At 44.8% G+C, this 144179-nt stretch overlaps 6 protein-coding genes across 8 annotated transcripts in view; 4 read left to right on the forward strand and 2 right to left on the reverse strand.

Annotated features, from left to right (window-relative positions):
- Positions 1 to 1925: 1925 nt before the first annotated feature.
- lxn (latexin) lies at positions 1926 to 18177 on the forward strand. The gene is made up of 7 exons (XM_084335464.1): positions 1926 to 2126; positions 11891 to 12079; positions 13000 to 13062; positions 15035 to 15206; positions 15598 to 15734; positions 17397 to 17459; positions 17567 to 18177. The coding sequence occupies exons 1-7, from the start codon at positions 1941 to 1943 to the stop codon at positions 17687 to 17689; spliced, it is 933 nt and encodes a 310-aa protein (XP_084191590.1). The 5' UTR covers positions 1926 to 1940; the 3' UTR covers positions 17690 to 18177.
- gfm1 (G elongation factor, mitochondrial 1) lies at positions 3456 to 53572 on the reverse strand. The gene is made up of 18 exons (XM_084335454.1): positions 53392 to 53572; positions 52430 to 52585; positions 49358 to 49490; positions 43443 to 43647; positions 39885 to 40001; positions 37805 to 37955; positions 37060 to 37214; positions 34977 to 35061; positions 33330 to 33467; positions 30797 to 30898; positions 24354 to 24410; positions 22656 to 22793; positions 19724 to 19806; positions 8649 to 8811; positions 6559 to 6703; positions 6262 to 6422; positions 4460 to 4513; positions 3456 to 4287 (listed from the first exon to the last, which is right to left on the reverse strand). The coding sequence occupies exons 1-18, from the start codon at positions 53464 to 53466 to the stop codon at positions 4156 to 4158; spliced, it is 2250 nt and encodes a 749-aa protein (XP_084191580.1). The 5' UTR covers positions 53467 to 53572; the 3' UTR covers positions 3456 to 4155.
- Positions 53573 to 54859: 1287 nt separating this feature from the next.
- On the forward strand, positions 54860 to 100864 carry itpkcb (inositol-trisphosphate 3-kinase Cb). 3 transcript variants are annotated; one of them, XM_084326634.1, is made up of 8 exons: positions 54860 to 54975; positions 63899 to 65438; positions 84827 to 84926; positions 86920 to 87133; positions 91899 to 92103; positions 93699 to 93800; positions 94549 to 94620; positions 98261 to 100864. In XM_084326634.1, the coding sequence occupies exons 2-8, from the start codon at positions 64011 to 64013 to the stop codon at positions 98468 to 98470; spliced, it is 2331 nt and encodes a 776-aa protein (XP_084182760.1). In that variant the 5' UTR covers positions 54860 to 54975; positions 63899 to 64010; the 3' UTR covers positions 98471 to 100864. The 3 variants fall into 3 exon arrangements, with proteins under 3 accessions (XP_084182760.1, XP_084182761.1, XP_084182762.1); XM_084326635.1 differs by lacking the exon at positions 54860 to 54975 and adding an exon at positions 56872 to 56935; XM_084326636.1 differs by lacking the exon at positions 54860 to 54975 and having other exon boundaries at positions 63929 to 63966; positions 64063 to 65438.
- A 147-nt stretch (positions 100865 to 101011) lies between these two features.
- actmap (actin maturation protease) lies at positions 101012 to 119172 on the reverse strand. The gene is made up of 7 exons (XM_084326655.1): positions 119061 to 119172; positions 118479 to 118690; positions 116441 to 116509; positions 116056 to 116180; positions 105001 to 105133; positions 102882 to 102952; positions 101012 to 102113 (listed from the first exon to the last, which is right to left on the reverse strand). Exons 2-7 carry the CDS (start codon positions 118658 to 118660, stop codon positions 101776 to 101778), a joined length of 918 nt encoding a protein of 305 aa, XP_084182781.1. The 5' UTR covers positions 118661 to 118690; positions 119061 to 119172; the 3' UTR covers positions 101012 to 101775.
- A 6673-nt stretch (positions 119173 to 125845) lies between these two features.
- On the forward strand, positions 125846 to 133339 carry snrpa (small nuclear ribonucleoprotein polypeptide A). Its single transcript, XM_084323674.1, has 7 exons — positions 125846 to 125923; positions 127115 to 127190; positions 127318 to 127490; positions 129623 to 129805; positions 130745 to 130924; positions 131292 to 131380; positions 132039 to 133339. The coding sequence occupies exons 2-7, from the start codon at positions 127118 to 127120 to the stop codon at positions 132196 to 132198; spliced, it is 858 nt and encodes a 285-aa protein (XP_084179800.1). The 5' UTR covers positions 125846 to 125923; positions 127115 to 127117; the 3' UTR covers positions 132199 to 133339.
- Positions 133340 to 143438: 10099 nt separating this feature from the next.
- LOC311226091 (uncharacterized protein) overlaps positions 143439 to 144179 on the forward strand; it is a gene marked incomplete at its 3' end in the record, with an annotated part of 12010 nt that continues 11269 nt past the window's right edge. The window contains exon 1 of the mRNA XM_084311466.1: positions 143439 to 144011. Coding sequence (XP_084167592.1) covers positions 143799 to 144011 — 213 coding nt within the window. The 5' untranslated portion in view covers positions 143439 to 143798. The remainder of the gene's footprint in view (positions 144012 to 144179) is intronic.

Genomic DNA, 144179 nt, shown 5'->3' on the forward strand with positions numbered 1-144179 from the left:
ATGTACATGGGTACCTTGGTCGCGTAGTGTATCTTGTAGACCAGGCCCATTGCAAGTTTCTGTACTCCGTCGTCTACTCTAAGCCATCCTAGGTTGTCAAAGTGGGCAGGGGTGAGGTGGGTTCTAGGAGTCAGGTCAAGCAGTAGTCTGACTAGCTTGTTTTGAGATGTTTGTAATTTGTTTTTTAGTGCCTTTGAGGTGCTTTGGTACCATGAGGTGCAAGCATAGTCGTAGTACCCTTGAATGAGTGCTCCTGCCAGAGTCTTCAGGGTATTCTTGCTTACCAGGGAGGAGATCCGGTACAAGAATCGAGTTCATTTGTTGACTTTTTTTATTACATTGGATGCCATTTTGTCACAGGAAAGATTATAGCCTCTAGGATGGAACCCAGGTAGGTAATTTCATCTTTCCTTGTGACAATATTGTCACCCACTGTAACCGAGAAGCCGTCTGTCTTGCTGAGTTTGTTATTTGAACCGAAGAGAATGGACTCTGTTTTGCCCATGTGTAATGATAGTTTGTTGTCGGCGAGCCATATGCAGATTTTGCCTAGTTCCGAGCTGAGGGCTTTTTCAACCTGTAACTTGTTCTCGTCAGAGATCAGCAGGGCTGAGTCGTCCGCAAACAGGAACAAGTTGCAGTCACAAGCTGACGACATGTCATTTGCATAAATTAGGAATAGTAGCGGTCCTAGTATGCTTCCTTGTGGAACACCACAGCTCACTGTGAGGGGGGGGGATAGGGTACTGTTTACCTCCACCATCTGTTCTCTCCCCTCCAGGTAGGATTGTATCCAGCTCACTGATAGACTATCAAAACCAATTGCTTTTAGCTTGTCAATCAGAATGGTGTGATTGACAGTGTCGAAGGCCTTTTGTAGGTCCAGCATGTTTGATGTGGTCGTTCAAATAGAGAAGGCATGAGTCAGTGGAGTGGGATGTTCTGAAGCCAGATTGGAATTCGTAGATTAGATTTTTTTCTGTCCAAACCCCCCCACCCCCTCCTAATAGACAGTCTCCTCCCCACCGCATGTATATATTCTCTCCCCGCCGTATGTATATTTCTCTCCCTCCCACCCACCCCCTCCAAATGTACAGTCTCCTCCCCACTGTATGTATATATTCTCTCCCCACCATATGTATATTTCTCTCCCACCCCCTCCTAATGTACAGTCCCCTCCCCATCATATGTATATACTCTGTCAGGACCTATGGGTAACAGTACTGTATATCTGAATATCGTATATGTCACAAATGTAACAGTACTAAATACCTGTATGTCATGTATGTCCCTATGCCATAAATGTCATGTATGTTGTGTATGTCATAAATGTCACTATGGGGGACCCTGATGTAAACAAGACAAACGTCTTTCTCTGGTCTGCATCCCCTTAACAATTGTGTGTATTGAGCCGTACTGTATTGTACCCATTCTGCAATCTGTTAAATAAAGTTTTCATTCATTCACACGGAGAAGAAACTGGCATCCATCTTCTTGTCCGACTCTGGAGAAAGATGATTGTCGTTCCTTTAAGAGTTTCGATTCACTCAAGGCCTGATTGTTTTTCTCACCATAATGGTGGAACGTGATTGTATTAATCACCACCAGCTGTGCTACTAGGGTGTGACCTACATAACCTACCAGTGCCTCCCGTCCTACCATCATTGTTGATCTCGAAGAGAAGACCTGAGGGCCAAAACATCATCTAAATAAAAGATTGTGCAACACTTCTTCTTCCTACTTTACAGAACTAGTGGGTTGCCAAGACGACAGCTGGATCTGGACAACCTCTTATCTCTCTCTCCCTCCCTCCATTCCTCAGCCTCTCTTGCATAACCAACACTCTGGGAAGGAGGATCATTCCTGGTTCGCATTCCCCTCAAAAAAGCCTCCCGAGCTCCTCTCTCTCTCTCCTCCATCTCCGGCCTTGTTTTTGCCCCATGCCTCTAGTTTTCCGGACCGAGTCGACCATGTGTTTGAGGATCGCCCTCCTCGTCGCCTTGGCCGTGCTGACCGCCGTCCACGGGAGCCCTGCTGTGACCGTGAGGCCAGGATCTGTGGACGTGACGGCCCAACATCCCAACAGCGTGCCACAGATGGTGGAGAACACGCAGGTCTCTGAAGAGGTGAGTGAGGGAGGGGGGGGGGGGGGGGGGGGGGGCTAGCTCTGCTGGCTGGTGGTGGAGCTCTGCGCTCATTATTATTATTATCATGGCGGAGAGAACAAAACGAAAGTCTGGGCACACTTTACGAAAGTCAATGCCGACAACGCACGTTACCACAAGTGCAATAAAACATTTGCAAGTATGGGTGGCAATACAAGCAATTTGTCAAAACATCAAAACATAACATTCTCTGCTGGCTGGTGGTGTGTTGCTGTCCATAGGTCAGTGTTATTCCTCTGATTTGTTCATCTTTAAAGGAAAACTCCAACATTTTGGGAAATTAGCTTACCGTCTTCTCCAGAGAGAGACAAGAAGATGGATACCAGTTTCCTCTCTGTGCGTTCAGTAGAAAGCTATCCTAGTTTTCCTTTAAGGCCCTTATTGGTAAGCTACCTCCTTATACTACATCATTATTGGTAAGCTACCTCCTTATACTACATTGGTAAGCTACCTCCTTATACTACATCATTATTGGTAAGCTACCTCCTTATACTACATTATTGGAATGGGATTTTAGAACCTATGGAACCCGTCCTAGTGACTGGCTGGTCCTTAAGGTCCCCTGAGTTTTCTCTGAACAGGGTAAATCTGCATTTTGCTATGATGCCCATCTAGCTCATGGAATGAACTCCAACAGTCCTTAAAGCTCGAGGTTCTGGGGAGCTCCAGTAGCTCACCACGTACCGCGAGTGCTATTTCAGCGCCGTGGACAACCGTGCTCGTCACGGATCTGGGGCTGAGCGTGTTCGAATCCCGGACGGCAGCCGTGCCTTTCCCAGAGTGTCTTCCCCCCCATCTGAACCCTTTCAGCCTGCTTCTGTCGGTCGAACTTGACCAAGTATGAATGCGATGAAAAAGCGATAAACGCTAAAAGAACCAGCTGACTGGTCAAAGTTTAAAAAAAAAAAAAGCTCGAGGTTCTCCCCTCTGTTGCAGAGTTTAAAACCTTGATCTCCAGATCTCCTTTTTCTTTGCTTAACTCTGTATGTACACTCAACGTGACTGAACGAGGGAAACCTCAGTTGCCTTTAGAGTTTAAATAAATAAATCCTGAACATCTAGAACAGCAACAGTGGACTTGGGTCAACTCCATCCATTATTTGTTCTTTTGTGAATCTGTTTTTAAAACGGACACCTTCTGACTTCTCTCCCTCCAAGTCAGATCTATAGAACGCTAGCATACTAGGGAAGTATTTATCCTAGAACGGTGAAAAGAAATACCATGTTCATAAAGTATTGTAATAGATAAATCGTATTTATTGACTTACATAATCAATAACATTATGCTGTACATAGTACAAAACCAGTCACTATAGCTCAAGTTGAAACACGGGGCTTGCCTCAAGTCTTCATAGTAACCACCATGTTAAAGGACGCTGACACATTAATCCTAGTAATAAATACGACATGTTTCCATGGTTAACAGTTGGGGCAATGAGGGACAAGAATGTGTGTAAACCAAGAAACTAATAAACATTTACAATGCAAACGAGTTCCAAATTCTGACTGTTTTTGAATGTTTACAAAGTAAAACATCGTCCTCAGGCCATGATTTATGAGAGGGAGAATGTGAGAGTGGATATGAGGTAGGGATGGGTACCGAATTCTGTACTTTTGAGGTACCGAACCGAAACACGTCGGTACTACCGAGTATCGAATCAAGTGATATACCGGGGGGGGGGGGAAAGAAAAAAATCTTCATGTCAACGTTCACACGCACAATATATGCTTACCTAGGATTTGACTTGATTCAACAACAAAGCAGTCGGAGCAATGACAAGCTGAAAACTGTCGAAATTGTAGTTATTTGAAGTTTCAATTTTTTTTTACGACTGGTAAATTAAATTTCTTGAGACTAAAGTACAGAAAAAAGGTACCGGTATCGATTCACAGGTACCGGTACCGGTTCAAATGTGAAAGGTGCCCATCCCTAATATGAGGGCGATGGCCGAGCAAACGTCCAGTGTGTGTGTGTGCGGCCGGTCTGTCCTCAGTTCTTCCACTTGTTCTTCTTGTCAGGTAACTGGCCCGTAGCCTCCAAGTATTTGTGGATGAGGTCATCTTGGGTGGCAGGCAGGCAGGCCTGGTATCTGCTGTACTCCATGGTGTACTCTCCTTTCCCCTGCACACACACGCGCACACACACACACACACACACAGACAGATACCACGCACACAGATAGAACGAGAGAAAACCTGTTAGTTCTCAACCCTGGAAGTCTCCAGAATTCGAATACCCTTCTGCGAAAAGAGTAAACGGACTATACTGGACTATAGTTTCAGCTTTGACTTACTTCTGTAGAGGAACGTAACTCTGTGGAGTAACCGAACATGTCATTCAGTGGAATCTAGGAGGAGAAAAACAAAGGAAGATATTATATCGGGGGGCAGTATTGCTGTATTGTACTGGATATGGTAAATAGCTGCGTTTATATATGTAGCAGTGTTACAAAGGGTCAGATTAAACCGAATATATATATTTATTGCTTGATATTCCTTGTATAATATTTGTATATCGTTTGATATCCCTTGTATATTCTTTGTATATATACACGGAATATCCCTTTACCTAGGTACAAGCCAGACCATAATATTCGTTCTCCTATTGGACAGCGACCCCTAGGCGCCAACGACCATACCCCCAACGACGAGTTCAAAGCCACCGCCAAGGCATGTCTCAACATGTCCAGGTTTGCGCAGTAATACGAGACAGAACTGAGGTTGGCACTAGATTATTCACCTTACGTATAAATACGGCGCAGGTGGAAACAGCAGCAGTTCAGTTCATTCAGTTCATCATTCGTTCAAAGTAACGTATCGTCTTATCCCAAAGTTAAAGCCTTCACCACGAGTCAACGACCAAGTGAAGTGAGCAACTTTGCGTCTAAATAGAGCACTTATAACATGTGCGAATAGGATAGTAAAAGTGTCAGAGTTTAGTGAAATAACGTCAAGTTCGACCTAGTTAATGTGAAGTATAGTGCACAGGAGAATCTACACCGGCGAATGCAGAGCCTTTTCCGGCTGGATTATATTGCTTTGGTACTGTGGCTGCTGGAGCAGAGAACCGTCTACCCCACTGCTGTGTGGGATCTACCCTGTGAGGAGCACCCTCGAGCCCGCCTCTAGGACCCGAGGCTGGCTGGCTTTCATCCATGCTGTCGCGCATACTGGATTATAGCTGCTGCTTTTGTCTGCCGATCGAGGGGAGTATATGTACCGCCTCCCGTAGCTGGAGCTTCTTTATTCCTCGTTGATCCAGACTTTGCTCCCGAACATTCTTCTACCCTGCTGGCTTACAACCGGAGGGAACCCCCCAGTGTCTCCAGCTGACTACGAGTGTGCCTTATGTAATTCTTATGCTACAGGTGGCGTCAGTTATACCCATCTTATTATGCTCATGGACTTACGCTCTTGACCTACTTAAGTGTTCTTCGCCTTATAAGCGCAATTCATAATTCTCATTCTGTAACCTATCGTTGCTGCTATAATAATAAATCCCTCCAAATAGAACTTTAGGTGTCATTGTTGTATTCTTGTGTGGGTGTTCACCAGATATACCGTGTACTGTATGGCCAGTAATTAAAGTACATAACTAAGTAGTGGTTTAATAATACCATACTCTCAATACAGTCAGGGAATTGTACCCCTCAGTTACAAGCAGCTTTTATCCAAAGAGCTTTACAATTTTGTTCCTCACATTCACACACAGACGGCGGAGGCGACCATGCAAGGTGCCAACCTGCTCATCGGGAGCATTTAGGGGTTAAGTGTCTTGCTCAAGGACACTTCGACAAGGGAGGGGCCTTGATGACAGTGCAATATCTCTGCTTTTTACTCTTACCCTATGAGGTAGGTACTGAGAGGCTGGATGCGGAGACACATGTAAAGGAATAATTGTACATGCCAACTTTACTACAATAAAGAAATTGACAACAACAAAAAAAGACACTTCGACACGCTGCCCGGGAGAAGCGAGAATCGAAATCGGGAACCTTCCGATTACCAGACGAGCGCTCTGCCTCCTGAGCCACTGTAGCCCCACTGTAGGGGGGGGGGGAAGAGAGAGTATGTGAACATTACAAACTCGACTCACATCAGCATATAACGTGAAGTATCCCTCCGCCCCGTCCTGCCCCGAGATGACGCCATGGCGACGGTTGACGCCAGCGATGACTGTTCCTTGAAACTCGTTCGGTGCCACGATTTCCACCGACATGATGGGCTCCAGGATGGCGACGTTGGACTTCTCCATGGCTACAGGGCAACAAGGATGGAAAGCATGTGAACATCGCAAGCTCCGAGAAGAATAAAGGAACGACACACTTAACATAATACAACGACAAACAAAAAGATAAGCGGTTAAGCCGTTTTTCGTCGAGCCGACTCTCACTTTGCTTCATAGCTCCCTCTCCCGCACGGATGAAAGACAACTCGTTGGAGTCGACCAGGTGGTTCGCTCCGTCTTCCAATATGAACTTGACGCCGGAGATCTTGTGTCCGCTCAGAGGACCTTTCTCACAGGCTTCCCTGAATCCCTGCACGGGGTCGAGGAGAGAGACGGGAATGGGGAGAATCGAGAGGTTTATTTGTCACAAACATACCAGGGCATACGGTGAAATGCGGGTGGTCATGCAATAATGTGTGCAATAATACAATAATAAAATAGACATAGGAAAAAAAAACAGGTAAGACATAAGATGTGCATGATAAAATAGACATGCTAAATACCTGAGAGGGCACTGGTTCCTATGTACACTACTATACAATTTTAACTGTCATTATACTTAAGTTCAAGTTTCTTTATTAGTTGTCATACAGAAGTACAGAATACTTTTATACAAAATGCTTCTTTCTGTTACGCTCCAGAGACTGTGCTAGACAAATGTATCTAAACTATATTATACAAGAGCCACATCTGTTCTTTCCTTAAAGTGACTTTTTATATACCTCAGGACAGTCCATTCCCATGTGGAAGACATGAAACATGCGCATTTCTCATATCTGTTCTATGTATCGTAATACCTGAAGAAATATCTTCCGAAACATCCCTTAGATCGTCAGTTAGATCGTCACGGAATATTTGTGTACTGGGTCTTCAGATTCAGATTATTTTATCGTCGCAGCTTTTTTTTTTAAATGTACCAGAAAAACATGAGGTGCTTGTTTTTCCCGGCTCCTCAACCATAGTAGATTTGTAAACATAATACACAATTATGTCCATCTATACAATACAAGGTATATGTTTTCATTTTTACAAAAAAAAAAAAAAAAAAAAAACGGCGGATAAAATAAATAAGTTATTCTACAGTGTAAGTAGCAGCAGTGTGTGCGTGGAATATGTGTGGTGTTTAAGTCACTTAAGGTGTGTGTGTGTGTGTGTGTGTGTGAGATCGTCTCAGTGACCAGACGGACATCACCCACTCTGACTGTATCTCAGTGACCAGACGGACATCACCCACTCTGACTGTATCTCAGTGACCAGACGGACATCATCACCCACTCTGACTGTATCTCAGTGACCAGACGGGACATCACCCACTCTGACTGTATCTCAGTGACCAGACTGACATCACCCACTCTGACTGTATCTCAGTGACCAGACGGACATCACCCACTCTGACTGTATCTCAGTGATCAGACTGACATCACCCACTCTGACTGTATCTCAGTGACCAGACGGACATCATCACCCACTCTGACTGTATCTCAGTGACCAGACGGGACATCACCCACTCTGACTGTATCTCAGTGACCAGACTGACATCACCCACTCTGACTGTATCTCAGTGACCAGACGGACATCACCCACTCTGACTGTATCTCAGTGACCAGACGGACATCATCACCCACTCTGACTGTATCTCAGTGACCAGACGGGACATCACCCACTCTGACTGTATCTCAGTGACCAGACTGACATCACCCACTCTGACTGTATCTCAGTGATCAGACGGACATCATCACCCACTCTGACTGTATCTCAGTGACCAGACGGACATCACCGACTCTGACTGTCTCAGGGATCAGACTAGGGCTGGGCGATTCTTGCTCAAATGTGAATCACGATTTTACTCTAAGAATTGAGATCACAATTCTCACACAATTCTTATTTTTTCAATAAAATCATTTATTGCACTCTCTTAAACAGACGACATAACATATCAAAGTGCTTGACTTAAACTTAAACATAACATACCGTATATGAAAGTGCTCGACTTAAACTTAAAAGTCTCTTGTAACATACAAAATAACTCAACTCAGAATCATCATTTAAAAAATTAAGTAAACTTTTATTAAAAAAATAAGTTATTTTATTATAAGTAAAAAAAAATGTAATAAAGAAATCGTCATAATTTTGAAATGAGATTGCATAGGTCTATGAATCGCGATTTTATTTCGATTAATTGCCCATCCCTAGATCAGACTGACATCACCCACCCTGACTGTGTCTCAGTGATCAGACTGAGTGACATCACCCACCTTCTCTACAGCTGGTACGAACTGCTTGGGGACGTTGGTTCCGATCGTCTGGTCTTCAAACTCCAGCTTGGTTGATTCTCCAGAGTCCAGGGGCTCCACCGTTCCGATCACTTTACCGTACTGCCCAGAGCCGCCGGACTGCTTCTTGTGGGTGAAGTCGAAACTGAAAGACAACGGGACAATAATGTGACATTTGACGGAACAATTAGTCTCTAAACCGCCGTACGTCCGGTACCAACAAGTACATTTAGCAAGGGTGGCCCCGATGGGAATCGAACCCCTAACCCTTGTAGTGTCGGTGCCGTGCTCTACCCACTGAGCTACACGACCACGATATCCACGCATATTCTGTGTATTTTCTTTTAACCTTCTGTAGTGAAAGGGTTAACCTTCTGTAGTGTGGTAGTGAAAGGGTTAACCTTCTGTAGTGTGGTAGTGAAAGGGTTAACCTTCTGTTGTGTGGTAGTGAAAGGGTTAACCTTCTGTAGTGTGGTAGTGAACGGGTTAACCTTCTGTAGTGTGGTAGTGAAAGGTTAACCTTCTGTAGTGAAAGGTTAACCTTCTGTAGTGTGGTAGTGAAAGGTTAACCTTCTGTGGTGTGGTAGTGAAAGGTTAACCTTCTGTAGTGTGGTAGTGAAAGGTTAACCTTCTGTAGTGTGGTAGTGAAAGGGTTAACCTAATGTAGTGTGGTAGCGAAAGGGTTAACCGTCTGTAGTGTGGTAGTGAAAGGTTAACCTTCTGTAGTGTGGTAGTGAAAGGTTAACCTTCTGTAGTGTGGTAGTGAAAGGTTAACCTTCTGTAGTGTGGCAGTGAAAGGTTAACCTTCTGTAGTGTGGTAGTGAAAGGTTAACCTTCTGTAGTGTGGTAGTGAACGGTTAACCTTCTGTAGTGTGGTAGTGAAAGGTTAACCTTCTGTGGTGTGGTAGTGAAAGGGTTAACCTTCTGTAGTGTGGTAGTGAAAGGGGTAACCTTCTGTAGTGTGGTAGTGAAAGGTTAACCTTCTGTAGTGTGGTAGTGAAAGGTTAACCTTCTGTAGTGTGGAGGTGAAAGGTTAACCTTCTGTAGTGTGGTAGTGAAAGGTTAACCTTCTGTAGTGTGGTAGTGAAAGACAATTTTGACTGAGTAAAAGAGTCAAAGGTCATCCGATTTCACTAAAACATCAAACTGCCAGACACTATTTATTTTATGACCAGTTATCATCCACTGCATGTTATAGAGAGGACTCGTTCTACAACCTACACTTTGGGTCGCGACCCGTCGTTTGAGAACCGCTGACCTACAGTGAATGGGACGCGTGTAGTCTTTTACCAACACACTTGCAGTTTCCGCGTTCGGGTTCCGCGATCTGATTGGCCACTGACGTTTCTCTCAGCGCCAATCGTGTTACGCCTATTTCTGCCTCTAACGGCCTGCTAGCTAACGCCTAGTTCCATCACTGGTTAAGCTTGGCGACTCTTTCGAAGTTGGTTAAGGTTAGAGTTTGGAATCAGGGCTGGTGGTCTATCGCCCTGCTCTAAGACCAACTCTAACCTTAACCAACTTCGAAAGAGTCGCCAAGCTTAACCAGTGATAGAACTAGGCGTCACGCGATTGGCGCCGAGAGAAACGTCAGTGGCCAATCGGATCGCGGAAAACTGCAAGTGCGTTGGTAAAAGACTACATGCAAATGGACACAGGCGAGGCCTGTCTCTTTAAGAAGGGGGCCGTCCTTAAAACAGAAGGAACTCTTGGGTAGGAGGAAGCGGGAAGTAATTCCTCTTCACACATTGCAGCAACTGCCCCGGGACATCTTAACAGATCCAACAACTGTCTGCCAAACAGAGTCTCGACCTTCCCTTCACAGGCAAGACCCTCCTCCCTTACTTCTAACTATCCTTCACATTCTCAGCCACACACCACTTCACACAACGTTACACTTCTTCTTGGAAAACGCTCCTAGACTTCCTCTTTTCTCTTTCCACTATACATCTAGCTGTACTTTGCTGCTGTGAAAAGCCATTCCTTATCTCAAAGCCAGGACAGAGATATTATGACAATAAGTCTCCACCCTGCCCAGTGTGCCCACACAGGCTGTTTGGGGTCAAGGTCCTTCTCTCTCTAGCCTCCTGGGTGCTGCTCTCACGTCCTCACACTCCCTCATTCATTCCGTCTTTTGGAACCTCTTCTCTATTCTTTGCTTTTAAAACACCTTCAATCTTCTGACTTCTACCTACCAAGTCATATCTATAGAACGCTAGCATCCTTGGGAAGTATTTATTCTAGGAACTGTGGAAAAAAAAAAAAAAAAGGTAAATGGTGCATTTATATAGCACCTTTTATCCAAAGCACTTTACAATTTTTTCCTCACATTCACACACCGATGACAAGAGGCGACCATGCAAGGTGCCAACCTGCTCATCGGGAGCAGTTAGGGGTTAAGTGTTTTGCTCAAGGACACTTTGACACGCTGCTGGGAGGAGCGGGAATCAAACCGGGAACCTTCCGATTACCAGACGACCGCTCTACCTCCTGAGCCAGTGTCGATTAGTGGGGGACCAACTAATCTATGAACAATGTTCATTAAGGTTGTAATAGATAAAATCATATTCATTGACATACATAATCAATAGTATTATGCTGTTAACATGGTACAAAACCAGTCACCATAGCCCAAGTTGAGATATGGGGCTTGCTTCAAGTCTACATAGTAAATGGCGCATTTATATAACTCTTTTATCCAAAGAGCTTTACAACTTATGCCTCACATTCAACCAGCCTAATGAGCCAACTAGCTCATTAGGAGAGGGGCGGGAATCGAACCGGGAGGAATCCATAGTATAGGATAGGAATACATAGTAACCACCAATGGCTGTTGACCAGGAAGTAAAGGAGATAAAATCCTAGTAATAAATACAGCAATGACTATGTAACACTAAACCACCCATTCTACATTCACTGCACACACATCCACATGCATACACTCACTTTTAAACACTCACCGTTAACATTCACTTAGACACTTTAATACTACACCATATTTTATATATTTAAATTATTACTAAAGGATTTGCACTACATCTCTACCTCATTTTTGTACTTTAGTTTGTATATTGTATATTTTGTATAGCGTTTGGTCTTTATTCTTTTGACTCTTTTACTGTATGAAGCACAATCTCAGGAGGCTCATACAGAACCAAGCATTTCACTATAATGTACCTTTTTATATGTGACGAATAAAACTCGACTTGAACTCGATTCCCCAGGAAGAGGCTGCTGCTGTGGTGGTGGTGGAGGAGGCTGCTGAAGAGCATGTGATGGCGACCGGAGACCTGAACCCAGACTACTACCCTGCCCAGCGGGCGGCCAAGGTGGTGCAGCACTACCTCAACACGCTCTACGGCTCCCCCTACAGGTGGCTCGGCCTTCACAGCGTCCACAGCGCCAACGCAGAGGTCGGTGGACCTTTTTAGTATCCAACTAGATATTATATATGATAAGACTACCGCGTCTGTAGTGTGGTAGTGCAAGGGTTAACCTTCTGTAGTGTGGTAGTGAAAGGGTTAAAAATTTTATATTTACTGCATATACATAATATGTATCTTTAATTGTCTTGCCTGTATTTGTCTTTCTTCTATTACCCTGTCCATACCTGTACTCAGCTATAACCCCTCTATATACTTACTTATACACCTGCATATAACCCATAGTTCTGTATGACAGCATCTACAATAATGCTGTATATACCATATATATATATATTTATTCTCACCGCATATCTATCCACACCCGTCTGTATTTACCTGCACATAGTACTTTTTTTTTTTATATAAAATGTTTGGGCTTTCTGTATTTTTCACCCACCCCAATTTAGTCGTTATGCCAATTCCCTTCCTGGCCGTTGCGTGCATTGCCCCACTGTCTGCCTGGGGAGGGTGTAGAACTACCACATGCCTCCTCCGATACATGTGGAGTCGCAAGGAGTTTCACATATATGTCCTTTTACATATATGTAGATACTATATCTATATCTGTACATATCCTACTCTTACTAGTTACGCTGCTGGCCAGTATGACGACTACCATACTGCTGTATAATGACGATACATTAAGATTTTATTTATAGCATTTTCAGCTTTTTTGGTCAACGCAGGACCTTTTGGCCACGCAGGACCGACAGAGGAGAGAGGGTGAAACGGGAGGGGAAGACATGCGGCATATTAGCCACCGGGTCTGGGAATCGAACCCGGGGCGACCGCTTCGCGACTCAGCGCGCTATGTGGTGTGCTACTGGAGTGCCCATAATGACGATGCATTTGAATGTAATCTAGTGTGTATACTCTACAATCCTGAGCGCTGTTTTGATCTCTGTTAGGAGGTGGCAGACTCCGGGAGGAGGTATCGCCTGGAGCTCTCTGTGCAGGACTTCCTCAGCAATGTAAGTCAAAGTCGGCTTTATTGTCTCTTCTCATAATGTGCAAGACCTACAGAGAAGTGACATTTCGTTTCCCCCTTCCCACGGTGTATATAAAAAAGATCTAATATAAACATAAAGTAACATAGGACCAGTGACGCCAGTAACTAGTTTCTAATCTGATTACTTTTTCAGTAAATAGTAATCCAACTTACTTACTTTTTACAAGCCAGTAATCTGATTAGTTACTTTTCCAAGTGGCTGTGGGTTACTATTTAGTTACTATCTCATAATGCTGCTGATAAGAGAGCCAGGGGTACAGTCAGCTAGACCGGAGATGGGACGTGCACTCGCACACATGTTTACGTTTATAGCTGATTTTAGAATGGCTTCAGCATGAAGTTAAATCAACTATCCAGTTCGTTTTATAGTGTAATTTGGCTACTTGAGAGAGAGAGATTCATGTTACGCACAACTTGCGGAGTACGCACTGAGTCTGTTGTCTCGGAATGGATTTAGTAGAGAGAGAAAAAAACTGTCATTCTTAATGTTGTGGCACCAGCAGGGGGGACCACGACTACTTCGTAACCTAGTTACTTTCAAAGTAACTAAGTTACTTTGATAATCAAGTAATCAGTAAAGTAACTAGATTAATTTTTAAAGGAGTAATCAGTAATCAGATTATTTTTACAAGTAATCTGTGGCATCACTGCATAGGACACTATAAACATAAGTAACATATGGGACACGATGTACATACACTATACATACAGTATAAACCGACTATATAGCCCTCAACAACCTTGCCCCTCCCTACCTGTCTGACCACCTCCACCATCACACGCCCACCCGTCGCCTTAGGTCTGCAGATGCCAACCTCTTAACACCTCCCACGACCAAGCTCCGGACCTGGGGCGACAGGGCCTTTGCTGCTGCTGCCCCCTCCCTCTGGAATGCCCTCCCAAGCCATATCCGTGATGCAAACACCCTGACTTTCGATTTTCTTTATGATTAATTGCGAATGTTTTCATGTTTAGGTATGATTGTGGATGAATACGCACAGAAAGGTACACCATGCAAATGTTCATGCTTTATTGGTTTTAAACGAGACGATTTAGAAATGGGCAATGGGGAAATACATTGCGTTGGACAGAGGGTGCAACACGAAAAACGGCAATGACGTCACGTAACCACTACGCCTCCCTATTGTCGCTTCTCATAATGTGCAAAACATACAGAGAAGTGAAATTTAGTTTCCCCCTTCCCTTTAATCTTATGATTTAAGCTTTGCTCATGTCTGGGCTACCACCAGCACAGTCCATCTTTCCTCTGATCCGTTCCATGATTTGGGATTAAATGACACGAGAGAGCGGCACTGCACAGAGAGTTTGTTCCAAGCAAACCGTGGCTATGAGTGAGCTGGGGTTTTGGATTACACGGAACAAATCAATCATAGACCTGAAAGAACAGGTCTAACGGCTGCAGAGAACACCCCAACACCGTATAATAACCCACCGGGCAAACGCTGGTGATGGACAGCCTCTAATTATCACATTAGCAAACACACAAAAGCACCTTAAGTGACTTACACACACACACACCACACAAGCACACTTATTACACACACACACACGGCTGCTATTTACACTATGGAATCTTTTTGTAAATGTATTTATCCACTGTTGTTTACCTTGTATTGTATAGTTTGTATATATTGTTGTCTTACAAATCTACTACGGTTGAGGAGCCGGGAAAAACGAGCATGTTTTTCTGAATGTACAGTATGGACATTTAAAAAAAAAAAACTGACAATATAGGTAAACAGTCACTGTTCTGTTGCCATGGTTACAGTGTTTGTCTCCGACTGAGGTTTACTGTATCTACCCACTCCCTGCGTCTACGCCCCAGCGGTGCCATTCTATGCATTCCTCATCCTTTCCCCTCCCTTTCTCGTTCTCTCTCGCCCCTCCCCTGTTTTAATTAAACACACACCCAGACTACAGAGAGGTGCTCTGCGGAGGTGGTGTTTCCCGGGGGTCAGAGTACACCACCCAGGGTGCAGGCTTCCTGCGAGGGCCTGCTGAAGGTCAACACCACGGCCGAGGAAGAGGCGTTGTACCAGCAGTACAAGAGCAGCAACAACCTGCTCTCTGGAAACAATATACCTGGTATGTAAAACGAGCCCAGTGTTGAACTGCCTCACTGCTCTCAACTCACAAAACACACAACGCTGCTCCGAGGTTAGATTCCCAGGCAGCGTGTCGAAGTGTCCTTGAGCAAGACACTTAACCCCCTAACTGCTCCCGATGATCACCTTGCATGGTTTGCCTCTGCCCTCGGTGTGTGTGTGAGTGACTGTGAGGAACAAATTGTAAAGCGCTTTGGATAAAAGCTGCTATATAAATGCACCATTTTACTTCGACGCGCTGCGGGAATCAAACCCGGGAACCTTCCGATTACCAGACGACCTGCTCTACCTCCTGAGCCACTGTCTCCCTGCACGTTTATCCCCTGCTGTCGTCTGTGGATTCCTTAACGTGTTAACATTGTGATCAACAGACAGCCACGGACATGTCGACCCCAGCATGAAGCCCTTCTGGCACCTGGGGGGCGTGGCCTCCAGCTTCGTCATGCTGCGGGAGTCCAATGAGAGCACTCTGTACAACATGGCTCAGGTGGCCAACGTCACACAGCTGGTGAGTTAGGGCTGGGCGATTGATCGATTCATTTGAATTAATATATTTTTTAAATCATTAAGAGTCACCTTTTATTTTACAAAAAGTGATGTTTGGTGAAAGTTAGATTTGCACTTTATTAATCCCAATAGGGAAATTCATTCTTGTTTGATGATCAAGAGCAACCTTTTATTTATATATAATTTTTTGAAGATTGGTGAAAGTTAGGTTTGCACTTCAATCTCAATAGGGAAATTCATAAGTTTTGTGTCAAATAAAAACAAAGCTTATTTGAATGATTTCCTTGGCGTTTCTAGTCTTTAAGAGAAAAAAATCGATTAAAATCGGATGTGGTGTGAAAAAAAGACATTTTAGAGAAAGAGATTTTATTTTTAGGCCATATCGCCCAGCCCTATGGCGATCGCTTATTGCTGGCGAGCAAGGGGTTAAAGACGTTGCCTCGAGGCTCTGATGCACACGGGGCAATTTACTGTACATTCAGACAGAATTATTCACCATTAAACGTCTTATCTGGGCGACTGGGTAGCGTAGAGGTCTAAGCACTCTCCTACCACCGCAGAGACTCTGGGTTCGAATCCAGCCGTCAGCGGTACCTCCGGCTTGGTCAGTCGTCCCTACGAACACAACTGGCAGTGTTCGCGGGTGGGAAGCCGGTGGGGTTATGAGTCCTGGTCGTTGCAAAGAGCGACTCCTACTCGCCGGTTGGGGCGCCTGTTCGGCGGGGAGGGGATCTGGGGGGGGAGATGGCGTGAACCTCCGCACGCGTTACGTTCTCCCAGTGAAACTCCTCGCTGTCGGGTGAAAAGAAGTGGCTGGTGACTCCACATGTAGAGGAGGAGGCGTGTGATGGTCGACTCTACACCCTCCCCAGACAGACAGTAGGGCAATGCAACTACCAGGAGGGGAATGAATTGTCATAACAACTAAATTGGGTGATGGGAGAAAAAGTAGAAAGGCAAAAAAATATATATATATATATATCTGTTATCGTACGAAGGGATTTTTCTTTTTTAAATATTGTGACTCCTGATACCCAAATGTGTTGCCTAAGCAGATATTGTGACCGAGTTATGTAACATGTGATTTCCCATACCTATGCAGGTATTGTGACATACTGGGAAAGGTCTATCTATATATCATTTGTGCTCCTATAGCGCCCAGCCCTATTCCAATGTTGCACAATGTAGCACCAGTCAAAACAGGCTAAATACACTGTTGCTCAATAGTCTATATTAGGTAATTGGGTATATTGCTGAGCCAATAGAACATTCTCAGAGAGATAGTGGTAGCAGCCGGGTAGGGTACGGGGGTGTAGCGCTACATTCCACTGATACAATTAGTTCAGTAGAATGCATCTTATCACATAATCTTTCAAGATAGTTTTGACATAATAATCATTCTATGGTACAACAACTCATTGCACGTGTTTTTAGAATCGAGGCCTTGGTTAGGCCAGGTTTTAGTGTCCATGTGGACCTCAATGCGTTCCTTGCTCTCGGTTTTATGGCGAGAGACAAATATGAGGGACACCTTTTTAAAAAAAAAGGGGGGGGGGAAGGTCCACCTTAAAATAGTTGTATAATTCACATTATGATATTTCTATAATATTATAGCTTGGTTTTGATTTGTGAATCGTGTTCTATAATAATCATCCGTCAACAGGAGACTGAGAATGATCAGCTGAGATTCGACTACCATGTCCTGATGCATGAAATGATTTCCCAGGTAAGAAAAATAACCTGCTACTAAAATAAACAAACTTGTCTCATTCAGTATAGCTGACATGGTGGGCGAGCGCTATCCTCACGTCAGACATTGGGTTTTCGTTGCAGGAGATTGTCCACTGGAAGCTGCAGGTCACCTGGTCTCCAGCAGAGGGCGTTAAAGTCTCGCAGATGGAAAACCTGCCCAAGTGCCATCATTGTGTAGTGCCTCCAAACACCGCCCATGGCTGAGGCCACCCTCCTCGCTACACCACCCATGGCTGAGGCCACCCTCCTCGCTACACCACCCATGGCTGAGGTCACCCTCCTCTCTACACCACCCATGGCTGAGGCCACCCTCCTCTCTACACCAGCCATGGCTGAGGCCACCCTCCTCTCTACATCACCCATGGCTGAGGCCACCCTCCTCTCTACACCACCCATGGCTGAGGCCACCCTCCTCTCTACACCACCCATGGCTCTCTACGAGTCATCTGGAGGAACACCATACTGTTACACATCTATCATTTATTCAAATGTTGGACTATTAATCAAATCTGTGCAGGGGGCACCAACAGGGGGCGCCAGCAGGTAGCTTCAATACAATACGAACACCCTCTGGCCCATTAGCCTATACAACTTAGTTAGAATTAGACCAATTCACTGCATATATTATGAAATCCTGAAGACTATACTGTATTGATGGAACACTGATTTTAAAAACTCCAATTAAAAACTGTCTTCACATGCTTTGGTGTGATCTGTGTTGCATGTAAATATGAATATACTGTAACTGCATTTATATAACTCTTATCCAAAGCGCTTTACAATTTTGTTCCTCGCCCATTCACACACCGACGGCGGAGGCGACCATGCAAGGTGCCGACCTGCTCATCGGGAGCAGTTAGGGGTTTAAGTGTCTTGCTCGAGGACACTTCGACACGCTGACCGGGATTCAAACTGGGAACCTTCAGATTACCGGACGACCACTCTGTCGCCGCCTCGCCGGTGCTCTAAGCTGGCCCTAGCGTTAGCAAAGGTGTGGTCATGAGTACTTGTGCCGGTTGTCAGCTGCAGATCTCTAGAACAAACGTATCTCTAAAATGGGTTTCATATGTTTAAGGGGCCATTGACCTGCGTCTGGTGGATCCTTTAACACTTTGAGTGCCAGCCACAGCATAATTCGTTATTTCATGCCAACCGTTGAGTGCCAGAAACAAAATGCAGTTTTCTTTTTAATTAGCGATTTCCATTCATATTTCATCAATCTAGCCTCACGTTACCACTGGCACTCGAATTGGGAAAATACCGCCCCCTATCGTCTCTCCGGATGGTACTGCACCCCATTGGATTAGACTGAATGAAACGCATGGGGGGGAAAAAAGTCCAGATTCCACATTTTACTTGTCAGGCAAGTAACCGGAGACGATCCCAGTCATCGCCCACCATCAGAACAGCGTGGAATATGTCTTTCGACCACCCAGCGTTGGATCAATAAACGCGATCGATATTTGGAATGGCGATCAGGAATTGGAATAATCTTTTTGGAGAACATCTGATCTGAGGTAAGGAATCTATTTGACCAGTATTGGGATAATCAGAGCTGTTTTCACCTATATATCAACGTGTCCCATATGTGTGTGTGTGTGGCTGTGAGTGTGTGTAGCTGATCAGGAAATAAGATCGATTTTTCAGCCCGCTTCTATAGCGTGCATAAGTACACACATACTATCGATAATGTAGCGTTTATTTGAAAACTATTCATAAATAGGCAGAAAAATGACCGTGTTTGTGTATTACAGTAAAGCGTGATTCCTGCAGAATATATTTTTTGTCTCAAGTTTAAAAAAAAAAAACGAGCGTTTTTCAAAATGGTATAAAACGGAAATGAACAGATTAAAAAAACAATCCGTTTCGACAATGTTGACTGCAAACAAGTCATTGATAAGCGACGGTCGTATTAGACACACATAGCCATAATTTAAGATATAGTTAATGCGTTCACAAATGGGAGTGCTCGGTCATTGAATAGAGCGTCGGCACTCAACGGGGTATAATAGGACTGGCACGGCCGGCACGGAAAGTGTTAAGGGGACATTGGCCGGCGTCTGGTGGATCCCCAACATGACCTTGCTCGGGAGTCTGGGTCCCTCAGTAGAAGCCCTGCTTTAAATTGATGGAAGATAACTGAGCACTCTACCTCCTGAGGCACTGTCGCCCCAACATGTGCCCAATATGTGCCCATCATGTCTGTGCACACGGTGTCAGGTTAGTGGCACTACTCACCTTGTAGCGCTGGTCAGAGTCTCTCTGAAAGCCACCTTGGGTTTCCCCATCACGCATGGACAGTTGTACTCCCTCTCCATCCTCTGGAAGAAGAAGGTACAGTGAGGCAGAGGTGGATAAAACACATAGATGAGATGTGATAAAACACATGTTTGTCACGGATGTTAATGAACTTAAAAGGGGGCACTTCACCAAAACTAAACGACGCTGATTTATTTCACACACACATCCAAAAACTCTTAAAACTTTTGTACACATTAATTTAGTTTCGACAGTTATCGAGAGTAAATTAGTTTGAATATGGCCACCGGTGATGTCATCTGGGACATTGAATCCTCGTGTTGTGTTAAGTACAGCTCAATGAAATGATGTAGATGAAAAAATAGCAATACCTCATCTCGTCTCATCTTGGAATACCTTATCGTTCCATTGAGCTGTATTATACAATATGTATAAGCCCTGGTTAATCCCCCCGCGCCGATAGCAGAAATGAACGATATCCCCGTTTACCAGTCATTTTGTCCTTGATACCTCATGTGAGGTTAATGGGAAAATTGTGTTTCACCAAAAGGATTCCATGTTTTGCAGGGATATAAAAAGTACCCATAAATTATACTTAATTAAGTGAAAGTATGGGTACAGTCTCAAAATCTTACTTAAGTAAAAGTCAGAGTATCTGGCTAAAAACACACTTGAGTAACAGTCAAGTGTCTACTTTTAAATGTACTTAAGTACTAAAGTAAAAGTAAAAAACGTAATTTTTTTCCCGGGGGAATCCGTTTCGTCCTCTTCATCACTCGTACTATCGTTTGTGGCCATCTTCTGTAGCTTGTCACTCTGACTGTCTATTCTTCTGATAGCAGGTGTTTAATCAAAGATACCCGCTTTCTAGTCTTGCACAAGGAGCAATCAGCATGGGTATGGACGGGTTAATTTTCCATTGATTTGATTGGCTGTTTTTTTTTTTTTTTAATTTTCCTCCGATTTTCTCCCATCCCAATGTTAGTCGTTATGCCAATTCCCAATCCCCTTCCTGGTCGCTGCGCACTTACCCCCCACAGTCAGATCATCTGGGAGAGTGGAGGCTATCACGTGCTTCATCCGACACACGTCCAGCCAATCAACCGCTTCTTTTCACCTGGCAGCGCGGATATTCTCCGAGAGGGCGTAGCGTGTGGAAGGATCACACTATCCCACTCAGGTCCCATCCGCGCTTAGCAGGCGCCCCGACCCAACTGTATACAACGACCCGGACCCACCCCGCCAGCTTCTCCCACCCTCTAATACTGCCAATTGTATTAGTGTGAACGGCCAGCCAAGCTGGTGACAACCCCGGAGCTGTGAGCTGGATTCGAACAGGCGAATCCAGCTCACTGCTCCGGAGTTGGTGACTAACGCAATCTCCGCTACGCCACCTAACCGCCCTGATTGGCTGTTTTTAAATAAAGCGCGGCCGCAGGATTAATAACGTTAACGTTAGTTCGGCCAGAGAAACAAATACACTAAAATAGTTGGACCTGCAAGATTTGTACTTTGTAGGTCTGCATTTTAAATGTAAGGAGTAAAAAGTATATATTTTTTTCTCTGAAATGTAATTTAGTACAAGTATACAAACCTAATAATACTAGAGTAAAGTACAAATCCCCCAAAACAGTACTTAAAGGAACACGCCAACTTTTTGGGAAATTAGCTTATTTGCCATCTACCCTGGAGTTAGACAAGAAGATACACACCATTTTCTTTTTACCATACCCCTTTGTCAGGGCTTTTGAAGTGATGAAATCACTGCGCCCAGGCAGCAGTGGTTCGGCAATAAATAGTTCAGAGTATATATCTGCTTAGAAAACAAATGTCAAATTTCTTTCTTTCTTTTTTTTCTCCATGTGGTAAATACACAGGTCACAACATGTTTACAGGAAAGTTTTAGAGTTGTATTTGGAGTGTATTTCGTGACTGTTGGGAACTAGGCTACACTGGCACACCTACTTCCAGTGAATGACACAAGCTAGGCTAACGGTGCGGCTGTTCCCTAAGCCTAATGCATGCACAGAGAAGAAAAGGGTATGTATCTGCTTGTCTAACTCCAGGGTAGATAGCAAATAATCTAATTTCCCAAAAAGTTGCTGTGTTCCTTTAGTAATTGCAGAGAGCGCTGGTGACTTGATCTGTGACGCTGAGCTCGTTCTGGCCGGCAGTTTGTCCTTTTTTTAAACTGCCGCTTAAGATTCTAAACCCCTGCCTCATCAGAGAGAGAGAACTGTATATTAGAAGGCTTTGTTCACATGGACCACAGATGAAGCTAGGAGCGCTCTATTAATATAGTCCATTCATTTTCCTAGTCCATTCATTTTCCTAGAGCTGCAGCAAAGACTGGAGCCTCGTGAGAAGCTGGAAAGTATATCCCCCGTGAGGTCTGTCCACACAACACGAGCATTCAACGCCCCCGATGACATCACTGGGGGCCATATTCACTCTTTACTTTTACTCTCAATAACTTAATGTGTGCAAAACTGGGCGGGGGTGGAGAGAGAGGGTGAGAAAAGGAAGAGAGTGGGAGAAAGTAATAAATTGAGGAGCGAGAAAGAATGTAAGAAATAGAGAGGGAAAGAGATAGAGGGTGAGAGTGAGAAATGGAGAGTGAGAGAAAGTAAGAAATGGAGAGAGAGAGTGAGAGAAAATAAGAAATAGAGAGAGAGAGAGAGGGTGAGAGAAAGTAAGACATGGAGAGAGAGAGAACGTATTTTTGGATGCGTGTGATTATGTGCGAAATAAAATAGTTTTTTGGTGAAGTGACCCTTTTTAAAAGCAACAAATGATGAGTAATCCATTACAAGTAATAAAAAAAATATAATTAATTTTTTATTTTTATAAAAGCTTATAATTTTTGAAACAAGCAATAGACCTTTCGGTCCCCCGTGGCCTGAAGCGTTACCTGGGAGTAGATCTCCAGATGCAGCTCTCCCATGCCAGAGATGATGGTCTCCTTGCTCTCCGTGTCATACGACACTCTGAACGTCGGGTCTTCCCTGGTGAAGCGGTTGATGCCTTTGGAGAATTTATCCATGTCAGTCTGGTAGTTGAGCAGGAGAAAGAGGAGAGAATAAGAGGGAACATATATATATATATATATATATATATATATATATATATATATATATATATATATATATATATATATATATATATATATATATATATATATATATAATAACTTTATTTGTATAGCACTTTTCATACAGAAGTTGCAGTTCAAAGTGCTTCACAACAGTGAAAAATACAGGCATAAGCGAGCATAAAAAAGATAGAGGTAGCAAGGTAAGGTAAATCACAGTGTTCACATTAGGATCTAGCATCCCAATAGGCCTCTGTTTACAGTTTCATCCAGTAATACAAATAATAAAAATAGAATAGACAGAGTAAAAAAGAAAAGTGCAGTTTGATTCAGTTTAAAAATAGGCTAAAAATAATAAAATAGAACGGACATACAACAGGGTATTTACCATACAACAACGGAGCAGTGCATCAGTAAAAAGTGTGATAAAATAGTTAAATAAAAATATAACAGAGCAGTGCATCGCTCTTAATCAGTTTTGAATTACAACCGAGCAGCGCTCTTAAAATTACAGTGCATAGGAGGCAGTGAGATCAAATTAGCATAGAACCGACACATGAATTTGATAGGAAGTGTATACAAGTAGGCAGGGTAAGACAAGTGCAGGTAGAGTACAATTTGTGTCAGGATGTCCCTGATGTTTCATTTAAATGCCTGAGCAAAGAAATTGGTTTTCAGCTGTCTTTTGAAGATGTCTAGCGAGTTGGCTTCCCTGATGTTTTTGATATAGACTCTGGAGATACATGTATGTATACTGTAGGGCTGACCCCTATTAATCGATTAGTCGACTAATCGGTCGAAAGGAGCCGTAGTCGACTGGTCAACCTCTTTTTATTTTTTTTAATAATTCTTTCCAAAAGAAAAGAGGCCTAGAAGCGTGGCTAACGCTAATGGCACGCATACCAGAGGCTAACTGCCTACGAAAACAGGCACAGAGGCGCTGAAAGAGGATTTCACCCATCTATTAAATGAACACACTAGACTAGACAAATATCAAGATGTATCCATCAGTGGACCAATTGCATGCTTTTGCAGAGGACAGGAAGCCTTCAGTCGACTCCTTCAGACATTAAGCACCCCCCACAGCCCAAATGGAATGATAAAACATTTATAAAAAATAATAATAATAAAAGTAAGAAAATATATATATATATAATATTTTTAAACTTTTTTTTTGTCGACCAATAGTCGACTAACGGCAAATTTTGGCCAATCTTAGTCGACCATCCAAATCCTTAGTCGGGGACAGCCCTAGTATACTGTAGATGTATGGGTGTATAATATATATATATAACCATACACACTCCTCATAAAGATAGATGAGTGTTCATACTATATATCTATATAGACTCAGGAGATGCATGCATGTATACTTTAGATGTATGGGTGTGTGTATATATATATATATAATAGATGAGTGTTCATACTATATATCTATATAGACTCAGGACATACATGTATGTATACCATAGAAGATGTATGGATGTGTATATATATATAATAGATGAGTGTTCATACCTTGACGGATGGTTTAATCGACATGGAGATGACCGCCTCCGGTATGTGAATGGATTCCTGCGGGATGACAACCGTATACTGGGTCATGTCCAGGTCACAGAGTTACAGAGTGAGATTGTAACAGTAGCCACTGAACACGAGATAAGAGGCTGCTAATGGAGAATACATGTCTTGAAGAGCTGACCCCCCCACCCCCCCCTCCCCATCTCTACGTAATATGATATGGATACATTGTTACCCGTCGAGGACAATAGGAGGTTTTCCAAGCAACTCCTAGGAATCACTCCCGACAGTTTGACTGGGACCAAAGATGGTTGAGCGAAGGACATGAGAGGTACTTATCCTTGGAAAAGGAAATTACATCATGGTTTAAAGACACTAACATTTAGATTTTGATTGTTTCTTAATGGGGATTCTCACTACTTGATTTGATTTTGATTCTTGGTGGTCACAATTCAACTAAAAATATATTCTAAATTCGTCACAATTATCTAGGCATTTTGATAAGATTCTATTCTAGATTGCCATTAACCTTTGTGTCACAAAGATTGTATGCCATCTATATAAAGTATTTCCTGCTTGGCTAATCTTGGCAATTTGAAGGATTTAGCAAGCTAACAATTTTATAGGTCAATAGGTCTACGCTTGGGGCCATCATCTCAATTATGCCGCCATCGCCGACACCACCAACTCCAGGAAACCAGCTACTTGCACGAGTTTGTTTTTGTATTACGTCATGTTTAGTGGTGGGAGAATTAATTCATTTGCATATTATCAGAGTATCATGGTATCATAATATAGTATCATAGTATTTACATTTAGTCATTTAGCTGACGCTTTTATCCAAAGCGACTTACAAGTTCTGTACAACAGGTCAGCAGGAAGGAAGGGTACAACTCTTTCAGCTGAGTAACAATGTTCATTAAACAGTGTTGAAACTTGGGTGCTGCAGTGTTGAGTGCATAGTAGTATCATAAGTAGGGATGTCCCGATCCGATCACGTGATCGGAGATCGGGGCCGTTCACGTAATTTTCAGAAGATCGGAATCGGGGGGGGGGGGGGGGGGAATCCGTGATTATTATTATTATTTTATTTATTATTATTTATGACTGAATGTAACTGAACTTGTGAAGCTAGTCAAGCTACCTCTGTTACTGCACTGCCTTTGTTATTGCACTATTCTGCACATCATTTGTTTTAGTTTACATGGTTATTTTGTGGTGCACCACTGAGTTAAGCTTTATTTTTATTTTGTTTTGAATTTTGATCCAATGCTGCAATAAGTGAAAAAAAGAATGTTTGATATAATGGATATACTGTTAAAAAACCCATATCCATGTTGGATATAATGGATAGTTGGATACTGTTAAAAAAAACAACCTTAACACTTTGAGTGCCAAGGACGAGAAATCTCGTTATTTAATCGTTATTGCTTTTATTAGCGAAATCCATTCATTTTTCATCATTCTAGCCTCACGTTATCATTGGGGCTGTCTATGAGCTCGAACAGGGAAAATACCGCCCCCTATCGTCTCCCGGATGGTAATGTACCCATTGGATTGGATTGAATGAAAATGCATGGGGGAAAAAAAATCCGGAATCCACATTTTACTTCTCAGGCATGTACCCCGAGCCGATCGGATTCATTGTGGACCATCAGAACAGCGTGGAATATGTGTTTACAGTATGTAGCATTGGATCAATAAAAGGATCAATTTTTGGAATGGCGATCAGGAATTGGAATAATCTTTTTGGATACCATCTGATCTCAGGTAAGGAATCTATTTGACCAGTCTTAGGATAATCAGACCCGTTTTCACGGAGGTATAAGCTTTTCCCCTATATGTGATATGGCTGTTTGGCTGTGCGAGCGATCAGGAAATATATCAGATCAGATATCAGATCGCCTATATAGCGTGCATACGTACACATATACTATCGTCTAGCGTTTATTTGAAAACGATTCATAAATAGGCCGAAAAATGAGCGTTTGTGTATTCTAGAATATTCCGTTTATTATGGAATCTTTTTATTTTCCTTGAAAACGAGGGCTTTTCAAGATGCTATAAAACGGAAATGAACAGATAAAAACAATCCGCTTCGACAATGTTGACTGGAAAATGAGTCATTGATAAGCGACGGGCAGATTAGACACATAGCCATAATTTAAAACATAGATTAGGCGATATTAACGCTAACATTGAAGTGGATGATGGGCATTCAAGGGGGTAAAAAGGAAAACACGGCCGGCTCTGAAAGTGTTAACACTTTCTCCGCCAATAACGTCATAGAACGGGTTTCTAGTTCATGTGAATTCTGCCAGATCACGGCGTACGACGTTATTCTGATCATATTTCATATTTTCACCATGGTATTCATATTTCACTCACGGATCATTGTCTGATACTGTCTGAGCCGGCACAACTCTGCAACGCTTCAATACTGCCACCTGGTGGCTGATCGGCGAGTTGCCAAACCGGATATACCCCCGTTGGAGTTCGGTCCGTCCCCTAAATCCATCCGGCCACTCGTTTATCATCCCAGGACTCTAGCCACACACCGTGGATATGGATCGCTGCCATAACTCAATAATCCACATGATTTGGGCTGTTATTATTATTATTAGGGCTGTCAGTTTATCGCGTTAATTAGATTAATTAATTACACAGCAAATTATCGCGTTATGAAAATTAACTCAAAATTAATTACAAAAAAAAGTTTTTTTTTTTTTTTTTTTTTTAATAACTTTTTTTTTTTTATCTCATTCATTCCATAAGAACGTAGAATACACATTACAGACTTTTTTTATATGGTCCATTTGCATGTTCTTGGTATCTGATTCTAGGGACATCTATGGATCTCAGGGAATGTATTCCCAGTGTCAGAAATACTGTGTCTGTTACTAGGCTTGAGTAAATTGTAATGAACCAAATGAGAATATCAATCATTTTTTTTTTATCTTTGACTGTGAATAACACTATGCTCAAATTGACCAGACCTGAAAAATCTAAGCAAATTAATAGATGGAAGATGATTAAACAGAAGGTTTTGTAGATACAGTACTCAATTCTGCCATCCGGACACATGCAATTTGAAATATGATTATAGAATATAGAATATCAGGCATAAAATGGTTATGCGATTAAAATGTGATTAATTAGATTAATTAATTACAAATCCTGTAATTAATTAGATTAATTTTTTTAATCGCCTGACAGCACTAATTATTATACAAACCGGAAATGGATCGCCTTGATCCCCATCACATAACTGGGATCTGTTTGCTCCAGTATCATCGCCCAACGCTAAGAGGAGGCTGCCGTGAGTTTCAACTTTTTTTTATTATTATCCATACAAACTGCTCTGATCTATATATCACCCATACTACATGAAGCATTTAACGACGATCACGGAATTATAAACGACCCCGCCCCCCCCCCCCCATTCATTTACATTTAGATTTAGTCATTTAGCTGACGCTTTTATCCAAAGCGACTTACAAGTTCTGTACGACAAGCCATCAGGAAGGGCACAACTCTATCAGCTGGGCAACAATGTTCATCAAAGTGTTGAGTGCTACAGTGTAGGTTAGTTTATTAGGACAAGTGCATGGCAGTACGGTTAGTTAGGGTTAGATTTTTTTTTTTTTTTTTTTTTTTTTTTAATTCAGATAATGGTTGAAGAAGTGCGTCTTTAGTCGACGGCGAAAGATTGGACGTGATTCGGCTGTCCTAACTGGGGTGGGTAGTTCATTCCACCATTGTGGGGCAAGGACTGAGAATAGGCGACTTCTCTTTGATGACCCTCCCGGAGCTTGGATAGGAGTAGGTCTGAGGCGGCCAGAAGATGCAGAGCGTAGGGGTCTTGAGGGTGTGTAGTTAGAGACCATTGACCGGAGGTAGGCGGGAGCGGTTCCCTTTGCCGCACGGTATGCTAGGTCGAGGGCCTTGAAGCGGATTCGTGCAGCAATGGGGAGCCAGTGCAGGTCCCTAAGAAGTGGGGTGACATGGGCCGACTTCGGTAGGTTTGAGATCAGGCGGGCCGCTGCGTTCTGAATGAGTTGAAGAGGCTTAGTGGCAGTGGCCGGGAGGCCAGCGAGCAGTGCATTGCAGTAGTCGAGGCGGGAGATGACTGTTGATTGGACGAGGAGTTGGGTGGCTTCTTTTGTCAGGAAGGGGCGTATCCTTCTGACGTTGCTCAGGAGGAATCGGCAGGTTCTGGTCGTCGCTGCGATGTGAGCAGAGAAGTTCAACTGGTCGTCGAGGACAACACCAAGGTTCTTGGCGGTCGGGGACGCAGTCACAGCTGCATTCTCGACTGTGATTGAAAGGTCGGTTAGGGGGGAGGATTTGGCCGGCAGGTGGAGCAATTCTGTTTTGCTTAGGTTCAGTTTGAGGTGGTTGGACGTCATCCAGGCTGAGATGTCGGACAGACAGGCCGAGATCCGCACAGAGACGTGGATATCTGAGGGAGGGAAGGAGAGGAAGAGTTGAGTATCGTCGGCATAACAATGGTAGGAGAAGCCATGAGACGTGATAATGTTACCCAGTGATTTAGTGTAGAGGGAGAAGAGAAGGGGTCCTAAAACCGAGCCCTGGGGGACACCCGTCCGCAGGAGGCGGGTGGCCGACAGGGTCCCTCTCCATGACACTTGGTAGGAGCGGTCATTGAGGTATGATGACAGCCATGTCAGCGCAGAGCCAGCCACTCCCATTCCTGCGAGGGCCGCAAGGAGGATCTGGTGGTTGACTGTGTCGAAGGCTGCAGATAGATCTAGGAGAATCAGGACAGAGGAGAGGCCTTTCGCTTTTGCTAAGTGAAGTGCCTCTGTGACCGCAATGAGGGCTGTCTCTGTGGAGTGACCAGTCCTGAAGCCTGACTGATTAGGGTCTAGGAGGTCATTCTGTAAGAGATAAGTAGTAAGTTGGTTGGATACAGCACGTTCAAGTGTTTTAGAAAGGAAGGAGAGAAGAGAGACAGGACGGTAGTTGCCTATGACAGTAGGGTTCAGGGTTGGTTTTTTTATGAGCGGCGTGACTCTGGCTTGTTTTAGGGAGGTGGGGACCACCCCCGAGTTGAGTGAGGAGTTGATGGTTGCAGTTAGGAATGGGAGGATGTCTGGTGCTATGGTCTGGAGGAGTGGGGAGGGTAGCTGGTCCAGCTGGCAAGTAGTCGGACGGTTTGACGTTACCAGTGTCAGGGTCTCTGCTTCTGTAATGGGAGAGAAAGATGACAGAGTGAAGGATGAGGTTCTCGATTCAGCATTTGGAATGGGTGGGGGTTGGGAGAAGGAGCTGCGGATGTTCTCCACTTTTTCCTCAAAGAAGATCGCAAAGTCTTCGGCAGAGAAAGATGAGGGAGGGGGGGGTGGGGGGGGAGTGAGGAGGGAGGACATGGTAGCATGCAGTTTGCGAAGATTCTTGGCAGAGGCCTCGATCCTATGGTGGAAGAAAGAAGCTTTGGCATTAGTGATGGTTTTGGAGAATGTTAACAAGAGGTTGTGATATGTGTCGATGTCAGCAGTGAGGCGTGACTTTCTATACTTCCTTTCAGCTGCTCTCAGGACCTGTCTTTGTTCTCTCACTGGATCTGTCAGCCATGGACAGATCCACATTCACCCGCGCATGATCAGTCATAACGTTTAGGACCATGTACAGTTGAAATTTTTTATATAGCGTCGATCGGTATCAAACGGCATTTGATAATCTAATATATGCATTTATGCCTATATCCCACGTTCTAGGAATTACTGCAGAAAACGATAAAAACATATTTATACTCTAGACGGTATTTTCGCATGAATGTGTGAATGAAAAAGTTAAACGTTCCTACATCCTGAACGATAGATAATCGATGTTGAATGGGCCATAGTAATGTCAATTTAGCAATACAATTTAAAAAGTTATAGCCCTGCAAAGAAGGTGAACATCTCCATAGACTTACAGTACTGGCAGAGAATGGTATAAGATGATCAAAGTGGTGGCAGGGAATGTGTTAAGGGTCAACTTGATGCATTTTTTTCTTTTCTTTTTTCTTAATGCATTGCCGAAAGATCGGATCAGGAAAAATCGGTATTGGCAGATACTCAAAATCACATAATCGGGATCGGGAGCAAAAAAATGCGATCGGGACATCCCTAATCATAAGCTATTGTGTACTATTATAGTGTCATGGTATCGTTGTACACTGTTATAGTATCATAGTGTCATAGTATCATAGCATCATGGTATTTAGTATAATAGTATCATGGTATAGTATCATGATATAGCATCATGGTATCATCTTATATTATAGTATCTTGGTATAGTATCATGTTATAGTATCATGCTACCAGAGGCAAATAATCTCTGATGCAAAGCTGCATTTCCCCTGTTGACAAAAAAAGCAGCTTTGGTTTCAGCAGCGAGGGCAGCTAACACGGCACTGCACTACTGCCACTCACCATGGAGAAGTTAGCAGTGGAACTGGATGTGAAAGTGTCTCCGCTGGCACAGTCGATCCCAAACAGAGCACAGATATCTCCTGCGTACACCGCATCCACGTCCTGGCACGCCCCGGGTGGAAAGAAGGACGGGGAGGAAGGGAGGGAGGGGGTGGAAGAGAATATAGAGGTCAGGAATTGTGGATTGAAAAGAGGAAGGAGGTAGACAGAGGTAGAAGGAGGTAGAAGGAGGTAGACAGAGGTAGAAGGAGGTAGAAGGAGGTAGACGGAGGTAGGAGGAGGTAGAAGGAGATAGATGGAGGTATATAGAAGGAGGTATATAGAAGGAGGTATATAGAAGGAGGTAGACGGAGGTAGAAGGAGGTAGAAGGAGGTATATAGAAGGAGGTATATAGAAGGAGGTAGACAGAGTTAGAAGAAGGTAGAATGAGGCAGACAGCTAATGCTGACACCTAAATAAAACATGGTTCAGTGATTCTAATGCCTCTAAAGCAGCATCTCTGAAAAGCCTTTTTTCCCCCTTTACTTCAATATGTTAAAAAGATGTTCATTCACACAGTTGCTATTTGGAAAAGTGGTAAATACTGTAACCGTTTGAATATAAAAACAGCTTCATATCTTGTTTCCATGCCTCGGAGTCCACATATCCGAGGTCTTGACATGGAACACACAAGTAGACTAGACAGTGTAGTGAAGAAGGCACAGCAGCGCCTCTACTTCCTTAGGCGTCTAAGGAAGTTCAAAGTGAGTCAGAAGATCTTAAAGAACTTCTACTTATGCACAATAGAGAACATCCTGACTAGTAGTAACCTCCTGGTTTGGGAATAGCACCGCACACGACCGCAGCAGACTGCAGAGAGTGGCTCGATCAGCCCAACGCACAATTGGAGGTGGGCTTCCCACTCTCCAGGACATTTACACCTGAGGCGTTGCAGGGCCAAGGCTAAGAGAATAGTCAAAGACTCTAGCCACCCAAACAACTGCCTCTTTGCACTGCTGCGGTCCAGAGACTCAAAAGGAGCTTCTATCCCCAGGCCATCAGGATGCTTAATGCTGGCTCACTCACTGTAACACTAACTCATCCATTCTAGATTCATTGCACACACATCCACACACTCACTTTAAACATTCACTCACTTTAAACACTTTTTAAACATTACATCATATAGGATCTATTTATTACTAAAGGATTTGCACTACCTCTTCACATTTTTTGCATTGCCATTTTGTTTTGCATTTGTACTTAAGTTTTGTATATTTTGTAGTGTTTGCTCTTTATTCTTTAACTTTTTTTTACTGTATGAAGCACAATTTCAGGAGGGTCATACAGAACCAAGCATTTCACTGTAATGTACATGTGACAAATAAAACAAAAAAATTGTATCCACTTTTTCTCCTTATTTTTCTCCCATCCCAATTTCGTATTGCCAATTTTCCCCTCCCCTGTCTTGAACATTGCTAGACTATGCCCCCCACTGGTCGGTTCACTGAGGATAGAAGCCTTGCATCACGTGTCCCCTCCGGTACACGAGGAGGCAGCCTGTCGCATCTTTTCACCAGACAGCGCGGACTCTCAGTGGCGAGGAGTAACGCGTGGGAGGCTCACGCTGCCCCCGATACTTCCCGTCTCTGCTGTGCAGGCGTCACCCAACCGACCTGTAGGAGTCGCTGTCCACAACGTCCAATCCCCACCCCATCGACTTTCCACCCGCTACCTCTGCCAATTGAGATAGTATGACGACTGGCCCAAGCCGCAGGCAATGCTGACACCGGGATTCGAGACCGGAGTCTCTTGCGTTGGTGGTGACGAGCGCAATCTCCGCTACGCCACCCAGCCGCCCAATTTTTTTTTTGATCCACTTTTTCTCCCATTTTCTATATTTTCTCCCATCCCAATTTTCGTATCATCCAATTCAACCCTCCCCTGTCACGGACGCTGTTTCTTGCCTCCCACAAGCCGGCTGCAATGTGGACTAAGTCATACATAGCACAAGTCCCCTCCGGTACTTGAGGTAACAGCAGTCGCATCTTTTCACCTGCGCAGCTCGATCTCTCAGTGGCGAGGAGTAACGCGTGGGAGGCTCACGCTGCCCCCGACACTTCCTGATTCTACTGCGCAGGCGCACCAACCGACCTGTAGGAGTCGCTGTCCACAACGCCCGATCCCCACCCATCAGTTTCCCACCCCCTAATACGGCCAATGTGTATTAGTACGGACGACCAGCTAAACTGAAAGCAAATGTGGAGCGCTGGGCTCGAACAGGCAAGCCCAGCGTCTCCAGATTTCGTGGTGAGCGCCTTGCCCACTACGCCACGTAGCCGCCCACCCAGCCGCCCAATTTTAAAGCAAAACTTGAACATGCTAGAAGAATGGAAACTTCACACTGATGAGGAGATTGTGGCTGTTTGCTATGCACTCGACTGAAACCACATGAGGAACATGACCCGTTTGCACCAATCACACTGTGAGAAGAGCGAGACCACAGCGACCTCAGTGACAAGTCTATGTTTAGAGTGACAGAGTGTTTCTCACCTCCATCTGGTCGGCGTGGAGACACACCAGCCTCTGCACTCGGACCTTCTTGCCCGTGCGCGTGTTGTAGATGGACTCGGACTTCTTCAGGCAGCCCTGGTAGACGCGCACGTACGTCAGCTGACCGAACCTCCCTGCCTGGTGAGGAGGGCAAAGACCGGGGGAGACGTTGAGTGTGGCATGACATTTTTTTTTAACTAGAGATGGAGAACGTCGTGGCAGAATGTTTTTGCCAATACATTTTTAGGCAATTCCCTTCCTGGTCGTTACGCTGCCCTTACTGTCGGTCTGGGGAGGGTATAGGCTAGGCCCGTCCCCGACTAAGGATTTGTATAGTCGACTACCCCCCCCCCCCCCCCCCAGAATGCAAAAAAGAAAAAGAAATAATGTAATTACAGCACTATGTTATCAATACACATTTATAAAACAAGGCATATTTAGCCAAAATATGTTGCCAGAACATAAAAAAATATATATTATAATAATAATTATTTATAACACCTACACGCGACCCCACTTTGGGTCGCAACCCGTAGTTTGAGAACCACTGGTCTAGTGTGTTCATTAGACTGGTGAAATCCTCTTCCTGTGCCCGTTTTCCTCGCTGGTATGCGCACCTCTACACTACCGAGAAGCCCCAGTGCTTAGACCTCTACACTACCCATTGCTTAGACCTCTACACTACCCAGTGCTTAGACCTCTACACTACCCATTGCTTAGACCTCTACACTACCCATTGCTTAGACCTCTACACTACCCATTGCTTAGACCTCTACACTACCCAGTGCTTAGACCTCTACACTACCCATTGCTTAGACCTCTACACTACCCAGTGCTTAGACCTCTACACTACCCATTGCTTAGACCTCTACACTACCCATTGCTTAGACCTCTACACTACCCATTGCTTAGACCTCTACACTACCCAGTGCTTAGACCTCTACACTACCCATTGCTTAGACCTCTACACTACCCAGTGCTTAGACCTCTACACTACCCATTGCTTAGACCTCTACACTACCCATTGCTTAGACCTCTACACTACCCATTGCTTAGACCTCTACACTACCCATTGCTTAGACCTCTACACTACCCATTGCTTAGACCTCTACACTACCCATTGCTTAGACCTCTATACTACCCATTGCTTAGACCTCTACACTACCCAGTGCTTAGACCTCTACACTACCCATTGCTTAGACCTCTACACTACCCATTGCTTAGACCTCTACACTACCCATTGCTTAGACCTCTACACTACCCATTGCTTAGACCTCTACACTACCCATTGCTTAGACCTCTACACTACCCAGTGCTTAGACCTCTACACTACCCATTGCTTAGACCTCTACACTACCCATTGCTTAGACCTCTACACTACCCATTGCTTAGACCTCTACACTACCCATTGCTTAGACCTCTACACTACCCATTGCTTAGACCTCTACACTACCCATTGCTTAGACCTCTACACTACCCATTGCTTAGACCTCTACACTACCCAGAAGCCCCAGTGCTTAGACCTCTACACTACCCATTGCTTAGACCTCTACACTACCCAGAAGCCCCAGTACTTAGACCTCTACACTACCAAGTGCTTAGACAGATGGTCTACTCTCATACATACATCTCATAATAACTTCTTACCTCCAGTTTGAAGGCCAATCCAACGAAGGGGTGGGAGGAGTCTCTCTGAGGGTTCATCATGATCTTAGAGCTTTCCTTGGAGTCCCTGAGACACAAAGTAGATCCCATTTACAATCAGAACAGAAAGACTTTCCAGAGGGGCTTTGTGGTCCCAAAACATACATAGAGAGTAGGGCTGGGCGATATGGCCTAAATATGATATCACGATATTTTCTGACCTTTCGGCGATACACGATACGCATCACGATGTTTTTCTTTTTTTCCCCAAAATTCATTATGAGGCTTACCAAGACAGTATTTGAGTTTGCAAGCTAACATTAAAGACAAAATAAAATACCCATGCATTTAGCATTTTTATATTATATATTAGATTTAGATTATTGGATTATTAGATTATATATTGCATATATTTAGCAATGAGATATTATATGATTTAGATATGAAATATGATGAATTGAAAATGGGGGACCCTGATGTAAACAAGACGAAAGTCTTTCTCTGGTCTGCATCCTCCAGTCCGCTGTTGACTGTTGTTGTATTGAGCTGTACTGTATTGTACCCATGTTGCAATCTTTTAATAACGTTCTCATTCATTCAGTCGGCAAACAGAATCATTTTGATTGACAGTCGCGTCTGCCAATTACGTCACATCGCTTGCACCCGCCCTGCTGTTCTTAGCACCAATCGGAAAGCGCGTATTTATTTTTTACTTCCGCCATGGAGAGCTCAATGACAATAACAATGGCAGCTCGCCGCGTCCGAGGTTTAGCTTTTAGCTCCGCAGAAGGACTAAACGACTGGAGGCATAATGATTTTACTGCAACGGATGTTATAATAAAAGCCTTTCCATACATCTGTCTGATTGAAAACTTTATTAACAGACCGCAGAATGGGCACAACTGAGTCAGCACGGGCTGAGATATGAACGAGCTTGCTATATCTAGGTCGACCTCGGTCGGCACTATGTAAATACGCTGATGTTATTGAAAGTGTAACTATATAGAGACCTCTGAACAGGTCCTGCATTATTATTATTATAACGTTAATGCCACAACGAATGCCTTTGTTATCATAAGTAGTCACTTTTGATGCAGTAGTGTGTGTGTGGACAGTGTGGGGCGGCGCTGTTCAAAAGTGTCAACGTGTGGACCAGATTGACGCGACACAAGCCTCTTGGGCAAAACATCACGATATCCACGATACGTTTAAAAAGTGTATCGTTAATGAACTGTACCCGATATTTATATAATATCGTCATATCGCCCAGCCCTAATAGAGAGATGTAATACCATATCAGTATAAACAACATACTATTTCTATTCAACATCAAACAAGGTTGATACAATGGAAATGTACCTATCTCAAACCCTGCCCTCTTTTCTTGATCCTCCCATCACAACTGTTGCTTCCATCAGACAAACAAGTTAAAGTGTTGTGTTCACTCATAGTTAAAAAGTAGTCGAGGTTGAGTATTGTGGACTAACTGTATCCCCCACCCTCCCTGACAGCCCATTGTCCCCCAATACCCAAGTTATGCCTACCCCCCCCCCCCCCCCCCACTCCTTCACCTTCAACCCCCTCACCTGATAATCCCCCCTCCTTCTTCTCCTAAATACAACCCCTCCCCCCTCGTAGAACCACCCTCCAACAACCCCAGACCTGGGCCAAGCCTACCCTCTCCATCTCCTTACTCACCCCACCCCCTCCCTTGCCTCGTCCCTCTCACCTGAACCCCCCCCCCCCCCCCCCCCTATCCGATCCAATTGTCTCCCTCACCTGGACACACCCATCTCTATGACCGTTTAGGGACCCCATTCCCCCCCCCCCTTCGCCGGGTCTCTCCACGCCAATTCTCCTGAGTTCCATGTAAGCTAATAAACCTCATCAACTGAGTTCACCCGATTGTCTACATTCATTGATCGGGGTTCAATTCCCTAACAGTATCTCCGTGTGATACACCACATTCACACTCCCAAGTGATTTTTAAGTTAACTTCACAACTGCAAATATATGGGCTATTTTTCTAAAAAACACACTTATATGGTTCTTCACTGCAAGGGGTTAAATTCTAGTTCATACTCACTCGTCGTTGAGGATGGCGTAGTTGTTGACCTCGGTGGGATTGGGCAGGTACTCCAGACAGGCGTCCAGCAGAGGCTGCACCCCCTTGTTCTTCAGGGCCGTGCCCACCAGCACTGGGCTGAAGAGGCGCTGCACGGTGGCCCTGCGGACCGCGGCCTGGGGGGCACAGGGGCAACGTGAAGGTCAGGTTCAGGTTCAAGTTCTTTATGTGTCAAATAAGTGGTGGGACTCGATTAAAAATGTTAATCGAATTAATTTGAGACTTTATAGTTAATTAATCTAAATTAATCACATTTTAATCGCATATCAATATTTCATCATCATAATTTGTTTATTCGTACATGGAATTACCACAGTCCAACAGTACATATTAATATAATTCCCCAAATTCCATGGCCGAAAGGAACAGGAAGAAGAAAACACACCCCTTTTACATATCATTGGCATGGATTGATTGTTTAGATATTGTAGTACACACACTCACTTTAAACATTCACCTTTAACATTCACTTTAAACACTTAACACTACACCATATTTGTATCTATTTATTGCTAAAAGCACTACATCTCTACCTCTATATTTTGTATAGTGTTTGGTCTTTATTCTTTTGACTCTTTTTTTTACTGTATGAAGCACAATCTCAGGAGGCTCATACAGAACCAGGCATTTCACTATAATGTACATGTACCTCATATGCGACAAATAAAACAAAACTTGAAGTTGAACTTGGAACATGAACACACACCTTCAGGTCCTCCACAGTGGGGATCTTCTCCTCCAGGAACATCTCTCCCAGGATCTCGTCGGCGTTGGCCACACACTCCACCAGCTCCTGCCTCCGGTCCGCCGCCTCCGCGCGGAGCTCCGCCGGGATCTCATCATAGCGGATATCCTGCCTGCGAGGCAGAGAGACACTGTGGTGTAAATGGTGCATTTTATATAACAGCTTTTATCCAAAACGCTTTACAATTTGTTCCTCACATTCACCCATTCATTCACACACCGACGGTGGAGGCGACCATGCAAGGTGCCGACCTGCTCATCGGGAGCAGTTCGGGGTAAAGTGTCTTGCTCGAGGATACTTCGACACACTGCCCGGTAGGAGGGGGAATCGAACCGGGAACCTCCGGATTACCAGGAGACTGCTCTACCTCCCGAGCCACTGTACAACCAGTACAACCAGTAGTACAACCAGTTTCACTACGCAACTCCATCGGAGCAACTGGGGCATCTCGACGGCTACGCTCTGGAGAGGAGAGAGCGTCACGCGTTCTAACTGCACGAGGGTCTTGGACAGACAACGGCAATGGTTTGAAAGCTTGGCGTTGCTAATAAACATTTAAAATAATTTTTATAAACGTGTAAACAGCGAAGAACGTATGGCTGCTCTCCCCCGAACGCCGCAATGAGGAGTAGGGTATATCTGCAGAGCCGCACTGCCGTCTCGGTGATGTTTACACGTTTATAAAAATTATTTTAAATGTTTATTAGCAACGCCGAGCTTTCAAACCATGGGTCCAAGACCCTCGTGCAACTGTGAGTACCTTTGAAATTTCTCTGCGATAGTTGTATAAGGAACGTTTCACGTCGGACCAGTTCTTCAGAGTTAAAATAGGGTAGTTTCCTACGGGGGAGCGAGGGACTGTGGATTCACTCGGCCAAACCTTGTTGGCGTGCGTCACAGTCACGAAAGGGGCTACGGCTCTGGGAGATTCATCAGACCAGATCCACGAGATGAACGGAATGAGACGCGAAACTGCTTGTACCAGTAAAAGTAGAGGAGGCGTATTTGATGGGAGCAACAGATTTGCCATATTTAGGGTCTTGGAAACATATTGACATTTTAAACCTGGAATGTCATTCAATGGATTATTCTTTTTATTTTTTATTTTTTTTAGGGATTTTTGTTATATTTTGGGTGCATACTGATTACCTTTTTTTTGTGTGCAATTTACAAAAAACTAGGGTGAACTAGGCTAACGATATTGAAATCGACATTCCTGATATCCAAGCAGTTGATTGCTATTCAGCACAAGTCAGTTTGGCTAATGGCGTGAATGACGTGCGTTGGGTTTTCAGTGAGGACACCGCCTCCCATTCAGTTCCCATCATCCTCTATATCCGGCCTCTTTGATCCCCCTCCCCCGGGACGTTCCCTCCCCCTCACCCTCCCCCTCCCCCGGGACGTTCCCTCCCCCTCCCCTCCCCCGGGACGTTCCCTCCCCTCCCCCGGGACGTTCCCTCCCCCTCACCTGGGACGTTCCCTCACCCTCCCCCGGGACGTTCCCTCCCCCTCCCCTGGGACGTTCCCTCACCCTCCCCTCCCCCGGGACGTTCCCTCACCCTCCCCCGGGACGTTCCCTCACCCTCCCCTCCCCTGGGACGTGTTCCCTCACCCTCCCCTGGGACGTGTTCCCTCACCCTCCCCCGGGACGTTCCCTCACCCTCCCCCGAGACGTTCCCTCACCCTCCCCTGGGACGTTCCCTCACCCTAACCCCGGGACGTTCCCTCACCCTCCCCCGGGACGTTCCCTCACCCTCCCCTGGGACGTGTTCCCTCACCCTCCCCCGGGACGTGTTCCCTCACCCTCCCCTGGGACGTGTTCCCTCACCCTCCCCCCGGGACGTTCCCTCACCCTCCCCCGGGACGTTCCCTCACCCTCCCCTGGGACGTGTTCCCTCACCCTCCCCCGGGACGTTCCCTCACCCTCCCCCGAGACGTTCCCTCACCCTCCCCTGGGACGTTCCCTCACCCTAACCCCGGGACGTTCCCTCACCCTCCCCCGGGACGTTCCCTCACCCTCCCCTGGGACGTGTTCCCTCACCCGAAGGGTCCTTCGAAGTATATGCTGCGCTCCTTGATGAGGTCGATGATGCCCGTCACGTTCCCCTCCAGACCGATGGGGATGTTCACAAAGGCCGCGTTTTGGTTCAGTTTGGTTCTGAAGGGAGAGAGAGAGAGAGAGAGAAAACAGTCAAACATGTTTGGTGGCGCACCACGTAGCAAGCGTACTCGCCACGTCCTGGGTTCGAATCTGGCGCAGGACTTGTGTTGCATGTCCTCCCCCATCTCTTCACCCAATTTCCCCATCTGACTGTCCTATCCACAATAAAGCAGAAAATGCCATAAAAAATATCTTTAAAAAATAATAATAATAATAATACAACTTGTGGAACACAAAATCGGGACAGAAATGGCACAAGCCTCCAACACAATGGCATTTAGCTTGAGTACTGAGTAGCTTTTATCCGGTCTCACAGCTGCTAAAAAGCTGATAGCATCACGATGGATTCAACCGGAAAAAATGTGCCGGAAGGTATGGATTCTTACCTATCTCGATGTGATTTATCTAGAAATATCTATAGCAAGAATTTTAGGTGTCAGTGACCAACATTGCAATCTGGTTAGAAGTGGTGGAGAGAATAAAAGCTAGTATATGAAGTATAGTGCCTGGTTAGAAACGAAAGAAAATGGATGGATTATCCAAGTGGGGGTCCGGGGGGGGGTGAGCGAGCAGGAGCATATGTATGTATGGTATTAGATAGCAAGTATTAGGTATATATCTCGTAAACTACATTTATAATGATTCAAATGTTGATTTCATTGGATGTTTACTGTTAATGCTTGTGTGTCTAATTTGTTGTTATGTTTATGTTTATAAAAAAAAAAAAAAAAAAAGAATAATAATAATAATAATAATAATAATAATAATAATAATAATAATAATAATAATAATAATAATAATAATAATAATAATAAAACTTGTGGAACACAAAATCGGGACAGAAATGGCACAAGCCTCCCAACACAATGGCATTTAGCTTGAGTACCGAGTAGCTCGTGGGTTGGAGTTCTGCGGTGCAACCTTCTCACGCGTGTCTCCTCACCTTATAGGAAAACCTTGGAATACTGCATGTGCAGGTATTCTGAGGGCTCACTCTGTTCATCTGTGTGTAACAAACAATCCACCTGCATGGGTTTGAATCCCCTATGTTTTTGCATGTTTCTAATTAGATTAGATTAGATAAAAATGTATCGTCAAGTACAGTACAACGAAAAGAAGTTTGGCACCCAACCAGAGTGCAAATGTAGCAGTAACGTGCAACAACAATGTACAGGTGGTTAAACTGGGTACAAAATGTGCAAATTAGTACTACTGAGTGTAGTGCTAATCAGATGTATGTACAGAGTTGTAGTATAATGTACAGTGATAAAGCTATACAGTTATACAGGTATAAAGACAGTTTGGTAGTAGTCATACTGGCCAGCAGCGTAACTAGTAAGAGTAGGATATGTACAGATATAGATAGATATAGTATCTACTATCTACAGATATGTAAAAGGACTATGTGCAGGTAAATACAGACAGGTGTGGATAATATATATATGCGGTGAGAATAAATATATATTATGGTGTATATACAGCAAACAGCATTTGTACATGCTATCATACAGAGCTATGAGTAATATGCAGGTGTATAAGTAAGTATATAGAGGGGTTATATTCAGACAAATATATATATATGATGGTAAATATACAAATATGAATGTAGATATGCTGTATATATACAGCACTGTTGTATATGCTATCATACAGAGTATATGGGTAGACTATAGTATGAGGTTGGTAGTTAAGATTATTATCCCATTCCTATGTTCATCTCCACATTTTGTACATTTACACCAGGCGTTGCAGGGCCAGGGATAAGAGAATAGTCAATGACTCTAGCCACCCAAACAACTGCGTCTTTGCACTGCTGCGGTCAGGCAAGCGCTACCGGAGTCTCATGGACAGCATTTTGTTGAATTTCTTTGTATATTGAACATTTTGTTTTGTATATTTTGTATTGTGTCTTTATTCTTTAAACTTTAAAAAGAAATTACTGTATGAAGCACAATCTCAGGAGGGTCATACAGAACCAAGCACTTCACTGTAATGTACCTTATATGTGACTAATAAAACAAAACTTGACTCTTCCATCCGATAAAAACGATTCTGAAAGTAGGTAGAAAAATGCAAAAAAAAAAGAAAAAACGATTGTGTAACTGATCAGAAGCAGATAAAAAAAGAACGATTGTGTAACTTATGAAAAGATAATGTTATCTATCTTACTACTACCCGGTGTAATGTGTGCAGAAGAGAGCGTCCTGTGAGTCAGAAGAGAGATCGAGTAGATAAACGCTCAACACAGTCTCGCCACAGTGAGACTCAATACAGTCTCACCGAACAACCACAATGCTCTTGTGGAAACTTATTTTAGACTCGTTGAGCGAGATGCAGAGGTTATATTTAAACGAGGCAAATCATTCCATGGCGGTTTGTCTAAGGAAGAGGGAGGAGCTTTGAGAGATAGCGCATCGGACGGAGCGATTATAATCCAGCCAGCTGACAAAGGAGGGGCTACTGTCATTTTGAATTGATCTGATGACATACAAGAATGTTTAAACCGGATGAAACGTTCTATTATAAGACATGATCAGATGACCCCAGTATGTATTACTAGAGTTAAAAGATGAATTCACGATACTTTTCATGGGAGATGTATTTCAAAGTGGGGTAATAACCAAAAGAGAAAGGGATTTATTTAATAAAACTGACAACCCCATCATCCCTACTTTTTATGTCCTATGCAAAATTCACAAGTGTGTTGAACACCCTCCTAGGCGTCCTATTGTTGACGTCGTATTGATGATTAGTAATAATCATCCCTCCCCGCTTAATTGACTAATATCAATCCCTGTCTCCTAAGCCGTTCAGCCGCTGTGTAGTGTGATGTGTGCCTGGTGCCAGTGTATGGCAGCCATTGAGCCTGCGTAGCCCAAGGTTGGGTGCTACCAGTGGTGGTGAAGGAGGCAATTTTCAACCTACATTGTGGAGAGTGCTTTGAGGGTCTAGAAAAGTGCTATATAAATGTAATGATCATTCATCCATTAATTTAGTACTATATAAATGTAACGATCATTCATTCATTCAGTACTATATAAAAGTAATGATCATTCATTAATTTAGTACTATATAAATGTAACAATCATTCATTCAGTACTATATAAAAGTAATGATCATTCATTCATTCATTCAGTACTATATAAAAGTAATGATCATTCATTCATTAATTTAGTACTATATAAAAGTAATGATCATTCATTCATTTAGTACTATATAAATGTAACGATCATTCATTCATTCAGTACTATATAAAAGTAATGATCATTCATTCATTCATTCATTCATTTAGTACTATATAAATGTAATGATCATTCATTCATTCATTTAGTACTATATAAATGTAACGATCATTCATTCATTCAGTACTATATGAATGTAACGAGCATTCATTCATTCATTTAGTACTATATAAATGTAATGATCATTCATTCATACCTTAACTGCTGCAGGGCTCTGCTGGGGTTGGCTCCCATGCGGTCCAGTTTGTTGATGAAGGTGAGGAAGGGGACATTGTAGCGCTTCATCTGCCTGTTGACGGTCAACGTCTGACACTGGACTCCTCCCACCGCGCAGAGGACCAGGACCGCCCCGTCCAGCACGCGCAGAGCTCGCTCCACCTCGATGGTGAAGTCAACGTGGCCTGTGTGGAACAAACGGGCGGACAGACACGTAGTACAGGGTGAGATCCGGTCCACTATTAATAGTTTTCCCATGCGGCTCCATTCACGCTCCAAGCAGCAGCTTTGATTCTTCTGGACCGACAGAGAATAACTTACGAACGCTGTTCGATGGACAGGTTTTTATTAGGGATGCTCGATATTGGCTTTTTTACCGATACCGATATGCCGATATTGTCCAACTCTTAATTTCCGATACCGATATATGCAGGGTCCCCCCCCCCCCCCCAAAAAAATGAATAATTTCAGGTAATTAACATTACATATGTCTTGTTGTGGAATTAACATAACACTATGCATACTTTTGACAATAAATAAAATCTGAATTTGTTCTTACTTGCTTGCCTGGGTAAATAAAAGTTATAGAAATGTTAAAATAAAAATAAAAAATAAAATAAAAAAATACCAATATATTCCGATATCACATTTTAATGCCAATATCGGCCGATAATATCGGTAGGCCGATAATATCGGACATACCTAGTTTTTATCTAAACCTCCTTACAGTTAACCTGACCTGCCAAATGGTCTGTTTGTGAAGCCAGCTGCCATGGAAGGTGTTATGGCCAATTCAATACAACACACACGTCACATACAGTATATACAAATGTTATAGCCAATTTAATACAACACACATCAGATATATGATTAAACCCTGAATATACTCGAAAACTGACACATACACGCACACGGCTGCAGACACGCTGCGCACGCGGCTCTGTTTATAGTCCATTTGTGGTGTGCGGAAGCGTCGCGTCGAGTGCTTTTGTTATGACAGTTGGGCACATGCACAGTGGTGCGCATATCCACGGAGGTATCCACGCGGTTACAAAATCTGGCACACGGACACGGATGCGACGTCCGTGCAGACAAGAGCGTTGACGAAAATTACGCAAATTACGTCACGGGTACCAATGCGCATCTGCGGACGCGGGAAGTATATTCAGGCCTTTAGGGTACCTTATGTATACTGCACCTGTGTATACTGTATACCAGTACTTTACTTACTCATAGTATTTAGATTCTAGTGGTATTGACCATATTTATTGTAATGTATAATATATAAGGCTGTCAATCTATTAAAATATTTTATCTGATTAATCGCATGATTGTCCATAGTTAATCGTGATTAATCTCAAATTAATGGCATCTTTTTTTATCTGTTCTAAATCTACCTTAAACGGATCTTTTTCAAGTTTTAATACTCTTATCAACATGAGTCAACAAATGCTTGCTTTATACAGCCATTTAACACAAAAGGATGACCCTCATGCATTGCAAATTTGCATCAAATTCAAAACAGAGTGATGCACAAAATAACTTAAAAGAAAATAATTTAAAACAATGAATAAAGTGTGCATGAAATAATAGGGGAAAGAAAACGTTAGGAACTTGTTACATTCAGCCACACAAGGGCTGAGGACTCATCACTCATCTCTCTCTCTCAGCTCTCTTTCCATCTTGCCCCTTCCTCATCTCTCTCACCCGCCCCCTCTCTCTCTCCCCCCCCCCCCCACACACACACTTTGAGTCAGAAACAAACATAGTATCAATGATTTTTTTTTAACGCTAATCTTGCGTAAAAGAAATTGTGGCATTAAAAGAATTGTGCGTTAACGCGTTAACTTTGACAGCCTTAATAATATAATAATAACTTTATTTGTATAGCACCTGTCGTACAAGAATTGCAGCTCAAAGTGCTTCACAGCAGTAAAGGGAAAAAAAGAAAGACATGCGTAAAATGAGCACAAACATTGGCAGATCAAGAGCAATGCATAAAGTGCAGACGTGAAATAAGTATAAAACGAGCATGAAATCACAAATATCAAAACTCGTATCTTGGAATATACCTGTACACCCCTCGGTATTGCTGTTGAATGATGTTTTTGAGTTTGCAGTGAATCCACAGCTAAAGAGATTGGTTTTATCGGGTATCACAGTAGCCAAAAAGCTGATCGCATCACGCTGGTTTCAACCGGAAAAAATGTGCCGTAAAGTTTGGTTTCTTACATATCTCGATGTAATTTACCATGAAATATCTACAGCAAGAATTCTGGGTCTCAATGAATCCAAAATGTCAATGTGGTTAGAAGTGGTGGAGAGAATAAAAGCTAGCTTATAATGGTAGTGTCTGGTTAGGTGCGAGGGATAGTGGAGGTACTTCTCAAGGTGGGGTCCGGGAGGGGGGGGTTCGAGCTGAGCATATGTGTGTAGGGTTTTTTTTTTAGATAACAGGTATTATGGGTATATCTTATATAAAACAACTAACCAAAAGGTGATCTCATTGGATGTGCCCTGACAATTAATGCTTGTATATCTTATTGTGTGTTGTCATGTTTGTTTATATGTTTGTTTAAAAAAGAATAAAAAAATAAAATACAAAAACGAGCATGAAATCGATTTGCAGCAAAATAGACATGATCAAGGTATGGCATAGATACATTAAATCACATCGTTTTTCATATTAGGATCTAACATCTTAATATGCCTCTTTGTTTATGGTTTGAATTAATATAACTGATAGCCAGGGCATCAGACCTTCATCTGCACCTTTGATTATACTGCCTACTTGCTCATTATGCGTAAATTCAGAGTTAATTATATTGTTTACACTGCCTATTTTTACTTTCTACTCTACTATAATTGTATTGCCTGTATTTAGGTCTTCTACTATTACCATGCCCGTACCTGCACCTCCCCTCCCCCGTGGGACAACCCATCATCTACACTCACGGCGGCACACACATCCACATTAGGGCTGCAACTAATGACTAATTTGGTAGTCGACTAATCTGCCGATTATTTTTTCGATTAGTCGACTAATCGAAAACCAATGTAAACAACAACAATTACCTATCTTTGTGAAAGTGGCTTCTCAGCTCTGGTCCAGCTGAAGACAGAGCAGAGGAACAGATTGGACATTGAGCATGACCTCAGAGTTGCTTGTCTACCATCACCCCAGACTTTGAGACTCTTGTCAGGACCAAACAACAACATCATAACATGATGATCCCATAGCAAATTAAAATAATGACTCATGAAACATTTTAATTTGGATCTTTAAGCCACTTTAAATGAAAATGTATTTGAAGAACAATACAGCAATCACTCATAACAAGATAAATAAATTAAATAATACAAATTAAAGTGGAAGTGTACTTTAAATAACTTTTGTTTGCTGTGTGTGAGAGGAGTCCGTGTGTGTGTGTGTATGTGTGTGTGTCTTACTCTGATCGCTGTGTGAGTGAGAGGAGTGTGTGTACTGTGTAATTTGTGTGTGTGTCTTACTCTGATCGCTGTGTGAGTGAGAGGTGTGTACTGTGTAATTTGTGTATGTGTGTGTGTCTTACTCTGATCGCTGTGTGTGAGTGAGAGGAGTGTGAATGTGTGTGTGTCTTACTCTGATCGCTGTGTGAGAGAGAGGAGTGTGAATGTGTGTGTCTTACTCTGATCGCTGTGTGTGAGTGAGAGGAGTGTGAATGTGTGTGTGTCTTACTCTGATCGCTGTGTGTGAGAGAGAGGAGTGTGAATGTGTGTGTGTCTTACTCTGATCGCTGTGTGTGAGTGAGAGGAGTGTGTATGTGTGTGTGTCTTACTCTGATCGCTGTGTGTGAGTGAGAGGAGTGTGTATGTGTGTGTCTTACTCTGATCGCTGTGTGTGAGTGAGAGGAGTGCGTGTGTAATGTATTGTGTGTCTAGTCTGATCATCATCTCCTGCAGGGGAACAATGTTTTCAATGTCCAAAATTTGCTATGGGATCATCATGTTATGATGTTGTCTGGAACCCTGAGAAGCCACTCTCACAAAGATAGGTAGTGCACAAAAAAAAAAAAAAAAAAAAATTTTTTTTTTTTTTTTAATGACTAATCGACGCAACAATTTCTCGTCAACGATTTTTTATAATCGACGTCGTCGATTATGTCGACTAATCGTTGCAGCCCTAATCCACATGTACACACTCACTTTAAACAAACACTCACCTTACCACTCACTTTATTCACTTTAGACACTTTAACACACTTTATATTTATCTATTATTAAAGAGATTTGCACTACAGTCATACCTCATTTGCACCCTACCCTAAGTTTTGTACCTCTGCATTGTACCTCACTGTTACTCATTTTACTCTGTATTGTATATATGTATTATTGACTTTACTTACTTTTTACTTACTTCTTAATTACTTTATTTTTATATATATATATATATTTTTTTTTACTTGCTTTCTTTTTACTGTATGTAGCACACTCTCAGGGGCTCATACAGAAACAAGCCTTTCCTCATAAAGTATTCTGTATTTTGTTGTGATTGTAACTAGGGATGCTCGATATTGGCTTTTTTACCGATACCGATATTCCGATATTGTCCAACTCTTAATTTCCGATACCGATATCAACCGATACCGATATATGCAGGGTTTCCCCCCCCAAAAAAACGGAATAATTTCAGGTAACTAATAATTTCACTGGATATATATATAACAAATATTGTTATTGTTTTTTTTTTAACCGATACCGATATTTTCCGATATCACATTTTACTGCCAATATCGGCCGATAATATCGGTCAGCCGATAATATCGGACATCCCTAATTGTGACTAATAATAAACAAACTTGAAACTTGAACCATGCTGCCTGAATTTCCCCAAGGGGATGAATAAAGGAATATCTTATCTTAGCCAATTTAATACAACACACATCACATATATATATATTCAATATGTTTACCTGGTCACCCAGAGAGTTCCCTCTCCTACACAGGCCTCCAAATATAGCAACTCGCATCTGCGGAAAACGGCCCCAACGGTTGCTTCCTAAAAGCACATTCCATTGGGTCACCGCGCGACATGTCCCAACTCTATCCTTCAATCTTTACACAACAGACTGCTGATCAGATGGCCTAAAGACACATACACTTAAAGACAAGCACCCTCCCCAAATCTTCAAGGTCACCACACCAGCCTATAAATACGTATGCGTCTAAGCTGAAGGCCTTCTTCAGCGTGTCTCTTGCCAGATTGCTGTGTGTACTCTGTAACTGGATTGCTCCTGCACTGATCAGCAGTGTTGCAATAAAAACACATAACCGGTTTCTTAATAACCATCCGTTTCAACCAAGACTCTTTTTGTTTCACTTTACGCTCCACCAGTCAGCAGTTATCTTACAGTACCAAGTCTCTAGGAGTGCATGCATGTTTGGCCTAGGAGTGGCCCTGGAGGGAATCGAACCCTTAACCCTTTCACTGCCACACTACAGAAGGTTAACCCTTTACTACCACATGATAGTAAAGGGTTAACCTTATGTGTAGTCGTGTGGCAGTGAAAGGGTTAACCGGCTGTTGTGTGGCAGTGAAAGGGTTAACATTCTGTGTATTGTCGCAGTGAAAAGGGTTAACCGTTTGGTAGTGCGGCAGTGAAAAGGGTTAATAACCATCCGTTTCAACCAAAACTCTTTTTGTTTCACTTTACGCTCCACCAGTCAGCAGTTATCTTACAGTACCAAGTCTCTAGGAGTGCGTGCATGTTTGGCCTCCTAGGTGGCCCTGGGGGGAATCGAACCCTTAACCCTGGCGGTTATGTTTGTGCCACGCTCTAACCACTGAGCTACAGGACAAACAAAAATAGCATTTGGTTTTTATGCTTTTATCCAAAACAACGGCCCATGCGGTACCTGGTGTGTCGATGATGTTGATGTTGTGATCCTTCCACATGGTGTACGTGGCGGCTGACTGGATGGTGATGCCTCTCTGCCTCTCCAGCTCCATAGAGTCCATGGTGGCGCCGACACCATCTTTCCCCTTCACCTGGGGATGAAAGACCCGAGCAGGGGCAACGCTTGTGAGTTATTCACAGGTGAGCAACACGAGACAACCGGAGAGTACCGGTGGCAGCAACACGAGACAACCGGAGAGTACCGGTGACAATAACACGAGACAACCGGAGAGAGTACCGGTGACAGCAACACGAGACAACCGGAGAGTACCGGTGGCAGCAACACGAGACAACCGGAGAGAGTACCGGTGACAGCAACACGGGACAACCGGAGAGAGTACCGGTGACAGCAACACGAGACAACCGGAGAGAGTACCGGTGACAGCAACACGAGACAACCGGAGAGTACCGGTGACAGCAACACGAGACAACCGGAGAGTACCGGTGACAGCAACACGAGACAACCGGAGAGAGTACCGGTGACAGCAACACGAGACAACCGGAGGGTACCGGTGACAGCAACACGAGACAACCGGTGAGTACCGGTGACAGCAACACGAGACAACCGGAGAGTACCGGTGGCAGCAACACGAGACAACCGGAGAGTACCGGTGACAGCAACACGAGACAACCGGAGAGTACCGGTGACAGCAACACGAGACAACCGGAGAGTACCGGTGACAGCAACACGAGACAACCGGAGAGTACTGGTGACAGCAACACGAGACAACCGGAGAGTACCGGTGACAGCAACAACACGAGACAACCGGAGAGTACCGGTGACAGCAACACGAGACAACCGGAGAGTACCGGTGACAGCAACACGAGACAACCGGAGAGAGTACCGGTGACGGCAACACGAGACAACCGGAGAGTACCGGTGACAGCAACACGAGACAACCGGAGAGTACCGGTGACAGCAACACGAGACAACCGGAGAGTACCGGTGACAGCAACACGAGACAACCGGAGAGTACCGGTGACAGCAACACGAGACAACCGGAGAGTACCGGTGACAGCAACACGAGACAACCGGAGAGTACCGGTGACAGCAACACGGGACAACCGGAGAGTACCGGTGACAGCAACACGGGACAACCGGAGAGTACCGGTGGCAGCAACACGAGACAACCGGAGAGAGTACCGGTGACAACAACACGAGACAACCGGAGGAGAGTACCGGTGACAGCAACACGAGACAACCGGAGAGTACCGGTGACAGCAACACGAGACAACCGGAGAGTACCGGTGGTGACAGCAACACGAGACAACCGGAGAGTACCGGTGACAGCAAGACAGAGAACATGAAGAAGAAGAAGTCTTTATTTGTCACGCAGCAAACACACACGTGTAAGACGGGCAACACACAGGAACACACATCACACACACACATGCATCGGGTCGCCGATGAAAGGCCTCTCTGCACTTGACCCATCCCTAAAATATACAAAAATAAAACTGATAAAATGTTGTGTAATCTGTCAAGCCAGCAGCAGCAAGCAATAGACCTATCTCAAACCCTGCCCCTTTTCTTGATCCTCCAATCACAGCTGTCGCTTACCTCGGACTTCCTCGTACAAACAGAGGTAAGCGACAGCTGTGATTGGAGGATCAAGAAAAGAGGGCAGGGTTTTGAGACAGGTCCATTGTCAACAGACATCCGACAAAACAAACAACAATGTCGGCCTAGAGGGCAAAAGCCATGGTAGCTTCTCCTAGTTGGCAGATAATTGCCCGCGTGGACAGTAATGTTCACAATATGATTTTGTGTAAGCCTGACCCGACTGTCATCAATCTCCCGTGCCTCGTTTGCGTTTGTAGGGGCGACAGTGGCTCAGGAGGTAGAGCGGTCGCCTGGCGATCGGAAAGGTTCCCGGTTCGATTCCCGCTCCTCCCGGGCAGGCAGCGCGTCAAAGTGTCCTTGAGCAAGACGATTAACCCCCTAATTGCTCCCGTTGAGCAGGTCGGCATCTTGCATGGTCGCCTCCGCCGTCGGTGTGTGAATGTGTCAGTGAATGGGTAAATTGTGAGGAACAAATTGTAAAGCGCTTTGGAAAAAAGCTGCTATATTATAAATGCACCATTTACCATTTATGTGGCTGTCGCTGCTGGAATTTAGTAAGGACTCTGGTGCGTCTGGGCATATCCACCGGCTATGGTAACGGTCATATCTGGCCCACCACCACAAGCATAAACCGGTGTGTTTAATGGTGCGGATGACACCAGTCGGTGATCCTTCCTATGACCAGGGATTAAAGCAAAAAAAAATCTCCTGACTGAACTTTTTTTCAGGCCAAGTCATATTCTTATTTTAACCTCCACTGTATTTTTTTTATAGCGTTAGCGTTTTAAGGGAGCCTACTTGTTTCGGTTTCGTCGATAATCCAATGTACAGTTACCCCCCTCCACCCAACCTCCTCCAATGTACAGTTTCTTCATCAAATGTATATACTCTTTTTTAGACTCTTATTGTATCACAAACAATACTGTATTTGTAAATCTGGTATGTCATAAATGTATAGATGTAGGCAGCAGTATTGTCCATCTGTATGTCATGTATGTCATATATGTTATGATGAATTGAAAATGGGGGACCCTGATGTAAACAAGACGAAAGTCTTTCTCTGGTCTGCATCCCCTTAACAATTGTGTGTATTGAGCTGTACTGTATTATGCGACATTATGCTCGCCAATGACTGCTTGGCGCGGCCGCACAAAAAAAAAAAAAAGGTCATTTTTCATGATATTTGACGCCTCCGATTGGCTCAGGTTAAAATCCGTCACGACTCCGAATCAAATGACTGAACTCCAAATAAAATGGACGGATATCCGTCTCAAGACGGAACGCTTTAATGCCTGCCTATGACACAGGGTGGACTGCTTCTTGTGTGCATGTAGTCGACAAATTAGGTTGAAGACATGTCACAAATACTAACATCTCTATACTTTTCTAGCAGATTTAGCACACTAGCACACAAACACCACCAGTAGTATGAATAACAACAACGCTGAAGATCCAGTGGTTGCTTACTTCGTGGATCTCTGCTATCCTGCCGGTGTAGAACAGCACACGCTCGGTCAGGGTGGTTTTCCCGGAGTCGATGTGTGCAGAGATCCCGATGTTGCGGATCCGCTCATTGGGGACGAGTGCAGAGGAGCTGCATGCCCGACAGCTATTGATGAGTACCTGTGGGTTGTTGGGGAAAAATTTACACGTAGTAGTTAGTTTTCAGCAGGTATTGGGGTCTATTTACTTTAATACACAATACTTCGGACTGCTGCTGACTAACCTTCTTACCGTCTTCTACTATCATCATGCACTCTTCCTAATGTACTAATATGTCTTAACAATTGTACTAATATCCCCTTAACAATTGTGTGTATTGAGCTGGCCTGTACTGTATTGTACCCATTCAACAATCTGTTAATAAAGTTTTCAATCAATCAATCAAACTCTGCTACTATGCACTCAACACTGCAGCACTCAAGTTTCAACACTGTTTGGTGAACCTTGTTACCCTTCCTGCTGACCTGTCGTGCAGAACTTGTAGGTCGCTTTGGATAAAAGCGTTATGTAAATGTTAATGACAGAGCATTTAGGCTGAACATATGATGAATTGAAAATGGGGGGGGGACCCTGATGTAAACAAGACGAAAGTCTCTCTCTGGTCTGCATTGATTGATTGATTGATTGATTGATTGATTGATTGAAAACTTTATTAACAGATTGCAGAATGGGTACAATACAGTACAGCTCAATACACACAATTGTTATGGGGATGCAGACCAGAGAAAGACTTTCGTCTTGTTTACATCAGGGTCCCCCATTTTCAATTCACGCTGTACTGTACTGTACCCATTCTGCAATCTGTTAATACAATTTTCAATCAATCACAACGTGGTGAGGTTTGGTGTCAGATCTCGACACCAACAGTGGTGTCACCTGTTTAAGAGATCTTTCGACTTACGTTAGCTAGCTAGTTGCTACGTTACCTTCTTTATGGTGAGGGTTCTGGGTGCCAGAACATGCGCTCTTCCCAAGGCAAGCCCTGCTTTTAATACTCTCATGTTGCCGGTCGGTGGGCAACAGGGAGGTCGGCTTGGTTTCCACAGCAGCCCCGAACAGAACAACACTGGATGTCAGTCAGTCACCCCGGGTTGAAAGTCACGCCGGTCCAAGTCGGTGCCGCTGTGACGCGTGACACGTTACTTCCGGGTCTACGGAATGCCAGGGTAGTCAAAAAAAACTAAAAGACGCGCGTGGTTTATTATCCAGCATTAGCATGGAATCCGGCTTTTTCATCCAAAGATAATTCGTGGTAATGTTCATCTTAATTAAATCGTTTAAAATTTTTACGGAACAGCTCCCAGAGAGAGACTGAGAGACAGTCAAATTAGACTGTTTGAACGCTACCAAAACAGAGAAAGCGCAACACTTCCGGTATGTTGAGCTCATTGGAGAGAGCGGGGCGGGGCGCGAGCGGATACATCTCCGTGTATAACGGATCAAACTCACGAGCTCCATATAACGCGGAAGTGCAGTGGCCGCGACCAGTGACGACGCGCATGGGCAGCAGGGCGGAATAAATCCACCTGCCACAGCACACACATCTCCTTGGCTGCTCTGCTGCTCTGCTGCCGCTTTGTTAGCTGCCTGCTGCCAGAAACATCTGAAAGCAGCCCCCACTCTACCCTGCTGCACACAATAACAACAAGCACAGCGTTCGAGTAAGTAAAATTCAACTGTTATTGTTTTGTTTTCACTTCACGAGTTTGTCTATAGCGGTTTGGTTTGCAAAACACATGTTTGTATTATTATCATCGTCTGGCTTGTCTGTTCAGCTATACCGTTAGCGCTGATGTCAATGTAAGCCAGCTACAGTAGTAATAATAATAATAATAATAATAATAATACACTTTATTTGTATAGCACCTTTCATACAGAAACTGCAGCTCAAAGTGCTTCACAACAGGAAAAAAAGACAGGCATAAAATGAGCACATAAAGTGCAGACATATAAAATCACAGTTTTTCACATTAGGATCTAACATCCCCAACAGGCCACACCTAGTTTATGGTTTGATTCCGTTTTAAATAGTTTTAAATAGACATAGACACATTCACTGAATTGAAAATGGGGGACCCTGATGTAAACAAGACAAACGTCTTTCTCTGGTCTGCATCCCCTTAACAATTGTGTGTATTGAGCCGTACTGTACCCATTCTGCAATCTGTTAAATAAAGTTTTCATTCATTCAGTCACAGTAAGTAAACCCAACTCCCTGCTGATGCTAAACGCCGACAAGTGTGTGAAGTGTTTTGACATGTGCTTCCTCTTTCACTCAACCACACGCTGCCGTTACCTCACCAGCAGCAACAACACACTGCACACAGAGATAAGTCACTCCAGTCCACACCCTCTTTACACACAGTACAAAGATGCATCCCTCACTCGTATTGCACACACAGTAACACACCCTCTTTACAGACGGTACAAAGATGCATCCCCCACTTGTATTGCACACACAGTCAGGGACTCACACACACGACAGTGGACGATGCTGCTGGCGCTCTATGGTAAGTTTGTTCGGAGATTGTACAGTGTTTGTTTCGGTTAAACAATGATTTTTGACTTGATTTCTAATTCTAACTTGTCAACAGGCCAGTATTGTGTGGTTCACATTGTGTTTGGATTATCATGTGATGGGATTGTGTCAGTGGCCCACCACCTCAACAACACCTATTGTACGCCTGCATGGCCATCCTTTTTTAGGGGGGGGGGGTCTCATTGACTTGCCCTTCTTCTGAGGTTTCTTCTGTTTTTATATTAAGGTTTTATGGTAGTTTTTCCTTTATCTTCATTGGTCAGTCAGTAGTAGTAGGTGGTGTTGTTTAGATTTAGTCATTTAGCTGACGCTTTTATCCAAAGCGACTTACAAGTTCTGTACGACGAGTCATCAGGAAGGGCACAGATCTATCAGCTGAGTAACAATGTTCATCAAAGTGTTGAGTGCTACAGTGTAGGTTAGTTAGTTCCAAGCTTAAAAACTTCGGAGATCGGGCCTTCTCTCGCACTGCACCCCGACTCTGGAACTCCCTCCCCCCCCCCCAGTCCATCAGAGACTCCCCTACACTCTCCACCTTCAAAGCTCGCCTCAAAACCCACCTGTTCTCCCTTGCCTTCAACCCCCCCCACCCCTAAACCCCCCCCTCCCCTCCAACCTGATCGATATGTCTCTAGTCTTTTTTTGTGCCATCAGGCTGTCTCCCCCGTTCCCCCCATGGTCTCATGTTCCTTTGTTTTTGTTTCTTTGTTGTTTTGTTTTGTTTCTTTGCTTTCGCCTCTTTGTTTGTACCCCTGCTCCCGACTACTGTCAGCGACTTCGGGTTACTGAGAAGCGCTATATAAATTAAATGAATTATTATTATTATTATTATTTAGTATATTAGGACAAGTGGATGACAACATGGTTAGTTAGGGTTAGATTTTCTTTTTTACGTGTTGTGGTGTATGTATTGTGGTATTGGGAAAGGCTGTACAAATCAAATGGACTTGATTAGCTGCAACGCCATCTCTGCACAGAGCGGAGACAGAGCTGATGTCTGGCTAGCGGTGTGTTTTGGGTTGTCTGGCTGTCAAAGTGGGGTTTGAGGAGTTCAGGGAACTGTGTTGGTTTCCTTTAAAAATGACTTGCATCTATTGTTCCTCATTTAGCCCACTTGGAAATCAGCACAATAGTATAATGAGAGAATGTAGAAGAAAGACTTATTTTCATGACTGAAGCCAGTGTTTAGTCTTTACACAGTTCTATATCCCACCTACTTATGGACCCGTACCATTATGCCCTGTTTTCGGTTTTGGGGATGAGTGGTTCTAGTAGTTCAATTACTATTTTAACAAAAAAAAATGTTTAACTACATTCAATCATAATAATAATAATACATTTTATTTATAAGGCGCCTTTCAGGACACTCAAGGTCACCGTACAACAATTTAAAAACAGTTCATTAACAATCACAATACATTTAAAAAATTAAATAAAATCAGACATACGCCTGCCTAAACAGGTGGGTTTTGAATGGCATGATGGAGTCAATGTTCCTGATGTCGGGGGGGGGGGAGTTCCAGAGGCGGGGGGCAGAGCAGCTGAAGGCTCTTGACCCCATGGTGGACAGACGGGCTGTGGGGACGGTCAGGTCAGGTTGATGGAGGAGGCAGACCTGAGGGACCGGGTGGAAATGTTGATGTGGAGGAGGTCGGACGGGTATGGAGGGGCGAGGTTATGGATGGCCTTGAATGTATGGAGGAGGATCTTGTAGTCTATGCGGTGTTTAATGGGAAGCCAGTGTAGTTGGCGTAGGACGGGGGTGATGTGACTGAGTGATGACAGGGGTTCTGGTGATTATACGGGCAGCAGCGTTCTGGACCAGTTGGAGCTTATGGAGGAGTTTGTGGGGGAGACCAAAGAGAAGGGAGTTGCAATAATCCAAGCGGGAAGTGACAAGGGAGTGGACCAGGATTGCGGCGCTGTTGGGGGTGAGTGAAGTGCGGAGGCGGTTGATGTTGCGAAGGTGGAAGTAGGCGGACCGGATGGACAACAATCGCGTGTTGCGTTTGAGTTTTTTCAGTAGTTAATGACGTTGGGTCATATAGTTAAAAGTATATATTACTTTGGGTCATATAGTACTTAAAGTAGCCTACTTTGGGTCATGTATTTAAAAGGTTGATTGCAACCTAAAACTGGTCCTTGTCCTCCTTAAAACACATCCAAAAGGAATGCTGAAGACAGTGAGGTTTTGCCTGCCCTGATGAGCCGAACTTTACGGTGTCAGTTCAGATTTCGCTCCATGTAGCCTCATTATGTGACATTGGCCATATTCACATGGTGTCCATTTTGCTCTTATGTCATGCTTGGGTTGGGTTCCTTGCTCTTATGTCATGCTCAGTTTGGCTTCCTTTTCCTTGGAAATTATCGTCATGTGAATATGGTCAATTCCAAACTCTTTGTTTTGTAATCATTTTCTGCTTCTAATAACTATGCTACTTTTTCCAAGTGGTTTGATTCATAGGCTATATCTTTTTTTGCGTATTTGAGATTTAGTTTAATTTATTTTATTATGAAGTAGGCTGGTTATAGATTTAGTTTCATTTCTTTCATTATGAAGTAGTCATAGATTTAATTACATTTATTTCATTATGAAGTAGGCTAGTTATAGATTTAGTTACATTTACTTCATTATGAAGTAGGCTAGTGGTAGTTTAATGTAATGTCTTTCATTATGATGAAGTAGGCTGGTTAGTAGTTTAGTGTAATGTCTTTAATTATGAAGTAGGCTGGTTAGTAGTTTAATTTAATGCCTTTCATTATGAAGTAGGCCAGTTATTAGTTGAATGCCTTTCATTGTGAAGTAGGCTGGTTAGTCATTTTATAAACTAAGTTTTTTTAGAGTAGCTTCCCAACACCGATTGTCTTTTATTATTCAAAATAAAAGAACACTTCTTGTCACTGTGAAATTCTAAAGGTCCTGAGCTAATATACAGTCTTTAATATCCATGTTTGCGTTCCTGGCATGTAGAAAATAAAAAATCCGTGGTACCATTTTGTGAACAGTTTTGTTTACTTTAATGTAGCTAACTGGCTTCTCTTGGCTCTATTTACAGTGATCCAACTATATAGGTATTTGTGTTAATCTTGGGAATCTTCTATTATTCGATAACCATAGATGGAACTTCCCTTAAAAAATTCTGCGCATGTGTGTGTGACTGTCAGTTTAAAGCATGTACAGTACAGGTCAGTGGTCACTGTATCAACATGGCACAAGGGCTGCTTTCAGTCCTGTGTGAGTCATGCCTCGTGCCTTATTTCCCTTTTATGCAAGATTGAGTGAGTGTGTGTGGTGTACTCATGCATCCTATGAGCTATTCTTTCCTTTGTAATCCTTCCTGCCTCATTTCCTGTCTCTGAACATTCCTTCCTGACAGCAGCGTTCGTTACTGCAGCGCTGTCATCACGCTGGTCCCATTCTGACTGGACACAATAGAAATAACGTATCATATGTATAGTCTTTTGTCTGTGCGCTTTGTCTGCGTCTACCTTCCTGGGAAGCCTGTGTTGTGTAACGGGGCCAGTAGGTAGGCTACTCTTTTTTCTCATTTGATGGAAAACAAAACGACCAAAACATTTTTTAAAGGGATAGTTCAGATTTTTTTGGAACCGTAGTAGACTTATTTCCTAGTTAACAATGATGACTGTTGATTGGTAGAGGGTCCCTTCTCGTTTGTACATGAATTTCCCAGAATCTCCCCAAGGGGATCAATGAAGGAATATCTTCTCTTATCTTGTGCTGACTGACGCTCACTGAAATCTAGACATACGGACTTGTACAGACAAGTTTGACTACGTTGACTTTTGCATTAGCTTGTGGCTAACTAGCCGGAGCTAGTATGAGGATGGAACAAGCATCGATTGTGCTGAGAAAAGATTCCCATCAGTACAGACGGCATCATTGGTGTGTAGGAATACTAGGAAACAGGGCTAGTGTACATTTACATTTACATTTAGTCATTTAGCTGACGCTTTTATCCAAAGCGACTTACAAGTTCTGTACGACAAGCCATCAGGAAGGGCACAACTCTATCAGCTGAGCAGCTGTACGATATATAAGAGCAGGATAGTAGTAGTAGTAGTAGTAGTCGTTTTATTCAGTTATCACACACAATACAAGTTCAAGTTTCTTTATTAGTTGTCATACAGAAGTACAGAATACTTTTATACAAAATGCTTCTTTCTGTTACGCTCCAGAGACTGTGCTAGACAAAAAAGATAAGTATAAAATAAGTATAGCAGTATAAAATAGAAGTCACGTACGTAGACGCAAGTGTTCAATATGTACATATGTACAATGTTCAATGCAAAGTAGAAGTAACTGAGTTACCATACAATATACTAATATATTATATAGTGCAAAGCAGAAATGGGATTAGGTACAATTTACAGTAAGGTGTACTGAGGTATGGGTTGTACTAGTGCAAATTCTTTGCCAATAAATATAAAGTGTGTTTACTTAGGTGTTCTAAAGTGTGTGCTGCATTGAGTTGTTTGTTTAAAGTGAGTGTGTGCGTGTGGATGTGTGTGCTGTGAGTGCATCTGATGGTTGTTGTATAGTGTTATTGTTCGTTGAGCAGCCTGATGGCCTGGGGATAGAAGCTTCTTCTGAGTCTTTCTGTGCTTGCCATGAGACTCCGGTATCGCTTGCCTGACCGCAACAGTTCAAAGAGGCAGTTGTTTGGGTGGCTGGAGTCTTTGATAATTCTCTTAGCCTTACCCATGCACCGCTTGTTGTAAATGTTCTGGAGAGTGGGAAGCCCCCCTCCAATTGTGCGTTCGGCTGAACGGGCCACTCTCTGTAGTCTGCTACGGTCTTGTGCGGTGCTATTCCCAAACCAGGAGGTGATATTGCCAGTCAGGATGCTCTCTATTGTACATGAGTAGAAGTTCTTAAGGATCTTCTGACTGACTTGGAACTTCCTTAGGCGCCTGAGGAAGTAGAGGCGTTGCCGTGCCTTCCTCACAACACTGTCAATGTGTGTGGTCCATGTAAAGTCCTCGGATATGTGGACTCCAAGGTACTTAAAACTGTTCACTCTCGATGCTGAGGGGGCTGTAGTCCCTGACCCCCGACCTCCTAAAGTCCACAATCATCTACTTTGTTTTGCTGACGTTCAGGGAGAGGCTGTTCTCTAGTCTTGACACCATCCCGCTAGGACCTTGACCTCTTCCAGGTAGGCCCTCTCGTCGTTTGCAGAGATCAGGCCCACCACTACTGTGTCGTCAGCAAATTTGATGATTGTGTTGTTCCGCTGTGCCACACAGTCATGTGTGTACAGGGAGTAGAGGAGGGGACTCAGAACACAGCCCTGGGGGGGCCCTATGTTGAGGGTGATGGATGAGGAGGTGCAGTTGCCTGCTCTCACCACCTGGGGTCTGCCCGTCAGGAAGTCCAAGACCCACTGGCAGAGGTCATAGTTCAAGCCCAGGTCCCTGAGCTTGGCTATGAGTTTGGAGGGGACTATGGTATTGAATGCTGAGCTGTAGTCGATGAACAGCATTCTCACATAGTTCCCCTGCCTCTTGTCCAGGTGTGATGCTGCTGTGTGCAGCACATGGGCTATGGCGTCCTTGGTGGACCTGTTGGGGCGATATGCAAATTGCAGGGGGTCCAGGTTGATGGGGAGGGAGGAGCAGATGTAGCCCTTTACTAGCTTCTCAAAGCACTTCATGGCTATAGAGGTGAGAGCTACAGGGCGGTAGTCGTTGAGGCAAGCAGGCTTGGATTTTTACAATATGCACAATCATTCAACAATCTTTTATTTGGCAGTGACTAAAAAGGTACAGGCTGAAGCATAATGCTTATATACAGGCCTCCGGGAGGGTCATCAAAGAGAAGCCGCCTATTCTCGGTCCTTGCCCCACAATGGTGGAACGAACTTCCCACCACAGTTATAGCCGAAACCCGTCCAATCTTCCGCCGTCGACTAAAGACGCACTTCTTCAATCAATATCTGAAATGGTGATAAAAATACCCTAACTAACCTTACTGTCATGCACTTGTCCTAATATACTAACTTACATTTTAGCAATCAACACTTTGATGAACAGCCGTTACTCAGCTGATAGAGTTGTACCCTTCCTGCTGACTTGTCGTACAAAACTTGTAAGTTGCTTTGGATAAATGTATGCTAAATGTAAATGCCTGTCCTATATTCTTAACAAAAGTAAGACTCTAAAACAGTATTCTAAAAAAATTAACAATTTTCTTTTATTTGTAATCTTCAAAAATAGCTATACAAACCTTTTTAATTTTTTTTACCAAAAGCTAATTACTCATTCTTCTTAAAAATGTATATCAGCATTGTTCCACAAGTCCTCCGTTCATGGATGTAGCAGCACTGTCCTAGCTATCAGTGTTTTATTAACCATTGATTCATCTGTGTGTAACGGAAACAAACTATTTGACCTCTCCGGGTTTTAATTTTGTCATTTTAGCTGGACGCTTTTATCCATCTAACCTCTGTACAACAGGTCAGCAGGAAGGGTACAACTCCTTCAGCTAAGTAACAAGTTTTGTTTTATTTGTCACATACCGGTATATAAGGTACATTACAGTGAAATGCTTTGTTCTGTATGAGCCTCCTGAGATTGTGCTTCATACAGTAAAACAAGTAAAAAGAATAAAGACCAAACACTATACAAGAAAATATACAAACTAAAGTACAAAATGCAACAACGTTGAACTCTGGTGCTACAGTCTTGACTCGGTGCACAGTAGGGATGGGTACCGAATTCGGTACTTTTGAGGTACCGAACCGAAACACGTCGGTACTACCGAGTAGCGATTCAAGTGAGATACCAAAAAAAATAAAAAATAATTACCTTTTTTCTTTTCATGTCAACGTTCACACGCACAATATATGCTTACCTAGGATTTGACTTGATTCAACAACAAAGCAGTCGGGGCAATGGCAAGCCGAAAACTGTCGAAATTGTAGTTATTTGAAGTTTGGATTATTTTTTTTACGACTGAGTTAGGTAAATTAAATTTCTTGAGACTAAAGTACCGAAAAAAGGTACCGTTGGGTACCGGTATCGATTCACAGGTACCGTATCGGTTCAAATGTGAAAGGTACCCATCCCTAGTGCACAGTAACTGGGTAATACCGCGTCCGAGAGAGGCTCGAGGTCACCATTGAAGCGTGGGCTGTGTTGTCGTCAGTGAAATGATGCGTACATGACTGTGGATAAGGGCACAGAGCAGTGGGGGGGTAATGGATGCTGTAGGTTACAGCAGGGTTTGCTTTAAGCCAGCGGTCCAACTTCCCCCATTATGTGGTGGTCGGACCTGAATAGAATCAGTGTTCAGTGTTGTTGTACTCTATTAGTATCTCAGTCGGCACACATTTCTCCGCTAGATTATTTGGGGAAAGTCAATGTTTGGTTTGCGTGCGTGCTTGGCACCGTGTGGCCGCGCTATTTGCAGTGTTTCACTCCTATAGTGCCGTCTCGTTGTGATTTGGCTAATTGCTATTGTATTTTTCAGAGTGAAATAATGGAATCCGCGTCACACCTATAATAGAGATCACACCTATAATAGAGATCTCCGGGCCAGATGATAATGGGAACTATTTTACTATTTCTTTCACTATTTGGGCACTTTTACACAATTCCTGTGAGTCTATGGAACACCTCTGTAATATATATATTTTTTTTATTCATTGTTTTGTATTTCTAATCAAGTCCTCAAAAACAGCATTTTTCTACCTCAAGATCTCGAGCTGTTTTGAGCCTGGGCTCCTAAACCACTGTGTGTGGCCGTGTTCGCCTGAACATTAACATGCAGCAGTGACTATATGACATCACATATAGGCACATTTTCAAACGACTCAGTTCAGTGAGGGTGAATATTGTGAGAGGAGAATTGGAAGAATGCGCCAATATGAGAATTTTGAGACATAGATCATATTAATATAAGTTCACATAGCTAGGAAACAATGCTAAACACTCAAAAAGGCCATTTATAAGATAGTTCCCCTTTAAGCATAATTATTCTCCCTGGCGACACAGAGGTCTGAAGTGTGCTGTGTAAACACAGGAGGGCAGTATTATTCTGGCCAGCGTTGCTCTCGGCAACTGTGAGAGACACTTCTGTCTGCTGGCTTACTGGAGAGGAGAGTCAACGTTTGATACTGATGTTACATTTCTGGATGTATTTTTATATCCGCTGTATTTCACCCAAAGCTGTTTTGCCATTATTATTATTTTGTTTATATAATGATGATTTATGTTCACTTTAGCCTAAACCTGGTTAGCAATGTTTGTATTGTAGCCGACACAGTATGAAATAAGGTCTTAGACTCTCAAGGCGTTCGGTTATAAATCTTTATTATAGGCTGCCCGAGCCAAGAAATGGGATGAATGACTTGAGTTATATGAGAAATGCAGAAACTGATTTGGACTTTGGGGAGCTGTTATCTATTCTGAGCAGACGGTCAGACAGTCAGACGGTCTGTCCCGTCTGTAAATATTTAAGCTATTGCACTCTTGTTTACTTTTTACAATTGTATTTTTGTACCTTTTAGTTAATCTGTCCATGTTTATTTTCAGATAACCTAGGTCAGGTGTTATCAAGCAAAACTGTATGGGGGGGGGGGGGGGGGAATAGTTTTGCCACAGTGTATAATTAAACAATTGCTCACACAGCAGGCATGATCATAAGATAAGATATTCCTTTATTGATCCCCTTGGGGAAATTCAGGCATCATAGCAGCATGGGGGGGAGGGGGGGGGTACAGGTAGTAACAACACAAGCAGTATAAACAAATAGGTCAATATAATTTACTAAGGTAGTGTTATAATTTACTATCTACTGAAATATACATTATTCACAGTATCACAGTATAGTATAACAAGTATTTATGGATGTTTCTCATTTGTTCTCTCAGATATGGGATATTCCGACATGTGAAGAGGAAAGGAGGAAGGTTTTGCCCTATCATCATCATTTCCCAAAGTAAAAAAAAAAAAAAGAAAAAAAAAAGTGGAACACGTGACTTAATGTGTTACATTGTTGCAGAGTCTTCTAACAACTTGACTTATTTCAAATCAGATCCAAGCAGCTCTGGAAGGAGGAAGGTGTGCTTTATTGTTGTGCTCTATAATAACATAACTACGGTATGCAGGATGGGCCAAACGCGCTCTGGTCTGTCGCGCTGCTCTGCTGCTGCTGCCGCCGCTGCTGACGCCGCTCCTCCGGGCAAAGCTAAATGGAAAGCCAGCGACACCCTCCGCACATTGACTACTAGTAGTAGCGTCGAGACGCGGCTGCATGATGGAGGGCGGGGTGACCGGTTTAACAGGAATCAACCGATGAAAACCAAGGAGTCGCCCCCGGCGCCGCGACTAGAAGAAGAAGAAGAAGAAGGGGGTCCCGGCGGAGGAGGAGACGCAGTAGGTCTCGAACACGACGACACGGGGGGAGATTCGTTATTAATAATAACGCGCCTTCTTGATGATCACGATCACCGGCGGGGAGGAGGAGGAGGGGAGCCGCCGATGGGACTAGAGTTTGAATTCGAAGAAGAAGAAGAAGAAGAAGAAGAAGAAGAAGAAGAAGAAGAAGAAGAGAGAAAGGAGGCAGCGGGTTCCGAGAGCCCAGCATCATCACCACAACACGGGCTAAACTACGGTTCTTCTAGACCGGATAGTCGGATATCCAACCGGGGAGAGGACCACCACCATGCCTCGGAGCCCTCTGGGGGGGCCATGGATCACCAGAGGAGGAACACCCGGGGTCGAACCTTCAGCCTGCGTCTGGACGACGAGCCTTCTTCTTTGAGTAGCAATAGAGTGTCTACTACTGTGCCGATTATTATTATTACAAATAACAACACGGAGGAGGTTGAAATGACTAAATCTAATAACTTGAACACTGTTGCATGTCATCAACACCAACACCAACCCAAAGAAGCGGCCGGTGACCACCACCACCACCACCACAGCAAACGTGGCGGCTCCTCGGTGGTGGTTGGTGTTGAATCTGGGAACCAAAGGAACAATCACTCCGAACAACAGGTCCAGACTCATCAGAGTCCCTTGTTCCAGGGAACCATCCCTAAACTCATCATCACCCGGGAGCCGAGCCCCGGGAGGAGGTCGCCGCAGCCGCAGGGGGGGACGCCGGACTCATTGGGACTACTGGGGGGACTGGGACTGGGACTGGGAGTCGGCGGGACGTGCCTGGAGGTGCACCCGGACGAGGAGTCGCCCTGCTCGGACAGCGGCTGCGGCGGCTCCCCGGCGCTCATGCGGCGCTGCGGCGGCTCCTCGTCTCCCCGCAAGCTCTCCAACTCGTCCTCCGTCGGCCTGTCGTCCGCCTCGTCGTTCGAGGAGTCCGAGGACGACTACACCGGCAGCGACATCGAGTCCAGTCTCTCCCCGGCGATGTGCCAGTCTCTGGGCAGCAACCCCGACGACGGTTCTGGGGTGAGTGTGTGTTACTACTATGGAGCTTTTTTCTTCTTTTTTTTCTTCTTCTTTCTTCTTCTCTCCAGTATGTGTGATTGATTGATTGAAAACTTTATTAACAGATTGCAGAATGGGTACAGTACAGCTCAATACATACAATAATTGTTAAGGGGATGCAGACCAGAGAAAGACTTTCGTCTTGTTTATGTGGAGATGATCTATTCACAATAATACCCACAAGCTGAAAGTGGACTAGCCATAACCTAATTACTTACTTGCTCATGTTACATTTACATTTTGACATTTAGCTGAACGCTTTTATCCAAAGCGACTTACACGTTTTGTACAACAAGACAGCAGGAATGGTAACAACTCTTATCAGCTGACCTTGCTTGTTGCAACGAGAGATATTGTGTCAAGTTTTAAGTATTTTTATAACCTGCAGGTTCTCAGTGTTTTTAAACATTATAGGTGGGGTCTGTGTTATGATGAGTGATTTAGTTAATTTCCATTTTTTTTTTAGAGAAAGGTCTTTATTGACAAGTAAGCTTGCACATACAAGGCATTTTGTCTTGGTCGTTTGGTGCATCAACATAACAGACAATTAAAGTAGAATCGTATAGAACAGGGCTGTGCCATATTATTATTATTGTTTAGCCATAAGTTGGGTTGGTTTCTTTCTTAATTCAAACTCAAATGTATCCACTGTCTGGTCCGAAGGCCCTAAATAATTTACACTAAATCAATGCGTCGAACAATAAGCCATATCAACAAACCTGCTAGGCCTAACTATGAATACAGCCCCCCCCCCCCCCCATTGTTATGACCTTTAACCTCCCACAGTTCATGTTCCCCTGTCAGTCCTAGTATAACTGGTTATAATGAGGGGGATTATAGCCTTAAACACAATACTCATAATCTCACTTTAAGTTTAGCATGTCTTCCCTCGGCCCTTCTTACCTCAGTGCATTCTTCAGTGCATTCTTAAAGGCCAACCAAAAAGACGATGCTGATTTATTTTGCACTTAACCTTGCGCGCACACACGCATCCAAAAGCTTGAAACAGTTGTTCCACACATTAATTTAGTTTGACAGTTGTATGAGAGTAGATGAGTGTGTGCCAATATGGTGGTTGTGTTCATTACAGCTCAATGTAAATTTACGAGGTAGCAGTCCGCCAGTCCCTCCCCCCTACTCCCATGTAATAAGACAAGGTATTGCTGTTTTTTTCCATCTACATCATTTCATGCCGCTGGAATTAACGCAACACAAGGATTCAACGTCACCGGTGGCGATATTCAAACTAGGTTTACTCTCAATAACTTCATGAATGTGTGCAAAACTGTGTGAGCAAAATATATATATATATTTTTTTTATATAGAAAACAAGATTCCGAGCGACTAAGTGGCGCAGTGGGCAAGGCGCTCGCCACTAGTGCAGGAGATGCTGGGTTCGAGCCCAGCTCTCGGCGTTGCTACCAGCTTGGCTGGTCGTTCATACTAACACAATTGGCAGTGTTAGGGGTGGGAAAGCTGGTGGTGGGTCTTGGTCGTTGTAAACAGCGACTCCTACAGTTCGGTCGCGGCGCCTGCTCAGCGAGGAAAGGATCTTCCACACGCTACACCCTCTCAGTGAAAGTCCGTGCTGCCAGGTGAAAAGAAGCGATTGATTGGCTACACGTGTGTCGGAGGAAGCATGTGATATTGTGATAGCCTCCACTCTCCCAGACCGACCGTAGGGGGTAGGTGCGCAGCGACCAGGAAGGGGATTGGGAATTGGCATAACGACTAACATTGGGATGGGAGAAAAACAGAGGAAAAATGAGGGGGGAAAAGATTAAAAAAAAAAAAAAAAAAAAAATCCTCAGATTCCCCTTTTCTACAGGAGTAATTTCAATCCATCCAAACGGCAGTGGCACTGGTTTTCTTTTTTTTGCAGATCTTTTTCACACCTGTAGTAGATCAACAGGCACGTAGTAGATGACCAGACAATGGTAGAACAAAGGACTCCTGCACACTTGCAATTGAAAACACATTATTTATTGGGAGCAACGTTTATGTACAAGGATCGTCGTCTTAAGAGCTGGTAACCTGTCTCTCTATAGTTACATCGATGCATTTCTATGGTATATACAGTGTTGTATATCATACAAGGTCAGGCTATCATACAATGTCATATGGGTAGACTACACTGCCCTGCAGAAGCTAACCGCAGTAACTATGCAAAACAGTGAAACTGAGAAAAATGGCTTCAAAGTTCTTTGACTATCCAGTAATTTTGTAGTTACTGCAATTCTTCATACACTTTTTCTCTAAACAGAGCAACAGATTGAACTCTGAAATGTTGTCACAAGATTTAAAAAAAAAAAAACTGATATTGAAGTTCAATACACTTACACACACACAACCCAACTGGAAAAAGTGGTTGCTGAGCAACTTAGGGTAGTGTAGCCTGTAGCTTTGTGTCTGATATTAAGATGTGTTTCGTATGTACTTTTTATATTGTTATGGTTAATTGAGTAGGTGTGTGATTGACTCCGGGTTGTCAAGTAGGAGGAGTAGCATACTGTGCATGTCCCTCTTTTGCTCTGCCTGCCTTATCTTGGGACCGCAATGGAAATAAGTCTAAGGACTTTCTTGCGCTATCCTGATGTATTTTTATACTGTATGCAGTGCACCTGTGTATTGTATTTTATTATGTCAAATAAAATCAATAACTACATTTAGAAAAATTAATACTAATAAAGCTTCTGCAGGGCAGTATAGGTTGAGGTAGGTAGTTATGTTTACAGTGTAAGACGGTTGTAAGCGGTAGATGAGTATAGATTGAGTAACTGCAAAGTTGAGAGTGCAGTATGGGCAACGGAGCCTAGAGTAGACAATGGAGTTCAGCATTTATATGGTAGAGAAGGAGGGCAAACAGATTGTGGTTGTTGGGGTGAGTGAGCGGTGTCCTTGACAATACCGTGTGCCATCCTCGGACACTGCTTGTGTTGAATAGTCTAAAATTGCAGGTAGTGTGATGTACCGGTGGTGCATTGGGCACCAGTGCCTTCCGTTCCAAGGCAGTGCAGTTGTTGCCATACTGGACTGTGATGCGGTTAGTGTGTGCGTTCTATGGCGCACCGGTAGAAGTTCACCACCGGAATCTGAGGAGAGGAGGGCGCTCGGCACACAGCCCTGTGGGACGCCGGTGTTCAGGGTGAGGAAGGGTGGAGGAGGTGAGATTGTCTAACCGAATATTCTGGGGTCTGTCGCTTAGGAAGTCAAGTATCCAGTTGCAGGCGGAGGGGTTGTTTTTTTTTAGTTTAGTTTGGAGTTGAGTTTGGAGATCTATGAGCTTGAAAGGTATGATGGTGTTGAATGCTGAGCTGAAGTCGATGAACGGCATTCTCGCATCCAGGTTGGAGAGGGTGGAATTTAGGTAACTGCTGCTGGAGGCCAATGCCAAAGCGGGTAAAACTTGGGTTTTCCCCACATTGTCTGCTCTACATTTACATTTAGCTGACGCCTTTATCCAAAGCGACTTACAAGTGCTGTACGACAAGTCATCAGGAAGGGCACAACTCTTATCAGCTGAGTAACAATGTTCATCAAAGTGTTGAGTGTTACAGTGTAGGTTAGTGTGCTACAGTGTAGGTTAGTTTATTAGGACAAGTGCATGACGGTACGGTTTATTTTTTTCAGATAATGGTTGAAGAAGTGCGTCTTTAGTTGACGGCGAAAGATTCGACGGGTTTCGGCTGTCCTAACTAGTTCATTCCACCATTGTGGGGCAAGGACTGAGAAAAGGCAGGTTCTCCTAATGAGAATGGGCCCCAACTAAGGGCTTCACACGTTTGATGAGTGTACTTGGGTAGAAGGACAAAGAGGTCAGACTGCCAGAGGTGGGGGAGGGGAACTGTTTTGTCCACATCTGCTATGTTGGCGTAAACATGGGCCATCTTGTCTCCTCTTGTAGAAATGGGAGCATAGTCTTTTGGTTGGAGGTGCCAGGTGGTACTTAAAATCTCCTACGACAATAATGGATACCTCTGGTTTTGTTGTTTGCTAATGGCGGCATGCAGTTTCTTCATTGCTAGTTTAGCATTAGCATCCGGTGGGATGTATATTGCAGACGGCGTAGTAGCTGTAAAATCCCCAGGCAGATGGAAAACTCAGCATTTAACCATAAGGTCTTCAAGGTTAGCTGATACGTCTGCCCTGAGGAGAGTACAGCACACACCCTGTTAGCTCGATAGCACGGTCAGGAACTCCGCTATTAACCCTTTCACTGCCGCGCTAACAAAACGGGTAACCCTTTCACTGCGATGACACACAGAAGGTTAACCCTTTCACTGCCGCACGACAGCCGGTTAAACCCTTCACTGCCACACGACAGAAGGTTAACCCTTTGCTAACTATCACACAACCGACGGGCGCCCCGTCGGTTGTGTGATAGTTAGTAAAGGGTTAACCTTCTGTCGTGTGGCAGTGAAAGGGGTTAAGCCAGGATTCCATGAAAATCACGATTTTTGCAATCCATAATCCTATGACCTGGGGCGACAGTGACTCAGGAGGTAGAGCAGTCGTCTGGTAATCCGGAGGTTCCCGGTTCGATTCCCGGGCAGCGTGTCAAAGTGTCCTTGAGCAGGTCGGCACCTCGCATGGTTTCCTCCGCCGTCGTGCGTGAATGTGCGAGTGAACGGGTAAAATATGTGAGGAACAAATTGTAAAGCGCTTTGGATAAAAGCTGCTATATAAATGCAGCCATTTACCATGCATTACGATTGATAATGCGCAGCTGCTATGTTGGTATAAACATGGTCTAAAATCTTGTCTCCTCTTAATGGGAATTTGGGCAGGTGGTTAAAATCTCCTACGACATTAAAAGGACCTCTGTGTGTGAGTTATTTCGGTTCTTTGCGAGCGGTGAGCCCGGTCATCTTGGGTTTATATTCACAGGTGTCCAAGCGATCTCAGCGCCAGCGGGGGGCTGAAGATCGGCGATTTAGAGAGTTGTCAGATTGTTGTAATGCAATGTCCAAAAGATCATGTCTGGTGTATGATGGGAAAGTAAGACCGCTCTGGGTGAGCAGACTATAGTCAAAACAAGTAGATATATTTACTGCCGATTTGCTAAAACTGGTGAGATGCTGGACCTTGCCTTGTGTGCAAACGCCACCATCTTGGTACGATATTGATAATGAGGTTGTTTTTAGGCTATAGTTCGGAGGGCGACAGACGGTGGCTTAGGAGGTCGAGCAGTTGTCTGGTAATCTGAAGGGTTCCCGCCTTGATTCCAGCTCCTCCCAGGTAGTGTGTCGAAAGTGTCCTTGAGCAAGAACCCCTTAACTGCTCCCGATGAGCAGGTTGGCACCTCGCATGGTCACCTCTGCCGTCGGTGTGCGAGTGAATGTGAGGCATGAGTTGTAAAGCGCTGTGGATGAAAGCCCTAGGTTGAAAATGACTCCCGCATGGTTATCAGTTGGCCGTCTTAAACAAAGGGAACTGTTACTTGAGCTTAACACACTCCCTTTTGATTCAGTTTTCCAGACTGGGTTCCAGCACAAAACGTCAACTTTAAAACGTCCAAGTAGGAAGTGATGCTGTTTCCCTCCTGAGCCAGACGCCTTTGATGCCCTGGGACTAGAAATACTTGGAATACTTGGAGCCTTTAAAAACAGGATGTCTCTCCACTAGAAATAGACTTGTTCTTCCTAGTCAGAATCTGAATCCTGAAAGTCACTATGGAGAGACTGAAAAAAGCAACAAAGGCTACCAGTAACCCATGTATAGGGATGGGTACCTTCACATTTGAACCGATACCGGTACCTGTGAATCGATACCGGTACCCAACGGTACCTTTTTTCGGTACTTTAGTCTCAAGAAATGTAATTTACCTACCTCAGTTGTGAAAAAAAATCAAAACTTCAAATAACTACAATTTCGACAGTTTTCGGCTTGCCATTGCTCCGACTGCTTTGTTGTTGAATCAAGTCAAATCCTAGGTAAGCATATATTGTGCGTGTGAACGTTGACATGAAAAGAAAAAAGGATTTTTTTTTCCCGGTATCTCACTTGATTCGATACTCGGTAGTACCGAGTACCGACGTGTTTCGGTTCGGTACCTCAAAAGTACCGAATTCGGTACCCATCCCTACCCAGTCTCAGTCTTCTTTTAGAAGTAGAAAAAACAGCTGTATCTTTTCGATTAAACCTCACCGTAATCTCAAACTAACGGCTCCAGAGTTCACTTGGAGGCAGACGGAGACCACCTCAAACGGGTACGGTTGTTTGGTGCGGACCTCTGTTGTTGGAATCCAGATGTCACAACAAGAGAAACAGGCTTGGTGGAGTAGGGGGGGAAATTGTGTTTTTAAGAAAATCCTTCATAGGTCCTTGTGGCAAATTTGTTGTCCGCGATGAGCCACATCTCTGGATATTTTCACGACTGTATGACTTAACGGATCGGGAGATTATGCTCGTTTTAAAGTTTGATTTCAAGGTGGTGCTAGAGGAAAGGTCATCATGGGGTCACCAAAATCAATAGGGTTCAACTTTGCAAAATACTAGTCTTTCCCCACATGCAACCATGCAGAACGACCTCTTTAAATCTTTAAAGCTTATCATTTGGAACTGGGGGGCACAAAAACAAAACGAACCAAACCGACAGAGTAATGGACTAAGAGGGGACAGCCCTAGTCTAAAGTCTACACTGCTAAAGGAATTGGTTGTGAGGCGTTACGAACACGTTCTCACACGCCCACGCATGCCTGTTAATCCACACCGAATCCTGGCACCACATCACCCCAGACCTCCGCTGACTCCCTGCCTCTCACTAGATCAACTATAAAATCTTGGGCTTCATCTACAAAGTCCTGCGCTACCCCCCCCCCTGTCCTTAGTCCTCAGCCTGCCTTCTCTCCACCCCCAAATCCAACCTCCACAGTTTTGACGACGGAGCCTTCTAGGGCAGCCAGGGCTCCAGACTCTGGAACTCCGTACCCCACAATTAGGGACTCTGAGGCCGCCTCGAGACCCACCTCTTCACCACAGCCTCCTCCTAGCTTCCTAGCTTGATGTTCATTAACAATGTGCTGTCCCTATCAAATAAACTAAACTTCTAATGTTCCCCCGTCATCAGTTTTTGTAGCAGAAACACTGCTGTTCATGAACATAAGAGAAACTGCCCTTGAAAATGCCCCAGAAACGGGTCGCCAGTGGGCAAAAATCTACACTTTTCTCTTGAATGTTCCCAACCGTCTGCCCGACCAGGACACCCCAATCATAACGTTTTCTTCTCGGTCTCTCTGTACCTTATGCCGTTGCAGTTCACTTGCTTCATAACACTTTGTCCACATTTATGAGGGAACGGCTGCACTTAAAGCCCTAATGACTTTATGACCACCCACCTGAGAGGTATATGGGACCTAAACGACGGATAACAAATGGCTGGTATGTGGGGATTAGATTGATGCGACTCACACTCGCGTGTGTGTTTCGGTCCGTTTGGAGAGGGGGGTGGGTGTACTACGACGTGTAGCCAAACATCCCGGATTGTCACTAGGATGGGATATTTAGCGGCCTTGTCTCTTTGTCATTCTTACGTTAAATCAACTTCTACGAATCTCTCTCTCCCGTTACTTCCAAATATATATCGTTTTTTCTTCCAGATGTTCCTTTTTGCTAAACATGTTTGAACATGACTTGTTTTTAATATTGTTTCAGCAGCAGCAAGGGACACTGTCACATTCACTGTCTCTGGACAAAACGGCCTACTGGCAGGATTGCTGCATGTAAAAGTAGACGACATTGGCTCGGGCTCACGCCAAGATCTAGCCTGTAATTTGTGTGTTTTGTCCTTCACGGCTGACGGGAGATGTGTGTGTGTGTGTGTGTCGGCGGTAGACTCTGTGTGTGTGTGTGCCAGCGGTAGAGCCAGGGTGGGTGTGTGCGTGTTGTTATTGACGCAGGCTTCGGCCATGCTGTCATATCGCAGCCAAACCAGTTCCACTTTGTATGCTCGCTGACGCAAGTAGATACTTGCTCGCACATGCATATTCGGAGTTACACTGTGATGCCATCTTGCATTCAGAGTTGTGTGTGTCATGGAAAAACTGTGCTGAGGGCGGAACCCGTTGCTAGGCAACATCTTTGCCATATATGGTACTTTTTTTTTCTCTTTCGTTCTCACTCTCTCCCTCTCTCTCTCTGTCTGTCTCTGACAATATCTGCCTCTGTCCCTGACATTTGAATGTTATTATTAGAGCTAAATGTCTCTCTCTCACTTTCCGCTGAGGCCTACACTATAGTGCACACATTTGAAACAATATTAATGAATATGTCTGGCGTGGGCCTCCCTCCCCCCCCCCCCCCCACACACACGCACTCCTATGCCCCCTCCCCTGAAATACCTTGAGACGAGCAGCATGGAACAGAAAACTGGAAAATATAGATAAGTTGAGGGGAGATAAACTGCCCCACACAACACGCACTCAAAGCACAAAGGGAGTGTTTTAACATGTGGCCCATTCAATGTAAGCAAGTTGATGACGCGCCCATGATCCACAATTTGCAAAAACCCGCTTTTCACTCATTATGCAAAGTCCCACGCATCGCTCCCACACCCGCTTAGTACCACTTGCTAATGTGGCGCGTAAAACAAGAATAAAAGTCTTCAGAAGCAAACCGCCCTTCAGGCTTGTGTCTGCTGAACTGCGGTCGAGCCGCTTAAACAATGGAGGGAGAGGGAGAGAGAGCCGGAACGGGGTGAGAGATGGGGATGTGGTTTCCTGATTATACACAGCGTTTTGAGAAACTGTCTTGTGCTCGGATAAGATAAGATAAGATGATCCTTATTAATCCCCTTGGGGGAAATTCGGGTGTCAAAGCAGCATCGGGTGGGGGGGGGATACAGAGCTTCACATTCCTATACAGTCCAGTATCTATATACACTATAGATACAATTAGGGCTGACCTTCGAATTTTTTTGGGATTCGAAGCTTCGGGCCGAGATTCGATTATAATTATTTTATTTTTTTTATGTTGTGGGCCTTGTACAGCACTTTGTTCAACTTTGTCAGTGCTGTCAAGTTTAAACCTTTTAAAATCTTAGACAAACAAAACATTTTGCTTTCATGAAATATTGCAAGCTGTCATTTGAGGCTTTATAAAAGCAGCACAAATCTGTCGGTGTCAAGTCCAACCTCATCAAAATAATTTTTTTTTCTTTTTTTAATAATCAAATTTTAGTTTTATATTCGAATCCCATGCCCAATCGAACGAAGCTTTGAAGTATTTAAGACAGCCCTAGATACAATATAATATATACCGGATCAGAAGGTGCTTGGAAACACTATGGCTATGCGCCGTGTGTGTGTGTCCTGTAGCCCATAATGGCTGCCTGACGGGTTCCCTCCTTGTCACTTAACACACACACTGCAGCTGCAGGTCGTGTAGTTGTGAGGAATCTGCCGGGTAGACGAGAGAGAGGAAGAGTTGGAGGTGCGATCAGGACAGTAAAGCCTATTGGCAGATATCCTAGTCTCGCTCTCTCTCGCTCTCGCTCTCTCTCGTCCCATGTCTTGCCTGCCAATGACGAGTGAGATGGGCTCTGCACAGGGCTCAGGACCGGGCGGTCGAGGTGGGGATTACAGACTGACGGGGAGAGAGAGAGAGAGAGAGAGAGAGAGGGAAGGATAGAATCACAAGTGGAACAAAGGTGTGTTTGGTTGGAGTGACTGTTCCATATGGGGTGGGTGGTACAGTAGATGATGGGAGGGGAGGGGGGGGGGTTTAGGGTGGGCGTTTTTTTTTTTTTATCCACTTTTTTAGGGTGGGCGTCTTGAAGAGAGGGGGACGGCGGAGATGAGAAGGTGAAAGATGTACATGAAGGTGCGGGCTGTAGAGAAAGTGATGCCAGGTCCAGCTGTGGAGAAAGAGATACCAGCTGTAGAGAAAGTGATAGAGGGAGGGAGGGAGGACGGACACAGGGTGTTGAAACGGGAGAGATGAAGTGGCTTGAAAAAAGAGGGAGGGCAACGTGAAGGAGATTAGTGTGTTGCCTTTATAACGGGACTGCAGGGCTTATTTACCGAGCAGCGCGCGGCGCTTCGGTTCACCTTTTTTTTAGTGCCGCTAACGCAGCGAGACGAGCTAAAAGAAGACGCGGTGTGCCGCGGATGGAATAACCTCGGGAGCTCGCGCTGAGCTAAAGGAAGGCGCTGGCCGGGCGCTAATGAAGCGAGGCTAAGCGGGTACACGGGTGGCACACGGGTCGCTGGATGCCGGTGGCTGTGCTGTGTTCGGGGAAGCCCCTATGCTGCTGATGGTGGTGGGGAGTGTTTTGCGTTGGCTTCGCTCTCACCGGGTTTCTGTGGCCGTGTGGGCCGGCGTCGGCACCGGCCTGCTCCTCCACTACTGCTCCGTCTGCCAGGTGAGATCTACATGGTGACCTGTGTTTAGAGAGGAAGAGTAATATATACTCTGTGGCAGAGAGACCAAACGATGGAAGGGTTTGATTGATTGATTGAAAAGTTTATTAACAGATTGCAGAATGGGTACAGTACAGTACAGCTCAATACACACAATTGTTAAGGGGATGCAGACCAGAGAAAGACTTTCGTCTTGTTTACATCAGGGTCCCCCATTTTCAATTCATCATAACATATATGACATACATGACATACAGATGGACAGTACTGCTACATCTATACATTTATGACATACCAGATTTGCAAATACAGTACTGTTTGTGATACAAAAGTGTCCAGAAAAAGCCTAGCTTCCAACAGGAACCGATTCAGACATCCTTCGTTTGCTGATGCTGCGTTTTTTTTTTTTTTACAGAACACTCTCAAAGTTCATGAATCGGGTCTGGGTGTTCTAATCGGATATTTTCATGGAGCTTAATCTCTAGCGACGTGGTCGATTTTTCCCGCTATAGCCTACTACTAGTGTGTGCACTGCTGTGCATGGATATATCAGCCAGGGCTGTGTGTGAAAGTGGCGTCTTTCTCACATGGTGTCTCTTATCTAGGTTAAGAAGGCAGTAAGCCAGTCACCAGGTCTTAAATTGAGACACCATGATGATGAGATGGAAAACCAACGCTCCTGGCTCCAGTTGTAGTCGGGGCCAGTGCCCTACATTGTAGTCGGGGCAGTAGTGCCCTACATTGTAGTCGGGGCCAGTGCCCTACATTGTAGTCGGGGCCAGTGCCCTACATTGTAGTCGGGGCCAGTGCCCTACATTGTAGTCGGGCAGTGCCCTACATTGTAGTCGGGGCCAGTGCCCTACATTGTAGTCTGGGCCAGTGCCCTACATTGTAGTCGGGGCCAGTGCCCTACATTGTAGTCTGGGCCAGTGCCCTACATTGTAGTCGGGGCCAGTGCCCTACATTGTAGTCGGGGCCAGTGCCCTACATTGTAGTCGGGGCCAGTGCCCTACATTGTAGTCTGGGCCAGTGCCCTACATTGTAGTCGGGGCCAGTGCCCTACATTGTAGTCGGGGCCAGTGCCCTACATTGTAGTCGGGGCCAGTGCCCTACATTGTAGTCGGGGCCAGTGCCCTACATTGTAGTCGGGGCCAGTGCCCTACATTGTAGTCGGGGCCAGTGCCCTACATTGTAGTCGGGGCCAGTGCCCTACATTGTAGTCGGGGGCCAGTGCCCTATATTGTAGCCGGGGCCAGTGCCCTACATTGTAGTCGGGGCCAGTGCCCTATATTGTAGTCGGGGCCAGTGCCCTACATTGTAGTCGGGGCCAGTGCCCTACATTGTAGTCGGGGCCAGTGCCCTACATTGTAGTCGGGGGCCAGTGCCCTATATTGTAGCCGGGGCCAGTGCCCTACATTGTAGTCGGGGGCCAGTGCCCTATATTGTAGTCGGGGGCCAGTGCCCTATATTGTAGCCGGGGCCAGTGCCCTACATTGTAGTCGGGGCCAGTGCCCTACATTGTAGTCGGGGCCAGTGCCCTACATTGTAGTCTGGGCCAGTACCCTACATTGTAGTCTGGGCCAGTACCCTACATTGTAGTCTGGGCCAGTGCCCTACATTGTAGTCTGGGCCAGTACCCTACATTGTAGTCGGGGCAGTGCCCTACATTGTAGTCGGGCCTTTAATGATCTGTCATTGAGGAAAACATTTGTTTTCTTTTTCCTAAAGAACATTGTCTAATTGTAAAGGGATTGTATGGTGGCTAACGCCTCACCTTGCTCTCCTACCTGTGTGTAGGATGGATGGACGTGGGGTTCTGGTGGGGTTGAAGGAGAGAGCACGACTTGTGGTCAGTTGAAGTCCTACGACTAGTTAGGGCTGGGCGATTAATCGTTTTTTCGATTAATTTGAATGAATGATCTAGGATGATTTTGAAAAATTAGATTTTCTAAAAGACATTTAAAAAAAAATTAGATTCACCTTTTATTTGACAAAGTGATGTTTGGTGAAAGTTAGATTTGCACTTTATTAATCCCAATAGGGCAATTCATTCTTGTTTGATGATCAAGAGGCACGTTTTATTTGTTTGAAGTTTGGTGAAAAAGCAATTATTGCACTATTAATCCCAATAGGGACATTCATCTTTGTTTTATCAAGAGTCACCTTTTATATATATATATATATATATATATATATATATATATATTATATATATATTTTTTAAGTGAAGATTGGTGAAAGTTAGGTTTGCACTTCAATCCCAATAGGGAAATTCATCTTGGTTTGATAATTTTTGTGTCAAATAAAAACGGATTTCCTAGGCGTTTCTAGTTTTCAAGAGAAAAAAATCGATTAAAATCTGATTAAAAATAAATAAATCTGAGATTTTATTTTTAGGCCATATCGCCCAGCCCTACGACTAGTACGGCTGTCGTCATGTGAACAACAGAGGCCACAGTAGAGACGTCTGTGTCTGTGTGGGGCTGCGCATGCTGAAAAGGCTTCGGCCTCCATGACAAGGACCAGACAAATTCCCAGCATTCCAAGCATGGAGTCTAGTAGAGCAGAGCTGGTGAGGGAGGGAGGGAGGGAGGGCGGGAGAGTGATAATGAGCCTGAGAAAAATAGAAGGGACTACTAGTAGGAAGTAAGCCGGAGGAGGGGGTGATGATGTCATTACCCGTCCCATCCCCAACGGCAACATCGCTCGCGCCGCTCTGGAGAAACCCCTGGTGCTTGTTTGTTTGTACCACAGGATGGGGGACCATGAGGACGGAATGATGTCAATCCAGGGGGGCGTGGCCTGATTGTTTCATCTGGACCATTTGAAATGTGACTGACGGCACAGAGTTTGTGGGGGGCGGGACTAAAAATGGAAAGAGGAAGGAGGACAATAGTTTTTAAAAGGCTAAAGGAAAGGGTTTGGTGCGGAAGACGGGCGGCTTGGCACGGAACCAAGCTGTAAATACACAGGGTTCGAACAAGGTCCTTGAAGTGACCAAAAAAAGTTTGAGGCCTGGAATTCCTTGAAAACAGCCAATTTTTTTAACAAGGTGATTAAAAAGTCCTTGAAATTCTAATCAGCCATTCGCCTTGAATGTTTTGTTCATCCGTGATAAAATTGTTCTGAATCAAGTTGTTCTGTTTTAATCAAATCTGACGCGTCGCTGTCTCGCGCGCTCTAACTGCTTTTCCTCATTTCTTGGCGTGTGATGCTCTAGCTTGCTCTAGAAGCAGGCCAAGAAGATGCTTTAAAAGTGAATTGTATCCTCCGAGTGACATCCTTGAAAATGAAAAATAGTGCTTGGAAAAGTACTTAAGTCCTTTTTTTTTTCTACTTTTTCTCCCCATTTTTCTATTTTTCTCCCTTCCCCAATTTCGTATTGTCCAATTCTACCCTCCCCTGTCTTGAACGTTGTTAGGCCATGCCTCCCACAAGCCGGCTGCAATGTGGACGAAGCCTTGCATCACGTGTCCCCTCCGGTACTCGAGGAGGCAGCCGTCGCATCTTTTCACCTGTACAGTGCGATCTCTCAGCGGCGAGGGTCTGCGTGGGAGGGCACGCCGCCCCCGTCTCTTCCTGATTCTACTGCGCAGGCGCACCAACCGACCTGTAGGAGTCGCTGTCCACAACGTCCGATCCCCACCCACCACCTTCCCACCCCTAATACTGCCAATTGTATTAGTATGAACGACCAGCCAAGCTGGTAGCAACACAGAGAGCTGGGCTCGAACCCAGCATCTCCTGTGTTGGTGGCGAGCGCCTTGCCCACTGCGCCACCTAGCCGCCCCCGAAAAGTACTTAAGTCCTTGAATTTCATTTTGCAATGTCTAATGGGAACCCTGAATATAGAATAATAAATGGCCGGCATTTAGTTTAACGTACCATACTCTTGAGAGAGAGAGAGAGAGAGAGAGAGAGAGAGAGAGAGAGAGAGAGAGAGGGAGAGAGGGAGAGAGAGGTAGACAGACAGTGGATTGTAATAGAATCTGTCCGTGTGTGGCCGCGCCCACTTGTAATATTACCCAGTTACATCTGACCTCACGGGAGGCGACGCATTAAGATGTCGGCTACAAGCAATTAGAGAGAGAGCTCGAAAGTGGAGCGGACGAGTGACGGCTGAAACACGAGTCCTCCGTCTGTGTCGCTGATGTTGCCCGACCCCCTGGACTTCATCCGGCTCTCTCTCCCGACCGCTCCTCTGTAAAGAAAATGGGTAAAAGAAATACAACGAGGAGACGCGAGGTCATCGCCCGGCTGAGTGCTAAAGTAATGGGCCGCTAGGAGGTGTAACTAATGCTCGGGGTGCATTTCCCCAAGACTCGGGGAGTCGGGGCGCATGGATGGAAGGGCAAAGGGCCCGAACATAAAACTATGGGCCAAAAGTTTGACTTTATAATTTCTTGTCTGTATATGACCGAGGTCTGCATCAGAATGTATTTGGGATCATCTTTGTATTTTGCTCTCGTGTATGGGGCGACAGTGGCTCAGGAGGTAGAGCGGTTGTCTGTCTGTCTGTGTCTGGTCATCGGAAGGTTCCCGGTTTGATTCCCGGGCAGCGTGTCAAAGTGTCCTTGAGCAAGACACTTAACCCCCTAAAATTGCTCCTGAGATCAGTGTTTATCTCACAGACCAGACCCCACCATAGTATCCACCACAGGCCTGTGTATCTAACCCTACCATAGTATCCCACTATCCACCAGGCCTGTGTATCTAACCCTACCATAGTATCCCACTATCCACCAGGCCTGTGTATCTAACCCTACCATAGTATCCCACTATCCATCAGGCCTGTGTATCTAACCCTACCATAGTATCCCACTATCCACCAGGCCTGTGTATCTAACCCTACCATAGTATCCCACTATCCACCAGGCCTGTGTATCTAACCCTACCATAGTATCCCACTATCCATCAGGCCTGTGTATCTAACCCTACCATAGTATCCCACTATCCATCAGGCCTGTGTATCTAACCCTACCATAGTATCCCACTATCCACCAGGCCTGTGTATCTAACCCTACCATAGTATCCCACTATCCACCAGGCCTGTGTATCTAACCCTACCATAGTATCCCACTATCCACCAGGCCTGTGTATCTAACCCTACCATAGTATCCCACTATCCACCAGGCCTGTGTATCTAACCCTACCATAGTATCCCACTATCCACCAGGCCTGTGTATCTAACCCTACCATAGTATCCCACTATCCATCAGGCCTGTGTATCTAACCCTACCATAGTATCCCACTATCCATCAGGCCTGTGTATCTAACCCTACCATAGTATCCCACTATCCACCAGGCCTGTGTATCTAACCCTACCATAGCGTCCACCGTTTGCTGTCTGTTTCAAGGTACTATCCAGGCTTTACCAGCTGGGTCTTTCTTATGGATGGGTGGCTTGTTTTGTTTTATGTGGTGTTTTTGGTCTTAACACTTTCAGTGCCACCAGGTGGCGCCAGAGTTAGCGCTTGAATGCCACCATCCACTTTAATGTTATCGTTAATATCGCCTAATCTATGTTTTAAATTATGGCTATGTGTCTAATCTGCCCGTCGCTTATCAAAGAATCCTTTTCCAGTCAGTGCTGTCAAGGCAGATTGGTTTTTTATCGCTTCATTTCCGTTTGAGAGCATTTTGAAAAGCACCCGTTTTGAGGTAAAAAAACAGTCCATTCTGGGCCATTCTATGATAATCGCCTTTTATTGGAATATTCCAGAACGTTGATATTTGTCGGCCTATTTATGAATCGTTTTCAAATAAACGCTAGATGATCAATATTATACGTACACGCACGCCCATTCGAGCCGCGCACGGATAATCGCCGTGTTCATTTCCTCTTGGATTTTTACAGTGAAACCGATGGAGCCCATTTCACAAAACAGCTTATATCTTCATCAAAATGAGTCTGATTATCCTAACACTGATAACATAGATTCCTTACCTGACATCAGATGGTATCCAACTGGTATATTCCAATTCCTGATCACCATTCGAAAAAATCGATAAGTGTATAGATCTAACGTGTATACAGTAGAACTCATGATTCCGTGGGGCTCAGAGGCTCCAGAATGAACTCTGATAAGTATAACCCCGGCTGCATGGGTGGACTGGAAAATGTCGAGTACAGGATTTTTCCCCCCATCCATTTTCATTGAGTCCATTCCAAAATCCCTTATGTCATCTGGGAGACGATAGGGGGCGCTTTTTTCCACATCTGATCGCCGGCGGCTCTCGGGTAGACTAGGGTAGGCTCGCGTGATGCAATATGATTTCAGATCGCTAAAAAAAAAATCAGAGAAATCTCGTGAGTGGCTTTCAACAAGATATTAATAATTCCGAGAACTCGTGAGTGGCATAGAAAGTGTTAAATGTGGTTGAAAGTGACATTATAATTTTTCTGAAAGAGAATAGACATTATTTGGTTATTTCGGTATGTGTTCAGATGTCTAGGGCTGTCTTAAATGCTTTGAAGCTTCGTTCAATGGGCATGGGATTCGAATATGAAAATAAAATGCGATTATGTTTAAAAAAAAAAGAAAAAAAAACTTTAGAAATGTTTTTTACTTTTTTTTTTGCAAAATCAACTCTGCCTCTCTTTGTTAACTACAACAATCAATGCTGTTTGTTATTTAAGATGAGGTCGGACTCGGCACTGACAGATTTGTGTTCATTGTGCTGCTTTTATAAAGCCTCAAATGACGGCTTACAATATTTCATGGAAGCAAAGTGTTTAGTTTGTCTAAGATTTAAAACGGTTTAAACTTTACAGCACTGACAAAGTTGAACAAAGTGCTGTACAAGTCCCACAACATTAAAAAAAAAAGTAAATTTATTTTTATTTTTTCTTCTTCTTCGAAGCTTCGAATTAAAATCGAATCTCGGCCCCGAAGCTTTGAATTCCAAAAAAAAATCGAAGGTCAGCCCTACAGATCTCCTTGACCTGTCGTAGGCATTCGGCAGTTTGCTCAGTTGAGGTTTGTTTGTCTCGTCTGTGTTGTGTTGTTGGTCTCGGGTCCTGTGGGAGTCGAGGTTATGTTGGGATTAATCTTTTAAGGAGATTATTGAGGGCTCGGGTCACAAGTATCTCACACCACTCACTCTCTCTCTCTCTGTCTCACCACCTGACTGTGACCTCTCCGCCTGACCGTGACGACCAGTTCTGTGAGCCTGCTGCTCAGGCCGGCTGTCTGTCTAGGTATCTCTCTCTCTCTCCTAACAACACAGCAGCTCCTAACTCTCCACACAACAAGTCAGCTAATTGACCATATTATTCACACAGCTGCCACTTTGGCTCTCGTGTCGCGCTCTGATTAAGTTCCACCCCCGCTCCCACAGCGGGCCGCCGTGTAAATAATGGTCAACGGTTAACGGAAAAGGTATGCAGCGCGTATCGATCCAACAGCCATCAGACTATATATATATATATATATATATATAACGCCTCACTGTGCCGCACAGAGTAACAGTATAAACTCTTGCATTATTATCTTTCTGGACATTTTACATCTACATTGTACATTTCTACTGTGTATTTTTTGGCTGTATATCTTAGAATGTGTATATATACATATTTTAGAATGTATATCTTTGACTGTTTTTATTCTTATTCTTGATCTTCTTTTACTACCTAAATGTTTTTGTTGTGAGCGATCTGTGGCGCTGCTGAATTTCCCTCGGGATCAATAAAGTACTTCTATTCTATTCTATTCTATTACACATCGGCACTCGTCTCGATTGTGACAGAGCTGACTGTGCGCTCCGCAAACATAGACATTTTACTCTGTGTGTGTGTGTGTGTGTGTGTGTGTGTGTGTGTGTGTGTAGAGTCCGGCATTGACACAGTATTTCTATTGTGACAGGCAGCGTTGCAACAGTGCAGCTGTGGAAAGAATGCTCAGTGGAGGAAGAGAGATAGGCAGCAGACATGTAAACAGAGATAAGTCCGGAGAGAAGCAGCGGGGAGATAAGTCTCAGCCGCCCGCCAGGGTTACTGTTGCTTTTTATGGTTCTTATGGCTCCTCCTCCTCCCCGCGCCGGATCAGACGGCCCGACCGGCCCCTTTTTCATTTAACTCCGTTAATCTCTCCACCCCATTGTTCGATAACCTTGTAGCACTTTTTCAATAAGCCCCCGTCTCCCCATCCCTCCCTCCCCTCCCCCCTCCGCTCCCACTCTGTCTGATTGGACACGCGTAACCACAAAACCTCACACACAACCACAAAACCTCACACACACACACAACCACAAAACCTCACACACACACATACACGCACACACACACACACGCATAACCACAAAACCTCACACACACACACACAACCACAAAACCTCACACACGCATACACGCACACACACACACACAACCACAAAACCTCACACACACACAACCACAAAACCTCACACACACACACACACACACACACGCACAACCACAAAACCTCACATACACACAACCACAAAACCTCTCACACAGACACACACACAACAACCACAAAACCTCACACACGCACACACACAACCACAAAACCTCTCACACACACATACACGCACACACACACGCAACCACAAAACCTCTCACACACACACACTCCTTGTTTTGATTTCTAATCAGCATCATGCGTTCTCCTGTCATCGCTTGCGTCAAAGCCCCCTGTGCGCTGACCTCTCTCTCTCCAGAGTTTCCCAACATAGATAACTATGACACACACACAGTGTTTCGAACAGGGGGGAGTCTTGTTCTATGCCAGCACAGTGGTTCCTTTAGTAAATGTGTCATGAATTGGCTTCCACACAGACATATAGTGTGTGTGTGTGTGTGTCTGTGTATCGGTGTTCCAGGGCTAAATCCATTTATCAGTTTCTCATCCTGGTCAAAGGTCCAGGCCTGTATTTTGAAGCTTGAGGCTTTGTTGTTGTTGTAGATGTGGTTTAGATGAGGGAGAGAGGTTTTTAACGGTCTCGTTATTTATTATGTTTCCTTCCCAGAACCAGTCTTGGCACAAGTTGAAGACGATGGTTCACTGGTCTCCCTTCGTCGTGTCCTTCAAGAAACGCTACCCCTGGGTGCAGCTAGCCGGGCATGCAGGTAGGTCCTCCGCACACTGAACCGGTACCGGTACCAGTTCCTGGAATTTGGTTTCGGTTTCGGTATCGGTACCCTTTTCGGTGCTTCACTCTCTCTGTACTAACAAAAACAATTATTTCAGTTGTAAAAAAAATCTTCTCCATTTCAACATTTTTATTTGAAATCTTTATTTCGAACATGTAAATACAAACTATATAAAACTAAAACAAATCATTGATCTCTAGCAATGAAATGGAAAATAAAATAAAAGGGAACATAACTCAATTTACATGTTCGAAAAGGAGTAGGAAGAAGTATACACTTATTTAATCCTACCCCTTTTCCACTACTCAAAATGAATGTAATTCCTTACTAATTTAAAACCTTACAAAACAAATATATTATGCAAAACATTAAAAATATATATATTTAAAACATGAAAGAAATTTAAAAAAAAATTTAAACACCCGTGAACATCAAATCCCTTCCTCATCCCTGTACCTCGTGAAAATAATTTCTTTATTTTTATTGATCTTTTTTCCCCCACCATTTTCCTCCGATTTTCTCCCATCCCAATGTTAGTCGTTATGCCAATTCCCAATCCCCTTCCTGGTCGCTGCGCACTTACCCCCCACAGTCGGTCTGGGAGAGTGGAGGCTAGCACGTGCTTCCTCCGACACACGTCCAGCCAATCAACCGCTTCTTTTCACCTGGCAGCGCGGACTCTCACTGAGAGGGTGTAACGTGTGGAAGGATCACACTACCCCCCTTAGATCCTATCCGCGCTGAGCAGGCGCCCCGACCGAACTGTAGGAGTCGCTGTTTACAACGACCCGGACCCACCCCGCCAGCTTTTTCCCACCCTCTAATACAGCCAATTGTATTAGTGTGAACGGCCAGCCAAGCTGGTGACAACGCCGGAGCTGTGAGCTGGATTCGAACAGGCGAATCCAGCGTCTCCGGTGTTGATGACGAACGCAATCTCCGCTACGCCACCTGACCGCCTGAAAATAATTTCTTTATAATTCAGTTTGAATTGTCTCATGTTTGGACATTGCTTTAGCACAACATTCAGACTGTTCCACAGTTTCACTCCACATAAGGACATTGTTATTAACATTGTTATTTATTTAGAACATGTTATTCATTGTATACTTGTATGCCGTGACAAATAAAACTCTTGACTTGACTTGACATTGTTGTAACACGCCACACAAAATAAATCATAATGATCATGTATTGTGTTTTTAAATGTTTAAATATCAACATTATCTGACCATCCTCAGTAAATGTTATCAAACTCCTCTGACCTCGTCTGGTCTTTCTAAAGACCCAAGAGACGGGACAGTAATATATATATTTGTGGAAAAGACTCCCTCTTGTCTAGTAATATTACTCTTATACTAAACATGTAAAGGAACCAAAATGTGGTACCGATTTGATCTAGCGTGAATCTGTACTCTGTATGTATCTATGATGATGCAATATGTCTATGATGTGTCACGCATATTATACCCTCAGTAATTATATCATAGACATAAATAAAGGTGTGTGTGTTGGTGTCCAGCCCATTGTGTCCTATGACCTCTCGTTGACATGGCGCGTGGTTAAAGTCCTCATCATATTTGATGAGTTCGGTACACAACCTTAGCGCGCACACACAAACAAACAAACAAACAAACACCCTAGCGCGCACACACAAACAAACAAACACCCCTAGCGCACACGCAAACAAACACAATGAATGGAAGCGGACAGTGCTGGTCATCCTTCGGGAGAGGTGTTAGTTGGACAATGCCTAGGCTAACCGGCACTGTCCGCTTCCATTCATTGTGCTAAGCTAGGCTAACATGCAGCCAGATGGCTTTCTACTGAACGCACAGAGAGGAAACTGGTATCTTGTCTTCTCGTCTCTCTCTCTGGAGAAGACGGTAAGCTAATGTAAATGTTGGCCGTGTTCCTTTTTAACTTTCTTGTTTCGACCTGTATCTCCACCTCGTCCCGCCCCCTCCAGGTAACTTCCAGGCAGGGGAGTACGGCCGCCTGCTGAAGCGCTACTGTGAGTGTGAGCAGCTCTGCCTGCAGAAGCTGATGAGCGACACGCTGAGGCCCTACGTGCCGGGATACTACGGCGTGGTGCAGCGCGACGAGCAGGACTACAACCTCATGGACGACCTGCTGGCAGACTTCGACTCCCCCTCCATCATGGACTGCAAGATGGGCAGCAGGTAGGCAGACTGAAGGAAGCCAGGGGGGCGGGGGGGGGGGGGAGAGAGAGGGAGAAAGTAGACCCTCCATCATGGACTGCAAGATGGGCAGCAGGTAGGCAGACTGAAGGAAGCCAGCGGGGGGGGGGAGAAAGTAGACCCTGCAGTAGGGCTGGGGCGATATAACGATAAAGATAATTATCGCGATATATTTTAATAATCGAAATCGGGAAAAATATATATCTGGGGGGGGGAAATCAATAAAAAAAAATTATATAAACAAATTAAACCCAGAGACAGTGGACAGACTTGTCTTTCTTGCCTGCAACTTAAAGTAATGGCTTTGCTTGTCCAAATGACAATACTGACCAAATTGAGATTTATTTTTATCTTGTCCATTTATTTTGTTTGCTTTCTAATGTAAAATACAGTTTGAAACCGTGTGCTAGCAGAGCTAGTCTCCAGTCACGAGTCATGGTGCACATGGTGGTTTGTCCACCAAAAAAGCATCCAAAAGATGGAAAAGAAACTAGCAGAGCCAGAACTGTTCAACTCAAGAAACTAGCAGAGCCAGAACTGTTCACTTACAATGACACACAAACAAACTAACAAAAACAACACAACAATATGACGTGGGCTTCTCTCGCTTTCTTGTAGTGTCGTTAACTTTAATTAAAAAAAAATTATATTCAACCCATTTTTCCCATTTCGACCCAAATTTCTCCTCGTGCCCTCAATACATGCATGAAACGTTCCAATGCTTTCCCCAGGTATCTCCCCCCCCCCCCCCCCCCCAGTCAATGTAATTTCTCAGCAACATCATATTAACACTTTGAGTGCCAGCAGGGGGCGCCAGATTTAGCGCTTGAATGCCAGCCTTTTTAGACGGATTTTCCGATATTTCATGATTTTCACAGAGCTATTTCTATATTCTATATTATGGCTGTGTCTAATACGCCCGTCGCTTATCAATGACTTGCTTGCAGTCAACATGTATGAAACGGATTGTTTTTTCATCGGTACATTTCCGTTTTATACCATTTTGAAAAACGCTCGTTTTTGGACATTTACAGAAAATAAAAAAACATTCTGTGATAAACGCCATTTAGTGGAATACACAAAACACGTTGTAATTTTTCGGCCTATTTATGAATCGTTTTCAAATAAACGCTCGATTATCGATAGTATATATGTGTACTTATGCACGCTAGAGAAGCGGGCTGAAAAATCTATTATCTATTTCCTGGTCAGCACACACACACACATATACATATAGGGGACACGTTGAGATATATGTGAAAAAAACTCTGATTACCCCAAGACTGGTAAAATCGATTCCTTACCTCACATCAGATGTTCTCCAAAAAGATTATTCCAATTCCTGATCGCCATTCCAAATATCGATCGCGTTTATTGATCCAACGTTAGGTACTCGAAAAACACATGTTCCACGCTGTTCTGAGTGTCTACAATGAATGGGATCGGCTCGGGTTACATGCCTGATAAGTAAAATGTGGATTCCGGAGTTTTCTTTTCTCATCCATTTCCATTGAGTCCAATCCAATGGATGCATTACCATCCGGGAGACGATAGGGGGCGGTATTTTCCCTGTTCGAGCTCAGAGCCAGTCCCAATGGTAACGTAAGGCTAGATTGATGAAAAAATGAATGGATATCGCTAATAAAAGCAATAACGATAAAAAAAAACGAGACTGCTCGTCATTGGCACTCAACGCATGGCATGAAATAACGAGATTTCTCGTGGCTGGCACTCAAAGTGTTAAAGGAACAACGGCCATTAAAAAAAAATATATCATTTAGTAGGTACTACTGTACTCATGCCATGTGCGTTCCCCAACGACATGCGTCACAACAACAACCCTTGCGGGGATAGTCGTCGCCGGAATCTCGCCAGGCAGGCAGCTCTTCAAGGAACTGAACGGGGGAGCGTGCAATGAAAGCTAAACAATTTAAACATAAATTAGTACCAAGAATAGCCGGCTGAGTGAGTGAGTACCATACCAAGGAAACACTAGCACAGGTATAACTTTACATTCCTGGGTTTAGTCATCTTCCATAGAAGCAGACCGGCTACACCGGCGGTGCCGGCAGAGGGCAGCGTGGTTGGAGGAGTACACGGGCTACATCAGGTAGGGCTGGGTGATATAACGATAACGATAAATATCGCGATATATTTTAATAATCGATATTGAATATCGAAATTTTAAAAAAAATCGAAAAATCTTTTTTTTTTTTTTTTTTTTTTTTTTTTTTGACCTGCAACAGGGCAGTGGACAGACTTGTCTTTCTTGCCTGCAACTTAAAGTAATGGCTTTGCTTGTCCAAATGACAATACTGACCAAATTGAGATTTATTTTTCTCTTGTCCATTTATTTTGTTTGCTTTCTAATTTAAAATACAGTTTGAAACCGTCTGTACACAGTAGGCTCTGTGTGCTAGCAGAACTAGACTCCAGTCACGAGTCACGGTGCACATGTGCGGTGGTTTGTCCACCAAAAAAGCGCCAAAAGATCGAAAATAAACTAGCAGAGCCAGAACTGTTCAACTCCTCTGGAGCCACAGCCAGCAGAGAAGCCGGTTTACTTTAGCTTTTAAACCAGCTGCAGCCTGAGAACTGGAGTGTGAGGGGATGTAACACTAAAGATGGCGGCAACGACAAAGAATTGCTGCAAAATAAAACCGTTGTTAAAAAAAAAATAAAAAAATTGTTTTTATTTTTATTTTATTTTTTTAATGCTTATAACAATTCGATAATTATCGATATCGAGAAATAAAATAAAATTATCATATCGTTATCGCGATATGATTTTTTTCCATATCGCCCAGCCCTAACATCAGGTGAACGGTGCGGGCAGAGGGCAGTGTGGGTGGAGGAGCACACGGGGCTACATCAGGTGGTGAACGGTGCGGGCAGAGGGCAGCGTGGGTGGAGGGGTACACGGGGCTACATCAGGTGGTGAACGGTGCGGGCAGAGGGCAGCGTGGGTGGAGGAGCACACGGGCTACATCAGGTGGTGAACGGTGCGGGCAGAGGGCAGCGTGGGTGGAGGAGCACACGGGCTACATCAGGTGGTGAACGGTGCGGGCAGCGTGGGCAGGGTACAGGCTACATCAGACGAGCGGTGCTTTTTGTTTACAAGTCAGACTCTGAAGTCATGCTCATCACCAGTGTTGTGTAGCGTCGAGTTTTGAGCGTAGCAATGGTGACATTGGTCGCATTATTTTGTCATTTTTGAGTCAGGAAATGCACATAGAGAGTAGTAGTAGTAGTAGTGTGTGTGTAGATGGATATATCTGGGAGTGCAGGCTGTGTGTGCGTTCGTGTGGGACCGTAAGAGAGGGAGGGGGAGAGATTATGTGTGTATTGGTAAGAGAGAGAGGGAGAGATTGTGTGTGTGTGTGTTTTTATTAGTAAGAGAGAGAGGGGGGGGGGAGATTGTCTGTGTCTTGGTAAGAGAGAGAGGGGGGGTGATTGTGTGTGTGTGTCTTGGTAAGAGAGAGAGGGGGGGTGATTGTGTGTGTGTGTGTCTTGGTAAGAGAGAGAGGGAGAGTGATTGTGTGTGTGTGTATTGGTAAGAGAGAGAGGGGGAGTGATTGTGTGTATTGGAGGAGAGAGGGGGAGGAAGAGAGAGGTGCGTTTGTACATTTCCCCGTCTCTCTATTATTAAGTTGTCAATTTCACTGTAATTTTGCACTCTATTCATTTCCTCGTGGAGCGGCCTGGTGGTGACATCACTTTTTTTTTAGACGCTCCATGAAAGCACCGGGCATGAGCACAGTGTGGTGCTGCTTTTTCCTACCATGTCGCATCGCCCCCCTAAACTATAGACATTTCGGCTGTCGTTCTGAGGAGGGGGGGGGGGGGGGGTGGAAATGGAACCCAGACGTAGGTTTAAATGGAATTTATTTTCCCCTGTGGAATAATGATTCTTGTTATCCTGGCCCACTTCCAACCCAATACCTGGCCCGATCTATCCATGATCCCGTTCTCTCTCTGCTATAAAGACCTGGGTTTTACTGGATTCTAGAGAGCTCTTTGGAGGGATACTACTAGGCATCGTCACTCCTGGAGTCATCCAGCAATAACTCTCCACCTATTTGTACTTGATACTCTGTTTGAGCTAAATAAACCTGTGTTCTACAATCTGACTGAGTACATCCTTATACTCTATTCCAAGTTACATCCGCAATATAGAAACACACCGATCATTCAAACACACTTTCAAAACATGGTTATTAAGAAATAACTACACATGTGAACATAACAACAGCCCTGCAGAACTCTAACCCCATATGCTTGACTGTACCTAATATGTAGAATTATTGTACATTGTCTACATGTTTGATGTAAATATTTTGCACGATGTGTTTTTAACCTGTTCTTAACCCTTTCACTGCCACATGACGGAAGGTTAACCCTTTACTATCACACAACCGACGCGGAGCTAATGATTCTAATGATGGAGCGTCGCTGTCGGTTGTGTGATAGTAAAGGGCTAACCTTCTGTATTGTCACAGTGAAAAGGGTTAGCCGGCTGTCGTGTGGCAGTGAAAGGGTTAATTGCCATATATGTTATGCTTCCTTTTTTTTTTTAGCTGCGTTTAACACCAGGCCCAGGGACAACAGTTGAAAATTAGCTTTGTCTCACACTGTCTCACACATTTACATTTATAATGTTCATTAATGTGCACTGTCCCTGTTCAAATAAAGTTTCAACTGAAACTGAAACTCATGGTAAATTCCTCATTGTGTCTCCCACCACCAGGACGTACCTGGAGGAGGAGCTGACCAAGGCCAGGGAGAGGCCGCGCCTGCGGAAGGACATGTACGACAAGATGGTGGCGGTGGACCCCGAGGCCCCCACGGAGCAGGAGAAGGCCCAGCTGGGGGTCCTCAAGCCCCGGTACATGCAGTGGAGGGAGACCCTCAGCTCCACGGCCACCCTGGGCTTCCGCATCGAAGGCCTTAAGGTCAGAGGTCACCCCCCTGGAGGTCGTTACTCTGAGCACGCCGGTCACTGGTGTATACAAACAGCACCTTGAGTTTACACTAGAAGTAAACCCAACGTTGAGAATAAATATTTATTAGAGAAATGAGTTGGCTCACTGCGTTGGGTAAACAACTGTTCTTGGCTGAAGGGAGCAGCTGGGTAGCGTAGAGGTCTAAGCACTTGGTAGCGTAGCGGTCTAAGCACTGGGTAGAGTAGAGGTCTAAGCACTGGGTGGCGTAGAGGTCTAAGCACTTGGTAGCGTAGCGGTCTAAGCACTGGGTAGAGTAGAGGTCTAAGCAGTGGGTGGCGTAGAGGTCTAAGCACTTGGTAGCGTAGCGGTCTAAGCACTGGGTAGAGTAGAGGTCTAAGCACTGGGTAGCGTAGCGGTCTAAGCACTGGGTAGAGTAGAGGTCTAAGCACTGGGTAGCGTAGAGGTCTAAGCACTGGGTAGTGTAGCGGTCTAAGCACTGGGTATAGCGTAGAGGTCCAAGCACTGGGTAGCGTAGCGGTCTAAGCACTGAGTAGCGTAGAGGTCTAAGCACTGGGTATAGCGTAGAGGTCTAAGCACTGGGTATAGCGTAGAGGTCTAAGCACTGGGTAGCGTAGCGGTCTAAGCACTGGGTATAGCGTAGAGGTCTAAGCACTGGGTAGCGTAGATGTCTAAGCCAGGAAGGGAATTGGCATAACAACTAAATTGGGATGCGAGAAAAAGATAGGGAAAAAATATTCTTGGCTATATAAGGAGTCTGAGACCATTTCTTAATGACACGCACAGAGCAGGATTCCGGTTATGCCAGTAGCTCTAGCTTTGTATTTGCATACTACAAACACGTGAGTCAGAATATCGGGTCCTGTTTTCGACTCCTGATCTTTTGAGTGGTGTTTTGACATTTACCTCACTGCATCATATGGAAATGAACCATCATCAGGATGGATGGATGGAAAATCAGTTTTATGGTAATTTTTGTTTGGCCACAGTTTCCAGAAAAACACAATTTACATGTGATACCGTCACATCATAGTATCGCCACGTCGTCGGTATGTCTGATTAAAAACCTGGCCGGTCTAAGAACGACTTGATTTGAATAACTGTTCCTACGCTAAACGGATAATCATGTCTAAAAAGATATCAGAGGGGAACAAAAGAGCCTGTGTATTTTCCTATCAAATCAATCATTTGGGGTAGAGAATCAATAAAACTTCAAAATAGTCTTATGTATTTCATATCAAACTATGTGGGGGTAAAGAATCAATAAATCTTCAACTATGTCTAAAAGGATATCGGAGGGGAACAAAAGAGCCCATGTATTTCATATCGAATCAAGAATTTGGGGGTAGAGAATCAATAAACCTTCAAAATAGTCTTACATGTATGCATTTCATATCAAATCAACAGTTTGGGGTAGAGAATCAATAAACCTTCAAGATAGTCTTACATTTATTTCATATCAAATCAACAGTTTGGGGGTAGAGAATCAATAAACCTTCAAGATAGTCTTATACATTTCAATTCAAATCAACAATTTGGGGGTAGAGAATAAACCTTTCTTGGTGTTTTTTTTTGTGGTTTTGCAGAAGGCTGACGGAACGTGCAACACCAGCTTCAAGAAGACGAAGAAGAGGGAGCAGGTGATGCAGGCCTTGGCAGACTTCGTGGACGGAAACACTCAGATCCTGGTACGTGACGTCCGCTCCCTGACCCCTGTATCCCAGCCGGGTGTTTATTTCCACACGAGTTTGACATTCCAAGAGGCCAGGTCTTCTCTCGCTTCCCCTCCAATGGGACGTTCAGATCGTGACGGGGGGCCACTGGGCCCCATATTCAGAAGCGCTGACCTGGGGTCAGTGATTAGGACCACTCGTCTTCGTGTCGGTCTCTCATTGCATAGGAATGAGATCAATCATGGACTTCAGATCGGCGTTCGCCACGTTGACAAAAACTTTGTTAACATGAACCTGTGAACATTGGTCGACCCGGGATGTTGTGTACGGTTTCTTTTGATTTAGATTAGATTCAACTGTATTGCCATTATTCAGCACAAGTGGGAGTACAACAAAAACAAGTTTGACATCCAACCAGAGTGCAAATGTAGCAGTAAAGTGCAACAGTTCATAGAAACCCCAACCTGAGCATGACATAAGGTCAGTTAGGTAGGGAGTGGAAGCTGTCTTCTGCTGCTGTAGTCCGTCCACTTGAAGATGGATGTGTTCGGAGATGCTCTTCTCCATACACCACTGTGGTAATGTGTGGTTATTTGAGTAACTTGTCTACTTCCTGTCAGCTTCAACCAGTATTTCACATTTTCTGTAAACTCTAGAGATACTTCCAGGAGATAAGATACTCAAACAGATGTATAAATGTAGTTTTTTCATTTAGCAACAACCACCGTTTGTCTGTTCGACTCACTTTTCTCTCCATCTCTAGATACTGTATCTGAAGCGGTTGGAGGAACTACGCTCTGCGCTGGAAACGTCACAATTCTTCAGGACGCATGAGGTGAAGATGCACACAGACGCATGCACACACACACAAACTTGTTTAACCCTTTCACTGCCACACATAGTAAAGGGTTAACATTCTGTGTTGTGGCAGTGAAAGGGTTAACCCGCTGTTGTGTGGCAGTGAAAGGGTTACCCTTCCGTGTATTGTCGCAGTGAAAGGGTTAACCGTTTGGTAGTGTGGCAGTGAAAGGGTTAATGTCTACACCCGTTGCCTCGGTCTCCGGACACACTTTTAACCCCTTCAGGTGTAGCTTTTCGATACTATACTACGAGTACTTTTCCTCAAAAAAAAACAGATTTGTTGGGTTTTAATTTCTGTATTGACGTCCAAACTCCGATATGGGGCGACAGTGGCTCAGGAGTTAGAGCAGGTCGTCTGGTAATCGGAAGGTTCCCAGTTAGATTCCGGCTCCACCCGGGCAGCGTGTCTAAAAGTGTCCTTGAGCAAAACACGTAACCCCTAACTGCTCCCGATGAGCAGGTCGGCACCTTGGTCGGTGTGTGAGTGAATGGCTGAATCGGTTGTGAATCAGAATCAGGAAGGTCTTTATTGCCAAGTAGTTTTCACATACAAGGAATTTGATTCGGTCGTTTTTGGTGCGACATTAACGGACGGACAATTACAGTAGAATAAAAATAAAAAGGTGAAATAAAATTTGATATCAACTAAATTAGAATAGAAGCGTCAATAGAATAGAATTATAAAATAAAAATAGGCCAGGGCTGTACAATTGTCCACGATGTGGTCAAGTATATACACTAATTAGAATAAAAAATAACAATACAGTGGGATGGAATGTTTAGCAGGGCCGTGCAATTGAGCGGTAATGTGCAAAAAGTAGTAACGCGTATGAAGAGTTGATTGTATATACAAATATATAGTGTTATATATACAATACCAATTCGACCACGCATCCCTCACGCATCCTTTTTTCCACTATTAATGTACTACTCAACACTGCCCCTACACCTCCTCAGTCATCAACGGTTAAGTGTGAAGAACTTGCACTATTCTTTAACAACAAAATAACCTTGATCAGGGCCAGCATTACTCCTGATGGAAATAAAGCTGATTGCAGCAAACCGCGCAATATAACCATGAGAAGATTCACATGCATCACATTAGATGTACTCTGCAAAACTGTCTCAGAATGTAACTCCTCCACCTCAGACATTGACCCTATACCTACAGCTTTCTTCAAACGGGTGTTTAATGGTGTTTCAAGCCCTGTGCTAGATATCATAAACACTTCCCTTAGAACTGGTATTTTCCCAGATGCCTTTAAAACAGCAGTTGTAAAGCCATTACTAAAAAAACCTAACTTGGATAGTAATGAAATGGCAAATTATCGTCCAATATCCAACCTACCATTCATTAGTAAAGTAATTGAAAAGATAGTTTCAGTTCAAATAAATTCCTTTCTTGAAGAAAACAACATCTTAGAAGAATTTCAGTCGGGATTCAGAAAATATCATAGCACTGAAACTGCCCTCACCAAAATAATCAGTGACCTCAGGCTAAACTCTGACGAGAATAAGATCTCCATCCTTATCCTGCTAGATCTCAGTGCAGCATTTGATACAATCGATCACGATATTCTAATTGATCGTCTTGAAAACCATGTCGGTTTCTCAGAACATGTGCTAGGCTGGTTTAAAACTTACATCAGAGGGAGGAAATTCTATGTTAAACTAGGAGATCACATGTCTGATATATACGACAACAACTATGGAGTTGCACAAGGGAGTTGCTTAGGTCCTTTACTCTTCTCCCTTTACATGTTACCGCTGGGTGATATCATCAGAGAACATAATGTAGATTTCCATAGCTATGCGGATGAGACGCAACTGTACATATCTGCTGAACCAAATGATACAGCGATTAGCTCCATTACAGACTGCTTACTGGCAATAAATAAATGGATGAGTAAGAACTTCCTGAAACTAAACGAGAACAAAACTGAAATTCTAATTATCGCCCCCAAAACTAAAAAAGAAACATTAATAAAGAACCTGGGAGGACTAACCCCTTGGATCAAATCTGAGGTCACTAGTCTCAGGGTTATCATAGATTCAGAACTGAACTTCAATTCTCATATTAGCAAAGTGACGAAAACATCGTTCTTCCATCTCAGAAATATAGCAAAAGTACGACCATTTATTAATCTGAACGATGCTGAGAAGCTAATTCATGCATTCATATCTAGCCGGTTAGACTACTGTAATGCACTTTTCACAGGTCTCCCTAAGAAAACCACAGAGAGGCTTCAGCTAATCCAAAACTCTGCAGCCCGACTGCTAACTAGAACCAAAAGGAGAGAGCACATTAGTCCAGTCTTAGCTGCTTTACACTGGCTTCCTGTAACATTTAGAATTGACTTCAAGGTCCTTCTCCTTACATACAAAGCTCTAAATGGACAGGGACCTAGCTACATCGCCAACACTCTAATAAATTACACACCAGCAAGAACACTGCGATCATCAGCTGCTGGACTACTAGAGGCTCCCAGAAACAGTCAAAAGAGGATCGGTAATGCAGCCTTTATCAACTATGCCCCAAAACTGTGGAACAAACTACCCCAAAACATCAGAGAAGCCAACTCGCTAGACATCTTTAAAAGACAGCTTAGGCATTTCACTATGGGGTAATGCAGGCAAATACTTGATGCTCTGTTGTGAGGAGAAGATGACTTTTGACCTAAATCTTTTCAAAGTTGTTTAACATTCCAGTTAGGTACATGGTGTTCACCGCCTAGCCAAGGTTGATTCTCCTAACTGGGCCATTTTCATCTGATTGAACAATCTTATCACACTTTTTACTGTAACCTTGCTATTTACATTTTTTATTTTTATGCTCGCTTATGCCTGTATTTTTTACTGTTGTTGTACGTCCGTTCTATTTTATAATTTTTTGACTATTTTTAAACTTAATAATTTTAAACTATTTTATTATTTGTATTACTGAATGAAACTGTAAACAGCCTATTGGGATGCTAGATCCTAATGTGAAACACTGTGATTTACCATACCTTGCTATGCTCGCTCATGCCTGTATTTTTTACTGTTGTGAAGCACTTTGAACTGCAACCTCTGTATGAAAAGTGCTATACAAATAAAGTTATTATTATTATTATTGTGATTGGTCGAGAGCGCTCTAAGCCGTGAGTATATTCATGATACACTCGCGGTTAAATCACCATGAATATACCACTGCGCTGGCTTTAGAATGTTGTAGAAAGTTTCAACTGCCAACTGTCTGGTTGATGGCCTACTCTATTTGAAATTCCATAGCAAAAATACATATTTGGGGAAAAATTCTATGCCAAGTTCACTGAAATTGATATAAAAGACCCTAGAATTGTCTGTATTCATCCTATATTTTTCCCGACGGTGCAACTTGCTGTATAAAAACAATAATACACGAACCAGTGGAATATCAGGAACATTGCCACTCTGTGATGCCTACGCCACTCGAGCTTCGCTCTCGCGGCTGCGGGCGCATCGCAACCGTGGCAATATTCCTGATATTCCACTGGTTCTTGTGTATTATTGCTTAAATATATTTGGATAAAAGCTGCTTTATGAATGCAGTCCATTCAGCCGTACCTAACCTCGCCTCGTCTCCCGCCCTCCAGGTGGTGGGCAGCTCTCTGCTGTTCGTGCACGACTCCTCGGGCCAGGCCCGCGTCTGGATGATCGACTTCGGGAAGACCGTCCCCCTGCCCGCCCCCCTCACCCTGGACCACAGGACGTCCTGGCTGGAGGGAAACCGGGAGGACGGCTACCTCTGGGGCCTGGACAACCTCATAGACATCCTCAACAACATGCTGCCCTCTGCGCCCTGAGAGAGAGAGCGGCGGGAGAGAGAGAGAGAGAGACGCGGGAAGAGACGTCTACCGAGAGTCGGACCAGGAGGAGAGAAGAAGAAGAAGAAGAAGAAGAAGAAGAAGAAGAAGAAGAAAAGGATGGAGCAGAGTGTCCTGATGGGAGGACGTAAAAAAAATGAAAAGAATGGAGGACACTCTTTAAAGAGTTCACGGGGAGCTGAGAAAGAGGAGCGATGTTGGGATGGATGGATGGGATGTGTAGAGATGCTGGCCTTGCTGGGTTTGATGTCCTTTTCCATTTACGTTAGCTTTGCTGCGGTGCAATGCTCTCAAAACACTGATGTCCACCCAGAGCTCGGACACAAAGAAGCCCTGTCAGCATTGTACGGGACGGGCTGTGGGAAGGCTGAACCATGACCACCATCTTTATTCACCTAGTCCGTTGGTAGATCTTCTGATTGAGACAGCCTGTCCAGGTGTGAGAGATATATATATATATACACACACATGTATATATATATATAGGGAGAGGGGGAGTGCGTGCATGGAATCAGGAACTCTTAACCCTCCTCTTCACCCACAGAGTAAACTACTGCAACCTCTTACTCTTTATGCAACGCTGACAATCACCTCGGCACACACACACACAGTGTTGATGTTCCTATTCGGCTCCCTCATCTCCATCTCCCTCTGCTGGTTAGAGCTGCGTATAGCTCTCTTTTATAACGGTGACCTTGATGATCTAGTGCTAAAAAAAAACTTTTTTTAAGTGGCCTTTTGAGGAGTAATAAATGGATCCGTTTTACTTTCGTGACGGACCACTTGGACATTTGGCTTTTACTCTTTTACGTTCAAGTATACAACAAACACTAAAACACTGGTAGAAACTTTGTACAAACTAAACCACAGTGCGTTTGGGGCTCTCTGTAAATAGTTATATTTAAGATCATTTTTTTTTATTTTGCCTTCACTTAGCCTCCCCTCTGTGCTGTTCCAGTGCCTAGCGTTTTGTAACGGAAGAGGTGTTTGACCATTCCAATACAGTGGACTCTGTGATATTTCCTAATTTTTTTTTTTTAAGAGTTCACCAAGTATAAACTAATATTCATATATCTGCGATGGTAAATTTAGTTCTGCTGGACACACTGAAGATGTTTAAGAGTCTTCTTGATTGGCTCAGTCTGCTTACACCCAGACCCAAGATGAGTTTCTTCCCTTTAATTTTATCGTGTACACAGTATACGGCTTGACGGCCTGCCTATCTGGAATGTATTGCACTAAGTATGGATCCTCACAAAGCCATTGGAACAAAACAAGCCCCCCCACCACCTCCTTTTTGTGTCTTAAAGATGGGTAGCAGCACTGACGTCCTGGGTTCAAAGAGAAAGACATTTAGCGATTTAACAAAGTGTAATCACTCGGTTCGGTTTAATTCGAGATCGCCGTTGAATAAGGGGACGAATGAGCGACGGGGGGGAAAGATAACATGAAACTGGAATTAAGACCATTAACTGGGTACCGCATTTTATTTTTCCCGATCTGCAAACTGGAAACTTTCAAACGCAAGTCTTAATAGATGTATCATCAAAGATTTTTTTTGTTTTGTTTTACATAGGCCTATTATATCGGGACAAAACCGTACCCTCACTAAGCTTTAACAGTATATTTATTGTATGCTCGTACCTTTGGGACGTAAAATAGATGGTTTACGAAGATGGTAATCCGATTACAGGATCCTGTAATAATTCGAGTCGATATGAAGTCAAGTGACTGCATTTGGCACAATTTTTTTCTTTTTTTACATTTTAGCATTCCTTGATTGGAATGCGTCAGAACTTTTCTACCGAGAGGCTTGTCGGTGAACATTCCAGCCTGAGTCTTCCAGAAGGTCACGCAGACCTTTCAAGCAAGTGTCACCGAGACGGCACCGTTTGTGTACCGCGCGCGTGCAAGCGGAGCGGAGCGCTCTTACGGGAGACGCAAGGGCTCCGAGCTGTAAACGCCGAGCACCGACGTCATGGAATTGGAAATTCTATTTCAAGAATCTGCTGGAGAAAAAAATAAATCATAAACCAAGCACACATTCTGGAAGAAAGGAATGGCGTGGTGTTTACAGATACAAAAAATAAATAAAGTATTATATTTCTTATAACCATGTATCCTTTAGCTATACAATATACCTTGTTGAACTATCAGGTTTTCAGACTTGGTGGCATCTGCTGTTGGGTGCAGTTGGGAACTGGACTATTTTAGGGTAGTGGGAGATACTTATTGGTTTTGTAATTCTAACCTATGTGCTGCATTTCTTAAGGCGGTGCATTGTAGGGGGCATAACATGCTAGACTTTTCTAAACTATTGGCTCCCTGCTTTCTGTTAATGGTCATTGATTGCAATAAACTGGAACTAAGAGCTTTGAGTGTTTTACTTGGATACACATGTCTTTCTGGGTTTTATATGGTTTATTTTCCTCTGCATATCGTAAGGTCACATTCTACACAATCACACTTATTCAAGATGGCAAATAATTTAATAAAAATGTCAAACATACATTTTATAAAGAATGCACATGGCTTTTAAGTACAAGCACATAAAAAGGTTCAGAGTTCATGGATCACTCAGCAACAGAATTGTTTGTAATTTTTCCAGGTAACTGATTTGTAGAGAATACATCAATCGTATAATTCTACAAACATTCACTGAAACCATCAACATGTTGTAAAATGATTGATTCTTGTGAGTTAGTAAACCTTTCTCCGACAGCACAGACTCCACAGAACCGCATCTTGTTAAACACCGACTAGTATGGGGCGACAGTGGCTCAGGAGCGGTCGTCTGGTAATCTGAAGGTTCCCGGTTCGATTCCCGTGCAGCTTGTCGAAGTGTCCTTGAGCAAGTGTCCTCTAATTGCTCCCGGTGAGCAGATTGGCACCTCGCATGGTCGCCTCTCCCGTCGATATGGGTGAACGTGAGGAACAGCGCTTTGGATAAAAGTAGGGATGTTCGATATTGGCTTTTTTACCGATATACCGATATTGTCCAACTCTTAATTTCCGATACCGATATCTACCGATATATGCAGGGTTACATTACATATCTCTTGTCGTGGGATTAACAACATTATGCATACTTTTGACAATTAATAAAAATAAGAATTGTTCTTACTTGCTTGCCTGGGTAAATAAACGTTAAATAAATATAAAATTCTTATTTTTATTTTAATCGATACAGATAATTTCTGATATTACATTTGAATGCTAATATCGGCCGATAATATCGGACATCCCTAACCTTTTACCATTATTTAATAGTGTGCCCGCTCCCGTCACTCTGTCCGACTGTGCAGCAGCACCACCTGGCCCGCCAGCCCGGCCTCCACCCCTCCCCGGGGAGGAACCACGTACTGGGTCCCGTCACCGGCCCTCTGCGGGTCCAGCTCCTTCAGCTGGCCGTTGCTCCGGGCCACGCTGTCCAGGCGCCACAGCTGGTAGCGCAGGCTCTTTCCCTGCTTAGCCAGGGCGTACGCTTCCGTGAGGCCCGCGGCGGGGTAGCCAAGCAGGGCGGGGTCGGCGTCCTTCCTCGGCAGTAGAAGCCAGGGCAGGGTGACGTCGGGCTGGGTGTGCTCGCTGCTCACACTCCCCTGAGCCAGGCCCAGGAGAACACCTGGGAAGGAGGGCCAGGATGAATGGATGCATCACACAGAGAGAGTGTTATGTCCACTATGCGGTTATTACTCTTGATGTTAAATCTATCTATGGTGATACAATGTGTCCATGAATATGTCATGCATATATTATACCCCCAGTAATTATATCCTAATGTGTAGGTTTGGGTACCGTTCACATTTGAACCCATACCAGTTCCTGGAATTCGGTATGGGTTGGGTACCCAACGGCCAACGGTACCTTTTTTCGGTACGTAACTTACCGAACTCTGACCTTTTAAGGGTACCGACCGAATTACATCGGTACTACCGATTCAGCTAGATCCATCTGTACTACATTTGGGTACCTTTACATGTTCAGTATAAGAGTGTAATATGCTAGACAAGAGGGAGCCTTTTCCACAAATATTCGTGTCCCGTCTCTTGGGTCTTTAGAAAGATCAGAGGAGTTTGATAATATTTACTGTGAGGATGGCCAGATAATGTTCATATGTAAAACACTACATGATCATGCGATTTATTTTGTGTGGTGTGTGTTACAACAATAAATTACAATATTGAAATTGAGAAGTTTGGACTTGTTTTTTTTTTACAACTGAAATAAAATTAAAATGTATTACAGAGAGAGTTAAGTACTGAAAAAAGTTTTAAAATACCGAATTCTGGTACTGGTATCGATTCAAATGTGTTACAGTCCCCAACCCTAGTAATTATATCATATGTGGACATAAATAAAGGTGTGTGTGTGTGTTGGTGTCCAGTCTCACCTGAGGCCACAGCCCAGTGTGCCCTATGACCGCTCCGTTGACACGGCTCATGGTTGAAGTCCTCATCATATCTGTGTATTTTAGTCAAGGAATCCTGCCTTCTGGTCCTCGATATCAAGTCATGCCTTTTTCGGACCGATACTGCTTTTCATTCTGCGTGCGTCTCTAGGATATGGGATGAGAACGGGCCGTCTCTAGGATACGGGATGAGAACGGGCCGTCTCTAGGATACGGGATGAGAACGGGCCGTCTCTAGGATACGGGATGAGAACGGGCCGTCTCTAGGATACGGGATGAGAACGTGCCGTCTCTAGGATACGGGATGAGAACGGGCCGTCTCTAGGATACGGGATGAGAACGGGCCGTCTCTAGGATACGGGATGAGAACGGGCCGTCTCTAGGATACGGGATGAGAACGGGCCGTCTCTAGGATACGGGATGAGAACGGGCCGTCTCTAGGATACGGGATGAGAACGGGCCGTCTCTAGGATACGGGATGAGAACGGGCCGTCTCTAGGATACGGGATGAGAACGTGCCGTCTCTAGGATACGGGATGAGAACGGGCCGTCTCTAGGATACGGGATGAGAACGGGCCGTCTCTAGGATACGGGATGAGAACGGGCCGTCTCTAGGATACGGGATGAGAACGGGCCGTCTCTAGGATACGGGATGAGAACGGGCCGTCTCTAGGATACGGGATGAGAACGGGCCGTCTCTAGGATACGGGATGAGAACGGGCCGTCGCTAGGATACGGGATGAGAACGGGCCGTCGCTAGGATACGGGATGAGAACGGGCCGTCTCTAGGATACGGGATGAGAACGGGGCGTCTCTAGGATACGGGATGAGAACGGGGCGTCTCTAGGATACGGGATGAGAACGGGCAGTCTCTAGGATACGGGATGAGAACGGGCCGTCTCTAGGATACGGGATGAGAACGGGCCGTCTCTAGGATACGGGATGAGAACGGGCCGTCTCTAGGATACGGGATGAGAACGGGCCGTCTCTAGGATACGGGATGAGAACGGGCCGTCTCTAGGATACGGGATGAGAACGGGCCGTCTCTAGGATACGGGATGAGAACGGGCCGTCTCTAGGATACGGGATGAGAACGGGCCGTCTCTAGGATACGGGATGAGAACGGGCCGTCTCTAGGATACGGGATGAGAACGGGCCGTCTCTAGGATACGGGATGAGAACGGGCCGTCTCTAGGATACGGGATGAGAACGGGCTGTCTCTAGGATACAGGATGAGAACGGGCCGTCGCTAGGATACGGGATGAGAACGGGCCGTCGCTAGGATACGGGATGAGAACGGGCCGTCTCTAGGATACGGGATGAGAACGGGGCGTCTCTAGGATACGGGATGAGAACGGGGCGTCTCTAGGATACGGGATGAGAACGGGCAGTCTCTAGGATACGGGATGAGAACGGGCCGTCTCTAGGATACGGGATGAGAACGTGCCGTCTCTAGGATACGGGATGAGAACGGGCCGTCTCTAGGATACGGGATGAGAACGGGCCGTCTCTAGGATACGGGATGAGAACGGGCCGTCTCTAGGATACGGGATGAGAACGGGCCGTCTCTAGGATACGGGATGAGAACGGGCCGTCTCTAGGATACGGGATGAGAACGGGCTGTCTCTAGGATACAGGATGAGAACGGGCCGTCTCTAGGATACAGGATGAGAACGGGCCGTCGCTAGGATACGGGATGAGAACGGGCCGTCGCTAGGATACGGGATGAGAACGGGCCGTCTCTAGGATACGGGATGAGAACGGGCCGTCTCTAGGATACGGAGATGAGAACGGGGCGTCTCTAGGATACGGGATGAGAACGGGGCGTCTCTAGGATACGGGATGAGAACGGGCCGTCGCTAGGATACGGGATGAGAACGGGCCGTCTCTAGGATACGGGATGAGAACGGGCCGTCTCTAGGATACGGGATGAGAACGGGCCGTCTCTAGGATACGGGATGAGAACGGGCCGTCTCTAGGATACAGGGATGAGAACGGGCTGTCTCTAGGATACGGGATGAGAACGGGCCGTCTCTAGGATACGGGACGAGAACGGGCCGTCTCTAGGATACGGGACGAGAACGGGCCGTCTCTAGGATACGGGATGAGAACGGGCTGTCCGCCACAGAGGTGCGTCAGGATGGCGGTGGTGTTGTCCTCGCGGCTCATGCCCCCTGACAGCAGCTCCGCCCTGCAGCGGCAGACCTCCTCCGCCAGCAGAGCCATGCTGTGTGCTGGAGAAACAGACATCTCATCACAGCTGTGTTCTTCTGTGATTAAAAAGGAACCGTCTTGGGGCGCCCCCAAGTGGCGAACCATGTAACACGCTGCGTCGCGAAGCGGCCGACCCGGGTTCGATTCCCGGACCCGGCGTCCTTTGCCGAATGTCTTCCCCCCCGCTCTGTCTCCCGTTCTTCCTCTCTCTCTCTCTACCGGACTGCCCGGTAGTAAAAACTATAAAAAAATCTACCAAAAACATAATTTAAAAAATAAATAAAAAGAACAGTCTTACTTACAGTCTTTACTATTATGTACCCTATTAAAAATGGTAAATGGTGCATTTATATAGCGGCTTTTTATCCAAAGCGCTTTACAATTTGTTCCACATTTTACCCATTCACTCACACATTCACACACCGACGGCGGAGGCGACCACGCGAGGTGCCAACCCGTTAAGTGTCTTGCTCGAGGACACTTCGACACGCTGCCGGGGAGGAGCGGGAATCGAACCGGGGACCTCCGGATTACCAGACGACTGCTCTACCTCCTGAGCCACTGTCGCCCCCCACTATGCTACTATTCTTATACTACTACCTACAGTATGTTGCTAATATGTCTATACTACTAACACTCAAGCTCGATACTATTGGACGAACAACGCCACTGACCCTTAGCTGCCACAGATGTACCCCACCTGGTGCCATGTTGTTCACAATCTGTAAGTCGCTTTGGATAATAGCGTTCAGCCAAATGACTCACTTGTAAATTGTAAACTATGAGACAGCTAGACGGGGAAATAATCAGTTGTTCACATCTGCCCGGTTCTGCTCGTCGAATAAATCAGCCACGCCTGCTCTGGATGAAGCTAATAGGGCCTGAGGAGCAGGGATGACTGCACATAGTTTGTGCAAGAAAGCGATCAGTTCCCACAGGTTCAATCAGCCTCTTCCCAGATACACTCGAGTAGTTCTAACATGTCAGCCAATTCCATCTGCTCTGGCTTGTAAACATCTATCTTCTTGCCAGCCAGCCATCTTCAACAAAGTAGAGCGTGTTCTGCACCATCCTCCCGGTGTCTCTGTGCTGGAGGAGGGCCCTTTAAAAAAAACACTTATGTGACCTGTGACAGGGCCAACTCTGGTCAATCACTATCATCAGTTGATATATGATACTGGCCGATGCCAAAGATAAATAAATAAATAAATATCACTATCATCAGTTGATATATGATACTTGTTGTGAAGGATCAGATTAAACCGAATATGTATATTTATTTATATATATATATTTAATTGTATTTGTATATCGTTTGATATCCCCTGTATATTCCTTGTACAATATGCATTGAATATCCCCGTTTCTACTAAACAGCCCATAATAGTTTCATTCTACCATTGGACGAGAACCTGGCGCCAGGTTGCCATACCCCTAGGTTCAAGTTCAATCGTGCCGCCTAACATGTCGAGGCAACCCCCGGTTCCGCGCAGTAATATGCCGGGCGAAATACGTGTGGTACTATTTGTTCATAGCGCATATATATATGGCGCTCGTAAAGTAGAACTTTCTTTTAGTCCAGTTCTTTACCCTCCAACAGAGTGACAGACGCAAAAGCCTCCCCACGATGCACGTGCGGTGTAGTAAGGCCTACTTGGCCCAGAATAGGCATTGAGATATCGTGTAGATTAATAGTTGAATGGTCATAGTTTGGCACCATACCGTCGAGTTGGACGTATTCTATTAAGCTAATAATAGTCTATTTATGTATGGTGCATCGTTCGGTTCGAGTTCTACAGTTATCAGTACCCCCATCGTTCCTGACGTTATCTGGACGCTTATCCAGGCTGGTCAGACCCCTAGTGGTGATTGCATCCGAGGAGCTCCGGGTCAAGAGCGACTGGACCTGTATATTGGATTACTCTACCCGACGACGGCGAGCCTTCCACGGCTCTTGGATTATGCTTTATGTGCTTTGATTATTCCATGGATAAAGGCCAACACTGTCGAGTGTTGGAATTACCCCCCGGAGAGGACTACAGGTGAGGCGGCGCTCTACATGTGAGGTCGCACCACGTCTCTCCGTTGTGGACCGGCAGATACCGTTCCACAGAGGGTCCAGCTGCATTCGTCTGCGGCCCGAGGTTCTGTGGGCACTGGGTCTAAGACTTTGGATTCTCCCAAGACACCGTCGGCCAGATGGGATACCGCCAGCGACTTCTCTAACCCCCCCCTCCTACTGTCTTACAACCAGCGGGACCCGCCCCCCCCTTAGTGTATCCAGCTATAATCATTTAAGTACTATTGCTATCGTTTCCTAAATATTCCAGGTTGTATACTTACTCCCTGCGCAACCAGAGATTGGACATTCAATGTTGATTTACCTACGAATACTCATTTGCCATAAAAGTGCATACTCAACATTTCAAATCATAAATGTAATTAAGTGAATGTTGTATACACCCTTTGCTGTATTAAATATTCGATTTGGTCCATTTGTGTTGGTTCGTTTCATCAGGTGGGAAAGTGTTCATCATACTTATATCTTGTACTGGGTGGCCAGAAGTTAAAGTACATGAGGTAGTGGTATTAAATATCATATCTAACAATACAGTCAGGGAATTGTACCCCTCAGCTACAATTGGTCCTTCGAGCCGGATGGTAACTAGTGTAATATTAATATAGTGTTATTAATATCGAAATGGCCTATGATGAACACTCCACGAAACGATCCTCCTAACCTAGAACGCCCGCGGCGCAGACGACAGACACCTCAGTACTTAGAGGCTTACACTGTCAGTCAACTACCTAGCCTTCGACAAACGGTAAACGTAGTAAAAGTAGAAAGTAAAATTATGTCTGACCTTAACGACCAGGTTTCCCCGACCACAGAGGCCCTAGTAGGTCCTAATGTAACTGACCAAGCCCACGGTGGGGACCAGGAGGGAATTGACATGCCTTTACCCCCCGCCACTACTAAAGAAGTAGTCCCCGACACGCCCCGGGAGGAAGATAGCCCTACAGAGAGGGAACTCTGCACGGAAGAAGAAGAGGAGAGCGCCGAGGAACTAGAGCTCCAGGACTCCCCAACGAGTACCCCCAGGAGCGGTTCACGCAGGAGCGGCTCACCTCCACTACCGCCTTCCCCCAGCGAAGCAGAGAGGATACTACAACAGGCGTTCCTCGTCAGCCTGACAGCCTCTACCGAACGCGATCGGCTCCAAGCACAGACGCTTAGCGAGCGCGAACGTCTCCAAGCCCAGGCGACCAGCGAGCGCGAACACCTCCAAGCACAGCAACGGAGCGAAGAACAGCGCACAAGTCTGGAGATGAGACGCTTCCAGATGGAAGAGAATATGGCAAGAGACCGGGCCGACGCCCAGCGCGCCGCTGCCGGTGCCCAAAGAGACGCAGAGCGCGACAGACTACAAGCGCAACTGATAGAGCAGCTGATCAAAAGGACAACTCCCTCTCCCTCCGCCAGGGGCTCAAGGAACTCGTCGAGACAGCAGTCAAGAGCAGCGTCACCGCAACGAGCAAGCGACCCTGAACTTGACCAACAGACCGAGTCTAGACCCCCCGCAGACCCCCTTCCCATACCGGTCCAAGCGAGACCCAGCTACAAGGAAGGAGCGGCCTACACTGCGGAGAAGCTAAATAAACGATTACAAGATCTGGAAGATTTGATAGAAGAAGAAGAGGGAGAAGAGGAGAACCAAGCCCGACGACAGCACAGTACTCCACCGGACCAGGAGGTCCCATACAGTCCAGGCTATACCCCCGCGGCGCTGCGCTACAGACCCCCGACTCTATTTACGGGTGAGCACGACGCACGACCAGCCCCGAGGAACAGTACCTGGACCAGCGGGCCATGGTACCCTGCCAGTACCAGCCCACAGCGAGGCGCAAGAGGGGACTCGCCCAGGAGGTCTCTCCCCCAACGCTCGCCGATGTATCAGCCATCCCCAGCGTCATACAACGCCACGCCGTCATTCCCCGACTTCGCCTATGAGAGTCGAGCACAGTACACGGAGCTCCGGATGTGTTTAGAGACAATGATGGTGGATGTCGTTGATGAACGCCACAAGTATGCAATATTATTGAAGCACCTGAAAGTACCGCGAGCGCACAATATAGCGCTAGCCTATGCTACCTCCTCGACCCCATACACAGCGGCCCTTGCAGCGCTGGATCAAAGATATGGACGTATATGGGATTACGTAATCCAGGAGATAAGGCATATTGACCGCCTACCCCCAGCCACAGACAATCGCTCACTAGATGACCTGTCAATCAAAGTGCAGTCCCTGGTGGGGATGCTGGGAGCTCAACGGGAGAAGGGCAGGCATGAGCTGTACGCCAACTCTAACGTTGAGAGGATTTTGGAGAAGCTGCCACCCGCAAGACAGGAGCGCTTTCGGCGGCAGAGGGACTACCGAGATCCCGACGGCCCCGAGCCATCCCTCCTTGATCTGGCCGACTTCTTGGCGAGAGAGGTCAGCAGCTTACGACTGGACACCTTCGGGCGGAGCACGCCAAGCTCCAGAGAGGGACCCAGGAGAATAAGTGATGGAAGAAGATCGGTGACTGTCATGCACCAATCAGAGTCAGTACCGAGCAGTAAGAGTCACAGCACCCCCTCGAGAAAGGAGAAGTGGAAGATAGCGTGTCCCTACTGTGAGAAAGAACACTGGCTGTCACAATGTGACTCATTCACAAAGATGAATGCAGAAGAAGTGAGCCAATGGATAAAGTCCAACCGGCGCTGTTATCGATGTGCGCGGCCCCACATGGCAGCCGAATGCTGCCTAAAGAAAAGGTGCAGCCGGTGCGATGGAGCCCATCTAGATATACTACACGATAGTAACGGAAGACGGCCTACACCTGCACCACGGAGCGGCACCAAGGCAAGTGTCATGTACATTGACCCCGCCAGCAGCAACGGAGCTCAAGTGCTCTTAAAGGTAGTCCGTGTGACATTGAGCTACCAGAATAAAGTCATGGACACTTACGCCGTCCTTGATGACGGGTCAGAGAAGACCCTTCTGCTCGCCTCCGCTGCGACTCAACTGGGACTGCGGGGGAGCAAGAACGAAATGACGATTCGGACAATAAGAAGAGATTTAAAGACGATAAAGGGCGAGAATGTCTCCTTCACTATCGCAGCCAACGGGCAGCCAGAGCGACGGTACAAGATCACAAATGCTTTCACCAGCCAAGAAATAGGACTCTCGCAGTACACCTACCCTGTCACCAAGTTGATGGATAAATATGTGCACCTGCGCCAATTACCTATCCCGCTCATAGATGGCGCTACCCCGACCCTGTTGATAGGCTCCGACCATGCAGAACTCATAGTCCCGATTGACCGGGTCCATACAGGTCCCCGGGGCTGTCCTGCCGCAGTCGAGACCCGCCTAGGATGGACATTGCAAGGCCCCCTCGCTAAATCTCTCAACCGAACCGCAGCCACTAGCTGCTTCCACTCCAGAACGACAGAAGAAGACACCACTCTCCTGCAGCATGTCGAGAGGCTATGGACCCTAGAGACAATGCCCTTTAAGAACGAAAAGAAAGACATTCGCTCTAAAGAAGACATTTACGCCATCCACCTACTCGAGCAGGGGACAAAGAGAGTCACAGTCGGCGGAGTGATGAGATACGCAACTCCACTCCTGAGGCGAGAGGGAATGCCCCCCTTTCACGCAAAGAAAGACGCCACGGAGCGCTATCTACTGAACACAGAGCGGCGCCTAGCCAAAGACCCCGCTCAACAGAGTGTGTACCGAGCTGAGATTGAGAAGCTAATCACAGCGGGACACGTAACAAAGATTGACATTAAAGAGGCCGATCAGACGACCGAATCATGGTACGTGCCGCATCACAAGGTCCATCACAATGGCAAGGATCGCATTGTGTTTAACTGCAGCTACCAGATCGGATCCCAAAATCTGAATAAAGAGCTCTTGCCCGGCCCCACACTCGGCCCCTCCCTACTAGGCGTGCTACTGCGCTTCCGCCAGGACAAGGTGGCTATAAGCGGGGATATCAAAGGGATGTTCTTGCAAGTGAGACTAGTAGAGGAGGACAAGCCTCTGCTACGGTTCCTATGGAGAGAGAAGATCGGAGATGAGAACCCATCCATCTACCAGTGGGAAGTACTCCCCTTCGGAACCACATGCAGCCCGTGCTGTGCTACATTTGCACTACAGAAACACGTCACAGAGGACCCAGCAGCAGATGAAGAGGTCCAACACAGTGTGAAGAACAGTTTCTACGTAGACAACTGTCTACAAAGCGTCTCGACTCAAGAAGAAGCCGAGGCTCTCCTAATCAAGTTACGCGCCTCCCTAATCAAAGGAGGCTTTGATCTCAGGCAGTGGGCCAGCAGTGACCCGCACGTATTGCGCAGCCTCTCCTCCGCAGACAAGGCTGCCAGCAGCGAGACCTGGATGGCGACAATCCCAGGAGAAGCCCAAGAAATGACACTAGGATTAGTCTGGCGCTTCAAAACAGACTCGCTCCACTATAGACACAAACCCTTGGCTCCAGAGCAAGGAAGGTCGGCGGCGATACCGACCACCAGACGGAGTGTGTACAGAACACTCGCCAGACAATATGACCCGTTGGGATGTATTCTACCTTACACCACCAGGGCAAAGATGATTGTACGAGCACTATGGGACAAGGACCAGGGCTGGGACGACCCAATACCCGCACACCTTGCCTCAACATGGAGAGAGTGGGAGACGGAACTCCGCTCACTCCCAGGTGTCAATATACGCCGCAGCTACTTCCCATCCACAGTGAGGCCAGAGACATGCGAGATTGAGCTACACGTCTTCAGCGATGCCTCCGAAGTAGCCTACGGATCGGTTGCTTATTTGCGTGCCCAAGAGATGGGAGGAGAGATACACACTGCTTTCATACTGGCCCGCTCAAGGATAGCCCCACGTAAGCAACAATCTATCCCACGTCTAGAGCTCTGCGCAGCCCTCGCAGGAGCGCATCTAGCCACGTTAATCCAACGTGAACTCACCATTCCGGTGCATAGAACAATCTTGTGGTCAGATTCCACGACAGTACTCACATGGATTAAGTCTGATTCATGCAGATACAAAGTCTTCGTGGGAGTCAGAGTCACCGAGATTCAGGAACTAACAGAAGAAGCAAGCTGGAGGTATGTGGATACCAAACACAACCCAGCTGACGTCATCACCCGGGGAATGTCCCTGGATGACCTAACCCGTCGCAACATCTACAGTGACGGACCAGCATTCCTCCAGCTCCCGGAAGGAGATTGGCCTACGCCCACCCCGAGGGAAGCAAGTAGCGAGGAGGCTGAGAACAAGAAGCCTATGTTCTGTGGACTGAGCACTGTCGCCTCCACAGACCCGAACATAGATGACTGCATTACCCTAGATAGTGCGCAACAAAGGACATTCCTGCGGCACCACCCAGAGATTCAGTCCACCACTGACATGTCAGCAGCTGACTACGAAGAAGCAGAACTTCTTCTACTACAACGAGCCCAGAGAGACTCGTTCCCCGATGAGCTAGACTGTCTACAGGGAGGAAACCCCGTCCCATCAGACAGCAGACTGATTCACCTGGCACCAGAGAGTGACGCACATAATCTCATCAGAGTGGGTGGTCGCCTGCGGAGAGCCCCCGATCTACCAGATGACATTAAGCACCCGATCGTCTTGAACAGCCGACACAAGGTCACAGAGCTGATCATAAAGAAATACGACGAGGATGTGCACCACGCAGGAGCAGAGAGAGTCTTTGCGGAGATCAGACGTCGTTATTGGATATTACAAGGGAGAGAAGCAGTACGGCGCTTCCAGCGAACCTGTCTAGACTGCCGTAAGTGGCGCGCGCAGCCCAGCATACCACGGATGGCTGACCTACCCCCCTGTCGCCTCCGAATCGGCGACAAGCCATTCCACTCCACAGGCATGGACTGTTTTGGCCCGTTGTATATAAAGAGAGGAAGAGGCACCGAGAAGCGGTGGGGTATTGTATTCAAATGCATGACCACCAGAGCGATACATATCGAGCTCCTTCCGACCATGAGCACAGACTCATTCCTTATGGCCTTCCGGAGATTCATATCACGGAAAGGACAACCGTCTACATTGTTGTCTGATCACGGGACCAACTTCAAAGGCGGAGAAAGAGAGCTGAGAGAGAGCTTCCAAGCTATGGGCCCAGAACTTAAGACCCACCTCGCTCCAGCCCAGGTTGACTTCCAGTTTAATCCCCCGAACGCACCCCACTTCGGTGGAACCTGGGAACGAGAAGTACGTTCTATAAAGACAGCCCTGTATGCCGTACTCGGAGCCCAGACTGTGGCAGAGGAAGTCCTAATGACAGTCCTCACGGAGATCGAGGGAGTATTGAACTCAAAGCCCCTCGGTTACGTCTCCAGTGATGTAGCAGATGTCGACCCAGTCACCCCCAACACACTCCTAATGGGGCGGCTGGACCCCGCGCTACCCCAGACAATGTACAGGCCCGAAGAAGCGAACGGCCGAAGAATGTGGAGGTACAGCCAAGTACTAGCTGACAAGTTTTGGAGCAGCTTCCTACTTCACTACCTACCGTCTCTACAGACCCGCCAGAAGTGGGTAAAAGAGAGAGACAATTTGACAGAAGGAACAGTCGTCATGATAGTTGACCAGTCACTCCCCAGAGCTATGTGGCCGGCTGGCCGCGTAAGCAAAGTGATCACCGGTGCCGATGGCAAGGTCCGAGCAGCTGAAGTACTCGTCCAAGGGCGCACCTACACACGGCCCGTGGCGAGGCTCATAGAACTGCCCCGACTCCCAGATACTATCGATGATGACCATGACCCTATGACTTTGTGAGTTGACTGACCTTACAGCGGACCTTGAGTGGAAGACAGTGCGGTTAATCTGTCTCTGCTTAGCTAATTAGGTGGGACTAATTAGGGGGCGGCTGTTGTGAAGGATCAGATTAAACCGAATATGTATATTTATTTATATATATATATTTAATTGTATTTGTATATCGTTTGATATCCCCTGTATATTCCTTGTACAATATGCATTGAATATCCCCGTTTCTACTAAACAGCCCATAATAGTTTCATTCTACCATTGGACGAGAACCTGGCGCCAGGTTGCCATACCCCTAGGTTCAAGTTCAATCGTGCCGCCTAACATGTCGAGGCAACCCCCGGTTCCGCGCAGTAATATGCCGGGCGAAATACGTGTGGTACTATTTGTTCATAGCGCATATATATATGGCGCTCGTAAAGTAGAACTTTCTTTTAGTCCAGTTCTTTACCCTCCATCAGAGTGACAGACGCAAAAGCCTCCCCACGATGCACGTGCGGTGTAGTAAGGCCTACTTGGCCCAGAATAGGCATTGAGATATCGTGTAGATTAATAGTTGAATGGTCATAGTTTGGCACCATACCGTCGAGTTGGACGTATTCTATTAAGCTAATAATAGTCTATTTATGTATGGTGCATCGTTCGGTTCGAGTTCTACAGTTATCAGTACCCCCATCGTCCCTGCGCAACCAGAGATTGGACATTCAATGTTGATTTACCTACGAATACTTATTTGCCATAAAAGTGCATACTCAACATTTCAAATCATAAATGTAATTAAGTGAATGTTGTATACACCCTTTGCTGTATTAAATATTCGATTTGGTCCATTTGTGTTGGTTCGTTTCATCAGGTGGGAAAGTGTTCATCATACTTATATCTTGTACTGGGTGGCCAGAAGTTAAAGTACATGAGGTAGTGGTATTAAATATCATATCTAACAATACAGTCAGGGAATTGTACCCCTCAGCTACAATACTGGTCGATACCATATTGGTCGCCGACATAGTACATCCCTAATATAAAACTAACTCCAAGTAGAAAAGAGAACTTGTTAACAAAGTCTTAGCCCTATTGACATATTGAACATAGTTGAGTTGAATCGCATTATGTTGTCAAAACACAAGAGGCGAATGGCCTTAACACTTTGGATGCCAGCCGCCAGTTGAGTGCCGCCAACAACATATAGCGTTTGTTTGTCGTATTTTTTTTATTGGCGATTTGAATTCATATTTCATCAATCGAGCCTCACGCTAGTGTTGCAGTCTCTCTGAGCTCAATTGGGAAGATACCGCCCCATATCGTCTCTCCCTGTGTAACTGCACCCCATTCGTTTAGACTGATGAAGGGGGGGGGGGGGGGGGGGGGGCAGTTTCCTCATTTTACTTTTCCGTCAAGCCAACTGAAGAGACCAAGTTATCGCCGGCCCTCAGAAATGCGTGGATTATGTATTTCCAGCACCCAACGCTGAATCAATAAACACGATCGATATTTGGAATGGCGATCAGGAATTGAAATAATCTTTTTGGATAACATCTGATATGAGGTAAGGAATCTATTTTACCAGTCTTGGGATAATCAGAGCTTTTTTCACAGATATATCAACGTGTCCCATATGTGTGTGTGTGTGTGTGTGTGTGTGTGTGTGTGTGCGATCAGGAAATGAGAGAATCGATATTTCAGCCTGCTTCTATAGCGTGCATAAGTACACATATACTATCGACAATCTAGCGTTTATTTGAAAACGATTAATAAATAGGCCAAAAAATGACAACGTTTTTGTGTATGCCAGAATATTCCAGTAAATGCCGTTTATCACGGAATCTATATATTTTCCTGAAAAACGAGGGCTTTTCAAAATGCTACAAAACGGAAATTAACCGATTAAAAAACAATCCGTTTCGACAATGTTGACTGCAAACAAGTCATTGATAAGCGACGGGCAGATTAGACACATAGCCATCATTTAAAACAGAGATTATGCGTTCACAACGCTATCATTGAAGTGGGTGCTGGCATTTAACGGGGTTTTACCATGTTCACCAGTGGTAATCAAAATGTTAAAAAGACAACGTTACCTGAGAACATTTCCCCCTGAACAGTGTAGCCCCTGGTCAGAGCTGTCTGGACAATAGTCTCCATGGCAACGCCCAACTGGGGCTGGCGTAGGTGAGCTGCCATCCATAGCGCCACCAGACCACACCTACAGTAAACAACACACATCACACCTGGGATCACTACTTCATGTTAAATGACCCAGAATAAAGAGTACTCAACAAATGGAAAGATTTGGTATTCAATTTCACCCATCTAATAGAATAGAAATACTTTACCTAATACGTAATCATGTTACATCGCTGGTTTCCCCAGGGAGTGGTTTATAATCATGTTATATCACTAGTTTCCCCGGGAAGTGGTTTCTCCAACAAATGGTGATAAAAGTGCTAAAGTTGATTGACTTACTGTGGACCGTCTTGGATGAGGGAAGGCACATATTTGTTGAACAATATCCACTGCAGGTCCTTCCTAAAACTGAGAAAATGACATAACTCAGTCACCCCACTCTTTACTTTAACTCAGTCACTCCACTCTTTACTTTAACTCAGTCACTCCACTCTTTACTTTAACTCAGTCACTCCACTCTGAACTTTAACTCAGTCACTCCACTCTTTACTTTAACTCAGTCACTCCATTCTGAACTTTAACTCAGTCACTCCATTCTGAACTTTAACTCAGTCACTCCACTCTTTACTTTAACTCAGTCACTCCACTCTGAACTTTAACTCAGTCACTCCACTTTGAACTTTAACTCAGTCACTCCACTCTTTACTTTAACTCAGTCACTCCATTCTGAACTTTAACTCAGTCACTCCATTCTGAACTTTAACTCAGTCACTCCACTCTTTACTTTAACTCAGTCACTCCACTCTTTACTTTAACTCAGTCACACCATTCTGAACTTTAACTCAGTCACTCCACTCTTTACTTTAACTCAGTCACTCCATTCTGAACTTTAACTCAGTCACCCCACTCTGAACTTTAACTCAGTCACTCCACTCTTTACTTTAACTCAGTCACTCCACTCTGAACTTTAACTCAGTCACTCCATTCTGAACTTTAACTCAGTCACCCCACTCTTTACTTTAACTCAGTCACTCCATTCTGAACTTTAACTCAGTCACTCCACTCTTTACTTTAACTCAGTCACTCCACTCTTTACTTTAACTCAGTCACTCCACTCTTTACTTTAACTCAGTCACTCCACTCTTTACTTTAACTCAGTCACTCCACTCTGAACTTTAACTCAGTCACTCCACTTTGAACTTTAATTCAGTCACACCATTCTGAACTTTAACTCAGTCACTCCACTCTTTACTTTAACTCAGTCACCCCACTCTGAACTTTAACTCAGTCACTCCACTCTGAACTTTAACTCAGTCACTCCACTCTGAACTTTAACTCAGTCACTCCACTCTTTACTTTAACTCAGTCACTCCACTCTGAACTTTAACTCAGTCACTCCACTCTTTACTTTAACTCAGTCACTCCACTCTGAACTTTAACTCAGTCACTCCACTCTTTACTTTAACTCAGTCACTCCACTCTTTACTTTAACTCAGTCACTCCACTCTTTACTTTAACTCAGTCACTCCACTCTTTACTTTAACTCAGTCACTCCACTCTGAACTTTAACTCAGTCACTCCACTCTTTACTTTAACTCAGTCACTCCACTCTGAACTTTAACTCAGTCACTCCACTCTTTACTTTAACTCAGTCACCCCAATCTGAACTTTAACTCAGTCACTCCACTCTGAACTTTAACTCAGTCACTCCCCTCTGAACTTTAACTCAGTCACTCCACTCTTTACTTTAACTCAGTCACTCCACTCTGAACTTTAACTCAGTCACCCCACACTGAACTTTAACTCAGTCACCACACTCTGAACTTTAACTCAGTCACTCCACTCTTTACTTTAACTCAGTCACTCCACTCTTTACTTTAACTCAGTCACTCCACTCTGAACTTTAACTCAGTCACTCCACTCTGAACTTTAACTCAGTCACTCCACTCTGAACCTTAACTCAGTCAATCCACTCTTTTCTTGTTCCTTTGTTTGATAGACAAGTACATAGTTTGTAGTTTAAGTAGTTAACTACACCTGAAAATAGAAGGAAAATAACTACAATAACTTTGCACATTTTAAACACTGTAGGAAATAAGGCTCCGGGGGCCAACATTCTGAACTTAGCCTGGAACCAGCACTGTCTGTCTGCTACTCACAGTCCTGGAGGACCCTGATGTAAACAAGACGAAAGTCTTTCTCTGGTCTGCATCCCCTTAACAATTGTGTGTATTGAGCTGTACTGTATTGTACCCATTCTGCAATCTGTTAATAAAGTTTTCAATCAATCAATCAATCAGTCCACAATTTACAGCAAAATAACAGTTGTTGCGTGCAAAGGTCTCGTGGCTGTGCAATTTCAGTGTCTTCCACAAACCTACTCTCCCTCTGAGTGAGCAATATGCGGGCCTCTGCATGGTCCCCCTCCACCGGGCTCCTGCCTGCAGCTATGGCCTGGTACAGCTTCTTCTTCCCAGCATCTGGTACTGCAGGGGGTGGAGGTCCTGGTCCTGGAGGTGGTGGTGGTGGAGGAGGAGGAGGTGGCATAGGATGCTCCATTGACACTTTCTCCTGAGTTCTACTTGGTTTCTGAGAGAAGCGAAAACAAATGTGCACACATCATTTGATATGAATGAATGAATGAAAACTTTATTTAACAGATTGCAGAATGGGTACAATACAGTACGGCTCAATACACACAATTGTTAAGGGGATGCAGACCAGAGAAAGACTTTGGTCTTGTTTACATCAGGGTCCCCCATTTTCAATTCATAGTGACATTTATGACATACACAACATACATGACATTTATGATACACTTTCTTTTAGCATGCAAACTGCCATCTGAGTCATTACCAATTATATAGGTAGCCTACAACTGACTGACTGACTGACTGACAGAGAGACACACTTCAACATTGGACTAGTAACTAAACAAGCGGGGCACGGCTAACGTTACCTATGACATAGCCACGGTTGTGGTGCGCAAATCAGACAGAAATGTAGAGTTAACTGGCCATATATTACACATAATACTTGAGCTACTTCTCAGCTTTCGGTCCGTATTTGGTATCGTTCCTTCAATGAGGTTAGCGTTGACCAATGAAATCTGATGCTGGACAAGAACCGGAAGTGATCATATCAACGCGAGATTTGGTGAGAGACAGAGTCGGAGTCATATCATCGCGAGATTTGGTGAGAGACAGTCGGAGTGGCTCTGGCGGTTCTGCGAGCGTCATCACATTATCACTTCCGGTTGAGCGATTTTGCCTTCAAAATAAAAGCGCAATAAATGCTCTGTTTGATTGATTGAGTAAAAACTTTATTAACAGATTGCAGAAGGGGTACAATACAGTACAGCTCAATACAAACAACTGCTAAGAGGATGAAGACCAGAAAAATACTTTCGTCTTGTTTACATCATGGTCCTCCATTTTAAATTCATCAAGACGTTTAGAGACATATGTAACAGATGGTACCGTGAAGCGCAGTCACAAAGGACTTCAGATGTTGTGAAGTGACTGGGGTGAGTAGCGGTGCTGTGGGTTAAACTAACTCTCATCCTCAAAAGACACATAGACACGTTACAAAGCAGTAAGTTCACTTCTTGGTATAGTGGTCTGTGCTGTTGCCCGCGGCGTGGGAGACCCGGGTTTCGAAACTCCCTCAGGGCATCGAAGTTTAAGGTGACGATGTCACAACCGTTACACATAGAAATATACGGTACTATGTAAGAAAGAGAGAACATCATAAAAAATTTAAATCAAAAGGGGAAGAAAATGTACATTAGAGGGCGTTTACCGGGGCCAGTTTCTAATTGCAATTATTATACACCTGCATATAACCCATATAATTCTGTATGATAGCATGTACAATAATGCTGTATATAATATAATATACTGTATAAGTATATATATTTATTCTTACCGTATATATATCTATCAACATCTGTCTGTACATAAGTTACCTGCTTACATATCCCTTACCTATACTCTTACTAGTTATGCTACTGGCCAGTATGACTTACTACCATAGTGTCTTTATACCTGTATCACTGGTCATATTAATACTACAACTCTGTACATACATCTGATTAGCACTATTACTTAGTACTAATTTATATATTTCATATCCAGTTTAATCACCTGTACATTGTATATTGCTGTATATATACCATAGTCCCCTCCATACTCATAGCCAAGCTCAGGGACCTGGGCTTGGGCTATGACCTCTGCCAGTGGGTCTTGGACTTCCTGACTGGCAGACCCCAGGTGGTGAGAGCAGGCAACTGCACCTCCTCATCCATCACCCTCAACATAGGGGCCCCCCAGGGCTGTGTTCTGAGTCCCCTCCTCTACTCCCTGTACACACACGACTGTGTGGCTCAGCGGAGTAGCAATACAATCATCAAATTTGCTGACGACACAGTGGTGGTGGGCCTGATCTCTGCCAACGACGAGAGGGCCTACCTGGAAGAGGTCAAGGTCCTGGCGGGATGGTGCCAGGAAAACAGCCTCTCCCTGAACGTCAGCAAAACAAAGGAGATGATTGTGGACTTCAGGAGGTCGGGGGTCAAGGACTACAGCCCCCTCAGCATCGACGGGGCACCGGTTGAGAGAGTCAACAGCTTTAAGTACCTCGGAGCCTACATATCCGAGGACTTGACATGGACCACACACATTGACAGTGTTGTGAAGAAGGCACGACAACGCCTCTACTTCCTCAGGCGCCTAAGGAAGTTCCAAGTCAGCCAGAAGATCCTTAAGAACTTCTACTCATGTACAATAGAGAGCATCTTGACCGGCAACATCACCTCCTGGTTTGGGAATAGCACTACACAAGACCGAAGCAGACTACAAAGAGTGACACGTTCAGCCGAACGCACAATTGGAGGGGGGCTCCCCACCCTCCAGAACATTTACTACAAGCGTTGCAAGGGCAAGGCTAAGAGAATCATTAAAGACTCCAGTCACCCGAACAACTGCCTCTTTGAACTGCTGCGGTCAGGCAAGCGATACCGGAGTCTCAAGGCGAGCACAGAAAGACTCAGAAGAAGCTTCTATCCCCAGGCCATCAGGCTGCTAAACGAACAATGAATGAACACTACACAACAACAACCACCAAACGCACATAGCACACACATCCACACGCACACACTCACTTTAAACAAACACACTGTAGCACCCACTCCACACACTTTATAGCACACACCCACTTTAAACAAACACACTGTAGCACCCACTCCCCACACTTTATATTTATTGATGAAGGATTGCACTACAACTCGTACACCTTACTGTAAATTGTACCTAAAATTGTACCTCATCCCATTTCTGCTTTGCACTAGATAGTACTGTACATTAGTACACTGCATAGTATTGTGTATTGTATATTATATGGTAACTCAGAACATTGTACATATGTCTATACCGAACACTGTGACCTCATTTTTCTTCTTCTAAATTCATGCTATATTATGTTATTATGTTATTTGATACTATCTTGTCTAGCACAGTCTCTGGAGCGTAACAGTAAGAAGCATTTTGTATGAAAGTATTCTGTACTTCTGTATGACAACTATTAAAGAACTTGAACTTGTTGCACTTTACTGTTACATTTGCACTCTGGTTGGATGCCAAACTTCTTTTTGTTGTACTCTGTACTTGTGCTCTATAATGACAATACATTTTAATCTAATCTAATAGGTGTTATACTCTAAGATGCACGTCAACTTCTGTTCACCAAAGACAAAAATGCACTAAAGAATAAATCACTGTAGGCGGCTGGGTGGCGCAGCGGACATTGCGCTCGTCACCAACGCAAGAGACACCGGGTTTGAATCCGGCTGTCGGCGTTGCCTCCGGCTTGGGCCGGCCGTCATACTAACTCAATTGGCAGAGTTAGCGGGTGGAAGTCGATGCGTGGTAATCTGGACGTTGTGGACAGCGACTCCTACAGGTCAGTTGGGGGACGCCTGCACAGCAGAGACAGGAAATGGCGAGGGTAGTGTGAGCCTCCTACACGTTACACCTCGCCAATGAGAGTCCACGCTGGCAGGTGAAAAGATGTGACAGGCTGCCTCCTCGTGTATCGCGTGTCAATACTTTTACCAACTAACTTGCATTTTTCCGCGATCTGATTGGCCACTGACGTTTCTGGTCATGTGACATCTGCGCCAATCGTGTGACGCCTGTTTCTATTACTGGTTAAGCTTAGGCACTCTTTCGAAGTTGGTTAAGGTTAGAGTTTGTCTTAGAGCAGGGCGATAGAACACCAGCCCTGATTCCAAACTCTAACCTTAACCAACTTCGAAAGAGTCGCCTAAGCTTAACCAGTGATATAACTAGGCGTTAGGTCGTTTGCAGGCTGTTAGAGGCGGAAATAGGCGCAGAAACAGGCGTCACGCGATTGGCGCACATGTCACATGACCAGAAACGTCAGTGGCCAATCAGATCGCAGAACGCAAACGCAGAACTGGAAGTTTGTTGGTAAAAGTATAGACGCGGACCTGATGCAAGGCTTCTATCCTCCCTACAACCGGCCAGTGGGGGGCATATGCGAGCAACGTTCAAGACGGGAGAGGGGAGAATTGGTACAGCGAAATTGGGATGGGAGAAAATAGAAAAAGAGGAGAAAAAGTGGATAAAAAAAAGAAGAATAAATTACTGTAAATTCCTGTTCACCAGGTGGCAGTAAATCTTTAGAACCTCTAACCTGTCAGCCAAAAGTTGAAATCCAGTTAATTTAACCTTGTGTGGTGTTCGCATTTTAAAACAATAAAGCCATAACAATTGATGAAATAATACTTAACATATGTTAACTTTATCTCAATTACAAGCAATCTAGACCACACATATATAATTAATATTTGCCATTTACCTCTGCTAGATCACATTTATCAGACAGGCAGAAAGCGGCCATGCAAGGCAACATCGGGAGCAATTAGGGGTTAAGTGTCTTGCTCAAGGACACTTGGACACGCTGCACCTTCTGACTATGCGACCGCTCTACCTCCTGAGCCACTGTCGCCCCCATGGTGCAGCCTTGTGCGTCTCACGTCAGCGTCCTCACTGTATCCCCAACAACCTGGAGACGCAGGAAGGCCTACAGAGTTGCGTTTAGCCAACAAGTCGAGTCTTGATTTTGAAAAAGGCCATAGTTGACTGCATAGCTCAATGTCTTCCTGCTGCCATGAGCGGTGGTGGTCTTGGCTGCCGTTCTCTCTTGTCTTGCTGAGGTCTCTTATCTTATACCGCATTTTTGTTGGCTCACATTTAGACGCTGATTGAAAAGGCCATTACACCTTTATACTTACAGTAGGGGATCGGAGTATGAAAAGATGAAAATGTTGCGGTAGCTTTGCCGTCTTGAGCAGACTTGTCTCTTTCTACAGCCGTTGGATGTTTTCCCATATAAATTATGTTCTTCAGCTTTGAATAATGTGCAGCATCATATCAACATCAATTCTGTGGTTTTGGTTCTTGAGAAATAACAAGAACCAACAAGTATAAGCTTCACTTACTGCAGTACTTCTCGTACTCTGGTTTGGTCTTGATGGATATAATGGCAAATGGACTGCATTTATACAGCAGCTTTTATCCAAAGCGCTTTGCAACTTATGCCTCACATTCACCCACGGTGGTGTAGTGGTCAAACACTGTCGCCTCACAGCAAGAAGGTCCAGGGTTCGATTCCTGCTTGGGGACCAGGTTTCCATGATGCCAGTTACCCAGGTGGGGGATCTCCCAGGCCTTTCTGTGTGGAGTTTGCATGTTCTCCCCGTGCTCGCAAGGGTCCCCCCACCCAATAAGATAAACCCAATGGAAAAACATGCACAACAACAAGATCGCTAACGCTGTGGTGTCCTTGACGAAGACGGACAGGAGCACTTGGATTGGTCCCCTGGCGCGGCTTGACGCCTGTCTGCTCCCGGCTGCCCTTGGGGGGGAAGGACGACGGGATGGGTTAATCGCAGAGACGAATCGCACGCATGCATGCATCGCATGCGTGCCGATTGATGACCTCTGAGCAGGTCCTAAATTATTTTAATTTTTTTCACTCAAACATCCACACACTGCCGGGAGGAGCCGGAATCTAACCGGGAACCTTCCAGATGACCGCTCTCTACCTCCTGAGCCACTGTCACCCCAATGTAGGATAATGTAGGAGAGAATCCCTGCAAATGCACTGAAAGAAGGTCTGACCATATCGGAATGCTTGTAAGAAAGTTGGCAAACAGTTTTGTTGTGAACAATAATAAATATGAATGGACATGTATGCCAATAGTATATAATACTATTGTGTTACATAGATACATAGATATACTCAGAAGAAAAGACTAAAATGTTTCGTTCTGTGCTAAAAAATTTGGCATTCTAGCTAGAACGACTGGACTACAAATAAAGCAGTTCAAGCAGTGCAAGGGACTAAACACGTTTCGCAATTATGCCACATCAATGTGGAACGCCCTACCCAAAGCCGTAAAGGAATGTGAATCACTACCCACCTTCAAAAACACTCTCAAAAAACACCTACGGGAGACTGCAATTCAACACTGGCCCCTACAAATGTCCTAACCCAGTTGTACAGTAAATGACCAAGTATGGCTTTGTCAGTATTCCAATGTACAGTGTACAGTGTCCCCCACCCCCCTCCAATGTACAGCCCCCCACCCAACCCCACCCCACCTACCCAACCTCCTCCAATGTACAGTTTCTACGTCAAATGTATATACACTCTTTTTCTTGACTCCTTCTGTATCACAAACAGTACTGTATTTGCAAATCTAGGTTGTCATAAATGTATAGATGTAGCAGTACTGACTATCTGTATGTCGTGTGTGTCATATATGTTATGATGAATTGAAAATGGGGGACCCTGATGTAAACAAGACGAAAGTCTTTCTCTGGTCTGCATCCCCTTAACAATTGTATGTATTGAGCTGTACTGTACTGTACCCATTCTGCAATCTGTTAATAAACTTTTCAATCAATCCATTCAATCAAGGAACAGTGATTACAGTCAGAGAGAATAACCGTTGGTGTGGACTTTGGATTTTGTCATTCTACATGCATCTCCAGCAAAAAAAAAATTAAAAGGTAAGGGGAAAATATAAAAAGCATAATATGGATTCTATAAATTATGTCCAACATGTGTTGAGTTTGTAATGGCATACATTTGTATAGAGCTTTGACATGGCCCAATTGAGCTGACTCCTCCAACCTAAAAGTAATAAGGTTTGCCTTTTTAAAAACATGAACAACACTTAATTCTACGAGGCAACAGCTTGATATTAAATATGTATTTGTATTTTCCTACATATATCTACAGAGTTTGATTTGCTGCAATGCTTTATTTCGTATGTATATTTCTCTCCCACCCACCCACCCCCTCCTAATGTAGAGTCTCCTCCCCACCGTATGTATATACTCTCTGTCAGGATCTATGGGTAACAGTACTGTATATTTGCATATCGTATATGTCACAAATGTAACAGTATACCTGTATGTCATAAATGTCATGATATCATATTATGTTGTGTATGTCATAAATGTCACTATGAATTGAAAATGGGGGACCCTGATGTAAACGAGACGAAAGTCTTTCTCTGGTCTGCATCCCCTTAACAATTGTGTGTATTGAGCTGTACTGTACTGTAACCATTCTGCAATCTGTTAAATAAAGTTTTCATTCATTCATTCACTTGAGAGCATTTATTCTGAAAAATGTTGATCGGAAGTCCAAAAACACAGTCGGTTCCAGCGACACTAGTGTGCTCTGGTGGCGTTTCATTGATATAACTAAACATCTCCAACACCGAGGGTAAGTAATATTTTTACTGTATTTTTCATGGTATGATTGTATCACGTTATGGGCCGAATATATCGATTGAAAAGTGACTTGCTTTGTCGCCATGAACGCATTTCAATCGATGTTTTGAACACGCTAAGTTAGCTAGCGAGCTAACGACGTTAGTCGTGTTAGCATTGCTAACGCATTGGCTCTTATGTGTGGCGGGTAGTAGATACTTCGAGACCAAACGACCCGAAAGAGAAAACGTTAACGTGTATTTATACTTGTTAGCTAGTGATGGTGGTTAAGATTATGGATATGTTCATAAACAACTTTTAAGGTGACGACCTGCGGCTTTGCAGCTTGGCTAAAACGACCCCGTTCGATCTAACGTTAGCTAGCATCTATACCGTGGCGTTTGGCCTGGTGTTTAGTAACCAGTCACTTGTTCCTCAATAGGAAACCAACGTATGTTGACCACGAAGGACTGGTTCTGGCCGAACCGTTCGTTATACAAGTATCACAGAGACGTTGCAAAGGTACTCACAGTTGCACGAGGGTTTCGGACTAAAATACGGGATGGTTTGAAAGCTCGGCGTTGCTAATAAACATTTTAAATATTTTTTATAAACTGGTCAACACTGCATTATTTCCGGCGTTGGCTGCCTGGTGGTGATCACAGCGCATGCGCATCATGCACCCAACGCCGGAAATAATGCAGTGTTGACCAGTTTATAAAATATATTTAAAATGTTTATTAGCAACGCCGAGCTTTAAAAAAAAAAAAAAAAACTATTTTTAGTCCGAAACCCTCGTGCAACTGTGAGTACCTTTTTGAAATGTCTCTGTGATACTTGTATAACGAACGGTTCGGCCAGAACCAGTCCTTCATGGTCAACATACGTTGGTTTCCTATTGAGGAGCAAGTGACTGTGGATTCACTCTGCATCAGTCACGAAAGGGGCTACAGTAGGCAGTAGCCCAGAAGGAAGGACTGGAGCACTACCGTTACTCTTATATTCCCTTTTTACTCTATAGCCAGTAGCTTTATCTACGTTAATCTACCTACGGTTAGTTAGCCAAGTATGTTAATATCTGTGTGTATTGAGCCGTACTGTATTGTACCCATTCATTCTGCAATCTGTTAATAAAGTTTTCTTCAATCCATGCTGGTGATAATTCACATGTTTTTGTTTTTGTCTCTCCCTATCCTCAACACAGAAGATGGCGGTTCAAGACATGCGACTAAATCATACCATTTACATCAACAATTTGAACGAGAAGATTAAAAAAGATGGTAAGCTTAACTTTACTATATGCATCGCATCATAACCGTTTACTTTGCAAGTCCATATTATTAACTTAAAGGTCCGTCCCTCTCAAACTTACTAACTCTTTTGACTGGTGCCCTTTTGTGTTCACAGAGTTGAAAAAGTCGCTGTACGCGATCTTCTCGCAGTTCGGACAGATCTTGGACATTCTGGTGTCGAGGATCATGAAGATGAAGGGCCAGGCCTTCGTGATCTTCAAAGAGGTCAACAGCGCCTCCAACGCCCTGCGCTCCATGCAGGGGTTCCCTTTTTATGACAAGCCTATGGTACGATCGTCAGACCGTTTAAGACTCAAACAAAACATTGGATTTTCAAATTGATTGGTACAAGACGGCTAACAGACTTCAAGCCTAATGTCATAATCATAATCAGAAAGGTCTTTATTGCCAAGTAAGGCTGAGCCCGAACGTTCGGACTTTAATTAATAGGTTCGAACGTTCGGTGAAAAAAAAAAAGGCAGGCGCGCGACGTTGAGGCGACGTTGAGGCGATGTGAAGCGGCGCGTCCCCCGAGTGCGCTCGGCTCAACCAGTGTGGTCTCTGCCGGGCTGTAGCTGGATACTATTGTCTCAACCAATGCAATAGAACCATTTTGATTGACAGGCGATTCTGCCAATTACGTCACACCGCTTGCACCCGCCTCTGCTGTTACCACCAATCGGCAAGCGTTTATTTATTTTTTTACTTCCGGCAATACATTTATCATCTTGCGAGACCGAGAAGCACAACAGAGTGAACAGACTCCGTAGCTCCCCGCTGAGGAAGGATCATTAATGAATACCAGCCTTTTTCGGCCACGGAGCGCGAGCTTCATGGCGGGAGGTGGTTGCGTTGTAAACAACTCTGGCCGAGGGCGGACGGGCGGCAGGCGTGTTGGGAGCCCGACGGCACCCCGCCGGTGTCTCTCTGTCGTCCCCCGTTCCGAGGTAGACGTGGAAGGAGCCGAGGCGCGCGCCTCTCTCCTTCCCGTCGACCAAGAGTGAATACCTGTTATTGAACGTGTAACACTAACTATATAACGTTAATGCCACAAAACGAATGCATTTGTTTATCTAGCCCCTTACGTGACTGCGGTGTGCAAGGGCTATTGTTTATCATAAGTAGGAACTTTATGCAGTACTCGGTAGCTTGTTTATTTTCTTCTGAGTGCTTTGTTTAATTACATGTTTACATGAACAGCCACCACTGTAAACAACATGTTTTTTCACCAATAGATTATGCAATGCCGCCCTCCGTAGGATCTATAATACAAAAAAAAAAAAATAATAATAAATATTTTTTATTAAAAAATTTACAAAAAACGAACGTTCGAACGTTCGTTCGATAAACCCTGGCTAACGTTCGAACCCTAAAAACAGGGTTCGGGCTCAGCCTTATTGCCAAGTAAGCTTGCACATACAAGGAATTTGTCTTGGTCGTTTGGTGCGTCAACATTAACAGACAATTAAAGTAGAATAAAATGGAATATATAAACTAAATTAGAATACAAATATAATATACGACAGGGCTGCAGGATGTACTAGAATATATTATACACACACAAAATACAGTGGGATAGAATATATAACAGCTGTGCAGTATTGTGCAAATATGAACAGTGCCATGTTCAGCGATGCTAACTTTTGAGTATCTGCAAATGTATAGTCCAGGAAGGATGTGGTTAATGTAACGCATTGTGACATTTATGTAGCGTATATTGTCTATAGACTATTGCACTTCCGCGTTACATTGAGCTCATGGAGGAGAGAGCGGGGGGAAGAAAATGAATGAATGTGGATGAGAGCCTTGACATTAAGTGCTTGTAGCTACGGCTGTTGGGGTGCTGGAGACACGATCCAATATACTTTTATACGCCTGAGTCTCCTGAATACGGAGCAACCAATCCCCAAGTCGATTGGCACTTTCTCGGCTGAGCTATAGTCACTTTCCCGCACCTACTCCGGAACTACGCATGCGCAGATTGATGAACCTAGATCTCTGGACAATCCAGAGCGACTCCGTGGGCAATCTGCACACCACAGTTGGGACAGCCGAAACCCGCCCGATCTTTCGACGTCGTCTAAAGACTCACTTCTTCAACCATTATCTGAAGAAAAAAAATCTAACCTTACTGCCATGCACATGTCCCAATAAACTAACCTACACTGTAGCACTCAACACTGATGAACATTGTTATTACTCAGCTGATGGAGTTGTGCCCTTCCTGATGACTTGTCATACAGAACTTGTAAGTCGTTTTGGATGAAAGCATCAGCTAAATGTAAGTATTGCGGTGGTCCATGGGGAGAGGAGGTGAGAGACTCAGTGGGGGTCCCGGCTCCCGGGCCTTGTCGACGGCCCACGGTCGGAAGCGGCTCCTTTGTCACAACCTTAATCTGTTCATGTCTCTCACCCCGCAGCGTATCATGTATGCCAAGATCGACTCCGACATCATAGCGAAGATGAAGGGGACCTACGTAGAGCGAGACCGTAAGAAGGAGAAGAGAAAGGTCAAGGGAGTCGACGTGGTCGCAGCCGGCAAGAAGGGAGTCCCAGGGGCTCCTGTACCCATGGGGCCCGGGGTCCCCCAGCAGCAGATGCCAGTAAGTAGTCCCACGTTGACTTGGAGACGGGCACCCGTGGGGGACACTAATAGAGACGGCCACTCGGGTGGGGGACACTAATAGAGACGGGCACTCGGGTGGTGGACACTAATAGAGACGAGCACTCGGGTGGGGGACACTAATAGAGACGGGCACTCGGGTGGGGGACACTAATGGAGACGGGCACTCGGGTGGGGGACACTAATAGAGACGGGCACTCGGGTGGACACTGTAATAGATTAACGTTGTCATATTGGTTTGTTAAATGGATATGACGATATTGGGTTAAACCTCCCGGCAAGGGGTTGAACAAGTTGATGGATCAATAGTTGTGTGGGGTAGAAATTCTGAAATTTTTGCAAATGTTTTTAGAGTGATATTTACTTTCAGCAAAAGATTATTTCTAAGCAATTAATACTCATCACCAGTTGGATAGATTAGTCGGTGTTAAGAGGGGAAAAGCATAAATGGTTCTGGACAAGGTTTTGGACCAGGGCTGCCCAATGTAGGGCCCACGGGCCAAGCTTGGCCCCCCCTTAACAATATTTTGAAACCACCAACGGGTTCCGGGAAATTATTAGATATTCTATTTGGTCTGTTTTGCTGCAATCTTAACAACTTGAGAACCTTGACTATTATAAGGTTCACTACACACGCACACACACTGACATTAGACCTACGACGCTGTTATTTTGACTTGTTAATATTTATTTATGAATGATCAATGTCTAGTCACTATTTGACCCATGACCCGTATGATAACTAATGTTTAGGGCTTATCTAACCTTGAACAGCAAATCAAAGGTTATCAAAAACATATGCCTGTCCATCTAATTATATTCTCGCTCTCAAACCACCAACTATTGTATCGGATAATAAAACGGGACTGACTGACTCTAGGAGCAGCAAGGGGATTTATTAAATTCTTCCCTCCTCTAGGGCATGCCTCCGAATATGAACCAGGCTCCTCGTATGATGCCCATGCCAGGCGGCCAGCCGCCCTACATGCCTCCCCCAGGCATGATGCCTCCTCCTGGGATGGGTCCTGGGCAGATGCCCCCTGGTGGCATGCCTCCTGGCCAGATGATGCCTGGACAGATGCCGGGAATGCCAATGCAGGCGAGTCTTAATAACCTTCATACTGTCTTTTACCATCATGCACTTTGCCACTAAATAATCTCCCATGCCTATATTACTACCCACTATGCTAGTATGTCTTTCTTTACTACTATGCACTCAACACTGCAGCACCCACGTTTCAACACTGTATGATGAACATTGTTACTCAGCTGAAAGAGTTGTACCCTTCCTGCTGACCTGTTGTACAGAACTTTTAAGTCTCTTGGATAAAAGCGTTCAGCTAAATGACTAAATTGTAAATGTGTGGTCCATCTCTCCAAAAGAAAGAATCTGGTTTTCATATCTGTGGTTGTGTTCTGAATCTCCCCCTTGTGGCCCGTCGGTGTAACTGCACTTCTCTTCCCAGGTGGCAGAAAACCCTCCCAACCACATTCTCTTCCTCACCAACCTGCCAGAGGAGACCAACGAGCTCATGCTGTCCATGCTCTTCAACCAGTCAGTACCTTTCTCTTTTTTTTTAATCACAGGGTGGCTTGTTCGCATAGGGAAAGATACGCGGGGGGTGACAGTAGCTCAGGAGGTAGAGCGGTCGTCTGGTAATCGGATGGTTCCCGGTTCGATTCCTGCTCCTCCCGGGCATGTCGAAGTGTCCTTGAGCAAGATGCTTAATCCCTAATTGCTCCCGATGAGCTGGTTTGCACCTTGCATGGTTGTCTCTGCTGTCTGTGTGTGTGAGTGAATGGTTGAATGTGAGGAACGAATTGTAAAGCGCTTTGGATAAATGGTGCATTTATATAGCAGCTTTTATCCAAAGCACTTTACAATTTTATGTTCCTCACATTCACCTGTGCATTCATACACCAATGGCGGAGGCAACCATGCAAGGTGCCAACCAGCTCATCGGGAGCAATTAAGTGTCGTGCTCAAGGACACTTAGACACGCTGCCCGGGAGCAGTGGGAATCAAACCGGGAACCTTTTGGATTACCAGACGACCGCTCTACCTCCTGAGCAACCGCCCCCCCCCCCCCCCCGTGATAAAAGATGTAAATAAATAAATGCACCTTTCACCATTTTTTATGCTCTTTCAACATAAACCAATTCACACGACGTTGACCACGTTTTCTTTCTGTATTTCTTCTGCTTCCCTCCAGGTTCCCAGGGTTCAAAGAGGTGCGTCTGGTTCCTGGTCGTCACGACATCGCGTTCGTGGAGTTTGAGAACGAGGTACAAGCCGGCGCCGCCAGGGAGGCGCTACAGGGCTTCAAGATCACACAGACCAACGCCATGAAGATCTCCTTCGCCAAGAAATAAACACACACTCGCAGCAGGAGAAGCCTAACTCCTCAGGAGAGAGGGGGTTTCCCCAAGACTGACCGCCACCCTAATAAAGAAGTTATTTACGATGCTGCATAGGGTAGCACAACCCTTCAATTTTCTATACACACTGAGTATACCAAATAACAACAAAACGCAGTGTTCCTAATTCAAATTCATGTATAGACTAGAGTCTTTTACCTTTGACATTTCGTCCGTGAACCTTCATCGGAAGCGTTGTGATGCGTGCAGCCGCCTCCCATCCGCCACTCCAGACGTGGTGTAGTAGCAGGACCCCCTTGAGCAGGAGTCGCGGACGGAGAAGCAGGACGAGGTGGCCCGTCTGGAGCGCCGTCGTGGAAAAAGCATTCCGAACTGCGAACCTCAAGTCTCGTTCCGGGTAAGACAGCCGTGAGAAAGAACCAAGCTGTCGGCACGCATCACAACACCACCTCTGCGGCGAGGAAGGTGGTCGATTTCACAGCTGAAATGTCACGGTAAAAAGGTCTCTCCGGTCTATAAATATGAACGTTTTATAGTGTTTTCAGTCGAGAATAGGTGATCCTTTTCCAATAATTGTGTTTTCTATCATATTTTGGATACTCTTGTGTATATTTGGTTGAAACCTACTGCGTCACCGACTACTTCCTTACAGATAAGCTCCCGGAGTTTGTATGTAAGTATACCTGACTGTACATTCTTTGCATCAAGTTGCCCCCGTGTCTTTGACAACCACTGTTAATACCGTGAGATTACATTATGGTTTTGGTAGATTTCGTTTCATAGGGTGAATCGAAACGATTGGCTAAGACTAAATTAAGTCTGCATCATGTATTGAAAATACATTTGTTTCGGCACAATTCCACAAAAGCATGTCCGTCTATGCACAGTACTATGGTTTGTCATTGGGGTTACCTTTAATTGTCATTAGTCATTTTTTGGTGTTGCCTAGTTTTTAAACCATTATACTATACACAGACCGAAGGGCAACTTGATGCATTTTTGTTTTCATTTTCTAGCTTTTTTAAGTTGCGTTTCTGTGTTTTATGAAGCATTACACCCAGAGCCTGGTTCACCAGACATTGCACCTGGAGCTTTTAAGTTCTTGCATTAATTAAACAATGCTTTTTTTATGATACTTGTGTTTGTCTTTGTTATATTTTCATATGGGTGTTCGCTGAAGTCCGACAGTTGGTCGATACTTTGCATAGATAAAATGTTTTGGGAGTGTTTTTAACCCTTTCACTACCACACTACAGAACGTTAACCCTTTACTATCACACTACAAGATGGTAAACCCCTAACTGCTCCTGATGAGCAGGTTGGCACCTTGCATGGTGTCCTCCGCTGTCGTCGTGTTAATGTGTGAGGGAATGGGTGAATATGAGGCACAAGTTGTAAAGCGATTTGGAGAAAAGAGCTATATAAATGCAGTCCATAACGGCTAAGGAACCACAGTAACTTATTTGACCACTATTATCCAGTGATGGTGCTCTAAGACGGCCCTAGTGTTGGAAAAGGTGTGATCATGCGCAATTGTGGTTGTCTGCTGCATATCTAGGACGGGTTTCATATATATATTTTTTTTTCGCCAACGCCGTCGACCTGCGTCTGGTGGATCCCGCCCCAAATTACAGCTCTCGGATGAGTCTGGGTCCTTCAGTACTTGAAGCCCTGCTTTAAATCAATGGAACATAACTGACTGACCCCTAATGTGGTTGAAATGTTAAAGTGATCATAATCATATTAATTGTGGTCACGCTGAGTAGATATTCCATTTGCGGTCTGCCTTAAAATTGTCACTGATGGATGGCTTTTTGAAGTCATTGGTTATTATCATAGAAAGTTAAATCTTCATCGTCAACTTATTTGACGTGCATCAGTGTGGTGGTTATTGGATGTTTATGGTAAAATTGTACATTTTAAAACGTCTGAAAAGAAAAGAAAAAACCACTGAGAAAGTTATAGCCTGTTGATATACGTCTAGGGATTATTTTGAGTCTGAATTGAGTTCCAGAAGTTGAGTCGGATTTATTTGGGATGAAAGCGTTACGGTCCTTGACATAAATCATCTTTATTACCCTTCTCTCTGCAAAGTAATTGGGACTTCATTCAATTTCTGCTTGAGGTAGACCGTACTCAACCGCACACGACCGAACAGGCCGCTCCGTCAATGTTCTCTGGCATTTTGCGCCCTGTTCGTTGGAATACATTCGAAAGATTTATTTCCAAAACTTCAAATTCTTTGATTACTTTAGCATTCATGCTGCCATGAGGTTTCTGGCTCGCCTTAAACTGTCATGCTTTGGTCGTTTGGGTTTAGTGATGTGCAGACCAACCAGTAAAGTTTCCTTCGCATTACTTAACGGGTGAATTGTTAAGATTTAACTGGGGCATGATAAGGGTCTCATATTCCTCCTCGAACCCACCATGTGATGAATTTGGTCCATTTCCTCTCAAATCACTCTTTAGCACTAACTGTATATAGATTCTTGAAGGCTTTAAGTGGAGTGACATTAATTTCTTAAGAACTTCAGATACTTGGAGGTAACTGGACAGTGTCGTGCCTGCTCTCAAACACTTGCTGTTTCAATTTCAAGTTTTATTTGTCACATATAAGGTACATGTACATTACAGTGAGATGCTTGGTTCTGTATGAGACCCCTGAGATTGTGCTTCATACAGTAAAAAAATTATTAAAAGACTGCTACAAATTATACAACTAAAGTACAAAATGCAAACTTTAAAATCCAGAAATTAGGTAGGGATGTAGTGCAAATCTTTGGGTTACTTTTTTAACACCACACCAAAGTGTAACCCATATATCCTCAGAAGTGGAAAATATCTCCAGTGTATCGGTTCTCTCTTGATAACTTAATACCTTTCAAACATGCTCATTCATATTCAAGTTCATTAACAATAGGCAAGATCTTCCTGATACCTTCCATAGTTTCTTCATCTTTTCATCAGAATTTCACTCATATCCAACAAACCATAGTAATAAACTCCACTTACCTTTCTGTCGGATATCTAACACTAAGTTCATCATTGAGGTCAACAACCTCCTTATCTATATTTAAAAAACAATTAAAATCTAATTAAATTTCATCATAAATCACCATCACATTAAGTTACTCCTGTGCATCAGTGTTACAACTACGGTTAGTATGACCGCTTGTTTCTTTTTACTCATTATATACTGTTAATGGTATTCTCCTCCTTTGCCCTCTTGTACTCTAGAAGATTGTTCTTGACTCGTGTACATTTTCCATGTTTTCGCTATAGTGTCTGCCTTATGGATCTGATCCTGTTTTGTAGTTTATTCTGTAGACCATGCTTGCATGTACTTCGTTCATATTGTTTATGAACAATGAGATGGGAGTGGAACTTTGTACAAGCCCTTTGGGCTTCGTTCCCTTCTAGCACTTTTTTAATAATGTCCTAAATAAAATAAACTAAACTAACTTAACAATCCTTTTAGACAGACAACCCCATAATCGGATCAGAAAGTGAAGGTGACTCCATCATGGAGTGCATGACGCATGTTGCATTCCCCAGAGAGACAAACCAAGCTGGTCTTGACCAGGCTGGTAAAGGCTTCCATGGTGGCTGTTGTCCAGTTCAAAGGTTGTGGGGTATTTTATTTGGAATTTTCTATGCATCCCGCATTTACCCGAATGGATTGCATGTACACTGTACAGTATATAGCAGCTTTTATCCAAAGTGCTTCACAATTTGCTCCTCACATCATTTGACCCATTCATTCACACACCGACGGTGGAGGCAACCATGCAAGGTGCCGACCTGCTCATCAGGAGCAGTTTATGTTTAGGTTTACTTTATTTGAACAAGGGGGACAGCGTACATTAATAAAACATTTTACAGATGTAAATGCACCCAATTTTAGCCAAAAGGCTAATTTCCATTGACTAAAATCCTGTGTGAAAAAGGGTTAGCAATAAAAACGGAATAAAATCAATATAAATAACATTAGAATAAAAACACAACAAAAGCACATAGACATACGATAGGGATACAGGTCACAATACAGTCATGGACACAAGGACAGAGAAAATTATGACATATTAAAAGACCCAGACATAGACAAACGCACCATATCCACACAGACACCTCAGTGTTGACAATTCTGGTTATCAATGAGCCATTCCTTAACCCTGCACTTGAATGAATGATATGATGTGGACACTCTAATTGTTTGAGGTATTGAGTTCCATTGGTGGGATGCTCTATATGAGAAGACGGCCTGGCCAAATACACTTTTTTTTTTTTAAAGGGATTGTACAGTCCCCCCTTGCCGCACCTGTAGTGTTCCTGGTTGAGGCAGACTTGAGGTTGATGAAACCAGACAAAGGAGGAGGAGCCAATGCACACTTTATTTAAAAAACTAGACCGACCCCTGCCCACTTTGACAACCTAGGATGGCTTAGAGTAGACGACAGAGTACAGCAACTTGCAATGGGCCTGGTCTACAAGATACACTACACGACCAAGGTACCCATGTACATGTCAAAATACTTCCCAAAGGTCAGTGAATACCACGATCACAACACCAGAGGGAGCTCCACAAATCATGTTAAACCCAGATTCGGCTCAAATAAGGGACTAAACACGTTTCGCAATTATGCCACATCAATGTGGAACGCCCTACCCAAAGCTGTAAAGGAATGTGGATCACTACCCACTTTCAAAACCTCTCTCAAGGGACACCTACGGGAGACTGCAATTCAACACTGGCCCCTGTAAATATCCTAACCCAACCCCCTCCAATGTACAGTCATTTACCTAGTATGGTTTTGTCAATAGTCCAATGTACAATTTTGTTTGTTTGTACAGTGTCTCCTCCCCCCCCCCCTCAATGTACAGTTTTACTTGTTTATACAGTGTGCCCCCCCCAACCACCTCCAATGTAAATTACCCAGTATGGTTGTCAATATCCCAATGTACCCAACCCCCCCCACCCAACCTCCTCCAATGTACAGTTTCTACGTCAAATGTATATACTCCCTTTTCTTGACTCCTTCTGTATCACAAACAGTACTGTATTTGCAAATCTGGTATGTCATAAATGTATAGATGTAGCAGTACTGACTATCTGTATGTCATGTATGTCATATATGTCCTGATGAATTGAAAATGGGGGACCCTGATGTAAACAAGACGAAAGTCTTTCTCTGGTCTGCATCCCCTTAACAATTGTGTGTATTGAGCTGTACTGTATTGTACCCATTCTGCAATCTGTTAATAAAGTTTTCAATCAATCAATCAAACGTTTTGATAAAGAGTCGGGTTTTCCCAACTGAGTAGATTATATTTTTTTAGAATGTGACAGTGATGGTACCTGAATGGTTTCTTGTCTATAATTTGTATTGCTTGTTTGTATAGTGATTGAAGTGGTTTGTTTCAGAATGGTGGAATGTGAATTAGACCAGGTTATCAAACAGTATGTGATGTGGGAAAGAACCATTGAATGAAAATATAGCTTTGCTGCCTCGGTTGAAAGGAAGTTTCTTATGTACCTGAAGTTTGATAAGCTGAACTTTACCTTATTTCAGACTTTTTTTTATGTGATTTTTTAAACTAAGGTTTGGGTCTATGTGTACTCCTAAGTACTTGTATTCTGATACTACCTGTAATTTCTGACCGGAGATGAAGATATCCTGCTCTGGGTTCGAGCCCAGCTCTCCGCATTGCTATTAGCTTGGCTGGTCGTTCATACTAATACAATTGGCAGTATTAGGGGGTGGGAAGCTGATGGTTGGGGATCGGACGTTGTGGACAGCGACTCCTACAGGTCGGTTGGTGCGCCTGCGCAGCAGAATCAGAAAGCGACGGGGGCGGCGTGTCCCTCCCACGCAGACCCCAGACGCTGAGAGATTGCGCTGTGCAGGTGAAAAGATGCGACGGCTGCTTCCTCGAGTACCGGAGGGGACACGTGATGTAAGGCTTCGTCCACATTGCAGCCGGCTTGTGGGAGGCATGGCCTAACGGCGTTCGAGACGGGGGGGTAGAATTGGACGATACGAAATTGGGATGGGAGACAAATAGAAAATGGGAGAAAAAAGTAGATAAAAATATATATATATCCTGCTCTGCAACTTCTCTGTGGCCCTTGGAGAAGAACATACAGACAGTCTTAGAGACATTCAATTGTAAACGGCTGTTCTTAAGCCAGGATGTGACATTCACCATGACATTAGACAATTTGGTTGCAACCTCTTCTGTGGTTTTACTGTGTGTAAAGATCACAGTATCATCAGCATACATCAGTACATCACATTGGCCACACACAGAAGGCAAATCATTAATGTACATGCTGAACAGGATTGGAGCCACCAAAGACAGCCCTGAGGGACACCGGTTGACAGACACAGATGGCAGTAGATTTATGATTTTCAATTTTGACAAGTTGGGAATGGAATGAAAGGTATGATTTGAAGAGAGTTAAAGGGTGTTAAGTGTCTCGCTCAAGGACATGCTGCCCGGGAGGTGCGGGAATCGAACGACTGCTCTACCTCCTGAGCCACTGTCGCACTAAATTAAGTGTCTGAAGATGAGGAAATTCTGCACAGATACTTATGAAGACAAATGATTTGTACGTAATCCTCCCGATTTTGGAAATGTGCAAGGTCCCTATTAATCGCGACGCCCCCCCCCCCCCCCCCCCCCCCCCCCCCCCCCCGAACCCCTTCTCTGGCGGAGACCAGAGCCCAGGCCCTTCAGAGAGGTGTGCAGAGTAGTCGAGAGGGACCACTTTCCCCTCCTCTCCAGGACTGGATTTATAAGGGCGACGCAGAGTGACTCGTGAATTAAGCTCGAAAAGCTTAATTTAGATCTGCACCATCGACTGTGTCCAGTGCACACAGGGGCCCCTGTTGTGGACTTACACTGCACCCTGAATAATTGTCTTGAGGTCAGCTCAACAGTGGACACAAAATGTGCATTCTTCTGCAGTTCCCAAGCCTTTCTACACTCCCTTATTTTGCCTTGAGAAAGCACTGACCTTAGCCATGGGGGCAGTGTGCGTGTGTGTGTGTGCGTGTGTGTGTTAGTGTCCCATGCTCTTGGCGACATGCCTAGTGACTCCCCCATTCACCAACACAGTGATCTTTCAGTCGGGATGATGACTAAAAAGGCAACTTATTATCCACCGGCTCATACGAGGACGTCACTCGAATGTAAGATTAAAACATCAATAGCATTCCTATAGAGAGAGAAGTGGCACTCTAAACCTCTCGTGTGATATATGGCTGGGAAGGTGAAGTGCAGCGTAGCGGAGGACATACAGTATACATCCCACATGTTGTGCTCGGCCATTTCCCTGAGGCGAGACGATATTTCTGTAATATTAAATAATAATAATAATAATATACATGTTCTTTTTTATAGCACCTTTCATACAAGAATTGCAGCTCAAAGTGCTTCACAGCAGTAAAAAAGAAGGAATTAGCAAAAAATTGGCAGATCAAGAGTGAATGAATGAAAACTTTATTTAACAGATTGCAGAATGGGTACAATACAGTACGGCTCAATACACACAATTGTTAAGGGGATGCAGACCAGAAAAAGACGTTTGTCTTGTTTACATCAGGGTCCCGCATGTTTACATCAGGGTCCCCCAAAGAGCAATGCATAAAGTGCAGACATATAAAATGAGCATAAAATAGATAGCAGAAGAAATGGACATGGTAAGGCAAATCACATAGTTTTCACATTAGGGTCTAACGTCCCAATAGGTCTCTTTGTTTTTGCGGTTTGATTATAAGGCAGTTTTATAGACTGTAATAAAAAGAGTAGAATGGACAGTAAAATAGTGCTTGTGTCACATTGTCTGTGTGTGTATAGGCCTATAGGCTGGCTGGCTGACTATCGGTCACTCTCTCACTCTTGCAACAGGCTGTTAGCCTGGATGTGTTCCAGTCGGAGTGTGGGAGAAAGTATTAGTTGTAAAACCTTGAAGTGTAGAGCCTGTTTTAGCCATTGTTGCTTTCTTTCACAATAGAACACTAAAAAATACCATAAATGCTTGTCGATGACGCCACTATCACCACCAGGACAAGATGACATAATGACAAACTGTCCTGGGCCATGGTCGTTGTGGGAGCTATTTTTACATTTATTTAATATATTTATTTGTTATGTGATTTTGTAGTATTAATTTGTTTACGGCCATATTATTTAAGTTATTATGAGTCGCAGCTAAATGCTTTTACTTTGAAGGGGTTCTGGGCAATTGGGAAGCACAGCTGGGTGTATTTAGGTAATTAGAGTCGATAGCACAGTGGGCATCAGGGAAGGTATATGGTTTTTACCAGCGTCAGGAGATCATATAGTTTCAAACATAATTTTTCTGTATTCTTTGATTAACAGACAATAAATGCCACAAAACTGTCAAATGCTGTCTGGACAATGGACTTCCTGATCTACGTGAGATTCGCTGCCCTGGTGCTTCAGTGGCTTTTTAGTTTTTATTAGTTGTTGTTGACAAATAGCCACTACAGTCGTTGTTGTAAGAACACTGTTAAGACTGTCGCCATAGTGTCTGAGAAACTGTATACTAGTTAACTAACTAGTCAAGGCTGTAGTTCAAGTTCAAGTTTCTTTATTAGTTGTCATACAGAAGTACAGAATACTTTTATACAAAATGCTTCTTTCTGTTACGCTCCAGAGACTGTGCTAGACAAAATTAGATAAGTATAAAATAAAATAAAATAAAGAGAGTTAGGGGGTTTATTTATTTATTTAAACAGAGATAAACCTGCTGTCTGTACACTGTATACACACGAATAGGCCCAGTAAGCTGTACAAATTATGTAATAGGAGGATGAAACACATAATATCTTCCATAACACGTCTTTTCAACAATATACATCCGTTGTTGAGACTTGCAGGTCGTGCCTCTGAAGTTCTGAAGTTCTGGCCACAAAATACAAACCATGTTGTCGGCCAGTGTAGTGTTACCATTAGATGGTGCCAAATATCCAACTCACACACCTATTATTAATTAGACCCGAGACTATACAGATGAGTTCCTGATTATTATTGCTTCTGGAAGCAGGGCCTCGTATCCTCTCTCTTCCAGAGGCAATAATAATAGCGGGTCACCATAACCTGACATGACAATGGACGGACCCGGATATATCTTATTCTAGACGGTAGAGTTTGGAATTCATCTCACGCCTCGGGTCATTGCTACTCCATGCAAATGAGCGCCATGCGCCTCAAGGGCCCTCTGTTCTAACCACGCGGGTCACGGCGGAGCGGCGCGGGGGCCACGGAAACACCGCCGGTTGCCAGGGACGTCCTCGCGCGGCGAGCAATATAGGTCCAATGGTGGACGTCCTCGAGACGGAGAGAAAGAAGAGAGTGAAAGACGAAGGAAGGGGGGGGGGGAGAAAGGAAAGAGAAGGGGAGGAGGTCAATATAGAATCTCATTAGATCGCCGGGGGTATAAAGACGGTACATTGTGTGTGATGGTTTTTTATGTTTAGCGCGGACGGAGACTCATGCAGCCGCTCATGGCCTGGATGTGGAAAATATGCCATGTGTGCCCGGTGCCAATATGCAAAACAAGATGCACCCTCATGGCTGCATCGCCCATCATCATCTGCTCATCCATTTATTTATTAGCGGCATAATTAAGCGGTGGAATGTGTGTTGTGTATAGGCAGGTTTGTATAAATGGACACGTGTCACACTTCTTCATACAGACGTTGCGCAAAATGTGCTGTCTTTGCTTGTGTGTGGTATAATATGTGCCAACTCACTAGCATTAGCTTTTACGTTTTGTGAAAGTATAGTATGAACGCTTACACTTCGCTTTACTTATTTTCTTTGGTGACTGAGAGAGTGTGTGGACTGGACATCATCTCTGAACCTAGTCTCACGGTCAAGTGTGTTATTTGTTTCTTCCAAGGCTATGGCGCGGCTTTGTTTGGCTCATTAGACTTGTGTTTGGGGTCTGTTTGTGAATGAATTCCAAAACGTCCTCCACATCCCAAATGGTTCTCCTAATTACGTTAGCCCACGGTGCCGGCCCATAGAAATGCTTCTATTCAGAGAGGCGACCCAAGCCGCAGCGGTGAGGCGCAGTGACAGATACTTAATTGGGGGAGGCGGCCGCTTTGATCTCTGCTGGATTACCACGAGGGGCCCCGGCTCCCGAGACTAGGATCCATTATTATTCTGCTACAAAGGTACCACGTGAAAAAACGGAGAGGGATATTGATAAATTTTGTGCATAAATGTTTGAAATGGCTTTCAAAAAGCGTTTGAATTGGTATGGATTTAGAATGAGAAGAACAAGAAAATGTGTTTTATTTGCCATATTATGCAACAAGTACAAAGGGATTCTTACTTTCCGTTTGCTCCACAGCATAAAGGAATAAAAAGCAACAATTAACAGAATAAAACAGCAGGTATTTATATACGTGTGTGTGACAGTGTGTGTGTGTGTGTGTGTGTGTGTGAGAGTGTGTGTGTGTGGGGGGGGGGGGGGGGAGAGGGGGATGGGGTGGGTCGGAATCTATGCGAACCGGTAACGACCGCCGTGCGTGCGTGCGTAAAAAGCGCGTGCAGATGAAAACCACGGGATATTCCCTGCCTTAGGACCTTTTAGGTCGGTGCTTATAGGACACACCCTCTCAGCCTCTGCCCCCTCTCTCTCCAACTCTCTCTCTCTCCAACTCTCTCTCTCTCTCTCTCCATCTCTCTCTCTCCAACTCTCTCTCCAACTCACTCTCTATCTCTCTCTCTCTCTCTCTCTCTCTCTCTCTCTCTCTCTCTCTCTCTCTCTCTCTCTCTCTCTCTCTCTCTCTCCAACTCTCTCTCCCACAGCCAGTGGTATACACGGATTGGAGAGAGTGACCAATGACCAGTCGGTCTAACAACGGGGAGACTGAGAGAAAGTGCAACGCAACCATTCCGGTGCCGATTTATTAATTTCTGTTGTTATAAACTAGACACGAGGAGAACGAGTGGATTGTGTGGGTGGATCAATCACACAGGGATTTACCGTATTTGATATTTGATCATATAGCGGGATTGGAGGAGGAGGAGCGGTATGTGTGCAGACCAGACGACACAGAGGGAGAGAGAGAGAGAGAGAGAGAGAGAGTGAGTGTCGTAGGCTAATTGGGATGAGAGTTCAAGTCAAGTGAAGTGAGCCAGCAGATTGGACGCGCAAAGCCTCTTAACGCAGGTGGGAGGAAGATCGCGCAGCAAGAAGGGGAGTGTGTTGTTTACGTCTACGCGTTTCCAGGGAAACCCACCCAGGCTGGACACACCATTCCAACTGAGAAGTCGAGGAGAGAGAGAGAGACAGAGACGAGGAGGGGCTGGCGATCAGGTGGGACTATTCTACCCGTAACCCACCACGGGGATCAATCCGAGCGGTACGTGACAGCAGCCAGGCGGACAGACAGACACGATGAACCGGTGTCACTCCGAGAGCAGCAGCAGCGGGGTCTAGAGGAGCGGAGACCCGGAGACCCGGAGAGGAGGGCAGCGGGGCAGCAAGACGCACAGCGCCGCGCTCTGGAGTCCCCAACCCCGCCGTGACGCACGCAGCAGCCGCCGAGATGGAGAGAGCTGGGAGGAGGGCGCACCATGACCACGGGATCATCATAACTCGGACCGATCAGAGAAACGGGAGCATTAATAATAAGAGCTGCAGCAACGCGGGGCCAGACAACATGAGGGGGAGCTACCGGGACCGGGACCGGCGGGGACATCATCATCAGCAGCAGCAGTGGACCGTGATTGTTCTCGTCGCCCTCGCAATGCAACCGCAGGTAATAAGCTTCGGGCCGCCACCGATTAAGAAGCGCTATTCTTGGCCCGTGTTTAACCCTGTCTGCGGGGGACTTTTGACGACTCATGTCGTTGACAAAAACAAGTCATCAATAGGAGGAGTGCGTCCATGCGCTGTTACTTCTTCTTTACCATCATCCGTTTTCAGT

Source organism: Notolepis coatsorum (genome assembly GCF_963971535.1).
Source record: "Notolepis coatsorum genome assembly, chromosome: 1".
NCBI lineage: Eukaryota > Metazoa > Chordata > Actinopteri > Aulopiformes > Paralepididae > Notolepis > Notolepis coatsorum.

Bases quoted from the DNA above. Each gene is read 5' to 3' on its own strand.
- snrpa (XM_084323674.1), top strand. From the start codon at position 127,118: ATGGCGGTTCAAGACATGCGACTAAATCATACCATTTACATCAACAAT. The intron at 127,491-129,622 runs GTACGATCGTCA...CTCACCCCGCAG, and splicing joins CTTTTTATGACAAGCCTATG to CGTATCATGTATGCCAAGAT. The intron at 129,806-130,744 runs GTAAGTAGTCCC...TCCCTCCTCTAG, and splicing joins TCCCCCAGCAGCAGATGCCA to GGCATGCCTCCGAATATGAA.
- itpkcb (XM_084326634.1), top strand. From the start codon at position 64,011: ATGTGTTACATTGTTGCAGAGTCTTCTAACAACTTGACTTATTTCAAA. The intron at 87,134-91,898 runs GTAGGCAGACTG...TCCCACCACCAG, and splicing joins GACTGCAAGATGGGCAGCAG to GACGTACCTGGAGGAGGAGC. The intron at 93,801-94,548 runs GTACGTGACGTC...CTCCATCTCTAG, and splicing joins ACGGAAACACTCAGATCCTG to ATACTGTATCTGAAGCGGTT.
- gfm1 (XM_084335454.1), bottom strand. From the start codon at position 53,466: ATGAGAGTATTAAAAGCAGGGCTTGCCTTGGGAAGAGCGCATGTTCTG. The intron at 49,491-52,429 runs GTAAGCAACCAC...TTTCATCCCCAG, and splicing joins GGATAGCAGAGATCCACGAA to GTGAAGGGGAAAGATGGTGT. The intron at 22,794-24,353 runs GTATGAACACTC...CTCAACTACCAG, and splicing joins CGATTAAACCATCCGTCAAG to ACTGACATGGATAAATTCTC.
- lxn (XM_084335464.1), top strand. From the start codon at position 1,941: ATGCCTCTAGTTTTCCGGACCGAGTCGACCATGTGTTTGAGGATCGCC. The intron at 12,080-12,999 runs GTCGGTGGACCT...GATCTCTGTTAG, and splicing joins TCCACAGCGCCAACGCAGAG to GAGGTGGCAGACTCCGGGAG. The intron at 13,063-15,034 runs GTAAGTCAAAGT...ACACACACCCAG, and splicing joins TGCAGGACTTCCTCAGCAAT to ACTACAGAGAGGTGCTCTGC.
- actmap (XM_084326655.1), bottom strand. From the start codon at position 118,660: ATGGAGCATCCTATGCCACCTCCTCCTCCTCCACCACCACCACCTCCA. The intron at 116,510-118,478 runs GTTTGTGGAAGA...TCATTTTCTCAG, and splicing joins CTCACTCAGAGGGAGAGTAG to TTTTAGGAAGGACCTGCAGT. The intron at 116,181-116,440 runs GTAAGTCAATCA...TGTTTACTGTAG, and splicing joins CTCATCCAAGACGGTCCACA to GTGTGGTCTGGTGGCGCTAT.